Here is a 110,193-nt window from a genome sequence, read left to right on the forward strand (position 1 = left end):
GCACACATTTTTGGCTAGTAGATAGCTTCGTGATAAAGCTCAGCTTTGTCCCTAAGCTATTGTACAAGCAGATACACACGGTAACTGGTAGACGCCATTGACTGGTTTCTCTCTGCCCACATTCGCGACCATATTCTCTGGCCGGAAGTCTCGCATGACATACACTCCACGAGAGTCACATCCGCCATTTTGTGCGCGTCCCTCCTTACACACACACACATGCACTCGCTCTCACACACACACACACACACACACACCCTCATGTGTTACAAGATTATTTTTATTTCCATATCTAATCATATCACTGTTTAGTTTGTAGTTGTAAGTCGGAAGTTTATTGACTGCATTGTATTAATTATTAATTGATATTACTGCATAAATAAACTTTGTTTATATTACAAAGAGAAGTGTTTTGGTTTGTTTTGCATACACCTGTGTCATGCTGACGGGATGTCAGTGCTCGGATTCAAGCCTTCATTCATTGTTTTTTTCCCGAAAATCGACATTCTTCGGATGTCGATTTTCCTAAGAAAACAATCTAATATTGAGACTGTTATACTATCTGGTTATTAGTCCCTGATTCCACTATTGATAATCAATAAAACACATCTTCAAGCACTAATTACACTGGCGGCCAAAAGTTTGGAATAATGTACAGATTTTGCTCTTATGGAAAGAAATTGGTACTTTTATTCACCAAAGTGGCATTCAACTGATCACAATGTATAGTCAGGACATTAATAACATGAAAAATTATTATTACAATTTATTATTATTATTACAAAGTATTTCAAAGAATTCTCATCAAAAAAATCCTCCACGTGCAGCAATGACAGCTTTGCAGATCTTTGACATTCTAGCTGTCAGTTTGTCCAGATACTCAGGTGACATTTCACCCCACGCTTCCTGTAGCACTTGCCATAGATATGACTTGTCAGACACTTCACACACACCTTACAGTCTAGCTGATCCCACAAAAGCTCGGTCCATAACACAATTTTCCAATTATCTGTTGGCCAATGTCTGTTTTTTCTTTGCCCACTCTAACCTTTTCTTTTTGTTTTTGTGTTTAAAAAGTGGCTATTTCGTTGCAATTCTTCACATAAGGCCTGCACCCCTGAGTCTTCTCTTTACTGTTGTACATGAAACTGGTGTTGAACAGGTAGAATTCAATGAAGCTGTCAGCTGAGGACATGTAAGGCATCTATTTCTCAAACTAGAGACTCTGGTGTACTTATCCTCTTGTTTAGTTGTACATCTGGCCTTCCACATAGAGAAAGCTATTTCTTTTTTGCCATTTTTGACCTAATATTGACCTTAAGACATGCCAGTCTATTGCATACTGTGGCAACTCAAACACAAACACAAAGACAATGTTAAGCTTCATTTAACGAACCAAATAGCTTTCAGCAGTATTTGAATTAATGGCAAGTGATTTTCTAGTACCAAATTAGCAATTTAGCATGATTACTCAAGGATAAGGTGTTGGAGTGATGGCTGCTGGAAATGGGGCCTGTCTAGATTTTATCCAAAATTACTTTTTTCAAATAGTGATGGTGCTGTTTTTACATCAGTAATGACCTGACTATACTTTGTGATCAGTTGAATGCCACTTTGGTGAATTAAAGTACCACTTTCCTTTCGAAACAGCAAAATCTGTACATTATTCCAAACTTTTGGCCACCACTGTGTGTCCTCTGACTATGCAGCACAAGCTTTTTCATGACTTTGGAACACATGTAAACACAAAGCACACGGCAAACAAGTTTATATGGAAAATGCATATTTTGGATAACTTCAAACTGTAATGAGATTAAATGCATAACAGCATAAGTGAAAAACACTAGAATTTTACAAGCAGTACCATTAACACTTTAATATTAACTGTCAAGGCAAATGGACTGCATGCTGGTTACAGTCAAGCAGGTAGGAATGTTGTGTTTTCTGTTTGTTTGTTTGTGTGTGTGTGTGTGTGTGTGTGTGTGTGTGTGTGTGTGTGTGTGTGTGTGTGTGTGTGTGTGTTATAACAGTCACAAGCCTGTTACATGGCTGTGAAATAGCCTGTTATTGTCTTCCTCACCGCAAGGGGTGCTAGAGTGCCTAAATTCTTGTATAAGTAGAGGTGTGAAGTAGAGGTGTAAAGTAGGAAGAAGAAGGAGAAGGTCGTCAGTCGGCGAAGGCGCATGGTTTGGGGAAGAGGACAGATGAAACACGAACAATATCAACAACACTGCATTTAAATAATTTGTAAACCTTGTATTTTCAGAACTAAGGCTGTTGTGCAATCATGGAAGATGATTCTGATGGATCAATAATACAAGATAGTGCAGAGTTTATTGAAGTGTGCACAAAAAAGAAAAATATAAAATGGAAGAAGTCTGTAACTACAAAGGAGTTAGAAGATAGTGAAGATATGTTGCCGGCGGCACAAGGAGGGAATACAAAAAAGACCAAAACAAGTCAGAATGGCATAAGAGATGAAAATAAATCAAGCAAGGAGTTGAATTCATATAAGGTGATGATGACTTTTGAGAATATCTCAGGAAAACATATGCATCCAATAGGGCTATCAAAGGCTATAGGAAAAATGATTGGATCTGTTAGCATGGCTAGATGTCTGGGACAGGGGAGAGTTATGGTGATTGTTAATGATGTTGCTCAAAGAAACAAGCTTCTTAAGATTAAAGAGTTGAATGGAGAAAAGCTCTCAATGCGGGAGGTTGGAGTATCTAGGGTGGAAAGGGGAGTAATTACTGGAATTCCAACATATATTCCAACTGATGAAATTAACGTGGGGTGAGAACCAGAGGGGCGTAAGTGACATTTCACCAACTTTACAGGAGGGCCAAAACAAAAAATTACCATAGTTTGATCTGACTTCGTGTACTGATTTCAATCTTTTATAAAAAAAATGTGTACACACATGGATGACAGTATACTTATTGAACACTATTTTAACATTTATTCATTTATTAAATTCTAAAAAAAATTTAATAATAAAAAAAAGTCGCATGCGCCTTTTTGGCACCAATGTTTCATTCCATTTCGTATATAAAAACATGGGCGTATCTGATGACATTATGAACAAAGCATTACATTAATGAGTTTAAAAGAAATAACAAGCTATTGTGATAAAAAAAAAAAAAAAATATCACATAAAAAGTTCTTACATCAAATTAGTTAATTGAATGTAATTAATTTTACTAAAATAGTAATCCCAGCCACTTAACAATTTGGCCAAATTGCCGATTGAAAAGCATTTACAGATGCCTTTGTAATAATAATTAAAAAAAAAAAAAATGATATCAAATACCATTAACTGAATGGTACTGAAGTAATGAATTGCATAACTAATTATTATTAACAACTAATTAGTAACGTTTTGCCATATTACCAACTGAAAGTAGGCTCCAGAACAGAGAGCATTTGAAATATGTTACTGAATATTGAGGACATGACAACATAACAAAAACAATGTGTGTCATAAAGAACATTTCAGATGGATTTGTATATGAGATAGTAGCCTACTCTGACTGGCTGACTTGTAAAGCCTGGTAAAAGTCCACAGTAAGTCTTAATTTTTCACAGCAGTGATCCCAGGTGGACATCTGTATAACTTTTTAGGTTCCATTCCATGATAACCTCTGGTCTCCAGTTTTATAACTTCAGTCATTTTAAATGCTTGGTCAGACAGTTCAAATTTGAACTGAATACTTTTTGGATCCTCTTTTGTGTAGCGCAGCCACTTGATTTTCTGCCAACGAACTGTTTCTCCCTCTGCATCTTTGGTTTTGTTTTGGACCATGTGTGATGAAAAGGACTTGAAATCCAGAAAGTCACTGTGACTAAGCTCAATCACCTTGTATGGCATGGTCTTCCTCGCCAACCTTACAAGAGTGTAGTACCCATCTGGACTGTACACAGGTACATTCTTTCTGGCTGTCTCGATAGCTGCATGGACACTGTCGCATTCCATCTGGCTGTGTCCAGACTCCATGAATTTGTGGTCAATAATGGAAATTGGCAAAATTTTTACTGCATGGAGGCACATGGCACTAAAACCAGCATTTCTGTTCTGACCTCCACATGTGTCAGAATACAGCACCACACGCTCAGTGTCTGAAAGAGAGGACAGACACTTGAACATGCATGTGCTGATCTCTGACGAGCCACGGCCCCCTTCACCTTCATGCCACATGTAGCAGTTTGCCCCTTTGCTGCCTAATTCATAGACTGTTAGGTTGTAGGTCCTCAACTTCCTTGAATAATAGAGACTGATCACATTACTCCATGGAGTGGTCATCACTTGTTCAAGATCAAAAGTGACTGCTTTGAATGAGGACTGTTCTTGTTCATGTTTCTTATCATGTTCTTTATGTTCTCGGGCCTGTGTCTTTCTGTTTTGCTGGGCATTGTACTGTTCTTCATTGATTTGTTTGTCATTGGCATTTAAATGCTTGTACCACTCACAGTACTTGCATGCATCTTTTGTGGGTTGGTGAAAGCCTAAATTGAACTCTGTATTGAATATATGCCTGTAGAAACTGAGTTTCTCAGGATTCAGTTTCCATTCATTGTTGCATTTCTGTACATAGAGGTCATACATCTTAGTTACATTAAGATTTTCCTCAAGGTACTGCTTTGCTATGTCTTTCCTGCAGTAGTGTGATTCAACTGTGGGGAAAGACTTAATGTGTGGATATTTTCATTTTCTCCATCATCATCCAGCTCTTTGTCACGAAATAAGCTTAATAATACATCTTCAGCAGTTAAAAACTGTTTTCTTCTCATGGTTGACCTACCTGGCTTACATGTGGTGTTGGCCATTTTGACTCATGTGCTATCCACAGGCTTTACCCACAATACATTTCTCAATGCCAAAAGGGTGTAAGTGCAGTTACGCCCTTTTGGCACCAACTGACTTAGTATGTTCAGTGTTAAGTCTTCACTTGTGTCCTTTTGGCAGTAGAAAGAGCTATAGAAAGAGCTCATAAAGAGCTTTCATTTGATATATATATATATCTCCATCTCACCCAAAATGTCACTTATGGCCCTCTGGTCCTCACCCCTCATTAAGGAAAATCTAAAAAGAGGTAAAATAGTGAATGTAAGAAGACTTAAAAATGCGGGACATCGGCAAGAGAGCTTGAGTACATTGTTGGCATTTGAAGGAAGAATTCTGGATAAAGTGCAAATGGGAAATATCAGTTACCCAGTTAGAGAATATGTGCCTAGACCTTTGAGATGCTTCAAATGTCAGCATATAGGACATGTGGCAGCAGTTTGCAAGGGAAAAATTATATGTGTAAAATGCGGAGGGGAACATGAATATGATAAGTGTCCTGAAACGGATACTTTAAAATGTTGTAATTGTGGAGGGTGTGAGGTGCATATGGAGGGTGTGAGGTGCAAATAAAAGCCAGAGAACTTCAAAGATATAAAGTTGAACATAAAGTGACTTATGCGGAAGCAGTAAAGGCTTGTGGGAATAGGGAAAGCAGAGAAAAGGAGATGGGATATAAGAATAAACCATTAGAATCACTGACCATGGAGACAGAAAATCAAATGAAGGAAAATTGTAATCACCAATGTTCACTAAAAGAGAATTCATTGGTAATGACAAAAGATAACTTTTTGGCATTTATTGTCAAGGTTATTAATGTTACAGCAATGCTGTCAAGCAGATCAGTGAAGATTAAAACAATTTTGGAAGTTGCATCGGAATTTTTAGGAATTTCAGCCAACATGATTCATGATATACTTACTCGATCAACTTCACATGAAACCTCTCAGTTTTCTGACTAGCTTGATGGTAATTAGTGTATTGGAATGGAATGCAAGAAGTCTGTTAGCGAATGGTCAAGAGTTCAAGAAATGCAGTATGTATTAGAGTTATATCATAAATCAAATATAGTATGTATACAAGAATCATGGTTGAAGCCAAACCTGATATTTATTTTGCCAGGATATAACTCTGTACGAAAGGATAAATTGGGAACACAAGGTGGAGGTGTAGTTACATTTATACGAGAAAGAATAGCATATAGGGCAATTCCTGAAGTTAAAGAAGCAGAATGTGTTATGGTAGAAATTTATTATCAAGGGGGATCACTTATTGTATATAATTTTTATAATGCATGTTCAAAAATTACACAATGTTTGCTTGAGAAGGTTGGAGGGAATAGGGGAAAAAAGGAGTTATGGTGTGGAGATTTTAATGCATACAATTGGTTATAGGGTAGTACAAAAATAGATTCCAATGGGGAAATAGTTGAACAGTTCATTGAAAATAGGTCTTTAGTTTGTTTAAATACAGGGCAAGGCACTAGATTTAATGTAACGAGGAATACAACATCATGTATAGATTTGACATTAATTTCAATTGAAATTGCTGAGATATGTGAATGGAATGTGGTTAGTGATACAACCATTGGAAGCGATCATTTTCCAATAGTATGTGAACTAAATATTAATAGATGTAAAATGGGGCATTACCTGCAAGGAAAATGGATGTATGATAAAGGGGATTGGTCTTCATTTAATAATTATTGTGAGATAAATAGAGATAAAGTGATAAATGACTGTGGAGACCTTCTGCAGATCTCTTTCTAATATGATATTAGAAGCAGCAACATTATATATACCTCAGCAGGTCAAAAAGTGAGGAAAATGACATGGTGGAGAGAAGAGTGTAACAGAGCAATTAGAGAAAGGAACACAGCATTTAAACAACTCAGGAAAAATTTAAACATTAATAATTTGTTGAAATACAAAAAAGCAAGAGACAATGCAAGAAGAATTATTAAGTCTGCTAAGAGAACAGGATGGAGGAATTTTTGCTCTACTATAGGTAAGGAAACGCATGTGGATAATATATGGAATATGAGAAGGAATATGAGTGGGAAAGGTAGAAAGTCTATTCAAATACCAGTTTGAGTAGAAGATGATATTGTAGTTGTAACAGATATAGAAGCAAAAGCCATCATTTTGGGAAAATCTTTAGAAGGATTCCACAGTATAGATTTTGGAGAAGAGTACGAATTAAGAAGAAGAGTTATTTTACAAAACAATTAAGATATTATGAAGAAAAAAAATAGTAATAGTAGTTGTCTAGATATGGAATATACAATTACAGAATTGAAAACTGCATTGCAAAACTGTGCTAATACTGATCTTGGTCTAGATAGATTAAGCTATATAATGTTTAAACATTTATCAAACGATGTGTTATCACTGATACTAAAATTATTTAATAAGATATGGGAGGAAGGTATAATTCCAAAGGTCTGGAAGCAGGCAGTAATAATTCCTGTTGTGAAACCAAGGAAAGATCCAACCAAGTCAGGAAGTTACCGTACAATAGCATTAACTTCAAATGTATGTAAATTAATGAAAAAAAAAATAATTATTATAGTTCAGAGAGGATTTTATGATCTAGAAAGAAAGGATAAATATTCTAAATATCAATGTGGATTCAGAAGCGGAAGATCAACAATGGATGTGCTAATTAAGATTAGTAATGATATAGAAAAGTCTGTTATTATTAAAGAGGTTATGGCAGTGGTTTATTTTGATATTGAGAAGGCATATGATATGATATGGAGAGAGGGCCTGCTAATTAAAGCATCAAGACTAGGAATAGAAGGAAACATTTATAATTGGTTACTACAGTTTTTATTTGATAGAACATTTGTGATACAGGCAGGTTCATGTTTATCATCTATTTTCTCTGCTGAAAATGGTATTCCACAAGGTAGTGTCATTAGTCCATTGATTTTCAACATAATGGTTAATAATATATTTGCAAACTTAGGTCCATGTATAGGGTGTGCTTTGTATGCAGATGACGGTGCTATATGGAAGAGAGGCCAGAACATTTCTCATGTGAATTAAAGTATGCAGACAGCCATTAAAAATGTGGAACAATGGACAATAGATTGGAGATTTAAAATGTCAACAAGCAAATCATGTTGTATGTACTATACTCGGAAAAAAGAAACTCCTAATAATTTAGAATTATTACTACATGGAAAATCAATAGAATGTGTGAACGTATTTAAGTATCTAGGTGTGTGGTTTGATAGCCATTATACATGGAAGAAACATATAGATGAAATGGATAAGAAATGTCTGAGAATTTTAAATGTGATGTGAGCAATAGTGGGGAAAGAATGGGGAGCAGAAAGAACATCATTACTGATGATATATCAAGCCATGATAAGGTCTGTGCTTTTATGGATGCATGATTTATGGTGCTGCTTCAATAATGTTGTGAAATCAATTGGATAAAATACAGTACAGTGCTCTCACGATATGTCTAGGAGCAGTTAAGTCGACACCGGTTAATGCTTTGTTAGTTGAGGCAAATGAAAAGCCAATGAATTTACGCAGAATAAAATTGTCGTTGGTATATTGGGCAACCTTGAAGAGTCATGCTGGAAGCCATATTGCTTCTGATGTTTTAAATAACTGTTGGGAGTATATAAATAAGAAAGGAAGGGGTTTGGGGTGGATTATATATGATGTGGCAGAAAAGTATCAAATTGTAGACAGAATATTTAATGCATCACCTGTATGGAGTGAAGTTCCGTCATAGATATACCCTGACGTAGAAATAGATTTGGATTTACTAGATAAGAGAAGAGAATGGGAAGAAATAGGACAAATTAATCATTAATCAATTATCAAGGAAAGATTTTATACAAGAACTCAAATATATACAGATGGTTCAAGAGACCCAAATCTAGGGATTACAGGAGTGGGAGTATATATTCCAGGTCTTGATATAAATATATCAAAGAGACTAACATCAGAGTTGTCAATATATGCTGTAGAAATGGTTGCTATTATTATAGGATTAATGTGGGTAGAGGAGATAAGACCAGACAGAGTGGTGGTGTGTTCTGATTGTGCATCTGTTTTAAAAATACTTTCTACCCGGCAGTCATAAAGGAAAGATCTGATGAATTAAATATTTACGTTGCTGTGGCAAATACATAGGAAAGGAGTGGAAGTAGGATTCTGTTGGGTACCAGCACATGTAGAGATGTCTGGTAACGAAGTGGCAGATGAGCTAAAAATGCTTTAAAAAGGAAAGAAGTGGATGTTAGTGTTCCTTTGGGAAAAGGTGATATTAAATCCATTATAAGGAAAAATATTGTTAAAGAATGGCAAGAGGTTTGGAATAATGATTGTATAGGTAGACATTTATATAAGATCAAAAAAATGGTAGATAGTAAAAGGAATATTTGTGGAAGAAATAGGAAAGAAGAGGTTATAATAACTAGGTTAAGACTTGGGCATTCAGGTTTGAATTCATCACTGTATATAATTGGAGTACATGAAAATTGTTTAAGTGAGTATTGTGGAGAAAAAGAAACATTTGAGCATGTAATATTTGAATGAAGTAGGTATGAAGAGGAGAGAAGAGAGTTAATATTATATTTAAATAAAAAGGTTCGAAAAGATAAGGATTTGGAATTTTTATTGGGTTGGGATAGGGATCAAGTAGGGTACAGGACTTTGATGTAGTCAGTAGCGGTTTTAACCACCACACAAACCACGCAATTGCGTGGGGCCCCGGACATCGGGGGGGCCCCGCCCTAGTAGGAAAGCTCCACAAAAACTGCTTGAGGGGTGGCATGTCACATGGTGTTCTGTTGTCACACGCGAATACGCTGTTGTCAGCACTCTCAGAGCTTTTCATGTTAGAGGTCCAACGGATTGGGTCAGTTTTTCAAGTAGGACTTTTAGTTCGGGTTTGTAATTTATGAAAAAAATATACAGGCCTTCCGAACTTCTTTCACCCATGCGCACTCACTCACAGATACGTGCGAATGGATGAGTTAGGGGCCATTCATACCGAACGTATTTTTTGCCCACGTCTGCTCTGTTTTTCCATTGTTTTCCTATGTAAACACGTGCTGGACAATCGTCCATGCCTGCTGCACTGCATTTCGCTGTTTCTTCATTGTCTCAAAGGACCGGCACATTTTTAGACCCAGTGTCAAAAGTTAAAAAGAACTTCAGGTATCAAAAATGCAGTTTCACTCAAAAACGTTCTGTTTCATTCATTGCGCTGCAAATAGATTTTTTTAGCGCATGTGTCACAAAGATTTGACGTTCTGAACAAGTTCAGGTTGCAAAGAGGTAACTGTTTCAATGTTTAATATTATTCCAGATTGTTCTGCACCAAGTAAAGTTTCAGCACTTTCAGCAATGTTTTTTTTATCTTCTGGTCTAGTGTGCTGAGGAGCCGCTGTTTACTGTTGCAATACTGTAAAGAATGTTGCCAACGATGCTTACATAAAATACAGCCTTTTGCAACATGGTGAACAATAAACTGCAGCATCAGAATATAATCTCCTGGTGAAAATAAATTAAATAAGAAAGAAATATATTACTATTGTATACAACAAATCCTCAAAGTAATAATAATAATACTGTATCAAATTATAATGACAAACTGGACAACAATAAGTTATTGTTGGCTTATAATAATAAGCGAGTGTAGAAGTTTTTACACACCCTGTTCATAAAAAAATAATTATTTTTTTATTTATTTTTTCACTGCATTGTGGAAAACTGGAAAACATGTATTAATTAACTTCAACAAAATGTTTATGTTTCAGTAAACATTTTGAATAGGATGAATTTAAAATTATGATTTAAAATAAATCTTATGTTAATTTTAAGCAAAACTTTTTTGAAATGGGGCCCCGGGTTGATTGGTTGCTTGGGACCTGTGGATGCAGTACTTAAATAGTACAGGTTTGAATAAAATAATTTTCTATACAGTACATTTGATTAATTATGCTAATCCACACTTTTAGGTTCTGTGTGGAGGATGAGGAGTTGAATATGCAACGCCATCTGAATCATGGGGTCTTGATTGAACTAGAGACAAGTATCTTTTTTTTTTTTTTTTTTAAGGGAGTTGTGTACGAAAGCAGGGAGATAAGGAAAATGAAAGAATGGAAGGTTAAAGGAAAAGATTAACTAAATAAATCATGATTGCATTACAGTTCAGTGGGTGGCGATATGCACATAGACTGCGAATCAAGTGGAAGAAGAAGGTGTGAAGTAGAGGAAGTGGTACAGCATGTGGAGTTGGAAGCATGTGCTCAAACACTTCAGAAGTCCTTGTTGAGAAATGACTGTTTTATGCTCAAAGTAAGAAATTGTTTTTATTTTCATTGTTCTCTAAATGTATATTTTGGATGTTGATATGTCTAAGTTTGTTGAGTTTATTGTGAGAAGTGTTTGTTTGTAGCTCACATGTTGAATTGTACTTGGATTGTTTATATAGTATGGTTTAGTATGTGCAAACTGCATAAAATGTGCCTTCTACTGCTACTCATGTCTTGAATTCCATACTGCCCTGAGCTTTGGTTAAGTAAGAGGCATGGAATCATCTGGATTAAGAGGATTCATTTTTGTTTGTGGATATCTGCCACTTGGGACACTACATCATTACAAGACTTCAATCGGAATCAAATAAGACTATAGCACTCACTGAATCACTCATCATTCACTACCTTCTGCAATAACTGAACTGGTTCATACTGGATTTAATAGGCTGGACATTACACACACATTCATTGCTTTGCATTTTGTCATGTTTTGATTTCATGTATGTTTTGTTTGCATTGAGATGTATTGATTATACATGTTTATTTTTCTTATTCAAATTCTACATAAAAGATCTGGTCGTTCATTCTTTGGCATTCCTATTTCTTATATGTTTGGTGGACAACATAATGTGCTATAGATCCCCCTTATCATATAGCTGGTTTTATCTTAAAAAGACCCAAGACCATTATTGTGTGTGTGTGTGTGTGTGTGTGTGTGTGTGTGTGTGTGTGTGTGTGATATTGTTACCCAATGAGCTCAGATAACAACAACATTTGAAAGAGAGATGTTTAAAATGTTTGATTTGACTTAGTTCAAATTAAAATCTAAAATGTTTGAAAGAAAAGCCGAACTGAGATCAAAGACTTGGCTCGAATATTTTTTATTTAGTGGAAGGAATGCCATGTGTTAGCATGGTTAAAATATCAAAGCAAGAGCCAAGAAAGACAAAATTAAAGGTAAACAACATTTCTGATGTAAGGACAAGAAGAATACAGCAGAGCAAAATTAATGAAGTTGTACTGGGTTTTTTAGCTATCTTGGTGGTTCATAGAGCTGTTCAGCCATAACGTCAATTTGTAGGCGAACTCATAGGTCTATTTTGTCACGGGTTCTCTCTGGATTTTCCTATGGGTTTTTATAATGGGGTTTTTCAATTTATGAATAAAATAAGGACTGTGGTAAATATTACTTGATGATACATGGACGTTTTGTTCTACAACATAAATCACACACAGTACCTCAAGCATTCATTTTGAAGCCACCATGGGTTTTAAAAAAAAGGTTTACCCTTCAATATGTCTTAAATTCCCATTTGAGGTATGACTAATTTATGTTGTAGAACAAAATGTAAACGTATTGTCAATTAATATTTACCTTTCACTCAAGTTGAAAAACCCCATTATAAAAACCCATAGTAAAAACCTGAGGAACCCATGCCGAATTCTCTTCTGGACTTTTGGACTACAAACTGAACAGCTCTATTGACTAACAAGATTGTCTGAGGTGATAAAATTGTGAAATATTTAAAAAATCTAAAACACGGGGGGTCACATGACGCCATGCAAAAGCAGACGTGTGAGCGACGAGCTCGCACACTTTGCTCTTTGAGCTCACAGAGTCCCAGCTCATTTGCTGAGGGAGATAGGCCCGATCGATTCTGGCCAAATTTCTGAGATCATCCAATAAAGATCTTGTGTTGTGCCAGGCGAGGAGCAAAGGGAAGCTTTCTTGGAGAACCATAATATTTTCTTGTTCCCGGACTTTGCGAGTTCGACGAGAGAAATGCGATTGTTTCAAGGAATGTAAGAAACTCTTACATCAACGAAAGATCACATTTCCTCTAATGTTTCCAGCCAAACTGAGAATAGAAATGAAGGACAGTCACAAAGTATTTACATGTCCCAATCAGGCAATGTCTTTTATTGAATCAATGGGTGAGTAAACCATTGGGTGTTTCTCATGTGAGTGGGTCAACTCGCTGTACTTACTCTGGCTTTTGAGGAAGCTGGGCATCATTTCGGTTTCTTTTTTCTTTTTGCGTTGGCTCCGCCGTGCGGCTGGAGCTTGTTTTGTGAATAACACTTTTCCTTAAAGAAACTTTTGCATTGACAAAAGATTACATTTGCATTGAAGTTCCCGGCCAGTTTGAGAGTGGACACTACGGATAACCGCAAAATATCTACATGCTCACACAAAGGATATCTTTTATAAAGTTGACGGATTGTGTAAGTCATGGTATATACTTTTATGCGGGCTCCGAGTGAATTGACTCGACCATCTGGGGAACCGGGATGCCAGTTTTGTTTCTTTTTGTATTGGTTCAGCCTAGCGGCTGGAGCTTGTTCTTTTGAACAGCTGTGGATTAATCTGTTCGTTCTTCATGCTTATTCCTCCTGGCTGGAGTTTGTTTTGTTGAGTATTTTTACAGGACATTGGAATGATTACGTCATCCGCTGAACTCATAACAGCTGGCTCACTGAACATTCGTTTGTCTGTCCGAGGAATCTGAATGGTTTTATATCAGCTGGAAGATGGAAGATCACACCTTTGAGACAGTTCTGTGAATGAATCTACACATTGTTCATTCTTCCTATTGGCTGGGGTTTATTTTACAAAGTATTTTCTATAATGTAATTTTGCCACACAAATTTGTGAGGCAAAATTGAGCAATCTGATGGCAAATTTGTCGTGGGGGCTCATGGGCATTCATGGACCTTTTGAGTTTCGAGGGATAGTTGCCGGTTGGCGCTTTCGTGCGCAGAGTTAATGCACACGTTTTTCTTTTTTCTGTTTGTTTTGGTCGTGGGGAAGTTCGGGGTTTGATTGTTTCACTAATGGGGAATGTGGTCTGTATAATTTTGTTTTTGACACACAATTAATTTTTTCTACTATATCAAAATGTCAAATGTTAATACAAGTAAACTATCTCTCTCCACATGGAATGTAAATGGTTTGGGGCACCCCATAAAAAGAAGGAAGGTTATTACTTTTTTAAACGTAAGAAATATGATATTGTGTTTCTTCAAGAAACACATCTCTCCCCGCAGGAAGCTGAAAAATTTGGGAAGATATGGGGTGGACATGTTTTTTTTTAGTGCTGGCTCAAGTAAGAGCAAGGGAGTCATTATATTGATTAATAGACATCTACAATTCAAATGTCTCAAACAGACTAAAGATAAATTAGGGAGAGTCATTATGGTTTTAGCTGAAATTCAAGGGCAAAGGCTGATTTTGGCTAATATTTATTCACCTAATGCTGATGATCAGGGCTTTTTTATAGATCTTGAAGGGATGCTGCAAACCGCTGTCACCCCTCATGATATAATATTGGGAGGAGACTTTAATCTTTTGATGGACTCAGTCCTTTATCATAGTGAAGCAAAAGTGTGTAAACCCCCTAGAGCAACATTGACGCTTCACAGGATGTGTAAAAATCTTGGTCTTACGGATATTTGGAGACTTTTGAACCCATCTGGTAGGGACTATACATTTTTTTCATCAGTCCATAAGATTTATTCTAGAATAGATTTTTTTTATATATATCCAAATCCCTCATTTCATCTGTTGTTGATTGCTCAATTGGAAATATCTTAGTCTCAGATCATGCCCTGGTGAGTTTAGAGATGTTGCCATATACAGAGAAAAATAAATCACATAGTTGTTGCCTTTATGTGTCCCTTTTGCAAAATCCTGATTTCCAACAAATGTTAAAGAGTGAAATCAATGTTTATATGGAGACCAACTGGTCCTCAGTATCCTCTGTGGGCGTGGCTTGGGAGGCACTTAAGGTGGTTCTTAGGGGTCGGATCATACAGTATGCCTCATTCATCAAAAAATCCAAAGCACGAGAACTTGTGGAGTTGGAAGTGAATATTAAAAGTACAGAGGCAGAGCTGAAGCACCATATGTCAGCTGATGGCCTCAGAGAATTGACCCGATTGAAATATAGATATAATACTATTTTGTTGTGGAAAGTGGAGTTTTGGTTATTCAGGGCAAGACAGTCATACTTTGAGTCGGGTGACAAAGCAGGGAAGCTTTTGGCTAGATATATAAAGAGAGTCTCTTTCTATCATTACCTCAGTGAAATCTGCTGGTGGTGAAATTTGTACCTCGGCCATTGATTAATAATGCCTTTAAAGTGTTCTATATTGATCTTTATAGCTCCATGTCTTCGTCTACTGATGAAGATATTAGAAACTTTGTGGAACCATTAGATCTTCCTAAACTGACGATTGAGCAAAAAAACTCTTGATTCTGAGATAACCTTGGAGGAGCTTGATGAGGTAATGAAGTCCCTACCTACTGGCAAGGCTCCGGGGACAGATGGTTTTGCCGCAGATTTTTTTAGATCCTATGCTACAGAACTGGCTCCACTTTTGTTAGAAGTTTATACTGAATCATTAAAGAATGGAAAGCTTCCTCCAACCATGACACAAGCCCGGATCAGTCTGATTCTTAAAAAGGACAAAGATCCAAGCGAGTGTAAAAGTTACCATCCAATCTCCCTGATCCAACTAGATGTAAAAAATATTGTCAAAAATTTTGGCTAACCAATTAAGTAAGCTTATGACATCTCTTATACATATAGATCAGGTGGGGTTTATTCGGGGCTGTAGCTCTTCTGTTAACATCAGGCATCTCATCAATATCATCTGGTCAGTAGCGAATGATCAATCTCCAGTCACTGCCATCTCACTTGACGCCGAAAAAGCATTTGATATGGTAGAATGGGATTATCTTTTTAAGATTTTGTAAATGTATGGGTTCGAGAGTACATTTATTGGTTGGATTAAGTTACTTTATTGACACCCTGTAGCAGCGGTACAAACAAATTTATTAATTTCAGATTATTTTACTCTGGATAGGGGCACTCGGCAGGGCTGCCCTCTTTCCCCTTTATTGTTCTGTCTTGCCCTGGAACCATTAGCAGCTGCAATAAGGGGGAGGATGATTTTCCAGGGGTGGTGGCAGGAGGTGTGGCGCATAAGCTTCTGCTTTACGCAAATTATATTTTATTATTTGTCTCTGAACCTACTAGATCTATGCCTTGCCTCCACAGAATTATTAATTCCTTTTCCGAGTTCTCAGGATACAAAGTTAATTGGTCTAAATCCGAAGCTTTGGCTCTGACAGCGTACTGTCCAGTAATGGCTTTCCAGCCGGGCACCTTCCAATGGCCCAAACAGGGCATTAAGTATTTGGGGATTTTATTCCCAGCAAATTTGTCTGATTTAGTTAGTCAATTTTGACCCTTTAATAAAAAAGATTTTCGAGCGATGTGGGCAGGTGGGCTTCATTACATTTATCGATGATTGGGAAGGTTAATGTTATTAAAATGAATTGTATTCCAAAATTTAACTACCTGCTACAATCTCTCTCTGTAGATGTCCCCCTCTCTTATTTCAAGCAATTTGATAGTATAGCAAAGTCCTTCATTTGGAATGGTAAACATCCCAGATTGCATTTTAATAAGTTACATAGGCCGATTGACAAAGGAGGGCTAGGCCTATACAAGATTTTGTTTTATTACTATGCGTTCAGTCTCAGACATTTGGCTCATTGGTCACTTCCACCTGAGAGAGCCCCCCCCTGGTTTGTTATTGAACAGGCAGTTCTTGCCCCTATTTTGCCATTACAAAGCATCTCTATCAAACTAATCGGAAAAGTTAAGTTATACCCCGTTATTTCGCATTTACACTCGGTATGGACTAAAGTGTCCAGATTGTTTAAATTGGACACTTATTTAAATGTTGCCTTGAGCATATGGCAGAACCCAAGATTATGTATTGGCAAGACCCCTTTCTGCTGGCCAGAGTGGATTGTAAGGGGGGTTGATACACTCGGTGACCTATATGAAAGTGGAGTGTTGAGATCATTTGAAAACTTGGTCCAACATTTTGGAATCCCCAGACCTCAGTTTTATAGGTATTTACAATTGCGCCACCTGCTCTGTACTATTTTTGGGAGTAGCACACACCCCCCTAAGGAGGCAGATGCTTTGGGAGAGGTGATTGCAGCTTTTGGAAAAGGTCATGAGGCATCAGTGTACTACTCCCTGTTAATTCAGAGTATGGGGATGGAGCTTTAACTTCTATTAAGAGATTATGGGAGAAATATTTGAATTTGGTATTGGAGGATGGAGTGTGGACTAAGATTCTGAAAAATGTCAAGTCTGCATCTAGAGATGCAAAGGTTCGCCTTATGCAATTTAAGATTTTACAAAGATTTTATTGGATCCCCTCTAGATTATATAGGCTTGGTCTTAAAGACACACCCACCTGCTGGCGATGCCAATCAGAAGTTGGAGACACAACCCATGTTTTTTGGGGATGCGTTAAGATCCAAGATTTTTGGTTAAAGATTCAGAATTATTTGCGTGACATTCTGGGCACTCAAATTTTACTTTGCCCCAGACTTTTTGGGCGATGGGGAAGTTATAAATTCGGGGGACAAATATATAAAAAATTGGGTTCTGACTGGCATGATGATTGGTAGACAAATTATTTTAAGGGGATGGAAGTCAGACGGAGCGCCACCATTTCCGGAGTGGTGTGCGGAGATGGGGAGGGTGGCGGCTTATGAGAAGATGATAGATGGAAGGCTGGGGCTGGAGGACTTATTTTTCAGGAAGTGGGGTAGGTATTTGGCAGTTTTGGAGGACTCTAGGGGAAGGGATGAGGAGGGAGATGTTTAGTTTAATTATGCATGTTTATTATACATGTTATTTTTTGTTTTTTATTTATTTATTTTTTATTTTATTGTTTATGTATTATTTTATGTGACCACATGAGTGTTCTTTTAGGGTAGGGTGGGATTGGTGTTTGGGGAGGGATGTTAATGAGGGTTAAAAGTTAAATGTTGATTCGGTGTGTATATGTTGTTTTTCTCTGTTGTTTTTTCTATAATCAATAAAAAAAATGTTAATTACAAAAAAAAAAAAAAATCAAAAACACGTGTCAAATTCATAGAAATTTTGTATTTATGTCATTGTTGGTTTCATACATTTTTGGAAAACATTTATAACCATTTATAATCACACACACACAAAAACAACATTTAATGACTTTTAACATGTCCAGTGGTGTAACCAGGGTTGGGAGGGTTATTTTTGAAATGTATTCCACTACAGATTACAGAATACATGCCGTAAAATGTAATTTGTAACATATTCCGTTAGATTACTCGAGGTCAGTAACGTAATCTAAATCATTTGGATTACTTCAGCACTGTTCACTTGTTTTGACTATAAAAAATCTACCAGAACAGTAAAAATACATTCTCTGAAAAAGCTAAATATCTTATGCAGTGTTGCTTCTAAAACAAGGTAAAGCAAATTGATCTTGTTTTAAGGATTTTTAGATATTTTTACAGAAAAACTATTTTTAAAAATTGTCATCAAGAATAAGATTTTTGGGGGGCCTGGGTAGCTAAGCAAGTAAAGACACTGACTACCACACCTGGAGTCACAAGTTCGAATCCAGGGCTTGCTGAGTGAATCCAGTCAGGCTTCCTAAGCAACCAGTTGGCTCGGTTGCTAGGGTGGGTAGAGTCAGTTGAGTTAATCTCCTCGTGGTCGCTATAATGTGTGGTTCTCGCTCTCGGTGGGGCGCGTGGTGAGAAGTGCATGGATGCCAGGGAGAATAGCGAGCCTCCACACGCTCTACGTCTCCGTGGTAACGCGTTCAACAAGCCACGTGATAAAATGCACGGATTGACTCTCTCAGACGAGGCAACTGAGGTTCGTCCTCCGCCACCACAAGGACTTAGAGCGCACTGGGAATTGGGCATGCAAAAAATTGAGAGAAAATGGAAGAAAAAAAAAAAAAAAATATATATATATATATATATATATATATATATATATATATATATATATATATATATTTTTTTTTTATTTTTTACTTAAATATTTTTTACTTTCAGCCCCAGAAAAAAAAAATGAACTCATGAAAACGTGTTCATCATAGTAAAGGTGTATTCAAGTAACTATTGAATAACTTAATAGATCCGTATCAAAAAAGAGCGTCACGTCATTTACCCTGGTTTATAGTTGGCTGTTGCTGTCCATGGTGCTGAATTTTGCATTTCTGCCTCTGCTTCAGTCTACCGCTAATGCTGTTTGTTGCGGTCGTCTTTTGTCCTACCGATGAAAAACGCTTGAATAACCAAAACGATGCTATACTAGTATTAAAACAGCAGATGGAACAAGAGGCTTGGAAACAGGAATTATTCTTACCAACCCTTATGATGTCAAGTGCTGGTCTGCAGATTATATTTTTGGTGTGAGAGCTATAATCATGTGAAATTGGAGCGCTCACCTGTAGACAATAACAATCACGGGTCTGTGTTTTCATTTTTTCGATTTACTTTTACTTAAACGATGTATAGTATATAATCCTTGACAACAGCAATTATTGATAATGGGAACTTTTGAATCTCCAGCTTTCAGCATCAGGCATGCTTGTCTTTGAGGACAAAATCAATTGGTCAGAGGAGCCATTCGATTGCCTTTTAGTGCCAGATGCGCCCACGTCAACAAGATGGACAGTGCAGACAACAGGCATCGCCTGCAGTAAATCAACACAAGATATGCATGGAGCATCAAGCTTAAATGTTGACTCTCCCTTCAAGATCGACATTAAACTGACAGTATTCAGTCATGAATTCTACAATAGCTACAATCCAAGGTTAAGCGTTAGGCTTGTCAGTTCTTAAACATTTCCAATAAGATCTGTGGATGATATGAAGCTCCGATGGTTGACACTAGAGAAGACTGGACATGATCGCAAAAACATATGGATTGATCATATTCATGTTCTTGTTTTAATGCCAATCCATATGTTTGTAGTTTCTCACATTACACAATGTTGTCTTCTATGATTTCATAGACAGACAGACAGATATGTTCTTCTGTCACTTATGGTGTTTATAATATAAATATATAATATATACTTGAAAGAGTAGCCTACAGTATGAATCAGATTTGCCCTCTTGGCGTTCTCAAATGTACAGTTTTAATCAAAGTTACAGACATTATAAGAGGATGCAATATTAGTCTTAATATGGCACTGGTTGTTGCCATTATGGCTGGGGTCTGACACCCCCATCATGATCAATACCATGACCTGCGTCGATCGTCTCATCCTCTCCTCCTGATTGGCTGAGCACATCTAGAGGAAGGCCCACCGTCAGATCGTAGTGTAACATTTCCTTCAACGATATTGCAATCTACTACGCAATTGAGGACGAAGAAGGTGCTTTAAAAGGTACGTTTTTAATTATCAAAACATCTATGAAAGCGTTTTCTGTGAACGTGCTCTGATATCTCGCGACGTGTGAAAATACTGACGGAGAGCTCGTGTTAGGACATAAAAAAAATAAATAAATAAAAACTGTATGCTAGCTGTCGATGGAAACGAGCATTTGCGTACTGGTGTGATAAAATTAAAACATTGCTTGATAAATGTATATACAACCTGATGCTTAAACAGGCGATTGTTGTGTTTTGTGATTTAATTAAACCAAGTCGTGTCGAGCTATTCTCCTGTGTGAGGACATTGGAGAGGTGACACCATATTGTATGTGAGTAGTGCAAGATCTGTTTTTTTATTATTATTTTTTTTAATTTTTAATTTTATTTTTATTAAATAGCCATCTTAAACATTGCCAGTGATGTGTCGACACAAATTGTAGTGCTTTTAATGCATAAATGCGTTTGTTAGCTGTACAAAAATGTGTTTTAATTAACAGTACTATAAATAAAAAAAAAAAGTCATATGCCATTTTTAATTTACACATGCCTAAAATATGTCTCTCGCTACACTACTATATATCAAATACTTACCATGAAATAAGCATTTTCTCCTTCATTATGAGTTGAGTAATAAATAATGAGTTTTTGATCATGAACACTTTTGAAACCGTGTTGTTAACACAGACAGAAATGATGTAAATGTTCTCGTCTCATTCTGCGCATGTATGGGCGAATAACGTGTTTTATCTTCAGGGAAATTATACTCCTTATTGTTCCACTGATAGGCTGGTTAGAACGCACTCAGCGCGTGCACACACACAAGCGCGCACACACCACGTCTTAATATTGCTTTCAATTTCATTTTATTCTACATTTATTGTATAGTGTAACACCATCTTTGATTTGTTTTCACACTGCTTTCTTGGATGCAGAGGGGTCAAGATGGATGTTTTTATGAAGGGGCTTTCTAAAGCTAAAGAGGGCATGGCAGCGGCCGCAGAGAAAACCAAGGAAGGCGTTGCGGTCGCTGCAGAGAAGACCAAGGAAGGCGTGATGTTTATGGGTAAGACACGGAGCATATAATGCTCTTTTTTTTAATGCATGCATATCACGATTCAAGCGCGGGCTCGGTGCGAGTGGGAGGGGACCACAAAGCTTAAAGCCTGTGGGCCAGCAGGGGGTTGCTGTCTGTTTCACTAGTTTTTCTTAGAGCATCGCTATAGGTTCAGGCACTATTGTGTAATTTTGTGATTGGCTGAGAAACTGGGTGGGGGTTTCAAGGCCTCTTACATTCATCATATTTTTTTCCAGAGTCATTGAATCTTGAGCAGTAGTTCTCAGCTGGTTTTGCTTCATGACTCAGGATTGTACATCAAGTGGCGACCCAACATAGCACCAAAACTGTACAAAAGTAAACCAAATTGTCCTTAAAATTAAATATTAATTGGTATCATTGCCATGAACTGCATAGGCCCAGTAATATACAAAATTATTTGAGCTGAGTAGGATAAATAAATCCTCTTTATTTTGTTATCATAGCTATGCACAATTGTATGTATAGTTGCATTTTATTATTTGCATTAATTTTCCCTGCTGTCCTTGACCCGATCAAAACAGACCTGCAACCCACCAGTTGAGAACTTGAGTTTACTTTGAGAGCCTGCTTTAGTTTTGTGTTTGGCCCTTTTTATTCAATATTTATTTAGTTATCAAAACTAAGTCTGTCAATTGACAAAGCAATTATTGAATTAATCACAATAAATCACGTCAATATTTACCGATAAAGGCCATTAAATAAAGATAATTTAGTATATAAATAATAGAGGAATTATATATATATATATATATATATATATATATATATATATATACACACACACACACACACACACACACACACACACACACACACACACACACACACATACATTAGGGATGTCCCGATACCATTTTTTTTAGAACGAGTACGAGTGCCGATACTTTTTTTGGCCGATACCGAGTCCAATACCTGTATTTTTTTCTGAACTCAATATCAGCCATTTATTTAAATTTTATCATCAAAATTGTGTTTAAATAAATAAATTAATTAAAACTTTAATCAAATGAAAGTATAGCAATTAATGTTCAACATGAAATTGTATTATTTTTATCAAATTAAATTATTTTATACAGCACAATCCTAAATACAATTTTGGAGTTATATTTTGTCAAATAAAGTGCTGCATAATAGAGCATCACAGATGTGAGATATTGCTAAATATAATACAGTTACCATTGATTTATTAGGAGTAGTAGTGGTAGTAGTAGTTGTTGTTGTAGTATAACAGTGAATATTACATAGCTATACAGTAGTGATTTATTTCTGTCATATTTTTTTCCTTTAAATTGAGCTTTTATTTTGGCGGAGCTTTTATTTTGAAGTGTTTCTGTGATGTTAGACCAAGGAGCTCTGACATAATCACGGCAGATTCACAATCCGAAAAAGCAGGTCACTACATGAATCACAGTGATTATTAAACCACAAAAGGCTGCTATTTAAATAAATATGTAGTCGCTATATGACTCGTGCTAAAAAATGAATTAGCGCTCTGCCTGCTGTCATCTGCTACAAACAGTATGCAATGCTCATAATAGTGTTTTCCGTGTATGAGCAGTTTGTGTCTCTATGCCTGCACAACACCAGCTCCACACATTCACAAGCACTCACATTTAAAATGCTGCATGTGCAAACTATATATTTATTTCATTAAATCGCAGCTTTTGCTGTTAAATAATCTCACTAGTACATGATGCGATTTTAATCTGTGTGCTGAATGTTTACTTAATGACATTTGGACGTCAGATGGTATCGGTTTTTGGTATTGGAGCATTTTTACGAGTACGAGTACTAGTAAATGAGCATGGTATCGAACCCGATTCCGATAAAAGTATCGGTACTGGTTCATCCCTAATATACATATATAAAATATTAAGCCTATAATTTAGATTCAAATACATTACATCATGTACATATATTGTGGCAACAGACAAGTAAAGCATTTAGACAATACAAAAAGTGGTTTTAAAAAACAAAATATTGTTTGTTTGTTTTTTCCATATCATTGAACAGTACCCTGTTATTGGCCTATTCCGTCTGCACTATTTTTAATTGTTAGACTATGTACCCAGTTGTACATGTACTCATGCCTCACTAGTTTTCAGCATCTCTAGTCATAAGTGCTATGTTTTTAGGATGCTGGGTCAAGTTAAACATGGTTTCAAACATTGAAAAACGCATCCCGAGATCCCTTATTCTGTTGAGCCCAGTCCAAGGCAGCACAAAAGCTCTCGCTGGTTTGATTAGGCGTATTGCCTGTACAGCTGGAGTTGAGCTAACTGCCCCTAACTGCCACAGATTCGCAAAAACATCAAGGTGGTACATAAAGCAAGAATTGTTTCAATGGTAGGAACATACCTTATTACGGAATTTAATTACGGGTCAGGGGCATGATTAATTGCATTGATTTTTTAACTTATTTTTCATATAAATAATCACACTAAGGTGAGGTGATATACTATACTACATAATTAATCGCAAGGTGATATGACATACAATACTTCATCAAGAGCTTTTTTAAACACATTTTTCTATTTCTTGTATAATTCTTAGACAGGCAGTTTTCATGACCTCATACAGTATTTATTTAAAAACAACAGGCAATATTTGTACTTTCATAAAATCATTGGTCACACCACAGGACTATTTAAATTAACTGAAAAAAGAAAGCTTAAAGGGATAGTTCACCCAAAAATGAAAATTCTTACTTCATTTACTCACCCTCATGTCATTCCAGATGTGTACAACTTACTTTCTGCTGTTGAACACAAACAAAGATTTTTAGAAGAATATCTCAGCTCTGTAGGTCCATACAATGCAAGTGAATGGTGATCAGGCCTTTTGAAGCTCCAAAAAGGAGATAAAGTCAGCATAAAAATAATCCATTAGACTCCAGTGGTTTAATCTTCTAAAGCGAACCAGTTGGTTTTGGGTGAGAACAGACCAAAACAAAACTCCATCTTGTCATTGCAGTCTCTAGGCATGATCATGATTTCAAGCTCGATTCCACTTTCTACAGCGCCATCTAGCACTCTAGAAAAAAGTCATACACATATGGGATGGCATGAGGGTGAATAAATGCTGAGAGTTTATTTTCCATTTTTGGGTGAACTATCCCTTTAAGAAAAATGGCGACTAATCACAGCACCAAAAATACACACTTTCCCTTATACATTCATATAAATGTTCATTTAAAATCTTGATGTTGAAAAAAAATTAAAGTCCATGTTATTTGCCATCTACTCATATCATTAGTGCCATTGGCAGTGATCTATTGCGCAAATTTATGTGGTGTAAGATCGCTCTCAATCACTGGTCAGTATTGCCAATATTTTCACGGTACAATACATATGATCATAGCAGACCTACTGAAATATACTGCCTTTTAACTCTTATTAATACATGTCCCAACGCTGCTTATTCATCTATGGATTTTACATCTGCAAAATTAAAATCAGTCAAGATACTGTACTGGGATTTGTTATAGAATAACATAAACTATACATAGAGAAAATACACCTAATGTAACTTTATCTTTTTAATGTACTCGTTATTTAAGAGAGAAACTATAGCACCACCATGACATCATTGACTTCTGGAGCAGATCCAACATCTCTCTGATCTCCTGTCGGGCTGGAAAAAAGCCTTACAGACCACATGTCACACAATTCCATGAGCTCACAGAACTCTATGTGTATAGCACAGATGACAAAGAGCTCTCAGAATGTAAACAGAAAACAATGACAGTCCAAATTATTTCATTGTGGAGCTTACAGATGGGAAATCTATCTTTTTAAGCTTATCTGAAATTATTATAGGTAGGTCTGCTTGATGCCTGTGCGCTTTGATCAATAAGACGAGAAGTTGATCTTGTTTGTTGACTTGCCATATTTGAGTCTTTGGAGACTCAGAGGGCACTTGATTTTAAAGGGATAGTCCACCCAAAAATAAAAATTCTGTTATCATTTACTCAATCTCTAGTCGTTTCAAACACATTTGACATTCTTTCTTTCAGGGAACACAATAGGAGATGTTGGGCAAAATTTTAGGCAACTGACATCCTCAGTCCCCATTCACTCTTATTTCAGAGAAATAGCAGTGACAACATTCTTCAAATTTGTATACTCTTGTGTTTCATGGAGGAAAATAAAGTTATACAGGTTTAAAGCAACATGAGGGTGAGTAAAAAATGACAGAATTGTCATGTTTGTATGAACTTACCCTTTTAGTGCTCATGCATTCTGCCCAGCACATCATCCCCAGTGACAACATTCATTCATACTCTTCTGTTTTGACGTTGAAATGAATGAATAATACAATCCCTCCACAAAATAATTCTCACGTCTGTGCCACCAGCCTCCCAGGGAGAGACAATTAGCCCAGATATCGCCAGTCCATCTGTGGTTGCTCTACAAACACATAGCAGATCTTCCTGTCTGTGGTATTTGTGCTTTGTACAGTTGCTGTCATTTTCTTGCAGTGAACACGAGGTTGCTGTGCTTACACTGGACGTGGTTGTCCAGTGTAAGCACAGCAACCTCATGTTCACTGCTAGGTGACTGGCCTTGAGAGTGTGCGTTAGTGTGTGGAGGAGGGGTGACAGTTTTCTGATAGGTTCTCCTTCCACCTTGTACAACAGCTGCTCCATCACACACTGAAATGCACATGTGCCACCAACCCAGCTGAGGATAGAGGAAGACATACAGTGGCCTCTCTGCTGATGTCACAGGGGCTCTTCTGTCCCATCACTATTAAACCTCTCTCATTTCCTGTCCAATTCATGTTTATTTCCTAAATGGTTTCCAATGTGTGTGGTCTCATCAATATATTGAGCTAGATATTCCCACCTATACATTTAGTGGGGCTTGCTAAGGCAAGCATCACTAATACTATTGCTCATTTGAACATACCCCTAACCATAAGTATTACATTTTGGCGCTTTCCTCGCCCAGCACTGTTTGTGTTACAGACTCTTGGCTTGTTCACTGGGGGCCTAAAGACAAATACATTTTAAAGCATGATTTTAAATCAGGTTTTTCATTTAAACCGCTCGATATGGGCTTTATAGACAGATACTACAGCATAATTTTCTGTTACAGCATCATCTTCTGCAAAGCTGCTTTGAAACGATGTGTGTTGTGAAAAGCACTACATAAATAAAATGTACCTGACATTAATGATACCTTGAGTTGTGCAGATTGTTGAGGAAAGGTTTCCTATTACTTTTCTAATCGACTGGACTTAACATTTTTTACATGCTGGACAATAACATGGGCCAAAAAAATTCAACCTGGTTTCATAAAATCACATTGCTATACCTAGATTTTTGAAAAATTATTTTTACACGGCTCACTACATATTGCCGCTGTTTCCTGGTGAAATGAACACTAGAGGTGCTACAACAACTATGACTTTTATTTACTTTCACACAAATCACAAGTAAAAACATCAGATTAGCAGTTCATAAACACTTCATTGTTGCCCTGTTCCTCACACAATGCTATATCTTATGACTAGAGCTGGGAAATTTAGCTTGATAAATTCTGCAATTAATAGTTGACAGTATCCTTTTTTTTTTTTTTTTTTCACTTCCTAAAAACTTCACTAATGTTTTTCCCCTCTTCCTGTGGCTAAAACTGGCATATATAATTCCATGAGGTACACGTTCGACTGCACACCCTAGCACAGAAACAGATTTTGTGAAAGGTGCGTGCTTATTACGTGCGACGCATGTTCCCGGCAAACACCGGAGCTGATTTACTGTACAGAAAATGGAGACTGCACCCGCAAGCAGTGAGCCAGGTGTGGGAGATATATGGGCAAGCTGCCATATCTCTTTGCATCGCTCGATAAAACACTCACTCACTGTCAAACACTGTCAAAAGCAAAACCGCATGAGAGAGACCCAGCGTGTACACGAGACTGAACGGCAACCAGAGAAAATAATCGTTTTAAGATTTTAAACTTCAGCATTTAATTCGTTTTATATCTGTATGTATAGTATCTAATAATGTATTTGCAGTGTACACTTAAGTTTTTCTTACCAATAAAGCTTGATATACATAAATTAAATCTGCCCATTTGATCCTATGTTGTATTAAAGTCCATTGGAAAACGGCAGACGATTTTGCCTAACTTTTAATTACAGCATTCCACTCATTTTATGGCATGTAAAAATACCTTTTTGTCAAAGATTTATACCTGTAAAAATGTATCTAATTTAACTATATCCACAATTGGTTTTTTTTGTTTTGTTTTTTTGACAAATTTGAAAATTGTAACGTACATATTAAAATAATTAAATGTTGACTAACCAATTTCTTGCAAGTTCTTTGAGACAAAGTACAAAGTTAATATATTTATAATTATATTTTAATGTTTCTTTTAATGTACCATGATTAATCACAGAAAACAGTGCAATTAATTTGTTTTAAAAAGTTTATACAAATTGAGAACAGTTTTACTAAAATGCATGACTTGTAAGTAAATTAATTTTATCATTCATATTACACAACCAACTACATTTATGAACATATTTCGGCACGATCAAGTTGCATGGTACCTTAACTGATGGAGCATTGCACTTGCAAAATGAAGGAAGTCCAGAAAAGCACATAAGTCAAAACGTGAAACAAAAGTGTCATAAAAGCACATCAAAATGAAGTGGTTGCTTCAGCAATTGCATTTTTCAAGTCACATTTGCTTTTTATGACACTATTGGTTAGGGTTAGGTTAGGCATTAACCTTAAAAACCTCATCTGTTTAGGACAACATTTCAGTGACATATTTTTTATGAAATCAGGCTGAAAAAGATCCTAAAGACTTACAATGAAGAAGGGGCCCAAGATTTATTTAGGGATCAGAATATCAAAGGGACTTGAAGCCAGTAAATTGTGCTAGTAAAGCCTAGTGTACACTACATGACTCAAGCTCATCTCCATTAATGTTTTGAGTTGGCGACTGGTGTGCGACGAGAAGTCTCGAATCTCACGACGAATGGTTTTGTTGTGTGTGCACTCCTGTGACAGGCCAAGACAAGTCCCAGATGCTACGACAGTTTTCAAAACTGCTTGATATCTAGACGTCTTGTATTCAGGTGTGCGCACTGTCCCGGCGAGTGAAAGATGGACAGTGAGCCATAGCCAATTAAATAATGAGAGGGCAAGAGGAGAGCAAGTTTTTAGGTAGCAGAAGACAAAAATTATTTAAAAAAAATTAAAAAAATTAACCCACATCTCCTTATCCACTGACTTTATTATTATTATCAGCTTTTTTTATTATTATTATTATTATTATGTTTCCTTTTGCAAATAGCAAAATGGGTGCGAGCCATTCTTTAATGTTTGTTGAAAGAGGAGAGCAAGGTATTGGGTAGCAGGAGACAAAAATAATAATAAAATAAAATAAAATCTCATCCACATCTCCCTATACACACTGTTTTTAATATTTTTTTCCTTTGCAAATGGTGCCAATAAGCGCAAAATCGGGCGAGAGCTGTTCTTTGTTTGCTGACATATGTTATCAAGAATAAACGAGTTTGTGAATGATTTTCACTGTTTTAATTTTAAGATGCATTTTGGGCGATCCTTTAGAAATGGGACAACGCTAAAGGCAGCTATAATGGCTGTTTTTTTTGCCACTTACAGCCGCATTTAAGGTAAATAATCAAATGATGTGAAATCCGAATGCATGAACATGCACAATAGGGACACAGATATGAGAAGCATGCACATGAGAAGCGCAATTACATTAACTGCACTAAATTAACTAAATTTAATTAAAGAATTCTGCTCTAAACATCACCCAAAATGCATCTCAATACCAGGTGTACTTATGGTCTTAGTCGGGACATATGGTCATGTAGTTGATACACTACAGTCCTGAAGTGTTCGCACCAGCATGATGAAAAACAGAACTGTGAGTCGCAGGGTGCCGATTGCAAGTCGTGTCGTGTAAACTTGGCTTAAGCAATCACCTAGAAACCACCCAGAACACCCTTGCAACTGCAAGACAACAAACTCCATTGCAACGCCCTGGCCACCTATGACCCCCTAGAATAAGTCAAAATCTCATAAAATAAGCCAACAGTAGGTAACAAATTCTGCTGCTGAAATCAGTTTGTGCTTACTGAAATTCAAACCACTGCCCCCAGTGGCCAAAGCTGGTAGTGTTGTTGAGGTGAAATGCCCACAGAGTGGCACCGAAAGCAAGTAGTAAAATTTAAATTATGTAATACAGTCAACAGAAATGCATATTTTATTAACCCTACACCCAAACCCCAACCTTAAACCAAACCGTCAGTGGAGTAAAAATGTAATCTTAGATCAAAAAGGAACCCTCAGAATTGTGGTTACCATTATTCATGTGAACTCGATTACTTCCTGGTTTCCATGGGACCAGAATCTATGTCTCAGAGGTTGTGCACAACAAGCTATCAGTAGTGCCATGGGGAAAGGAGAACACATTTGAATTGATGCAAAAATGTCTTATGGGGGATGACACTTGTCAGTAATTTGGGAGAATGTGGTCGATTTCAGGGTACTTGAAAATCAGAAGCACCATGTCAATTTCCTGCATGATCATGTTGCTATTAGAGCCCGACCGATATGGGATTATTGAGACAGATACCGAATTTAGAGGGGGGAAATTCACCGATTATGTGGCCAATATAGTTAATTTTTGAGCTGAAATGAAAACAGACCTTTTCTATGTGGATTGTTCACAGATTTTGCACCGATATGACTATCCAAAGGTACTCAGAAGGTTGCTTTCTTAAACAAATATTTTTATCAAAGAATATTTGATATTATTATTATACATTGTCAACAAATTCTAGAAATGAACACTGAGAAAATAAAGAATAAATAAAAATACAATAAATAGCTTAAAAAACATTAGTACTGAATGTTCAGTATCAGTCAGTTGCTGACCATTTAAATAAATAATAAATAAAAATACAATAAATAGCTAAATATACATCAGTACTGTTTAGTATAAGTCAGTTTGTGACCATTTAAATAAAGAATCAATAAATAAAAATACAATAAATAGCTAAATAAAAATCAGAACTGTATGTTCAGTGTCAGTCAATTGCTGACCATTAAAATAAAGAATAAATTCAAATAAAATAAATAGCTAAATAAACATCAGTACTGTATGTTTAGTATCATTCAATGCTGACCATTAAAATAAAGAATAAATAAAAATAAAATAAATAGCTAAATAAACAACAGTACTGTTTAGTATCAGTCAAATGCTGACTATTTTAATACTGCCAGTCAATTATAGGTAGGTTGTAAAACAAGAAGCATTTACACCTGCCGAGTAAAGAGATAAACAATGGCAGCGGTGTTACACCGTATTCTGCTATACAAGTTCAGAGGAAACTTTCAACAGTGGAAAACCAGACTTTTAAATATTACATTTTGTAAATGCAACAACTGGAATAGTTCGGTTGAAGGGGGTACCAAATTGTGAATCCTGAATAAAACAGTTTGGTGAATGTTTACACATTAGCTTCCACTCAGCTGACAAGCAATGAAAGTAGCTACGTGGTTAGCTATTTAGCTATGAGCTCGTTGTCACAGAGAGTAAAAGATGGACCAGCATTGCGTCTCACCAACCAGGTAACAACATAGCGTGAAATCAACACTGAACAGACACAATCCACCATTGTCTGCTGAGCTGCAAAAAGATGTTCTTATGTTTACCTTTCAATCTGCTACGTTACTGACGGCACTGGCAAACTATAGCTGGCTAACATAGCAAACAGGTGTGATAAACATGAGTGACATGGTTGTCAGGGACAGGGTTAATGTTATATTAGTTATATTGAAAAGGGAAAATGATGGGGTCATTGTTTATTAACTTTCCAGTATGTATTTCACAAACTAGTTAGCAACTTACAGAGAAGACACCGCTTAACTCCGCACTGCTTAACTCCGCCCTGTCTGCAGAGCCACCATCAGTTCAGAGTCAGCTCTGTAAACAATGGAGTCTGAACGCGGTCTGCTGGACAAACTACGTAATGACACCAATTCTAAAGCATTGTTTTCTGCATTATATGTTCTGAAAAAAGGTTTTCATATCTGCGCATATCGGTAAACATATATGCCGATACCGATATATTGGTGAAAGGCTAGTATCGGCTGATAATATCGGCCGACCGATATATCGGTCGGGCACTAGTTGCTATAACCAAATAAAGCAAATCTAATCATCCTTTTTAATCAAAAATTCTTCTTCTGGTACATTGTGCATGTGTTACCAAGACGTACTGCCTTCAAGAAGTAACTTTGTGGTTTGATGACTCAAGTATTGTAGATAAAAAACATCACTAGTAATGAATGAGCCATAGATGAATGACTCTAGTTAAAACATCTCCACTCTCTTTCAATCCTTCTTCTCTCTTCTAAGAAGCATACACAGACTGATAGTAGAATCCCATCCTAGTAGAAACTTGTGAGTTTTAATTCACTCATGCTGAGCGGTTACAGTGACAGGTCTGAGCTACGGTTTCTATTAGCTCTAATGATTTCTCAGTGAACCTTTAAATGAAGCTACTCAGGCCTTGTATTTCACATTGTCTTTACACTTACTCCCTGTCTGTATTATGTACCTGCTTACTGCTTTATCACAATTCCTTCAGAAGACTAATTTAGTGTGTGTTTCAGTATAGTCTTAAGCTGTGCAAATGATTTGTCTTTATTCTTTATTGTGCTTTCAGGCAACAAGACCAAAGACAGTGTTGCAAACGGTAAGGTGATTTTACAAAATGACTTCAGTCTTGTCTTGTAAATAATAAAATCGTCTCATTTAAAGTGTACAAAGGGCATGTGTGCATCCACAAAGTGGAACCGAGACAAATAGTTCTGAGCCTAGCTGATATTTCAGTAGGATATAAAAAAAAATAATAAAACTGTGTTGGACAGATGGAAAGCTAGAAAATGAATGGAGTGTATTCCTCTTGGATTAGCTCCTGTCCTTTCATCTCAACATCTCTAAACATTGTCACAATTATTACTCAGTTTTTTATCACTGTCCTTGAATTATGTGTAGACCCATGTAATGCATTGTAAGGAGCTTATTAATGCACTTTAATGCATTCACATTGCCTCATGAATAATTGTAACAAGAGTTCTGTTTATAGTTATACCTTTAAAGAGTGTAAGCATTAAACACATGATCATCACCCAAGTTCATGTGTAATATCATGTGTCATCATTTGCTAGGGTGACCAGATTCCTGCTTGTGGAAAACGGGACAGCCCCCTCCCAGCAAATATGAAATTGACGTATCCTTACCTAGGCGCAGATCAATGCGAAGTAGAGGGTGCATCCGCATCTGTAACTGTTGTCACCTTGTACTTTTCACTGGCAGCAATTTTTCTCAGTATGCGCATGTCTTTCAAGAGTTTATCGTAAAATGCATAGCAGTCCAAAATTAAGACGTATAAAAAGCATTGCCTTCATGAATGTTACACTGAGTCAAGATTTATCCGGTGTCCATGCTGCGTTCAATAATGAGAACACACGCTCCACAGATGCAGATGTCCCGGGCAGGCATAAAAACAATCTCCACGACCATGCTAAGACTCCGATGTTGATGGGGTTGCTCTCCAGCTCACGAAAAACATCTCTCCATCTCTCAGACACGGCCGTCTTGTTCACGTTCCACTCAGTGATACAACGAGTGACAATGTTTTTTGCGCAAGCCCACTCATCAAAGAGCGTAGTTTTGTCAATCAAACTGAGAGCGGGATTCTGGAGTAGAAGTGTTCGAGGCTGCTCTGAATGTCTTTCCACTCTGTGATGTCTCACAATAGGGCCCACTCAAGTTTTTCTGTGTTCTCCAATGAGCAGCTCCAATTTTGGAGGTAATCCACCGATGCTGAATAAAAGTTTTCTATTTTGCTGCTCTATTGATAGGGGATTGTGATTGGATAGCTTAATCCAATCATGTACTTCAAATAACATGGTGTTATTTATTGGTTTTACAAGCCGTATCCTTGGCTACCTTTGATTAGAATATTCACATGACTGAGAAAGCCACATAGGTGATAGAGAAATTTTAGGAGAGGGGAAATACGGGACAAAACACGATTTTTTCAGAATAAGTCAGGACACTAGAAAAAGTGCTTAAATACGGGACTGTCCCGGGAAAAACAGGATGTCTGGCCACCCTATTTGCTGTAATGTGAAACAGGAAAAATAGAAAATTCATAGAGCATATTTCTGCCGCTGCCCTGCTGTATCACGATCACAATACCAAATTCAGTAACATTGTACCTGAAGCCTGTATATACTGTATAATGCGTTATAAAGAAATTCTTAATGCACTTTAATGCATTCATAATGGCTTATAATTAGGCTTGGGATCAATGCTGTTTTTATGCATTTTCCGGATGATTATCTATATTTATCGTGATTTTTTATTTTTTTTTCCAGATATAAAAAGGCTGTTTGTTGCACATAGTCTGTCTTTTCAAATATATTTTACAAATATTTCTTAACACAACTTTGACAAAGTGTGAGTGGCAGGGAAAATGAAAAGGGGGTCGCACAACAGTCAAAATTAGAAACAATTATTTTCTATGAAGGTACACACACACTGCCAATGCTTAGCGTCAAAAAGTGCTACAGAGCGCAACTCGCATAGATTTCCATTCAATTCGACCCAAATAATTAAAGGACAAAGATTATTTACTCTAGCATCACTGGATGATATATTGTGTATATGTATCTTTTATATAGCCTATGCAATGTATTTTCAGTCACAAGTATGTCATTTTATGGTTTGACAGCTTGAATGAAAGACCTATTCAAGGCTACATACAGAGATATTGCATAAACGTCACCATTTCTAATCGTACAGTTTGTGTAGTTATACCAGTTTCATACACTAACCTGCAAACTCATCAACGTCACTTTGTTCATTTTGTTCAAATACCTTTGTAACTTTGGACTGCCATCAGCTGCACCTCATCAGCTCGTCCTGTGTTTGTGTGTGTAATACCTGTGACCGGCTTCAGTAAATGTTATATCACCCCCTTGTGGTCTCCCAACACTATTACGCCAGACTTTTAAACAGAGGCCAACTGAGTAAATTGGAAAGCATGCAAATTAGGCTTCTGATTTAAATGTCAGCTAATTTTAATATATAGATGCCTTAAATATATCGATAAAATAACTGATCTGCTGATCAATAATAATTATACCGATATTTTATGACTACGCTACTTATGATTCAATTTTCTTATAAATAAATAGTGTTGGGTAAGTTACTAAAAAAGAGTAATCCACTACAAATTACTAAATACTTATCTAAATTTGTAATTACTTCAATGATTAATTCATTGAAAAGTAATCACATTACTAATTACTTTTAAGTTACTTTCTAAAACACTAAATAATGTCTATTTTCTCCTTGTTCATGGTTGCACAACTTTCAGCTGTCACAGAAACGCAAACAGATGAACATTTGAACATATTTATTAACATTTTAATTGTATTACATATCAATAATATAATTTTTAGAAATATTTTTATACCAGGTAATGCACTTAAAAATAATTACTTTCATGAAAACTTAGTAACTATAATCTGATTGCAAGAATTTAAAATGTAATGTGTTACACTACTTTTTGTTGCCTAAAAGTAATTATATTACAGTAACTAATTATTTTGTTATCAAATTACACCCAACACTGGAAATACATTTAACCACATTTACAATACACTGAATAAAGTGGTAACTCGCAATTGTTACCTCAAGGATCTATTTCTAATTGATCTAATCATCCAAAAAATATATATATATACTTTTGTGGGTGTAACCTAAATTGTCAGGTAAATTTAGTCAGATCAAATAACATTTTTGACTCGAATAAAGCCAGTTAATTTAGTTACCACATGAATGCACTTCTTTTAGGTTACATCACAAAACATGTTTTACAAACACATGACATTGGACATTGATAATGTATTTTAATGCATCATGCTCTTTAAAGGTACAATAAATTGCAATGTATATTATAAGGCTATAAATGCATTATACTACAACAAGAATAGCTTAATAATGCATCGTATACAGTATATAAACTTCATGTAAAGCATGAAGTTCTTATTTCTTTTTTTTAAACATTGAATCCATGATTGATGTGTCTGTGTTGAAACTGGTTGTGTCAGTGTTTATAATGTGTCATGATTTATCTCTGGTAAGTGGCGGAGAGGACAAAGGAACAGGCCTCTCAGCTGGGTGGAGCTGTGATGTCTGGGGCAGGAAATATCGCCGCAGCCACTGGCCTGATGAAAAAGGACGAGTTCCCCAGTGACATGAACGTATGTCTTTTTATCTGAAAATAATCATTTTATTTGACTTTTTTCAAAGGCTTGTTAAAATCTCTGTAAAAAGTGACAACATGCATTTGTTACCTTAAGGAGGTATTTCTACCTGATCTGACTCTTATAAGTTATTTTGATGGTCTAACCAAACCAGGGTGAAAAAAATCTGACTTGACTTAAACAGATACCTGTAATTAAAAAGCACTTTTTAAAGTTCCCAGGCAGAACATTTACATTGAAGTTAAATCACATATAATGGAGGGCCGCTCATCCCGCATGGAATATTGTGTCTTAGTTTGTCTTTCTTTCTGCTAAGCCCCCCCCCCGTCTTTTTCTCTCTCTCACTCTCTGTACCTCTCTCTCTCGACCTTGCCCAAGGTCACATTTTGCACAGTACTTAAAAAGGCACTATGGGAGGAGAAGTCAGGCAGTCTTCAAATTTAGGCAGTTCTACCAAAAAGAATAGTTTGCCCAGAAATACAAATTCTATCATTTACCTATGCAACATGAAAATGATGAAGAATTTTTATTTTTGGGTGGACTATCCCTTTAAGATTGAGTTAGTACAGTATGACCAGTAGCTGTAATGGTAGTAGTGACAGATTTTCAGGTGTGGTCTTCCTCGGATTTTCTCCACCAGGCTTAAAAAGTAGTCCCTCGTGGCAACTCAATACTCTCATTAATCACACACACACACACACATATATATATATATATATATATATATATATATATATATATATATATATATATATATATATATATATATATATCAGCATATCAGCATAAGACGCTTGCAGCATATGTGCTTGCAGTGTTTACAGTTCTATGTATGAAGCCTGCTGTACATTGTAAGCTAAGAAACGTGACATCACTGTCATCAATTTGAAAGCTCTAGTCATTCAGTTAAGCTATCAGTGTGTGTAGATGGTCAGCTGGTGTGGAGTTTAGTGGTTTTGGAATATGTGACTAAACAGTGTGTGGGTGGTCAGTGCTAGTGTGTTGCTGCCTGCACTGTGTGATTTGTTTGTGTGTTTTTGTTTCAGAACATGGTCTATAGTCTGATTTCTATGTGGGTCGTTTCTATGAAGAAATTGTTTGTTCATGTTAAGCATGTCCCTATGACATACTATTAAGATTTTTTACAGAATACTGAATGTATTTAAAGGTTTAACTTTTTATTTAGCATTTTTGTTTTCATCTGAATATTAGATCTTTTGCTCTCCATTGATCACCACAACTTTGTTTATATAAAATTTTAAAAATCTAATTCAACCTAAATGTTGCCTATATTACATTTTAATATCATGTTTTCACTGTCTTATGTAGTGCTTTATATATACAGTATTATATATACTTTATATTAACATCCATAAATATTAAATATATATATGTCAAGGTGTGTGGTGCTGAGAGAAGGACCCAAATGCAGGAAGGCAGAATATGGCTTTTATTAAATAAACAAATAAAATACAAATCAAAACTCTCATGAGGGAGAGGAATAAACAACCAAAAACAAATAAACTAGACCAACCGAAACTGGAGACAGGAAACAGACCAGAACATGCTAATAGAGTTGCAACACAGCAAAACAATCCAACAAAGACAGAACAAAGGAGAGAATATATAGGAGCTGGTAACTGGAGACAGGTGCCGCTGCTGATGAGCTGGGTGGAGAAACAATCAGTTGTCCTGGCAACAGAGCTGACGTTCTCTACATGGCAGCTGCAAAACACAAAAGGGAGAGAGAGGGAAACACAGACACACACACCAACACATGGCAAGACAGACAGACAGGAGGGACTGTCCAGCCCAGACTGTGACAGTAACCCCCCATGGTGTCCAAACTGGGCAGGACAGGACAAGATGGAACAACCAAGGGTGGGGGCACTAGGAAGGTGGGCAGGGCACCCGGACAGACTGGGTGGACTCTTAGGGAGCCAGGATAGGTCAGGAGGATGGCCCAGGAAAAAGGACAGACGGGGTGGAAACTTTGGGAACTAGGATAGTTTTGGCGGATGACAAGGGAAACAGGACAGACTAGGTGAGGGAATGGGAACCGACAAGGGTGCAGACCCAGGGATGAGGAAGGGACCAGAAAGGAATATGGTGCAGGATGGAACTATAATGGGGCTTAGGTCAGGGAAAGTGGCTGGGCAAGTGGAAACTTCGGAGAGGATGAGGGTGGTAATGAGGGTGATAAAGGCAGGTAGATCCTGGGTGGTAACTGGGTAGTGGGAGATATCAGTGATGGCTGCTGGGCAGAGGGAAAGGTCTGTGCAGAGGGTAAGGTCAGACATGGCCACAGGACAGAGGGTGAGGTCAGACATGGCTGCAGGACAGAGGGTGAGGTCAGACATGGCCGCAGGACTGGGATCAGACTGGACGTGGGTGTCCGGTGGGCAGGGGTCAGACTGGAAGTGGGCAGCCACTGGGCACTGAACAGACTGAGCAACAGATTGGTAACTGATGTCTGATGGTGCTGGCTACTGGGCTGAGCAACAGACTGGTGGTATGTGTCTGATGAGTGCTGGCCACTGGACTGAGCAACAGACTGGTCGATGGGGGTGTGCTGGAATGGACACTCTTGGTGGGCTGCTCATAGTCAGGCGTGATCCAATTAACCCTATGGGACAGGTAGCTCACGAAACCCCCAAATGACAAACAAGAGGTGGGATATATTAGGCAGCATGTGAACAGTCAGTTCTTGAATTTCATGTGTTGGAAGCAGGAAAAATGGGCAAGTGTAAGGATCTGAGCGACTTTGACATGGGCCAAATTGTGATGGCTTGACGACTGGGTTAGAGCATCTCCAAAACGGCAGGTCTTTTGGGGTGTTCCCGGTATGCAGTGGTTTGTTCCTACCAAAGTGGTCCAAGGAAGGACTACCGATGAACTGGCAATAGAGTCATAGGCGCCCAAGGCTCATTGATGTGCGTGGGGAGCGAAAGCTAGCCCGTCTGGTCCGATCCCACAGAAGAGCAAATGTAGCACAAATTGCTGAAAAACTTAATGCTGGCCATGATAGAAAGGTGTCAGGACACGCAGCGCATCACAGCTTGCTGCGTATGGGGCTGTGTAGCCGCATACTGGTCAGAGTGCCCATGTTGACCCCTGTCCACCGCCGAAAGTGCCTACAATGAGCATGTGAGCATCAGAACTGGACCATATAGCAATGGAAGAAGGTGGTCTGGTCTGATGAATCATGTTTTCTTTTAGATCATGTGGACGGCCGGGTGCATGTGTGTGTCGTTAACCAGGGGAAGAGATGGCAACAGGATGCACTATGGGAAGAAGGCAGGCCGGCGGAGGCAGTGTGATGCTCTGGGCAATGTTCTGCTGGGAAACCTTGGGTCCTGGCATTCATGTGGATGTTACTTTGACACGTACCACCTACCTAAAGATTGTTGCAGACCACATACACCCCTTCATGGCAACGGTATTCTCTGATGGCATTGGCCTCTTTCAGCAGGATAATGCATTCTGCCACACTGCAAAAATTGTTCAGGAATGGTTTGAGGAACATGACAAAGAGTTCATGGTGTTGACTTGGCCTCCAAATTCCCCAGATCTCAATCTGATTGAGCATCTATTAGATGTGCTGGACCAACAAGTCCGATCCATGGAGGCCCCACCTCGCAACTTACAGGACTTGAAGGATCTGCTGCTAACGTCTTGGTGCCAGATACCACGGGACACCTTCAGAGGTCTTGTGGAGTCCATGCCTCGATGAGTCAGAGATGTTTTGGCGGCACGAGGGGGACCTACACAATATTAGGCAGGTGGTTTTAATGTTGTGGCTGATCAGTGTATATATAAACCATATATGCAATATATGCAAAGCATAGGGGCGCAATTGGTGTGCCCTCCTTAAAAAGATTAAATGTTCAGGCACAAATGACACAGTTTCTTAAAAATGTCCTATGTGGCTGTTTGTAGGGTTTTTAGTTTGATTGAAGGGTTGTGATATTACAATTATAGATCATTGAAATATGACCTAATTGACTCTGATAGCCCAGTTTAAAAATAAAACTTTCAGTGACCCAGAACTGTAAAGAAAATCTATGTAGGTAATGAGACTCTCTCTCTCTCTCTCTCTCTCTCTCTCTCTCTCTCTCTGTGGCATGACATAAAATGGAGGCTGATAATTTATATTTATAATGCACATATGAGAGTATAACGTGTAACAGAAGCGCACTAGCAGATGCATCACTAATATACTGTATAGACAGTAAACAGCACAACCAGACAGGTGCCAATATTTACCCTCTCCATGATAGTGCTGATCTAAATAATTGTGATGCTTTCAGTGCAATTCATGCCTAATTTTGTTTTATAGTGCTTATGCAGGTGGCAAAATGTTTCTACATTGTTGGTTTTTGAAAACAATATGTGCTTTCATTTGTGCATCCACAGCCTGAGTTTGGTCAGGAGGCCACTGAGGAGCAGATGGGAGAAGCTCTGATGGATCAAGAGGGACAAACATATGATGGAACTCAGCAGGTGAGATCATCACCGCTCACAGCAAACAGCGCTTTATGAAAGTGGTCAACCCATATGGGTTTTTAATGGTCAATGATAATTCTCGTATCAAGAGTGCAATGTAATACCGACAATATTGAAACAGAAAAAGAAATGTGCACAAAACTCCTGAATTGAAATTTGAAACAAATAAAAACACTTATTGCACACAATATTTGCTTAAAATTCATTACAAATTTGAAATAAAAAATTGGGGTAACACTTTCTATGAAGCCCATATGTACAATGTATTGTAAAGGCATTAAAAATGCATTATACTGCATTCATAATGTCTCAGAATACACATTATAATAAATTATTACTTCTCATAAATAATAACTACAGTTATAACACATTATAAGACTTCCCCTATTCATAGTTATACATTAGAGGTTAATGCATTATAACACAAGCGACATCCAATTTTAATGCAGCTGATGTTAATAAAGATAATCGTAAGTGCTGTATAGTGTAAACAGTCAAAAGGCTTTATGACGTGATCATATTATAAGTGGTCTTTACCTGCTTTAAGTAAAGTTACAAAAGCAATATTTTTTTTTAATAATCAGCCATAACATAAACGTGTAACATACAATACATAACAAGTCATACCTATAATGGAAGTTATTTATAAAATAAGTCTCCAAATAAGATGCACAAACATTAAAGTTTATTGAATAGTGTCCATTATAGAATCAGTTTTGATTTTTGAAGGAGATTGGTTACATGTGTGATCAACATACATATTTTTTTTATTCTGATATATTTTAACCTTATAGCTTTATAAGTGTTTTTTGCAATATCTCAAAATTGACATTGAATATGTGTTATTTTGTATTTTGTGTATGTGTAATGTATATAAATTCCAGCATGATTTGTAATGTCTTATAACCACTTAAAAATATCTTATGGGTGTTTATAAGAAGACAGTGCTTTTGTCACTTTACTTAAAGCATACCTATTATATATTTTAACTCTTCTGTTAATTGGCCAAGTAGACTTTTTTTGGCCAATGCCGAAATCCCAAAATGATCAAATTGATTAAATAAATAAGCCTAACAGTCACTATCTACGAGATACAAACACACACACACACACCCTCCACCCATTATTTTGTGACAGCACATGTCCAATATTACAACTCTATTATAACAATACTGTATTATACTATAAAACTAATACTATTAACGCTACCTTCAGGAGTTTAAAATATTCAACCCCCAAAAGTCAATCATTTGTGAAGCATCCTTTACCCTTAATAACATCAAATAAATGTTTCAGGTAAGTGTTCTCAGGCTTCAGACACCTCTCTATTGGAATTTTTACACATTTCTCATGAGCAAAAGCTTCCAGCTCATTGACATTCTATGGTTTCTGTGCTGCCACTTCTTCCTTGAAATCCTAACAAAGATTTTCAATGGGATTTTAATGATGGACTGAAAGGGCCCTTGAAGGACATTGCACAACCCATCCCTGAACCAGATTTAGACAACTTGGATGTATCCTTGGTGTTATTGTCTTGCTGGAAAGTCCAGTGATCACAGAGCATCCTGGTTACTTTTGTAACCTCCGTTCCCTGATGGAGGGAATGAGACGTTGTGTCGATGTAGTGACACTAGGGGTCACTCTTGGGAGCCCCAGACAATGGGAATTGGCAAGTGGAATTTGCATGCCACTCCCCCCGACATACGGGTATAAAAGGAACTGGCTCGCAACCACTCATTCAGGTTTTGTGCTGAGGAGCCGAGACAGGGTCTCGGCCATTACAGCGGGTAGTTCAGTGTTGTGGCAGGAGGGACATCCTGGACATCCATCAGGGAATGGAGGTTACAACAGTAACCAGGATGTTCCCTATCTGTCACTCACTCGACATTGTGTCAATGTAGTGACACTAGGGGTCCCTATATGAAACACCACAACTAGCTGAACTGTGTTACGTGAACTGGCAATGCAAGATGGGCAAACCATTGCGTGCCTCGTAGCCAGCGTACCTGACCATCACGTAACCTCCCCCAACACCCCTACAAGGATCGTACGGTCCCTCGCACCTCGTGCACAAGTCGACTGCCCAAAATGGGGACAGGCCATCCCAGCTGTGGCCTCTTCTCTTCTTCTTTTCTCCCCAAAGAAGAATGGAAATCGTTCAGCTAGGGGCCATAAGTGTCCGCGTCGGGGGGTATCCATTCCCAAGGGGAAGACACCGTGGAGACCACAGCCTGCCCAAAGGGGAGGCAATTGTGTGGAAATATGTCACATGGTCTTACTGAGTCTTGTCGGCAGTGTCGCATGTGGAGAAGTCCCCATGGTAGGTCCTACCTAGGGGATGGAGCTCTACATACACGGCGACCGGTGGCAGAGGGAAACTCTGCCCAAGGAAGACACGGATTTACCAACAGGGAAACCGTCTCACGGAAGATACATCACACAGTGTTACAAACAGGAAACCAGCGCATGTGGAGCACCTACCCCAGTACAGGGCCTAACAGCACATGTACTGGGCCAGCATCGAGTTTCTCTGCAAACTCGCCTGCCACAGGGCTAAGGAGGAAGAACATCCAGGGTCCACAACCTTGTGAACACTGCTGGGTGGTAAAAAGTGCACGTCTCCCCTCCAGGAGGGGAAAGGCGCTGTATGCCAGAGGTACACCCGGCCAGTTGTCCCGCAAACTTACCTGTTCGTACCTGACAACACACAGGACGAAATCGGCTCAACCCGGAGGTTGTAGAACCTCACGAAGGTATTGGCCGTTGCCCAGCCCGCTGCTCTGCAGACATCTGCTAAAGAGGCACCATTGGTCAGGGCCCAGGAGGCCACCACACTCCTGGTAGAGTGTGCTCGTAGCCACAAGGGGGGCGGCACGCCCTGGCGTGATATGCCAAAGTGATGGCGTCAATGACCCAGTGGGCGATCCTCTGTTTGGGGACAGCGCTCCCTTTCCGCTGTCCTCCGAAGCAGACAAAGAGCTGCTCAGAGCGTCTAAAGCTCTGTGTACAATCCAAATAGATGTGCAAAGCATGCACCGGACACAGCAACAACAAGTTGTCCTGCAAACTTACCTGTTCTTACCTGACAACACACGGGACGAAACCGGCTCAACCCGGAGGTTGTAGAACCTCGCGAAGGTATTGGGTGTTGCCCAGCCCGCTGCTCTGCAGATGTCTGCTAAAGAGGCCATTGGTCAGGGCCCAGGAGGCCGCCACACTCCTGGTAGAGTGTGCTCGTAGCCCCAAGGCTGCTCAGAGCGTCTAAAGCTCTGCGTGCAATCCAAATAGATGTGCAAAGCATGCACCGGACACAGCAACAACAAGGCTGTGTCTGCCTCCTCCTGGGGCAGCACTTGCAGGTTCACCACCTGATCCCGAAACGGGGTTGTGGGAACCTTGGGCACATAGACCAGTCGGGGTCTCAGGAACATGTGAGAGTATTCCAGACCAAACTCCAGGCATGTGTCGCTGACAGAGAATGCCTGCAGGACCCCTACCCTCTTGATGGATGTGAGTGCATTCAGGAGGGCAGTCTTCAGAGAGACCGCCTTTAGCTCAACTGACTCCAGGGGCTCAAACGGGGCTCCGCGCAGGCTCTGCAGGACCATGGAGAGATCCCATGAGGGAATGAGGCGTGGTCTGGGAGGATTCAGCCTCCTCGCGCCTCTAAGGAACCTGATGATCATGTTGTGCTTCCTGAGAGACTTACCGTCAACTGCATCATGGCGTGCCGCTATAGCGGCCATGTACACCTTCAAGGTGGAGGGAGACAGCCGCCCCTCCAGCCTCTCCTACAGGAAGGAAAGCACCGACCCGACTGCGCATCTTTGGGGGTCTTCGCGTCGGGAAGAACACCACTTAGCGAACAGACGCCATTTCAAGGCATACAGGAGCCTCGTAGAGGGCGCCCTAGCCTGAGTGATTGTGTCTACTACCACGGTCCTGTCCAAGGGCCAGACATGGAGGTTCCAGAGGTTTGGTCGTGGGTGCCAGATGGTGCCCCATCCCAGAGAGAGGAGATCCCTCCTCAGGGGAATTCGCTAGGGGGGGCTGTCGCAAGGAGTGTGAGGTCCGAGAACCAAGACTGGGTGGGCCAGTAGGGTGCTACTAAGATGACCTGCTCCTCGTCCTCCCTGACCTTGCACAGGGTCTGTGCATGTAGGCTCACTGGTGGGAACGCATCCTTGCGCAGCCCCCGGGGCCAGCTGTGTGCCAGGGCATCTGTGCCGAGGGGAGCCTCAGTCAGGGCATACCAGAGCGGGAAGTGGAAGGATTCCTGGGAAGCAACTCCAAATCAGCTGGACCACCTGGGGGTGGAATCTCCACTCTCCCCTGAGCATGACCTGACATGACAGCTCGTCTGCCATGCTGTTTAGGTCGCCCAGGATGTGAGTGACCCGCAACAACTTGAGTTGCTGCTGACTCCAGAGGAGGAGACGGCAGGCGAGTTGCGACATGCGACGCGAACGTAAACTGGACCAACACATGCTTGCCCTGGATCAATGGCTGAAGCCTCCGCAGGGCGAGAAGTACTGCCGGCAACTTGAGGCAGTTGATATGCCAACACAGTCGCGGCCCTGTCCAGTAGCCCACGGCTGTGCACTCATTGCACACGGTGCCCCAGCCACGCTTGGAGGCATCTGTCGTAACCACGACGTGTCTGGACACTTGCTGTAAGGGGATCCCTGCCCGCAGAAATGCAAGGTCCGTCCAAGGGCTGAACAAGCAACGGCAGATCGGCATGATAACCACGCAGTGTGTGCTGTGGCACCATGCCCATCTCGGGACTCGAGTCTGAAGCCAGTGCTGAAGCGGTCTCATATGCATCAACCTGAGCGGCGTGACCACCACCGAGGATGCCATATGCCCCAGGAGCCTCCGTTCTCCATCTGAATGACTTTAGGCAGTTCAGTAACGACTGCGCGTGCGCGCTCATGTGGCGCGCCATCATAGAGACTGAGTCTAACTCCAACCCGAGAAAAGAGATGCTCTATACCGGGGAGAGCTTGCTCTTTTCCCAGTTGACCCAAAGCCCCAACCAGCTGAGGTGCGTGACACCGGGTGTGTGACCCAGGGAGTGAGGAAACCGCTCTTTTTCTGAGAATGTGGGTATCGCAGCCCTTTGGACATGTGGCGAAATGAAAAGAAAAGGGAACAAAAGATTCTCCTCCCGGTCCTCCACTGGGGGATGGAGTGGTCTTCTTACCAGCTCCAAGTCTGCAGCAGGTCTCCACATCCCTGGGTCACCCATCTCAGATGCACTTAGAAGCCTTCCTCGGGTTCTTGGCGGCAGACCGTGAGACGGGGGCGTCTGCTTCCTGCGGGTGGCTCTATGCCTGGGCCAGTCCGCTGGCTTGGTGCACCTGCAGGAGAGCCATGGTGTGCAGGGTTGAGGCGGCCTGTCCAGCGGCACCGTAGGCTTTAGTCGCCAGAGACGACATAAACCTACATGCCCTGGACGGGAGTCTCAGGCAATTCCGCCAGGCGGCGGCATTTTGCGGGCACAGGTGCACTGCAACCACCTTATCCACCTGGGGAATCTCCGAGTACCCCCTGGCAGCCCCACCGTTAAGGGTAGTGAGAGCGGAGGAGCTTAGAGACCAGGTCCGTGCAGTGAAGGGTACCCGCCACGACCTTGTAAGCTCCTCATGCACCTCAGGGAAGAAAGGGACCAGGGTGGGGCACGGCCATGAGCGGGGGAGTGAAGGGTCCACTCCAGCCTGATGCTCGCAGCCACCTGGGCAAACATGGCCACCGGCTCCACATCGGCCTGCGAATGGGCAACCGCACCCGAAGGTGGGAGCCCAGTCGAGTCCTCAGCATCAGACTGGACCAGCCCACTCTCCGATGCTGCGATCAAGAGCTCATCAACTTCGCGAGCACCGAATGAGATCTTGATTTCGCCCTGAGATTTCTCTCATCCCAGAACTCGACCGGGGCAAACAAGCGTACTGGGGAATGGGAGGTCCGTGGGGGGTTAGCCGGCGGAGCGGCTCCCATTGGGGTCCCCAAATCATCCCCGGTGCTAACCGACGTGGCCTCATACCCATAGGTAGAAGGACCGAGGCGGGGAGCCGCTGGGGTGGCTTTCCCTCTGACGAAGGAAAGCTGCGACTACAACATTGCCATGGTCATGTTCTCACAGTGAGGACATGACCCGTCCACGAACGCTGTCTCCACGTGGGCAGCGCCCAAGCACGTGAGACAGCGATCGTGGCCGTCAGAAGCGGAGAGGTAACGACCGCAACCAGGAATTCCACTCACCAATTCCCATTGGCCTTTTTTCAAAGATCAGAGGTGTCTGGGGCTCCCAAGTGCGACCCCTAGTGTCACTACATCGACACAACGTCGAGTGAGTGACAGATAGTGAACTTAAATTTACACAATGGCATCACATTTTTGCCAAATTGGCCTGATACCTGATAGAATCCATGATGTCAGGCATATAGTCAGGATAGTCATTTCCTGCAGCCGCAAAACACCCCCATAACAGGACTGACCCATCTCCATGCTTGACCATGGGGATGGAGTCATTCTTGTCATCACCTTGCCTTTCTGACTCCAGACATACTGCTGTCCCATGGGTCTAAAATCATTTTCAGTTTAGTGTCATATGTCCATAAAACCTTCTTCCAGGACTCCACAGGTCATTCCAAATTCCTTCTTGAATATTCAAATCAACATTTCCCTTGGTGAAGTTTTGCTTTCTTCCACACCCAAGAAGGTTGCTGTTGTACCATATTTAAAAAAAAATGTATGAATTGTGCTGCCAACTTTGTCTACTGGAAACTGAAGTGCCTTGAAAATGTACTTTTAGCCATGGCCTTTCTTGTGTATGAAATAATCTCCTCTATTAGCTTTTGTGAGCTTATTTTTAATTGCATTTAATACATTTTTGCTTACAACACTAAACTTAAATTTTAAAACTTGAATGAATGAATGAATGAACATTACATTTATATAGCGCTTTTCTGACACTACACTCAAAGCGCTTAAATAACTTAAGTGCCATTGTAGAATGATGGCTTAATTATTATTAATATTTTAAATCCTGCTATTTAGAAATATTAGTATATGAATTCACATTATGACTTGAATATGTCACTCAACTGATATAGATGTAATGTTTAAAAATTGTGGGTCATTAGAAAAGATTACCTTTGTAAATCCTTACTGTCTTGGGGGGCGATTGAAAATATATATATATATATATATATATATATATATATATATATATATACATAGTTGCAATCAAAATTATTCAATCGCCCCCAAGCCAGTAAGGATTTACAAAGGCAAGCTTTTCTAATGATATATATGTGTATATATATATATTAAGATTATGATCAGAAGATTTTTATTAGTATAGCTGATAAGATCCTATAAAACTAGAAAAAGTTGCAAAAGTAAATAAAACACTTTACATTAATGTTCCCTTTATTAAGAGTTTATAAAGGGGTTTATTAATGACTATTAAGTCTAAAAATGCATTATAAATCATTTATAGGCAGTTATAATCCAATTTTTATAGGCCGATACAATAATCTCAAAATGGTCAAATTAAATTAATCAGACTAACAGTCACCATCTACGAGATACTAAAACACAGACACCCACCACCCATTATTTTGTGACAGCACATGTTCGATACTACAACTCTATTATAACCATACTATACTATACTAAACTATAATACTAATACTCAGTGGCATTTTAAGTCTAGGCATTCAGTGTGATTCATGCCATTAAGAAAACCCCATTTCACAATGAATAAGACACCCTATGCCTATGTGCATCATACATTATGTTGCAGCCAACTAATAATACCAATTCACATTTTAAAAATACGTCCACACACGAAAGCCAAAACTTGAAAGGACACTGAATGCTGAAGCAAGCCTAATTTTAACTGCAGCATGACTGTTTTGTGAAATGAACGTCTCCCGAACAGACATTCAAAAATCATAATTTTTCATATTAATCTACCAAGGAGGTCTGTAATACCTGGAAAAATCTATCTAATAATATTTGCGATTTAAATGTTGCTTGCAATAAATTTTGTTTCGTCGGTGTACACGATTACTTTTCAAAACTGGAATCGACACTGAATACTCAAGCAAGCCTAATTTACACTGCTGATGTTGCTATAACAACCCAAAAAGCACTTACCAATTTGCTTGAAATGAAAATCAGCCCTCCTTTCCTGTTTAATAAATTAAGCAAAAACACAGTCATGCAGAACATCTCCTGTTTTTAAATCCATAAGTATCTCTTTCTCAACGGTGACGAGGCAGTGATGACAGCCATCTCGTCAGCAAGATCTCGCACTCTTCGCTTTCTCATTACGTACATCAATTAAAGCGTGACCACATCACTCAAGGCCAGCTAGAAGGCCTTGACCGGGACATATCCTAAAGACCACACCCACCAAGAACAAATAAATCAATCTGATTGGCTGATAAATCTGACAATCTGACTTAAGATGCCTATTCACTTGCACTGTTGTGGGATTCAGCATAAATTCTGAAGGCCTGATGGGGAGGAGCTCAGACTCAATATTCAATATTTGCAATATTTGTATTCAATATTTGCAGCATTTTATATATATTTTAGTCCACTGCTCTCTAAAATACTTCATTCTGATTGGTAAATTGCAGCATTATGTGGTCAAATATTTTTTTCGGATAAGGACCAGTTGACTGTATAACTGACTATTATCCCAGGCAAATGATTTTCTACATAAATGTGCTAGTTTCATATTTCTTGTATCAATTCACAGTCTCTTTATTATAAAATAATATAATAATTTCAACTCAAATCAATATTTCAAGTAGTCGTGTAATAAACAGGATAATGCACAGTCAGCCGGTTATTATCAAATAATACACCCCTTTAGGGTGATATAGGATCACCCTGACAGAGGTAATTTTAATTCCCCAGCTGTGTAACATTATTCCTTTCATAATAATTTATACACATTTTAAATTATTTTTATATAAATTTTAATTATGTCTATTCCCCCCAGCATTATAATATCTAATTTAACCCTAGACATTTAATATTAAATGTGTTATCGGTGCACACAGTTATGGTGAGATTCCCTGTGTCTTTCTGTCCCTCCCCCCCACCCCTCTGTTTGCCTGCTCATTACCTCACTCTCATGGTGGATCTGCCTGCATGGGAGTGGTGGTGATGTCATAAATACTGTTGCACAGTGGGTAGTGATGGCGGCTCCCCCTGCCCTGTTGAGGAGATGAGCTCTTCCAGTTCATTCTCAATGTCTGCAATCTAGTACACAGGGAAACAGGGCCATATCATAATGATACTGACATTTACGATGTTGGGTATCATGAGATTTTAGTAAAGGCTTAACTAACAGAAGTACAGCATATTGTGATAATTATATTCATTAAATAAATTGTTGAGAATGCTGTTGGCTGCTCAGCCTGATCTGGATCAGCTGTCCTCTGCTGGGGAGGAAAGATACTGCAGCAGAGGACAAAAATTAATATGAGCATTATTTGATGTAGGAAGTGTCATGTGATGTAGTGGAAGGTGCACTAATTAATAAGTGGAATTTAAAAAGGTTTTACACCCAAATAAATTATTAGTAATTTTGACAAACATGTTTAAAACAATGAAATGAAGACTCCAGTAATTATAGCGGCAGAGAAAAGGGTATTTTATTCTAAATAAAGGTGGTCCCCCATCAGTATCTGAATACTACTGACTTTGTCTCGGTAACCGCTGCTATTATTGGATACTTTGAGTTTCTAAATAAATTAATCATGGTTGACTGATTAATTTATGAATGGCATCAGTGGCAGCGGTAATGGAAAACATTTCCTTTAGATGTGTCAATAAAGACCACTATTTCATCGTTTATAAAGGAAGACAAATAATAGTCACCTACACTGAATCAAATTATAAAAGACTTGATATATAAATATCGAATTTCTATGACACTACCGGTCAAAAGTTTTGAAACACTTGACTGAAATGTTTCTCATGATCTTAAAAATCTTTTGATCTGAAGGCATACGCTTAAATGTTTGAAATTAGTTTTGTAGACAAAAAATATAATTGTGCCACCATATTAATTTATTTCATTATAAAACTAAAATTTTATAAAAAAATAAAATAAAATGTAAAAAAAGTTTTTGAAATGGATGACTTGGACCAAATAATAAAGAAAAGCAGCCAATAAGTGCCCAACATAGATGGGAACTCCTTCAATACTGTTTAAAAAGCATCCCAGGGTGATACCTCAAGAAGTTGTTTGAGAAAATGTCAAGAGTACATGTCTGCAAATTCTAGGCAAAGGGTGACTACTTTGAAGATGCTAAAATATAACACAGTTTTGATTTATTTTGGATTTTGTTTAGTCACAACATAATTCCCATAGTTCCATTTATGTTATTCCATAGTTTTGATGACTTTACTATTATTCTAAAATGTGAAAAACATTATAATAAAGAATGAGTGTTTCAAAACTTTTGACCAGTAGTGTATATTTTTATTGATATTATATCAATATAAAAAAATCTATATAATTGCTTATCACTTTTCTAACACAAAATATTTTTTCATTAGAAAAAAAGCTTATGATCAGAAGATTTTAATTATTATAGCTGGAAGATCCTAAGAAACAAGAAAAAGGCACAAAAGCAAATAAAACATTTTACATGATAACACTTTAAAATAAGGTTCCATTTGTTAACATTAGTTAACAACATTAGTTAACATGAACTAACAATGAACAATACTTTTACAGCATTTATTAATCTTAGTTAATGTTATTTTCAAGATATAGTAATACATTTTTAAAAACAAAAGTTGTTAACATTAGTTAATGCCAGAGGTGTAGTCAAGACCAGACCCTCCAAGACCCAGATCCAGAGCAAGACTAGACCCCTCAAGACCCAGACCCAGAGTAAGACTAGACCCCTCGAGACCCAGATACAGACCAAGACTTATCCCCAAGACAAAGACCCAGACCTGTCGGTCCAAGAGCCTTTCAGAGAGATGCTGAATTTATATTTAAAGAATCTTCTTCTTCTGCTGTGGCTGTCCACCCATTCCTTTTATTCCCCCACCACCCTCTAGGTGTCACAAAGCTGTTTATTCTTCTGTAATAAAAATAAGATTAAAAAAAAAAAAAACGTGTCATATGTATGGCTCTTTATTGCAGACATCATTTTTTTTTTTAAAAAAAGAAAAAAAATCCTGAAGGAATGCTAATAGATTGTTAATGAAATAATCAAATTTCAGTTTATCTAATAGGATCGTAATGTATTCTTAGTGGATACTTACAGTATCTGATTCATTTAGGGTTGGTTCAAAATTATGAATCATGATTTTTTGCATCATAAATGAACACTCAAAACACAGATGGCTGCTTTACATGTTAACATTAAATGCCAAATTATCAAAGTTAAACTGAGAGATGGAAACTTAATTGAACTTAATTCCAACTATTGTTGGAAAAGTAAACTATTAAAACAACTATGCTTAAACAGAATGTTCTTTACTGACAATAACACTGACCATCTCTGATCGAAATAAAGAAAGACAAATGCTGATGTAAAACAATGGCAGTAATTGAAACAGTTTGAAAGAGTTGATTCGCCAAACTTCCTAAAACCATGGGTAACTGAGAATTGTGTTTCATTTGCATTATTAATATAACAAAATAACAATGTTTATTTTTCAAAATCACAGACATGTCTGTTGAGCGCATGAATGCAACAGCCAATCAGAAGTGTTTAAATTTAAAGGATTAGTTCACCCAAAAAATTTCTAAAAAATTATTCTCTCATCACCAGGTGTCTTTCTTCAGCAGAACACAAACGAAGATTTTTGGAAGAATATTTCAGCTCTGTAGGTCCATAAAATGCACGAGAATGGTTTGCAAATGTTTTTGAGCTCCAAAAAGCTCATATAGCCATCATAAAAGTAATAATCTGAACTAATATTCATACATAGATGCCTCATTCGGCTGGTTTGGATATGCCAACTGTGGCGCCATCTTGGAACGGTCAACAAGGAGAACTGTTTGAATTGGTTTAAATGCAAGTGAATAGAGGATATGCCTCAGACCGAGCTCCTTGCTCATATCGCTGCTTAAACTGCTTTTGTGTGGAAACAGTATCGTGGTCCATAGGAACAGCTGCTAATAAGGTATCTATGTATGAATATCTATGCAGAGGAGGCTTATGCGCTTGCGAGAGGCAGTTTGAACCCTCGTCGATGAGCTGGCTGGAAGCTAATATTTTTAGTAAAAAAGTTTAAAATATTGATCTGTTTCTTACACCTAGTGTTTCACTTCAGAAGACATTAATAAATCCACTGGAGTCATATGGATTACTTTTATGATGGCTATATGTGCTTTTTGAGCTTCAGAAATTTGACACCCATTCACTTGCATTGTATGGACCTACAGAGCTGAAATATTCTTCCACAAATCTTTGTTTGTGTTCAGCTGAAGAAAGGAAGCCATACACATCTGGGATGGCATGAGGGTGAGTAAATGCTGAGAGAATTTTCATTTTTGGGTGAACTATTCCTTTTAGTCACCAGCGCAGACGAAAAACTTACTGAGTTCTGATGCTGCACTGTCGCGAATTATCTCTTTATAAACAACAAGGTGTAGAAATTATTTAAATAAGCAAATTTATTGTGCAGTGTAGACAGCTTCATTGATATTAATGGGAGTTTTGGCGAGAGTGCAGAACTCATTCAGTGAGCTCACACTGAACTGAAGTGATTGACAGTTCAGTGATTATAAAGTGAGTGTTATTTGCTCGCTTTCTGTATAAAATAATCACTATTTGAATCACAGTTGTTTTTCATGCAGCAAAGAGGAACAATGTTAAGTTGACCATTTAGTCACTGTCTTGATTTACTGATGCATAGAACAGCAATGAACTAATTCAGGAACACAGTTCTCAGCTTGTTCGGGATGTGTAACTACATAAATATGGCATGCAATAAATAAATACATTAGTGACCTTCTGATTCCTTACTCTCCCCAAAGAGCACTTAGGTCTAGTCATCAGCTTCTCTTAACTGTCCCACCTTGTCATTGTAAAACTAAGGGTGGTCGGGCCTTCTCTGCTGCAGCACCAAAACTTTGGAACAGTCTGCCCGTAAATGTGAGGTTTGCTCCTTCACTAGCCAGTTTTAAATCGGCTCTTAAATCTTATTCGTTCTCTCTGGCTTTTGATTAAGATTAGTTTAAGGGAATTATGTTGAAATTTTCTGATTGTATTTTATTTAATGTGTTTATATTTTGTACGCTGCATGTTTTCCTTTAATGCTTTCTTTTTATATGCTCGACGTTTTATTGTACAGCACTTTGGTGCAACTCTGTTGCTTTTAAATGTGCTATAGAAATCAATTTTGACTTGACTTGAATATCAGGGAAATAAACTTCAATTATGATTTTAGTCATAATTTTGCAGCCCTACTCCCGGCAACAACTCATTAGAATACCGGCCACTCCCGCAACGTAACAAGCTTATTGGGTCGCGCGGCTGCCGCAATTAAGTCATAATACACTGAGGTCTTGACTAAGACCATAAGCCGAGACCCAGATCCAGACCAAGACTTTAAGTGTTGAGACCCAGACCAAGACACTGAGTAACGAGACCCAGATCCAGACCAAGATTTTAAGTGTTGAGACCCAGACCAAGACACTGAGTAACTAGACCCAGATCCAGACCAAGACTTTGAATGTTGAGACCAAGACACTGAGTAACAAGACTCAGATCCAGACCAAGACTGTGTTTATAAGACCACAAGATCAAGACCCCAACTCTGGTTAATGCACTATGAACTAATATGAACTAACAATGAACAAATTTATTTTTATTAACTAGCATTAACAAAGATAATAGCATGTAAAAATATATAGTTCTTTGTTAGTTCATGATAACTAATGCATTAACTAATGTTAACAAATTTAACCTTATTGTAAAGTGTTACCCTTTACATTTATGTTCCCTTTGTTAAGGGTCTTTAAAGAGGTTCATTAAGTCCACTATTAATTAATTTACAAATGCATTATAAATGATTTATATGCAGTTATAACAGCATGAATAAAAAGGCTACTTTCGAAATTGCATGTTGTAAAATGGCTTAATATTTGGCAGGCATTGCATAAAAGTCACCCTTGTTATGCATGTTGTTATAAGTGCAATGATTTATAATGCATTATAACTGAATCCAGGTAGATTTCCTGCATTTTTTTAAAGGTGTGTATATAGAAAAAAGTATCTAAAAAGAAGTAAGCTATGTTATGACCCCTTCAAAAATGTAATATTTCTCTTTCTGCTTACAGGAGAACCAAGATTATGAGCCAGAGGCATAAACATCACATTCCAAGCCCAAGTCCAGCCAGCAGCACAAAAAGTTTCTACCAATAACAAGTACTAACCCTAAAATCACAATAACTCATGTTGCAAAAAGTAAAAAAAAAGTACAAAAACACAAATATATATTCCAGTTTATCCTGCCGAAAAATGTTCTTCCTATCAGATATATACTTTTATGATATATTGTAAATGTCATGTTCTGACGGTAATGTGTTGGATGTAGCTCTATGCTGACTGCCGGGGGGCACTCCATCTCGTTTCCTTGAATCCCTCCCAATGAAACGAGACCTGCCCCCCATCGTGACTATTTGTATTTGTGTACCTGCATTTCTATAAGTGTAATAGATGTTTCGAATCTTCCAATAGCAAATTGGGGGTTAAAATATCTTCGAGCAAATATGATATATATAGCTCTGTGCAATGCCTGTTTGTGGGATTTTATTTTCTTATTTTTTTATTTAATATTGAAGCAAGTTATTTAAAGTTTTTGAAGTAAGAGTTTTATACGTAGTAACTTTATAGTTGCTTGTGATATCATTCCAGTGGATTATTTGTTAGAATTGGGCAATTTGTATCTGTTTGTGTATGTATGCGTTTGTCTACTGGAGAAGTAAGTGTAAATGTGTCTTGAAATGTTTATGGATGTCAGGTCAATATGTGCTTTACAATGCTGGAAATGTCAATATTAAGATTTCTGTGTCATTCAAGACAAGTATGTAAATAAAATTAAAAAAAAAACGAAGAAAAAAAGACTCCATCCACTTTATTATTTTTATTTCTTCCACCAAAATTAAAGTCTGTTTACTTCACATATGGGGAATACACTATGATGTTGTCGACATTTTAGAATAATAATAAAAAATTCTTCAAAACTTTGAAATGACACAAATGGAAGGATATGAGTATAAAATACTACTACTACTACTAATAATAATAATAATAATAACAATAAAAATATATATTTTTGTATGGAAATTTACACATCTGCACAATTTATTTGTTTCCAAATAATGTTTAGCATTTATGCATAAGTCTTTGTCAAAAGGTAATGAAAAACTTTTGACTGGTAATATAATAGATTTAATGAGTTGTGAATAGGCTTGCAGACAGACATTGCACCCAGAGAGACAAACACAAGGAGAGTCACCCCATTCCTACCCTCTCTTCCCTCCGTTATCAACAGGATGTCTGGCTGTGTCTCCAGAACAGAACATAGTGTTCTACACACATGCTGAGCCAAGCAGAATGGGTGTAGTGCCATGGCAGATCTCTCATAGCTGGAATACCTGCATAAGCCGGGCACCATTGATGGATTAGCATGTGTAATCACAGAGGAATGTGGTGCCCTCTGGCAGCAGAGGGTATTTAAGGGCCCCCACTGCCAATGTCCCACTTACGCCAAGCCAGAAGGACTGTAATTATATGTGGTCAGTGTCATGGCATCCTTTAAGAAGTCTCTGGAGGGTCTAAAGAGCACCACACAGTCAGCCACTAAAGGCGTCACTGACAGTGCAGGTACTGATGATTATACAAGGTCCATTTGGGCTGTGACTTAAATATTTGGTAACTTTTATTTTCAGTTTAGGAAAGAAAAGCAGTTTTTACCTCATATGTGGTTTTATAGTGCTACTGAATGATTGAGAAGAAATCTGAACATCAAAAGGGCTTTTAAGAGATTTAATTATTTAATCATAAATGTTTAATGCAAATGGTAAAAAGTACAAATAAATTAGATATTAGAATAGAAGAAATTAAAAATAATTTAAAATGTAACAATTTTTATTTAAAATGTAGCAAAATAATAACAGCATATATACAGTATGTTTTATTATTATTTGTATTAAGAAAATATTTAAAAGATATGACAGTATGTTTGTCAATTTTACCATGATGCATTAAGTTTGGATTATGTTATAATTTTGGGGAGATTTTGTTGCTGTAATTTAGAGACCTTTGTCGGTGTGTGTGGAAAAACATCCAGCATGTTTGATCTTGTTATTTTAGTGCAGGCAGCACAAGATGCTGTGCACCAGGTGGCAGAATCCTCCAAAGAAACTACCAGTATAGGTAAGAAAGAGCTGCTAACTGTGTCTGTGTTATATACTGTGAATATGTACAGATAAAGATACACATCTACTTAAGAATGGATGTGCATTGATTGTCCACAATCTCAGCAGTATTGTTCTTGAAACTGAATACACTGCTAGTCATTTATTTATGACAGTGCCCTAAAATCAACCATTTCGATTTAGATTTGTATTCAAATCTAATTCAAATTTTAAATTTAAATTTTAAAAATGTATTTGTTTGTATATCAATTTGAATATTCTGCTGGCCATTTTTTTTATTATTATTATTATTATTATATTGCCATAATGTCTAAAATCCAACATTTGAATTTAGATTTAGAATTTTAAATGTACATTTTAAAACATATATTTATTAATGTATTTGTTTTTTGTACCATGTTTTGCACGCCAATATGCAAATGATACCTTAAAATAACTCTCTCCTTCTGTGTGTGTGTCTGTGTGTGGGCGTTTGTATATACACACAGTTGCTGAGGAGGCGTCCAGACAAACACAGTCTGCTATAGGCACAACTGCAGACAAAGCTTCAGACACCATAAAGGAGTTTGGACACAAAATGAGTTCTAAATAAATTCTGCACTGCCCAAACAATCCGACATTATTATTATTTTTTTTTTTTTTTTTTATCAAAATTGCAAAAACTTGTATTAATTTGTATTTTTTTATTTAAAGAAACACAACACATTGATTAGCTATGAATGTAACAGACAACAAAATGTTTACACTTCATGCAGTTCCTTTGCAGGTTATTACATTAAGATTTAATTTTAGTTTAATTGTTCATAATGGCAAATTCCGACAGCTGTTAAAAGACGCAAATGCTTTGAAAATACACTTTACATTCCATTTCTCTGTCACTTTGTCTCCTTATATACATCCTACAAGTACATTACTGTTCTTTTGGAGTTAGATGCTATGCTAGCTCTTGTGATCAGCATATTCATTCATTTCTTCATGAAATACATGAAATGAATAAAGACTCATTTGAAGACTAACAACAAAATAATTCCAGTGAAATGAGATGTTCACTGAGGATATATACTACATCCACTACCAAACCCCTTTATGTTTTTGTCTCTGTTCCCAGAGGAGGTATCTGAGGAGGGGGTGATGACATGTTGCTATTGCAACATAACACAGAGTGAAAGAAGTTTCTTTCAAAAGAAACCTATGGCAGATAGATCCTGCTGTGGATGTCAAGAGATGATCCTTTTGATTATGAACAATAATCCCTTAAAGGGATAGTGCACAACCCCCCCCCCCCCCACCCAATTTACTCTTTGAACACAAAAGGAGATGTTAGGCAGAATGACCTAAGCCTAAGTCACCATTCACTTTCTTTGTATGGAAAGATTATTTAATGAAAATTAATGGTGACTGAGGCTGTCAGACTCTAACATCTGGCATACCACCTCATTTTGTGTTCGATGGAAGAAAGTCATATGGGTTTGGAACAACATAAGGTTGAGTAATCTCTTGAGCATCTTTATTCAAATGTGTTACACAGGGCACCTTGAATCCAGTAGTGTTCATCAAATCAATTTTAATAAACATAGCAGCATAGTAATGATTGTGTAACATTGCTGGCATTATTCAGATACTTTTTTGGTTACCACTTGCCATTCATCAGTCATTTTATTGAAATGTAGAATTACACAAACTAAGGATCTGAAGTACATACGTAGCTAACATATTCATTATGCATGCATTTGCCCTAAAGATTAACTTCCTTGTCAAAGGGCACTGCTAGCAGTCGGCTCTATAGCAAGCTGAGTTGTCAAAAGATGATCTGGAGCTCTCACCCTTAAAAATATATGTGGAGAATGCTCCTGCAGATTTGAGGAGGTGGAAAGGATCAGGTTCTTTATGTTAAACCTGCCATGAGAGCCAGCTACTAAGCCCATAGTACCTTATTACATGTGCTGTCCAAGGTGCTGAAAAGACTTAAGACAGCATGATTTTAGACAGTTGGAGAGACGAATAATCAGCCAGGTTTGGAAGAAATGTATTTCAGAGTCATTCATTTGAAAATGCACACCATTTGCTTTTATTTTGTTTAATTGAAACATGTTTTGATTTACCAATTTTATAACTAATGCACTGAATCCTGTTAAATCTTTTAAGTAAAGCACTGGCAGCTGTGGTTGCCAGAAATTCACAGTGAAAAATACAGTGACCATGTTTCAGGCATTACGGGATGTCATTTTGATGCCTGTGCATTTTTCAGTTCTCTACTGTATAAATCATTATATGGCCATTATGTAAAGACAGTGCACAGTGTCACTCACACAAACACAAAACAAGATCAAGAAAACACACATGACACTAAAATAATCCAACAAACACCAACTAAACAACATATAATGTAACATAAAACACCCCAATGTACATAGAGTAACTGATATTTAAAAAAATAAAAAATAAGAAGAAACATAAATATTTAAATAAAATAAAATAAAATGTGATGAGTCAGGCAGGTTTTTCTGCCAATGGCAAATTTTTGTTTTTCAACATTATTCTAACAATAGCTTTAAAGTAAATGTATCGTCTTGTAAACACATAATATACATTTTCACCATTGACAATAAGGTAAATCATACTTTTACTTCTATAAAACATACTGTATATTTTTACAAAATTTTACCAGAACATTACATGTATTTCCTTAAATAAAATATATTTTTTTCACCTTTCACCTTCACCATGGTAACCAATATTTTTTTTTTTTTTTTTTTTTTTTTTACTGTGGCATTTTTACTTTTATTTATTAATATTCTTTTCGTTAAAAATACATTCTTTTTCTACATTGTAATTTTAAGGAAAAAGGAAAAAGTATATGTATAGGTTTTGCAGCATGACTGTTTTATGAAATGAGCGTCTCCCGAACAGACATTCAAAAATCATAATTTTTCATATGAATCTACCAAGGAAGTCTATAATACCTGGAAATATCTATCTAATAATATTTGCGATTTAAATGTTGCTTGCAATAAATTTCGTTTCGTCAGGGTACACGGTTATGCTGCGTTCCATTCAAGTTGTATGAGGGATATTCCTACTTGATATCTCCGACCATAAATGCATTCCATTCCCGTTCGTTTAGCAGGGGTTTGACTCTCATTAGAGATGTCTCCTAGCAACCCAACTGACAAACAATGCTGCAGCGCTACATTTGTGCTTCAGGTGTACGATTATCAAAAGAGATTATAATGTTTTATACACCTGTTTCTGCAGCAGGCGTTTGTTAAACAAGTTTTAATATCATGTAATGTGGAAACAAACTCATTTATCAATATTACTTAATAAAGTGAATGTTTATCACTTACTTTGTATATCTCCCTGAGTGTCCACATTTTTGTGTGACTACAAGTCTACAAGTTGTAATTCTGACTTAAAGATGCATTCCACTGCACTTTTCCTAGCAGGAAGTTGTAAAATCCGACTTTCCCAGTTGAATGGAACGCAGCACTACTTTTCAAAACTTGATCCAACACTGAATGCTCAAGCAGCCTAATTTACGCTTAGAAAACTCCTGATGTTGCTATAGCGTCTGGGAACGTGATGTCAGCAACGCAATGCATGTTGGGACTTTAGGACACGGAAGCGGTGGTGGATACTGTGTTGAATTGGAAATAGACGGTATAGTTTGTATTATACAGATAAAAATACATAACAATGGTGAATGCTTGTTGTGTAACTAACTGCCATAATCGCACTCATGACCGGCATGGAAACCGTATTTCAAATGGAGTGCGATTTTTCAGCTTTCCCGCCTGGAAACAACACGTTGGATCTCAGGTCTCCGAGTTAACAAAGCGGCTTCGCATGGCATGGGTAGCAGCAGTAAGATGGAAAAACATCACCTTCAACAACATTCCCCGACACATGTTTGTTTGTTCACGGCATTTTCACAAAGGTAAGATATAATCAAAGCACATCTAACTGTTTTTGTTGTTTCCGCTAGCAATGCAAACATGGCGTAGAGTTGTTGCTATACCGCTAACTTTGCACTAGTAACTGGCTGCATAGCTACATAACTAATCAAATAAATTCGGCCTTTTCTTTTTAGGCAAACCAGCCTATGAAATGCTAGAGTGTGATCCTGACTGGGTACCATCATTACATCTCGGGCACACAGAAGTTAAAGCAACGCACTCTGGGCGGTTTAACCAGAGAAAACAGAGACAGCAAGCTGTCACAGGGAATAACGCTGCACCTGCACCACTTGATCTAGCTGGCCAGAGACCAGAGATGGATGAAGCTGCAACACCAGATGGTGCATCACAGATGGATGACACTGGTTCAAAAGACAACACTGCAGAACAGCAGGAATGTCTTTTTTGTAGCTGCAGGCGTGTCGAAATTAACCGCTTGTTGAAGGAGAACAGGAGACTGAAGGAAGAGCTCTCTCAAAAGAAGATGGAGGAGGATTTCTTAAAAGATGATGACGTGAAGGTCAGGTACTACACTGGGCTTCCATGTTTTGCGGTTCTGATGGGTGTGCTGACACAGCTTCTTCCCTGCCTGCCACAGACCGGCCGAAAACTTTCACCTTTTCAGATGCTCCTCTCAACTCTGATGTGCCTGAGGCTGAATCTGCCAATCCAGCACATTGCATACCTGTTCTCTGTGGCTCGAAAGACTTTGTCCACCACATTCAGAGATACCATAGGTACAATGTTTACACATCTCAAACCCTTGGTGCACTGGCCAGAGAGGCATTGCTTGCAAACCACCATGCCACATCAGTTTGTAGAGGCTTTTGGCAATCGTGTAGCAGTTATTGTGGACTGCTTTGAAATTCGCATTGAATGAGCATCAAATCTCAAAGCTAGAGCGCAGACATTTTCCCACTACAAACACCAGCACACCATAAAATATCTCATTGGCATTACACCACGGGAGCTATCTCTTTCATTTCCCAAGGGCGGAGAGGTCGTGTCAGTGACAAGCATGTGACTGAGAATAGTGGCCTTCTTAATAAACTATTGCCTGGGGACTTGGTGTTGGCAGATCGCGGATTTGACATCAGAGACAGTGTTGGACTGATGTGTGCAGAAGTGAAAATACCTGCATTCACAAGAGGATACAGCCAGCTGGATGCAAAAGATGTAGAGGAGACATGCCAGATAGCTCACCTCAGGGTTCACGTGGAGAGGTTGATTGGATGTGTACGCACAAAGTACACCATACTAAGTGGAATTGTACCAGTGAGCATGGTACTACCATGTCAAGGTGAGGACATGACATTCCTTGACAAGATTGTGACTGTATGCTGTGCCTTGACTAATATGTGCCCTAGCGTTGTTATGAAACCATAAACTATGACATTAAACATGTTCACTATGCATGAACAGCATATCCTGCGTTATCAGTGTAATTCATGTTGCATACCACCTGTTACCATAATAAATGACAAAGTAGTTCAATTCTGTATCTCTTTATTTGTGTATCATGACACACTGAGGTAAATGTGTACAGTTTACAGTAACTGATACAACATACAAAACAGGTAAGTGGCAGTGTAACCTTAACAACACATAAAACGGTAATTTTAAGTTAAATAGAAAAAAAAACATTGCACCTAAAAGTTCAGTGCTACTGTAGTGCAAATACAACAGGTATAAGAGGTAACAGCGGTGTAACCTTCAAGTATCAAGAACACAGATAACAAGGCAATAAGTAAACGCGTTAAATAGAAAACTAAAAATGAAAACCTATTGGAACATTACATGAAAATGTAAATACAATACTGTCCAGTAATTAAAAAGAACTATAAATACAAAAACACACTTGTGCTCCAATGTTTCAGTGTGTGCAGGAGGCACAGAACCATAACTCGCTTTCTGAAGGTGCCAGACTGAGTCCCACACAGCTGAGGTGGAACCACTGGACTGCACAGTTTTCGTTTTCACAAGCCACCATGTCATCCTGGTCTTCAGGCCCTCTGCAAATGCACCAGAGTATTTTTATGTGCCTGTGTTCTTGCCCTTTTTGTGTGAGATGGCTGTAACTCTGTTGAAACAGGTGTCTTTGTGGAGGCTGGTCGAGTATAGAAACACGACACAAGCTCAGGTAGTGAAACTTTGTGGAAGAACTCCTGTGCTCTCTTTAGAATTGTTTTCCAGTAGTCCGCATCCGGTAAGACCCGAACCACAGCACAATCATTCGCCGTCCACACAACAAAGTCACAAAACTGTGACCCAGTAACAAAGATCTGTGTTTTTACTTGGCTGTAGTACTTGTGTGTCTGTTTCAAGTGTAACTTCCCATCAGTTAGCTGGAGACAGAAGTTGCTGTCATCTGCACAGGCCTGCAGGATGGAGTTGTTGCAGTACTTAAATGTGCATTTAATTTCCAGACAGCCTTTCCCACAACATGTGCAGTGAATGAGCCCGTCAGGTGATGCCCCAACCTCAGGAAATAATGGATTTATTATGAATCCACACTGCTCCACTTTCAGGTTCCTGTGCTGGGGTGCTGTCAATGTGACATAGGTCTGCCTTTCTGTTTCTTCATTGTCTATCCCCCATCTGATGGCAGCTGAGGTTGCTGTTTTTTTGGGATAGCACACTCTTGACACAGTTGATGTAGCTGGTTTGTCAACACTAGTGGACATAACGGTATGCATATTGGAAGCTGTTATTCTTTCTGCTCTTGATGTGTACCAAGCAGGCGATCGATGTTGCAGTCTCTTCTGAGCTTCCACTGTAGCTGCCTGTGTCTCTGTTACCGCTACCAGGTGTGTGATGATGTTGCAATGCTGGAGCAGGACAGGTAGTTCGCATCCATCCTTTCCTGGGTCATGAAGGTGCAGTAGGGACTTTGGCACTACATGTGGCTTAACAGGGTCTGTATAATGATGGTGGTTCTCCTCAATCCCAGAAAGACAAACAGCCTTGCTGTGAGTGTGCAAAATCTGAAGCAGGGGTGACAGGTCTGAAAGTGTGGGCTTATGCCCACAAGGACTTGCAGAGCCAAAACAAGTACGTATCCCTGACATTCCTCTCTCCCCATTGATGCACTTGTCGAGTGCCACCCTCTTAGCTGCACTAGAGGAGAAGTCAATCTTGTAGCCCACCTCTGCTTGGACCTTGTCAACACTAGCCGGTATCATCCAGTAGGCTGGAATGTCAGTGACAGTCTTGGTCCCCTGTATCCGGACTGCTGCTTCAATTTTAAACAGGAGAGCCCCAACATGTGTGCAAGACTCTGCTATGCCAGCCATGCATGTGCAGTATGCACACTCCACTTGGCCACTGGAGCTGAGGATCAGCCATGGCTTGAGTGGAGGTTCATTTAGGCGTTGAGAGTGCAAAACCTAAGATATAAAAATATACTGAAATAAGTATAAAATGAATAATAAAACACAATAAAAATATCTCTAATCATCTATGTTATATGAACAGGGCTCACACTAAACATCAAACTCAGAATGTAGTCCACAATGTGCAGAAACAACAACAAAAAAAAGGTTTTAAGTTTGAAAGTTTTAGTTTAGTAGTTTTAAAAGTTAGAATTTTAGATAGATCGATAATACACAGATTGATCGATGATACACAGATAGATAGATAGATAGATAGATAGATAAGAATGTGGCCTAAGTGAAAAACAAACTGTCATTACTAAATGTGCTGCTGATGAAAATGATGAAGTTTAGAGTGGTGAAAGAGGTGTGTGTTTGTTACATACCTTTGTGCGAACAACCGTTTTCTGGTTGTTGACACGGAAAATCTGCAGGTCCTGCACCCATCCATTTGTGAACTGCAGGTGGGCCTCGAGAGATTTATAATTTCTAAATTGCTCATATGTGTACACACTGACACCACATCCGGGAAGGTTACGTGCGGTAGCTCGTTAAGATCATCGGACCCCTTTTTGTGTTCGTACGGTTCGAGCCCGATGATTTCCTTGATTTTTTGTAAGTACCGCAACTTTGCTTCCTTGTTGAGCTTTTCTCTATATAGAATCTTGCACTTGGTCTTCGTTCGGTCCATTATTGTTTTGTGTTTTTTTCTGTTTATTATCGCTGTATACTAATATCTGATAACTGATGAGCATGTCCTAAAACATGGCGGGAACTACCCAGAATGCAATGCGTAGTGGCGTAGTTTCCCAAGCTATAACAATGCAAAAAGCACTTACCAAATTACTTGAAGTGAAAATCAGTCCTCCTTTCCTGTTTAATAAATTAAGCAATCACACGGTCATGCAGAACATCTCAGGTTTGTAAATCCATAAGGATCTCTTTCTCAGTGGCGATAGCGGCAGTAATGACAGTTGACTGGTCAGCAAGATCTCGCGCTCTCCGCTTTCAAATTACGTCACTTGAAGCGTGATTGCGTCACTCAAGCCAGCTAGAAGGCCTCGACCGGGACATATCCTAAAGATCACACCCACCAAGAACAAATAAATCAGTCTGATTGGCTGATGAATCTGATAATCTGACTTTAGTTGCTCATTCATTTGCACTGTTGAGGGATTCTGAAGTAATTTCGAAGGCCTGAGGGGGTGGAGATCAAACTCACGTGCTGCTTCGGGCATGCGATTTGTGAAAGAGTTGTCACACTTTGCTTGTAAGCATCAAGGAATCAATTCTGACTGGATAAACTTTTTGTTTTTCTCTGTTTGTTTGTAGATTAATTAAGAGTGGAAAGCAATTAAAAATGCATAGACAAAAAGGTTATTGAGAGTGAAAGGATGAAAAATATGTATATATTTGGCATGTTAGGCCAGCAGAGAAGACTTTGCTGGCCCTGAGAATTCGCCACTGGTATTGACAGCATCTAAACGTCATCATTTTACGTATTAACACCTATAGAAACATACAGTTGTTTACATGTACTGTTTGAATTGATTAATGTTGAATAATTAATAGATTTAATCAGTTAATTACATTTAATTTATAATCAATGAGATTAGTTAAATGCCATCACATTTATTTAACGCAGCTGACATTGTAATATGACATTTTAATGGTTTAATTCAGTTCTGTGTGATTTCTGCTGCCCTATACAACGTTTTAAAGGATTACATCACTTTAACCAAGACTACACTTTAAAATGTTAAAATGAATAAAAACTCTTTAATCATTTAATCATTCATTAAGCATTTAATTTTATTTTTGTTTGCCATGGGACACAAAAGGAGTTTTCATAATATGCCAAAAAAAAACTAAATAAACCACAAACAGCACCTTAAAACAATAATAAAATTAATCCATACATTTGTTAGCTATAATCCAAATCTTCAGACTGTTTTCTGTGAAGAACAGACCCAAATTCAAGCCTTTTATTCAATGATGTCCATCTCCATCTGCTGCTGCGCTGTTGCACCCACTATAACCGTCAACCTGTTGGTTTTTTCAAATGTTTATTTTTTTTATCCCCTTTTCTCCCAATTTTGGAATGCCCAGTTCCCACTACTTAGTAGGTCCTTGTGGTGGCACAGTTACTCACCTCAATCCGGGTGGCAGAGGACAAGTCCCAGTTGTCTCCGCTTCTGAGACCGTCAATCCACACATCTTATCACGTGGCTCGCTGTGCATGACACCGTGGAGACTCCCAGCATGTGGAGGCTCATGCTACACTCCGTAATCCACGCACAACTTATCACGCACCCCATTGAGAGCGAGAACCCCTAATCGTGACCACAAGGAGGTTACCCCATGTGACTCTACCCTCCCTAGCAACCGGGCCAATTTGGTTGCTTAGGAGACCTGACTGGAGTCACTCAGCACACCCTGGATTCGAACTCAAGACTCCAGGGGTGGTAGTCAGCGTCAATACTCGCTGAGCTACCCAGGCCCCTTTGTTTTCAGAATTAAAAAATTGTCACCTCAAGCATTATGACCAGCAGTTTTATGGCAGTGATGTTGAATGCTTATTGTTTCTGAAGTGTCTCGTGACCGTTTGCGACACGCCGTATTCTGCTATGTATATGTTTGACTGAGGTATCACAGCACTGGTATGGAGTGCATCAGGAGAAGATTTACAGCAATTAATCGTTTAAATTCCACCATTTAACTCAAACAAAGCTATTGAATGCCTTCAGGGAGCACATCAGATGCAGCGCATTGCCCTTTGGGCTACTTTTGTACTGAATTTTGCTATTTTTCTGAGAAAAGTTTTTGATTAAATTGATCTGCCTGTTATGTGTTTTATATACTTAATAAGTGGTTATGATTAGGTTTAGGAGTAGGTGTGGGATTAGTGGCTGTTTAATATATATAAATGAATATATTGTATCAAAAATTATTGCTACTGTACATTAATCTACTTGTTACATGTTTTTATATTGTTGAAATGTGGTTATGTTTAGAGGTTAAGGGTAGGGTTAAGTGATCTAAAATATCTATAAAACAGTAAAAATGTAAAAAAATATATTTATAATTGTTACGTCCCAGGACATATTTCTTTCTTTATTTATTTCCTTGTTACATCTGTGGATGAAGTGGTTGATTGTATATTGATTATACAGTGTTTGTATGTTTTTTGTTGTTTTCCTTGTGTTCTCTCTCTGTCATTTTCCCAACCAGATTAACTGACATCAGTTGCCAATGATTAAGGTCAAGTGCTGAGCTGCTCTGATTGGTGGACAACATGGGGAACATGTGGATAAAGCTGAGATGGAAAGTCAGCTAGAAGAAACTCCTTCCTCCTGCTCCAGTATGTGCAATGTTGGTGTTTAGTACTGTTGTTATTAAGAACTTGAAGTTGCAATCTATGGTAAACAGTTGCCTTTTTTTTTTTTTTTTTTTTTTTTTTTAAACAATCTTATGAGTGTAAAATCCTTTGTTGGGTGTGTGCTTAGTTCCATCCCTTAACATTTATGGAAGCAGTAGAGAGGTGGGCGCCACTTTTGTTGTTAACCTTGTTTTCTCCTGTTTATGGCTAGATAGGGAGTGAGGCTAGACTTCTGTTGTTAATTTTCTATTTCTTTATTTGTAAGGGTAAGTAGTTTGTGCCTCCCATCAGCTAGACTCCTTTTGTTTATTATTTTGGCCTGGTCCCCTCGAAGTCTTAATGCTTCCTTTTGTGTTCATAGAAGAAAATAAACTTGTAACTATTATTGTAACCTGCTGTTATCGGTTGGGACAGGAGTGAAGACCTCCATATACTTTTCATTTAAATAATTTTGTTCTTTATCACTTGTTTTCTCCCCCACACCTAGACGGGGAGGAAACATAACAATCGATTTGTGTATTCAAATATCTTTGTAATGGAGTTGTCAATATTGTAAGTTTCTAAAGCTATGAATGTTTGTTTTAGGTGCTTTCAAACATCCATATTCTACATTTTAGTATCTATTCAAATGTACAAAAATTTTAAATATAAATGTACACACAGCATGTATATTACTGAGATCAGGCTGTTATAAAATAAGACTATATTTGAAGTTTGAGATGAATCTGCTTGGTAAGTGTGGTGATGGGGGGCATATGTTTGAGGGAGTGGTGTGGCTAGACAAGCTGGTTGTGTTCGAGAAGTTTAAGAGTTTTGTTGCATTGAACTGACAAATAAAAATCCCTGAGATGGCTGCACTCAAATGAACTGAAGACAGAGAATAAAAGCCTACCTGAAGTGTGTTACTGCTCCCTGTCTCCTTCCATATCCAAACCCTTAAAGAGTGTTACAGGAAGTCTGTATTTACCCACAGAATCAATTGTTTTTAGTTTGACTTTTAAAGTAAATTTTAATGGTAATAACATTAATACTTTAACCACAGGCCTAATAATTCTTTTACTGAAAATAAATTATTTCCAGTATAATATCAGTTATAAGGAACACATTTTAGGTTTGGTGTCGAAGAAGGGGCACTTTAGCCTTACAGATGGGGCAAAGGTTGTGCCCCAATAAAAGTTGGGAAACACATATATGAAGATTGTACAGCTGTATGTCAGCTATTACAGTGAAATAAACTATCCTGAATTGTTTATTAAATATGTTATAAATAATTCCACTTGCAGGCAAATGTAACAGTTAGTGTTCATGCCTACAGTAGACACAAATGTCAAACAGTTCTAACCTTAGGAAAGGCTTCTCACTGTGACTAAATTCACAGTTGATCTTTCTGCCCTCTGCTCTGCTTGCTCCCCTGTATTCTCCTCTTCCACATCCCCATCATTTTTACATCCCTATTTACTTCCTCCTCGTTTTTCTGCAATGGCAGGCTGGATCCTCTTGTTTTTTGAACATGGCATGTGTCCCATGAGCACAGTACATACCCCCCCCCCCCCCCCCCCGAATGTACATGGCTGGTTGCTAGGCAACAGGTATTCTGTGGGAGCGTGTGATTGGCAAAAGCCCTTATTTCAATGGTGAGAACATAGGCGATAAAACACACCTCTCTAGCAAGCACTTCCATGGCCAGTATGCAAGTACACACTTGCGCACATACAAAAAGAATCTTGCAGCGGTTGTTTATTTATATGCAAATTATACTGTAGTTGACATTCAGGCACATACTTGACTGCTGTTCGCTAAAAATCAAAAAGAATAGTTATTATAGCAAAGATCCAGATGATGTATTGCACATATATGCAATCTAGTGACTTACATTGTCTTGTAGTAAACCAAATTACTAGTAAGTGTCTCTTATGAAATTTTTATTTTCATTGTACTTCAGAAGGGACAAGGCAGTGATCACAGAGCCATTATTACTGGTTCATCCATTTAGTGTCTTGTCTGTCAATCTAAATGCATTTCATTTGAGTTTTTATTACAAAGGAGCCTTGTCTTTATTTTTCTAAAACATAACAGAATATTAATCATCATTGTTTTCTTCTGATTAAAGAGCTAGAGTGACTTTGTCATTTCATTACCACTCACTCTGCCAGGTTGAGTCTGGTTTCCAGGGAAACTAAAAATCAGAAGCTTTCAGTACACTCAGCCACAGTGAAATCCAAAGACCACCATCCACTGAGATTCTTCTGGAAAACAAACAATCTACAGTCTGCTTCTTATCATCATGAGAGGAGCATGGAGTGTGAAAATACGCCTTAGCTGTGAAATCTTTGAAAAGATGGATACAGTTCTCGGTTGGTCTTACAGTTGAGGTATGTATCATTGGGGCTTATTATTATACTACGACAGTCTCATTGTGTATCATCATAGTTTTTTTTTTTTTTTTTTTTTGATTCATTGAATCAGACAGCTGCTTTCCGAAACAGGGACATCATTTGATCTCTCTCAAAACTGAATCGACGTATTGACAAGGGATACTATTGTACTTGTAAGTATTATGAGGCTGAAGTTTTATGTATTTTTATTTCAAGAATAGAATGGATGAATTTTGTGAGTGTCTGTGATTCTTGCAAAACATCCATCATATGCTTAATTGATCTCATATCACTAACTGTGGTGGCAATTTGATCTGTAACAGGTTTTCAAACCTATTATCTAATCTTTAATCTTGTTTTCAATTCTGTTAAAGCCATTTTTGTGTCATTATTAATGCATGACAAATGTTCATTTTCATATTGCACTTGAATGAACAAAATGCATTTATGGGATTTTCCCCCTATTTTTTCTCATCTTTTAGCTAAACCATCACTGGTGTGAGACAGTCAAGCTCTGATATTTCCCTACTCCTCTCCCAAATCAACACAAGCCCATATCTCAACCCATGGAGGGTCCTGTTCTGACAGAAAGTGAAGTTTGGAAAGTTGGTTCAGGGACCAACTCAAGTTTAAACACTGATGACAGAAGTATAGACTATTCACCCCTTATGAGTGACACAGTTAGTGACGAAAACCTGACAAAAGCATCTGAAAACCCTGGGATCATGGTTCAAGAGGATATGAGCAGCACCATCCAGGAGCAGTCCGAACAGGTTACACCAGATCATATTAAGACAGTAATTTCACATGAGCTACGATTAGAAGAGGATTTATCCTCCACTCAAACAGCAGTCAAGAGCGATGAACCATTGGAACCAATGTGCCAACAAGAGAAGAGTGCTAACCAAGCAGAAGAACCTGCAGCTAAGACTGACCGACAAGACCTCAACCTGGAGATTAACCAGGAAATCACCATACTGGTAACCAATCATGACTCTACTTTGGAATCTGAGGAAGTTGAAGATTTTGGGGAACAGAAGACTTCCAGCTCCCCTACTGAAGCTAAGACATCAATTGAGGGTGGAGGACAAACTGAGGATGAGAGTCTGGATGGTTCCATCATAGTGGCAAATATGATTGAGGTCAGCCAAGTACAGAAGACTAGTATTAGTCTTAGTAACAGCAATGTTGATGAGCCAAATTTGCCTGGAGGTCAGGGACAAGAGGACAATAAGAACTGTAAGAGTGAGAGCAACAATGGGATAAACATGGAAAAAACCCAGCAGGAAAACAAGCAAAGCACAGGTTCAAGTCCCCCACCAAAAACAGACTCAAGCAGCACACAAGCTAACACAAAAACTGAACCAAGGACCTCTTTAAATGTGAGTGTTGCTGGTCTAAAAGATCAGCCTACGCAGTCTGAGGCAGTAGAGGTCAACACAAGATTGGAGAAAACCGAATCTTCAGAATCCAGGGATGCTAGGCTGCTTTCTCAAGAGGCGGCCTTGAGTTGCTCGCCTGGACGCCAACAGCACGTGCAAACCCAGGTCAGTCTGGAGGTTATGTATCAGTCCGTGGCCACCAGCCCCATGACTCCTCCTGTGGGTTCTGCTGCTTTCCTTTTTCCCTCTTCCTTCGGGAAACTGGCCAAGAAGTGCAGTACAGACACAGTACAGACCATAGAGACAAAAGACGCTGAGTTGCAAGTGGGCTTGAAGGTGGAATTTCGTTCAGTTGCCACAGCTCCTATGAGCCCAATCATTCTGACTGCACCTGAGGTGATCCCAGAGCCAGAGCCACGACCAGGGGTGGCCCTAGAGGAAGTGCCAGAACCTGTGCAGGAAGTGAGCTGGGATGAAAAGGGGATGACTTGGGAGGTGTACGGTGCAGTGGTTGAGGGGGCAGTGTTGGGTACAGCCATCCAGAAACACCTGGAGAAACAAGTGAAAAAACAGAACAAACAACCTTCAGCCTTGCCAACTCTGACAGATGCTCCACACATAGACCCAACAGAAACACCTGTGCCGCAGCCTTCTAGTCCTCCCCCTACATCAGACCCCAACGAAACAAGCCCAGCAAAAGGACAGAGCAATAATAAAGAGGACAAGAAAGGTTCAAGGGGCAGGCATCAACAGAATCTTGTTCAACAGTGGTTTAGGAATGTCCGGCGGCCAAGCTGTTGCTCCAGACCCCATCAAGATGAGGAAAACTAAGGAACACATGACACACAGTCTAAAGGCTCGGTCACATTCACCCTTGCACAGTGAAATTCCACAGAAGAAATACAGTCAAGGGGATTCCGCACAATCAGGAATTTCGCTTCCAGTGGCAAAGAAATCTGTCAATGCAAATTTTGGGTTCAAATTTGGTGAACTTTGGCATGCAATATTGAACTATAGAAAGTTGTGTGGTTTGGCAGTGAGCTCTGTGTGGTCGGTCCTCTTATAAAGCAAATTCAGGTTTCACAGGCGCTCCTCCTTCGCAAATGCCTTCTTCGCCGATGATATTTCACCATGCAAGGCTGAATGTGACCAAACCATGATGATGGCCCTAATCAGACAATCTCTCCCAGATTTGGCTTCAGTGATGGCCCATTGCACGGTTGGGTTTTGTTCAATGATAAGCCCCTTTAACATTCCCTACTAGGAGTTTTTTTCTTTACAGAGCACTTTAAGGCCTCTGTAATGACTCGAATGGACATTGCACCACAGAAAGCTCCCCATATGTATAATGATGATCACCCATAATTATCATTTAATTAGGTTTGGTTTCAAACACTTAGGACAAATACAGTATAGACATTTTGATTTCTGCTTGCTTTCTGGTTATTTTGAAATGGCAATAACCAGCTTTGTTACTTTGAGTGTTTTTCTCCTCTTTTCTGTCAAGACCTTGTTACACAGATGTTGTGGTCAGTAAGGATCACTTTTAAAGTGCCCTTTGACATACAAAAGTTATACACAAGTAATTATACCTTTAACATTGTTATTATTCAACATGTAAATATAAATTCATTATTTTATATATATATATATATATATATATATATATATATATATATATATATATATATATATATCAGGAGCAGTAGAGTAGATTTATGGAGTGACAATACCAAGTACTATGATTTGCAAAAATTACCCTAAACAATTCATTGTTTCAATCAACAAGAAAATTATGTCTCTGATTCTGCGACGCTGAAATATTTGATGTTTTTCTTACATTTAAAAGTATTCCTTTTCTAACTGCTTTTGTACAATCCTGTAATTTTCAATGGATCTGTCTTGTATTAGAAATTAATCTCAGCACACCAGTAACAAACATACTTTTAAGCCTTACGTTCCTTGTGATGTTTTGTGACTACTGTAATGGCTGTAAAGTGAAAAGTTTTGAAATTAAACCACATCTACAAGGCTAAAGCAACCACTCAGCTGTTATTGAGAAAATGGACACTGATGTTGGCCATCACACGACATGACTTTATTTGAATAATGTAGCAAAATTTAGAGAACATGCTATCAAATGATTGCACTTAGCACATATTCATAACAATATACCATATACAGACAGTATAAGATATCTACAATCTGGCCACCAAACTGGCTTAGCAAGATCTGAGGTCTTTATTTGCTTGCTTTGATTTTACTCAAACCTAAGCCTAGCAGGATAGCCCCAGGTAATATTTGGCAGGGTTCACAAGCAGTGTCATGCTGTAGATTTGCTGTAAATTGTTCTGTTGATGCAATTCTTGTTTTGCTTAACTGTTTGCTTGTGTCGTTTTGTTCAAAGACAGGACATATGGGGGGGGGGGGGGGGGTTGTGGAGTGTGGCAATTGAGTTCCATTCTTCTGTATGTGAGAATATTAGATGAAGGATTGGGTTTAATTCAAAGAGTTCCATCATTAATATGAAAAAAGATATGATAGAAAATGAAAAACAATAAAGCAAAGTAAACATTGGACTTCAAACATGTTTGAATTACCGCTTCTTTTATAGTGCCATGAAAATAGTACATTTTCCATCCCAAAAGCTTTTTTCCCTGTCTTTATTTTTTTATTTTTTTTACAAAACTTGTATATTTCAAAGTACATTATTGGCCCTCCAATGCACACTGGAATTGTTAAACCACATTTATATTGACTGATTGATTAAAGTCATGGGTCAACTCTAAAGGTATTGAGGTAATTTGTGAAAGTTAGTAGAGTCTTTTCTCTTTTTGACAGGGCCAAATAAACAAATTTCAGGCAGGTGGAGGTTAAAGGTCTGTGGTGCTCATAGAAGGGTTTTCAAAAGTAAGACTGGGGCTCTCTGAATCTCTCTTTCTCTCTCGCTGGGCTAATGCAGCACCCAGAGGCTCAATGTAAGGAGATACATTCTCATATTCCTCATCTTCTTCTTCAATTACCTACCAAACCAACAAAAACATCACTCAATAACATAAACAAACCAATTAATATTATAAGCTTAAAGTTATGCAAATGCAGATGTGAACAAAGTCCTCAACATTTGCAATGCAGAAAATCATTTTACCAGTATTTTCATCTTATTTATCAGGAAAAATAACAAAACATCCTTAAAGGAATATTCCAGGTTGAATACAAGTTAAAGATAGGGTGTGTAATCCAGAGAGGCTAACAGTTAGCAAGCTAGCTTTGAAAGCATTAGAGACCGCCCTCGCTTCAGAGGTGTCTCCAAAGCCACGCCTCCTCTCACACATGAACACACACACGCTCTTGATCCAGACGTTTTATCATTGTAGAAGTTTCTAACACGGTCTTTCTTTTCTTGTTTCCTTTTACTGGTGGTTAAGGAGGAACATAAGTTAGCTGCGGTTCATCTTCCATTCTCGCACTCGCTCTGCACAGCATCAAGGTACCCGCGCTGATGACGTGTGATTGACTGCGCAAACAAGTTGCGCAGCGGTATGCAAATCTAGATTGACAGACAGGAATGACATCCTATCATTACATTCGGACTGAATGCAATGATTGATCGATAATTTTTTTAGTCCTGTCCCTTCCACAGAAGATTTAAGCTAAATCGACAGCATATGTGGCATAATGTTGATTACCACAAAAATAATTTCAACTTATATTGTTAATGTATTGTGCATATTGTCTATGTATTGTGGCTATACTTTTGAAAAAGTGAGTATTTTAACGTTTATGAATTGGCCCCATTCACTTCCATTGTAAGTGCCTCATTGTAACCCAGATTTTTGCTTTTTTTTTTTAAAGAAAAGGAGGGACGCGTCAAAATTAATTTTCGTGGTAATCACTATTATGTCACAAATGATGTTGATTGAACTTTACTTGTATTGAACCTGGAATATTCCTTTAAGACACATCCACTTTGAGAAGCAAAATGACATAAGATATTAAGTCTTGTTTTCAGAAAAATTTACAAAATTTAGTAAGGTTTAAGCTTAAAAAACTACAGTAGTTGCCAATGGGGTATGAAAAATAAACTTAATTCTAAGGGAAAACAAGTTTATTTTTTCACCCCATTGGCATATTGAAGTAAAATACATTTTATATTTGTCTTTGAAAAAGACAATGTCCCGAAACAAATTTTTTGAATGAGTACAAGTGACGATACTTTATTTCTGATATTCGTTGATACCGAGTTCGATGCCTGTTTTTCTTTTTTTTCTTTCTTTTTTTTTTTACTCCATATCAACAGATTATTTCAATTTTATCATCAAAATGGTGTTTAAATAAACAACTTATTTAAAACTTTAATCAAATGAAAATAGAACAATACAATTTCAACATAATGTTGTATTATTTTTTATTAAATGAAGTTCTTATATACAGAACTTCACAGCATAATCCAAAATACAGCATCGGAGTTATATTTTGTCAAATAAAGTGCATAAGAGCATCAAATATGTGAGATATTGCTTAAATGTAATACAATTACCATTGGCTTTAGTATTATTATTAATTATAAGTAGTAGTAGTAGTATTACAGTGAATATTACATAACTTTACAATAGTGATATATTTCTGTCATACTATTTTATTTAATTTTTTCATTTAAATTGAGCTTTTATTTTGAAGTGCTTCTATGTGATCACGGTAGCTTTTCAGTCCGAAAAAGCCAGCGCTACGTGACTCAAAGTGAATATTAAACTGCTAAAAGCCTGCTATTTAACTAAGTATGTACTCTGTATATGCCTCGTGCTACATATTGAATTTGCACTCTGTTTGCTGTCATCTGCAACACAAAAAGAATCTCACTAGGACATAATGTGATTAGAATTTGTGCGCTGATTGTTTACATAATGACTTTTGTACTTCAGATGGTATGGTTTTTGGTATCGGAGCTCTTTTTACGAGTACGAGTGTGGTATCTAACTGGATTCCGATACCAGTTTCAGTACTGGAACATCCCTACTTAATATCTATGTCTATTTACTTCTCATGAAAATATATCTTGTTTTAAGGATGTTTAGATATTCATACTGATAAACAAGACAAAAATACTGATTAAGAACGTTTTTTTGCAGTGTCTAAACAAGCATGCTTTTGCATTCAAAGTGGGCATGAAAATATGCTTGAAATATAGTATTTTTTATTTTTATAAAATATTTACCATCATTGGCATAGTGTCTTTTTCTGTCATGGTCATATCAATGTTGTAGTCCAGGGAACTAAGGCTAAAACAGAACACACACAACACACAAAATCAGAATCTCACAAAGCAACCTTTCAAAAACATCTTCTGTATGGTGACAAGAGGTCATTGTAAAATAAATAAATAATAATAAAAAAAAACATTACCTAAAAATACATTTTGGACAAGTTTGGTTGCTTGAAAGAAAACCAAAGACATGCTCCATTTAGCATGCAGTATAGCTTAGTGTGATTCTGAGAAACATGGGGTCACCAATATCACAGGAACAAGACGTTCATCTAACACTAATGCTTAATGTAAAACCAATAATCTAGATGCTATTATTCACAAGACAACATAAACAGATGGCAACTCTAATGGATGACCACAGAACTGTACTAAGATGTATCGTCGGCACATTTCCCTCTTTTACCACTGAAATCTGATAAACAATCCTAGATCAGATGGCAAGTCAGTTTTTTAATATATGATATTGCATTGTTCAGATCAGTTCAGAGCAGGTGCTCATGGAAGATCAATTGTTATATCTCATTGTCCACAGGCTGTAATTATGTGCAATCACACGCTGCCCGAGAGACCGGACAATTATGATACGTTATGAAATAAATAACTGACATGAGCATGACTGTTTTAGCTAATGCAGCACAAACTGACAATAGAATGACACTGAGAGATAAAAATGAATAGCTTTTGAAACTGTATAGCATAGATCAGTGGTTAACTGGTGGGTTGTGATACAGCCTCGGACAGAACGGAAAAAAAAAAAAAACAATGTTCAATTTCATTATATGCATTCAGCAATCTATATAATCAAACATTATTTAGTTGCAAAATGTATAGAGTTTTACAAGGGAGAAAATGCTTCATATACAGGTATATCTTTTTTTGTTGACATCAAAGTCTGCATATTTAATCAAACTCTACAGTATTTTGGTGCAATTTATCTGTCTTGGTATAAGCTAATAAGCTAAATTAGACAAATGGCAACATATACAGGCTGTGTGATGTGCCTCCATCCCTGAAAACTATGAACAAAACTATACAGAAATATGGCCTAGACCACATAAAAAAAAAAAAAAATTTTTAAAAAGTTTTAACAGTTTGTGTTTTGTGTATTACTGGCTTAGCAAAATATAATAAATTAATTATAATAAACTATAACATTGATTTTTAAAAACTTTTTGTTGTTGTTGTTGTTGCTGTTTTACTTTTGTAAAATTTTATAAAAAAAAATTTCAAATTTGGTACTGTGTTGGGTCACCACTTGATGTCTAATGTAAAAATAAGGTCCTGAAGCAAAACCAGCTAAGAACCACTGACAAAGACTTCAGTACAGCAGTATGAAAGAAGTGTGAAAATAATTTATCATACTCTATTTCATGTTAAATGTATTTCAGTTCCAACTCAAAGCTTTTTGTTATGAATATAAAATTTTATGTCTATGTCCAGAATAAAATAAAATGGTGCACTGTACCTCTCTCTGTCTGTGCTGGAGTCATCTTCATCAAAGCCAAGGTCTGTGGCTGTGTCAATATTCATATTCAGCACTGGGTTTGCTCTGTGGAATACATATCATAGAGGGTTACACACCAGAAGTGAGACAGAATACCTGTCCAGAATGATCTGAGATTTGGCCAGCATTTTTGTTGTGGCACTAAGGTACTGTAGCTAACAATGTCTATCTCACCCTTCTTTGGTGTATTTGTTGGTTCCAGGTACGACAGGCCCACTCTTCTGGTTCTCGATCACCACTGCGGATGCTGAGTTCATGGCTTTGGATGCCTTGAGTTTCCTCTTGTAGCTTGAGAATGAAAGAAACAGCAGTGTTAAAGGGATAGTTCACCCAAAAATGAAAATTCTGTCATCATTTAATCGTTAAAATCCTGATTTTCTTTCATCTTAAACTAACCTTTTCAGATGGTGTTTACTTATAAAACCATCATCATTGCAAACAGGATGGAATAACTTTTGTGTGTGTGCATTAGTGTTTGGGTGCACATCAAGAACATCTATTTTAAATCTGTTGAATCTGCTAAGAAGATTTGTGTTGTCTGTGTTTGGGATCCAGACAGAGCTGAGAGGTTCTTCTTTAACCTTGTGCAACCTCGCGTACACATGTGGACATTGTTTTTTTGTCTTCGCTATACGCAGTGCATAATTTAAATGAATTTAAACCAACTGATCTCAGTTCAAGAGACTTTGTGCTGTCAGTAAATGGTTAAACTTTAGACAAATGGAGTCATGAGACATGAAAACAACATAGCGCCGACCACAGCGGAGTTTGTATTTGGGAGAAATTTCAACAAAACTGCATCTGGCAAGAAACCCAATTAAGTTTTTACACTGAACCTGTTTGAGTCAAAAGATTAGAGTTTCATCCAATATGCCATTTTTAAAATTTGAATGATTTATCGTGAAATGCCACACTGCTAAACACAATGTACACTAATGTGTACTTTAGTGTATTTTTTCCTTAGAAATCCTACATTTATTGTACATTATCACATTGAGAATCCAAAAGCTGAAAATGTTGCTTCCAAAGGCTTTATATGGAGTCAAAGGCAAATAAGGGGAATTTCGAACTGTTCTGAGACCAGTGCAGACAGACAACACACTGGAGGTTAAGCCATTCAATAAATAGGAAGCAAGGGAGCATCCTATAGCTCTCTAAAATCCGACCAAAAGTTCAATTTCAGGCTGCAGATGATGTTTGACATGTTTGGCAGATATGGGACAATGGTAATCAGTATGAATTTATAAGGTATAATTTTATTTTAACATGGTTGGCAGTGATTGGATGATGCTGGCCATTACTTTGAATCAGAATTAATTATGCTAATATCTGATGGTATGCCTTTGACGCCTCAAAAATAATCGTTCTATAGCTTGGTATTATTTAAAATTTCACAACTTAGTCCTGCTGTCCACATATGTTGTCATCAATATTTATGAAAACTGCTTGCTCTAGAAAATGTTTTTTATTTTATTTATTTATTTATTTATTATTGGGCATGTTTATTAGGTTAGTTACTAATCAAAAAGGTAAATGGAAAATGCACACAGCAATCACGCTCAGGTCTCAGGAGGTTAATGTTGTCCATCTGGTACCTTGCTGAATGTTAAGAACAGGTTTGACAGGTAGGAACTTCACTGTACTGCAGTGTTGGGGAATAACTAACAAAAAGTAGCAACTGTACAAACCTAACTACATTTTTTAGTCTCAATACAGTAGCTCAGCCTTTTAAAATAGTGTAGCTTTTTGAGTTACAAGCTAATTTTTCCTTTTTTCCCAACAAACTGCTACATCACTGTTTATCATATAATATTGCATACACAGTCTTAAAGCTGAGTGTTGGAAAGTCTGATTTATTTTAGTGAATGGGATCATCTGGATGGTTCATGTAAATTAAAAAAAAAAAAAAAAATTACAGTAACAAATCTACAGTGTGTAGAAGTCCCTGCGTGGCATTGTGCATCTTTTTTTTATAGCAAAAGGTTTAGTTAAACACTGCTGTCATTCATTATGTCTTTGACTATTGTGACATTCAAGCATTTTTAGTTTTATTGTGTAAACATATCTGTTTAAGTTTAATGCTGTCATAATGTTGTTAGTTGCTTGTAGTGTAGCTAACTAGTTTTTTTAAAAGAGTATCTTACAACTTTAAATTATGAGTAGTTCATAGCTTGGCAAACTACAGTTTTAAAAGTATCTTCTCCAACACTGCTGCACTGAATAGTATATACAGTATATATATTTCCTTATACCACATTCACAAGATCTGCTCTACCTTCCAACTCCGAGCCCAGCTTTACTCCGCAGAGGCATGATAACAATGTTAAGCCATTCAAATATCACAATCTGCCTTAATAATGACTCAACAGGTCTTGTATAATGAGCGGTACACCAACAAAGATTAAAATGGCAAACCAACAGCACCATGGAAACCAATAGAAACCAAATGGCAAGTATTTGTTTACCCTGATAGAAACCAGAATGATTTTACTCTGTATTTTAATAGTTCTTACTTTCTTCTGATGCAAACAAGTGATGTGGTTGTTACAACCAGAACGATCCCCAGTGCGGCCACCAAACCAATCATGATGAATACTTCAATCTTGACCTCTTTTTGATCGCCACCGGTTGTTGACTGTTATGAAACAGAATGAATACAAACATTTTCATGCCTAATTTTTGGAACTTAATAATCAAATGCTTTGAAAAGGAAAAGTTTAAGGACTTACAATGCCAGTAAATCCAAACTGAGATAGTATGACTCCATATTCCGAATAAACTTCCTCTGAATTCAGAATTTTGTTTACTTCATCATAGCCAAGAGCTGTGCCATTTGAAAATACAAAGTAAGCCTCCAAAACTGTAACCTCATCAGCTCTGGAAAACAAATCCAAATAATTAAAAAAATAAAAACATTGAACTGATGCTACTTAAAGGCACAGTTCACTCAAAAATGACCTGTTTTCTTCAGAGGTACACAAAAGGAGATGTTAGGGAGGATGACATTCTTTTACCTTTTACATTCACTGTATGAAAAAAAAAAAAAAAAAAAAGAAATGCATTGAGTGAATAGTGATTTTCTAGCTAAAATCTTTTGTGTTCCAGGGAAGAAAGAAAGTCATTCAGGTTTGGAATAACAGGAGGGTGAGTAACTTTTGACAAAATAAAAAAATGTTGTTGAACTATTAATTTAAAGTAATAATAAAATAAAAAAATAACAGTAATTATGGTTAAACACTTAAGTTCTGTCAAGATTTACTTTTTATGTTTGGAGTCCCAGAGACATCAATGATTACTTAACCTCCATTTTTCCTTCAAATAATTGTAATAATTTGCACTGAACTTATAAAACCCCAGTAGACAGACATTATAAAAGCTATAGCTGTAACTGGAAATTAAACACATTAATACATGTTTTATATTAGTGGTCTATGAGACCAAAAACATGTGATGTAATATAACATCTATCATGGAAGACGGTTGAAGCGTGTTATCAACTTTTGCTTACAATCAGTAAGATTAGAAAGATTAGTAAGATTAGAAAAAGTAATCAAAGCATCAATGTGACACTTCAATGTTAAGCCTGTTTTTCGAGCTATTCAATGGCCTTAATTTTTAAGACCCCAATCAGAACATCGGGGGATAAGTGGCCTTTGTTGACCCTTTGCTATCTGTCTCAAAATCAGATCTATCTCAGATGGAAATTTCTATAATTCTGCCATAATATGGAAGCTGTTTGTCTAATCACTCCAGCACTGAAAAGAAACAAGATTCATGAGTGGGAGAATACAGGCTGACTTGGATCCTATATTATGATGTACACGCCATCTGCTGGATCATACAACTCACAACAATGAATGAAGATTCAACAATGCCTTTTCTTTTCTAACTCTATGGAAAATCCAGATATTATATGTTTATTTGTGAGAGTATGTGTGTATATGCATGTGTGTTTGTGATACTTACCTTTGCGTTTCCGACTCACTAAACACATTAAAGATGTGAACCGTTGCTTTTGTAGCACCTGCCAGAACTCTGAAATAGATATGAGTACACTTAATGACTTTCTTTTGAAAAGGACACTGTTTTTTTTTTATTTATTTTTTTTATGTATTTTCATTTCTGAATATAAGGACACATTAAAAATTAACCTTAAAGTGTTTCTTACCCTCTAATCTGGGGTAAATTCTCATTGACTTCTGATACTGATGACCTAAACCTGAGACTCACTCTGAAGGAGCTGTCAACTGTGAGAAGCTGCAAAATAAGGAGATTAGAAAGCAGAAAATTAACAAATGGATGGATGAATGAATGAATGAATGAATGAATGAATGAATGAATGAATGAATGAATGAAAGGTCCTACCTCAATCACAGAGGTGGAACAGAGCTTCACCTCAGCATTTGGGTTACATGCTTGCACCTCCACAATATACTTTCCCTCCTGGTCACTGGCCAGTGACTTCTGGGACCTGAATATTATAAAGGTGTTAAAATACTTTCTCCTATCCCAGCTTAATATGCAGAGTCAACTATCAGTAAGCCATTTGTAGGTTAATTTTCTCGAAAATTGTAAACACTGTGTCTGTGTTTTGCTACAAAAATCCTCCATCTGTTTTGAGCGACCCATCCAGCCCGACACAACAACAATGACTCAACCAGTCATGTGAGTTTGGGCCGGGACTATCTGTTTGTTTGATCAAGGGAAGATGAGGGAGTGTTCAAAAAGGCTGTTTGAAATTACACACATCAGCTTTAATACTGTATATACATTTCTCACCGTATATCTGCACTAAAAATTCCTGCAGAATCTTGCTGAACTTCAGAGTCAGCGTTGAAAAACAAATCCTGCGGGAAAGTCACATCACCGCTGACATACTCCACCTTTAAAACTTTAAAGTCAGTTATTCTGTTAACTCCTTTGTCTCTGTCTTGGGCCTTAAAAGGATAAGTGGAAACAAACCCAGTGAGAACACACGCATTGTATTCTGACAATTATGTCACAGTGGAAAAAAATTATATTACAGTATTACAGTAAAGTGTACATAAACAGTTAAAGTAAACTTTTATACTCACATAAACTTTGGCGACTGATGAGCCCTTCTCAACTCTTTCAAGGAGTACAACTAGAGAAACAGAAATATGTTTACAAATTTGTGCAGTAGTTTAGGTGCAATTAATGATTGTTGGTTTAAAAACATGTCATATAAATCTATTTAAAAACATAACATTTTCATGGATCTCATTGATTAAATAAAAAAACTAAATCCTATTTTTGTTTACCATAGAATTCCTGCAGTGTGATGAACTCTGGTGCATTGTCATTGATATCCTCAATATTAATAGAGACAACCCCTACAAAAGGGCAAACAATATTTTAATGCACTTCATTAACACAGACCTCAATGAATAAAGGAACTTAATTGAACCAGTCTATATGAAAATATGTAAAATAATTTTGTGAAACACTACACTTAAAAGATGAAGTGTGTAATTTTTTTTAATATGTTAAAATACTTTCTACTATCCCAATTTAATATGTAAGGCAACTGTAAGCCATTTGTAGATTGATTCCCCCAAATAGTGTAAACACAGTAGCTCTGTGGCGTTAACAAAACATTGCTCAGATGGTTTGAGCATCCCAATCTGGGGTGTGCTTCCGTACAACACTGTATGATGCAGCATTAGGTAGTCACTATTTAACAAAAATTAACTAGCTAATCACGACTGTTTTCCGAAACCGTAGTAACTATGTCACACATCCATTGTTCAGTCACCAATATAGAGCTGTCCTTTATGACTTTACACAGTGGGAGACTTAATAATTTGTGCGTAATTTAAATTATAATAGTTCATTTACACGTAGGCTACACCACAAAGCTGTTTAATGTGCAAAAGCTGCTGAAGACAAGAAAGCGGCGTACACTGTGTTATTCTACAGATAAATTGCAGTGCAATAGTGGGGTTTCCCTTTACACCAGACTTCTGGATTCCACCCCCATGCACTCCAGCACATACGCACATGCTCACTCTTTAAAAACATAGAAGAATGCCACTTATGCATTAACATGGACACATAAGCTGTCTTCACAGACACTGTCTACACAGAAACCATGATTGTTAAAGTGCTTTCTCTTAACAGCCTTTTAATCCCTTAAATGGCTGCATACACGTTTGTGGTGTTTCAGAATGCCGCTTTCTGCAAAATCCCAGATAAGCCGTTTATTAAAGTGCATGTAAATGTGGTCAAAGTCTTGACAGAATAAAATATATTTATGGAGTAAAAGACAAAGAAGCCTTAATGAAGTGAAAAGATGTCCACACAGCAAACCAACAGGGAACTATGCTTCTAAAGACAGGTAAAAGTGCTGTAGTTCTAAACACACAACTTTGCAATGCTGTTTATGAATGTTCATTGGAACTACAGTTTCAGGAAACACCAAATCGTTAAACTTTGTTAGTAAAGATGAAACTTGCAACCATAGTTCACTAACGATGGTTTTGGGAAATGCACCCTAGCCCAACATAGCAACACTGGCTCAAACAATGGCGTGAGTATGAGCCGGGACAATCTGTTTGCCCAACCAGTGACAGACAGGGGAGAGTTTAGGAAATGTTTGACATTATTTTGGCAATTCTGTTTGGTGATTAGCAGATTTTACACTCTTCACTTTTTACAACAAAACATACTCTGAAAGAAAAACAAGGTTCAGCACAATTAATTTGAGAAGTGTTCCAGGTTCAATACAAGTTAAGCTTAATCGACAACATTTGTGCCATTATATTAATTAGCCTACCACCAAAAATATTTTTGACTTTCCTAACCCTCATTTATTGAAAAAAAAAAAAAAAAAAAGAAAATTGTGAATGTGAATGGGGCTGGTCCATAAACGCAACATTCAAACTGTTTCAAAAGTAAAGTCACAAAACATAAACATTATACGTTGTAACATGATTTTAGTGTGAAAGATCACTTACTAACATTATCAGTGCAAAGTTATATCCAATATTAAAACTCTGTTGCCATGACAATGTAACGGTGGTAAACTCTGTAAACTGGTAAATGTCATAACCCCGGTAAATCCCTGATTTTATCACATTAAAATAATGTTAACAAGTTTAATGTTTGTCTTGTGGCTATACTTTTGAAAGTGTGTATTTTATTGTTTATGGACTAGCCCTTCACTTCAATTGTAAGTGCCTTACTTTAACCACAATTTTCTTGTAAAATAATCAAGGGACGAGTTGAAATTATTTTTTATGGTAATCAACATTATGCCAAAAATGCTTTTGATTGATCTTAAGTTGCATTGAACCTGAAACATACCTTTTTAATGTTGGACCATAAGGAGCAACAGAACTTACCTTCAGTGCTGTTCCTTCCCTTCTCAGTGAAAATATCTACCACCATAGCAGTCAAGAACACTTGATCACATTTCTCGTAGTCGATAACGTAGTCAGGATTTGCTTTCACCTCACCATTTTGATAAACTTTAAACCACTCTTCGGGACACGGCCCTCTGGTGGCATTGCATTGGCATTCAGTAGAAATGAGCTCATATTGAAGAGAAAAGTTTGTGTCTGCATCAGAGCCTTTGATTGTGCTCAGTGTCTCTGGAAGGCTGGTGTTCTCCTTAACATTCAGCATCAAGCCAGCTGGGAATACAGGCGGAGTGTCGTTAACATCCTCCACCACCACTTCCACTGTGGTCACAGCCTTTTTCTGACCTAAGTCCGAGGCCTCAACCTTTAGAGTGTAAGTCTTACGGTCGCTTTCATAATCCAGCTCCGTAGATGGATCCACTGTTATGTTACCCCTGTAGCCTTCACTGAAAGGCTCAGAAAATAATATGAAGCTTCCAAAACCACCATCAATGATGTTGAAGAAGATGCGGTTATTGAAGTCTGTTTGGTCAGCATCATGAGCCCTGACAGAGCCAACCAATATTCCTGAAGAGGGGACAACGAAATGATGTCAGTGATTACTAAATATTTCCAACATCATGTAGGCTCTTGTAATTGTTTAAAGTCAAAATGAAACTAATTTCAGTACATGAAAAGCACAACAAGATACTTGCCTCCTTCACTTTCCTTCACGAGAAAAGTATAGTCAGGATCAAGGTATTCTGGAGAGTTGTCATTGACATCCTGAAAAAAATTGAGAAAAACTCAGCAAGTCATAATCTCAAAACATTTGAGTTGTTATTCACTGAACATTGTCCCCTGTGGCATAGTGCTCAAAGCAAATATGGTGGCCGGTTTGATGTCAGTGATGTTTGGTCACTACACAAGTGAGAACCAATGACATTGATGTCATTGACCGCCAACTTTAGGTGATGTGTTGAAAAGGTACCATATTTAATTTGAAAGCAACAGCAGAGGTCAAGATTTTCAGTGAATGATTTAAAATTTCTGGTCATCAAATAAAGCTATTGTATAGTGAAGGTGTGATTGCTGACTATGACTGCTGTTGTGCATAATAAAGAACCGTGTGAAGATTTAGGATCATGAAAAAAAAAACAATGAAATGAAGGTAAGAAATAATGACAGAAATACAACTATTTCTTTAACCCCATTTGTAATGCTGAGGAACTCACATGAAATACATAAAATATTCCATGTTCAACACAAGTTAAGCTAATTCAACAGCATTTGTAGCAAAATGTCAATTACCACAAAATTATTTTGACTCATCTCCTTTGCTTTAACCTCATGCGACCCTGCGTCCACATGCGTGGATGTTTTATTTTGGTTTTGCTATATGCAATGCATAATTTAAATACATTTTAACCAAATTAATACTTGTAATAAACTCAGACTGGAAATCGGGTTAGAATCCATTATGCAGAAGAGTTTAATGAACAAATCCAAATCAGAAGGCTCAAACGTGGTCAGTATAACAGGCAGTGGTAGACAACAGGCAAACAATCCAATAAGGTCAACTAGACAGAAATGGTCATCCAGAAACATGAATCCAATAAACAGGCAGAAGATCATAACATGTGGCAGAATGAGAATACACTTGATAAACGTTGGTAAGGCAGGTGAACTGGCAATACTTTGCAATATGGGAGTGTGAATGCATGGCTTATATACACACACACACAAGACAAACAGGAAGTGACATGGCAGGAATTGATGTGGCAGGAAACAGGAAGTGACAGTTCATAATTCAGGTGAGGGCTCCCTCTGGTGGACGGGAGACCATTCCAACATTACAGGATACAGGGGCTGTGGTGAACTTGGTCTTGAGTGTTTCGAACACTGTTTGTGCGGAGTCAGTCCATTGCAACTTCTTGGGTTTACCTTTCAGGAGGGAAGTCATCGGGCTGCGGTGATACTATAATTTCTAATGAACCGTCTGTAGAAATTTGCAAAGCCTAGGAACCTTTGTAGTTCTTTGTTGTGGGACGTGGCCATTCTGTAACTGCCTTGATCTTTGACATGTCCATCTCCACTCCTTGGTGACTGGTATTGTAGCCTAGGAAAGTAGTACTGGTGGTATGGAATTCACATCTCTCAGCTTTAACATATAGTTGGTTCTCTTGTAGTCGAGTTAGTACGGTCTTCATGCGTTGAATGTGTTGTGCTCTGGTTTGTGAGTAAATAAGGATGTCGTCTATGTAGGCGATGACACATTGGTTTAGGAGGTCATGGAAGATCTTGTTCACGAAGGACTGGAATACAGCTGGTGAGCTGGCAAGGCCATATGGCATGACTTGGTATTCATAGTGCCCCCTTGTGGGGGGCAAGGCCATTTTCCACTCATCTCCTTCTCTGATTCGGATGAGATTGTATGCGCTTCGGAGGTCTAATTTGGTGAAAATTTGAGCGTCACGCAGTTGTTCCAGGGCAGAAGGAACTAATGGCAGTGTGTATCTATACTTAACCATCACTGAATTGAGGCTGTGGTAGTCAATGCAGGGTCTGAGACCGCCGTCCATTTTCCTCCACAAAGAATCCTACTGCAGCAGGGGACGTAGAAGGGCGTATGAAGCCTGAAGATAATGCTTCCTCAACATAATTTTCCATAGCCTGGGTCTCAGGAAGTGATAGTGGGTACACCTTACTTTTATGAGGAGCTGCATTGGGCAGGAGTTCGATGGTGCAATCCCAAGGACGGTGAGGGGGAAGTTGGGTTGCCTTGGTTTTGTTGAAAACTTCAGCAAACTCTGCATATTCCTCTGGAATCTTGGTTTGAACTTTAACATCGGGACTTTCTATGCTGGTGGAGACATGGCAGAGAGATTTCAGACTGGAAGCAGTGTTGTTGACAATAACTTGACCACTTGATGAGTTCACCTTGTGCCCAGGATATGTTGGGATTATGTACGGTTAACCATGGGTGGCCCAGGATGATTTGGTTCTTTGGGGAGGATATCACATATAATGAAATCTTTTCAGTGTGGAATAGACCAGTTCGTATATGCCTGTTCCTAGGAGTTCATTGTCGATGGCTGTTATTTTGATGGATGGGGTTTATGGTAAGGTAGGTATACTGAGTTCTGTGATGAGTTCATGATGGATCAGATTTACAGCTGCTCCAGAATCTACTAATGCTGAAACATAGTTATGACTTCCATTAAAATCAGTCGTTAGTGGTAGTTTGAACTTCTGCCTATATGGAGAAATCCCCTCACTCACCTCATTGCTGGAGGTCTTGGTTTTATTGGGGCATGCAGCACATTGATGACCTGATTGTCCACAGTAAAAACACAGTCTTTCGCACAGACGTCGGTGGCATTCCTCTGGTGACACCCTGGTATATCCTACTTGCATGGATTCTGGTAGTTCTAGAGCCGAATGACTGAATGAGGCGATTGGTGGTGAAGAGGCTTGAGACATTTTTGCTCAGGGATTATTTCAAATTAAATTATCCAACTTGACAGCCATGTTGATATATTGAGATAGGGTGGTAGTTTCATCTCTGCATGCAAGTTCCACTTGTAAATTGTGGTTAAGCCCCTCATGGAAGACCGACTTCAAAGCAATATCATTCCATCCACTTTGAGTGGCTGGTGTACGGAATCGAACAGCATATTCAGCAGCTGATTGTTTTTTTCTGGCGTAAGTGTAACAGTTGTACAGAAATATCCTGCCCCCCGCTGGATATTCAAACACATCAATTTTGAGAAATAATCATACGAGGACTGTACCGGATTGTCCATGTCCCAGACAGCCGATGCCCAATCCAGTGCTTTTCCCGTGAGTAAAGTCATCATAAATGAACACTTAGTTCTTTCCAGATGAAAGACCTCAGGCTGATTGGAGAAATATCTGACACTGGCGTAAAAACCCCTTGCATTTATCCACTGAACCATCAAACTTATCTGGTAGAGCAAATCTTACCGGTTCAGTTCTTGTAGGTGGAAGAGATTGAATATAATGAGACAGATGTTCATTAGCGGCACGCAAACTGGCGAGTTGAGTTTGGAATCGCTGTAAGACTCCGCTTTGGTAGTCAAAGGCTGCTTGAAATTGTGACACTTCTGCTGGATTCAGATCTGGCGAAGTATTCTGTAACGAACTCAGACTGGAGATCGGGTTAGAATCCATTATGCAGAAGAGTTTAATGAACAAATCCAAATCAGAAGGCTCAAATTTGGTCAATATAACAGGCAGTGGTAGACAACAGGCAAACAATCCAATAAGTTCAACTAGACAGAAAGGGTAATCCAGAAATGTGAATCCAATAAACAGGCAGAAGATCATAACATATGGCAGAACAAGAATACACTTGATAAACACTTGGTAAAGCAGGTGAACTGGCAATACTTCACAATATGGGAGTGTGAATGCATGGCTTATATACAAGACAAACAGGAAGTGACATGGCAGGAACTGATGTGGCAGGAAACAGGAAGTGACAGAGTTCAGAATTCAGGTGAGGGCTCCCTCTGGTGGATGGGAGACCGCTCCAACGTTACAATATTTTTTACAACAATCTACACTGTCATTTAATGGTTAAAATATTCATTACAAGTTGCCGAACTGAGTCACGTGACATAACAACATGACATCAATTTCTGTGAAAAGCTTCTACAGGCGCAGAGCCAACAAAAGTGCCTCTGGTAAGAAACCTCTTTAAGTTTTTTCATTTAAACCTATTTGGGTGTAAAGAGTAGCGTCTCTAGTTTTGTTTGATATGCCGCTTTAAAAAAATCATAAATTTTTTCGTGCGTCAGCATGCTGATAAACATGTTGTCCACATATGTGGATTTTGGGACATTATTCCCTTAAAAGTGGAAAAACTTGTTAGTTGTTTTGAATAACTTTCAACATAAATATATATGTTGGTAATTTTGCTTCATTTTAATATTCATTTTGTTATTTTTATTTTGTTATTACTGTACAATATGGTTCTATTCGTTAACATTAGTAAATGCATTCCTATATTTACTGTGCATTATCACATTGAGAATCAATGGGTTTATCAAAAAGCTGGAAAGTGTTGCTTTCAGAGGCTTAGGAGTTAGGATGCAAATAAGGTGCATTTTCAACTGTTCTCAGACCAGTGCAGACAGATAACACACTGGAGGTTAAGCAATTCACTAAACAGGGAGCAATGGAGCATCCTATCACATTCAATCCAAACTTGCTATCTAAGTTTAGTTTCAGGCTGCAGATGATGTTTGGACCACTCAACATGTTTGGCAGACATGGGACAATAGTAATCAGTACATAGATTCAGAATGTATCATGTAGAATTTTATTTTAATGATTGTATGATGCTGGCCATTATTTTGAATTAGAATTAATTAAGCTAATTTCTGATGTAATGTCTGTAACGTCTCAAAAACATGAATAACCAACACTCCTGGAAACATAATAAACAATTTTATGTGAAAACAAATCTGACATTCTATAGTGTGGTATTATTTAAAATTTCACAACTTAGTCCCTCTGTCCACATATGTGGACATGATTTTTTAGGAAGAATAATTTTATTTATTTATTTTTTTAATTATTTTATTTATTTATTTATTTATTTATTTGCTTGTTTATTGGGTTCTACTAGTTGCAAATCAAAAAGGGAAATGGAAATCCACACAGCAGTCACGCTCGGATCTCAGGAGGTTAAAAAAGCAAAAATCAAAGTTACAGTGAGACACTTACAATGGAAGTTAATTAAGCCAATTTTTGGAGGGTTCAAAGGCAGAAATGTGAAGCTTATAATTTTATGAAAGCACTTACATTAAAACTTGTGTATTATTTAAGCTGTAAAGCTATTCAAATTGTCATTTTTAGGGTATTTCTATGGTTGTTTATGGCATTATGTTGTCATGGCTACAGTGTTGTAAAATTGGATATAACTTTTCACAGAAACAGTTAGTAAGCAATTTTATCACAATAAAATCATGTTAACACGCATATTGTTTACGTCTTGTGGCTATACTTTTGAAATGGTGAGTATTTTAATGATTTTTTTTTTTTATCCCCTTTTCTCCCAATTTGGAATGCCCAATTCCCACTACTTAGTAGGTCCTTGTGGTGGTGCAGTTACTCACCTCAATCCGGGTGGCGCAAGTCTCAGTTGCCTCTGCTTCTGAGACAGTCAGTCTGCGCATCTTATCACGTGGCTCGTTGTGCATGACACCGCGGAGACTCCCAGCATGTGGAGGCTAATGCTACACTCCTTGATCCACGCACAACTTACCACGTGCCCCATTGAGAGCGAGAACCACTAATAGCGACCACGAGGACGTTACCCCATGTGACTCTACCCTCCCTAGCAACCGGGCCAATTTGGTTGCTTAGGAGACCTGGCTGGAGAACTTGCGACTCCAGGGGTGGTAGTCAGCGTCAATTCTCGCTGAGCTACCCAGGCCCCCAGATTTTTGCTTTTTTTAAGAAAAGTAGGAACAAGTAGTAATTCATTTTTGTTGCTATAAACATTATTTAAAAAATGCTGTTGATTAAGCTTAACTTGTAAAGAACCTTAACAATAACACATAAATGCGGCATTCTCACCCCAATGTTGATGCTGACTGTGGCTGTTGATGACAGGGATGGCATGCCCATGTCTGAAGCAATCACCTTCAACTCAATCACACCATTCAGCTCAGGGTTAATGGCTTCACGGTCCAATGGGCCATTGTTTTCAAGCAACCCAGAGTTCAGGTCTATGGTGAAGTTGCTACTGAAAGGGCTGTCCTCAATGTGATACTGGATTTGGCTGTTTGGTGTTTCTGGTTTATCTCCATCTCTAGCCTATGAAAAATTAAATCATACATTGTGAAACCAGGTCGTAGAGCATGACTTCCATGATGACTTATGGGCCATTCACACCAATTGTGTCTTTGAATCCATCTATGCTGTTTTTCAAATGTTTTTCTATGTAAGCTTATGCTAGATGGATGTCTTTGACCACTGCGCTGCATCCAGCGGCCTTTTCAGTGTCTCGCGCAGGAGCGGCAAGTTTTTTAGATGCCGTGTCAAGTTAAAAAGAATGTAAACTTTTAAAAGTATGACTTGAAACACCTGAGTTCTGTTGTATTTGATGCTTTGTGTCTAGCTTTTTTTAGCGGAAGAATGCCATTCAGTCTGAACAGCTCAATAGAATTACAAATTACATTTATTCACTTGGCAGACACTTTACTCTAAAGCAAATATCAGTGCATCTAAGGTATACATTTTATCAGTTTGTAAGTTCACTGGGAATCGAACCCATGACCTTGGTGTTTTAAGTGCAATGCTCTACTAGCTACAGAAGCTACAGAAATAAAAATATCACATCCATTCCAAAACATTGTAAGACGATGAACATTCACACAATCTCAGCTCATCACTAGAGATATCTGAGCCGCATTCTCAGTCACTCACTTACTATTATTACACCTATCAAATCACCTGAATTTGAAGCTCCAGGTTTTGATCTTCTTGTACAAATTCATTGTAAACATCTCTGTTCATCTCTGGTGTCTGGTCATTAATGTCCTGAATGTTGATCACCAAAACAGTGGAACCAATCTTGCCATCTGAATCTCTGGCTTGCAGTGTTGGTGAGTAGGAATTGGTGCCCTCCCAGTCAAGAAGAGCTCCATTTTTAACATAGACAGTTCCATTATTCTCATAGACGTCAAAGAATGTCAAGCTGGAAAATGAAAGTACATACAAGAAATGAAAGAAAATATTATCTGAAGCTGTCAACATCTCTTGTTATGGCTTGTATTATTAAAATGCACTCAACACATCTGTATATTCTGATTCAACCATCATTTTAAGAGTTTGAAATAACTGTTTAGATATGTAAAAAGCTAGTTAACACTAATTAGTCACCTACTACTGAGTGCTATAAGATTTTTTATTCAATATACACATAAGAAAGAAAAATAAATTATCTTAGACAGCAATGAGATTAAACTGAGATGGAATGTAGACTTCAGTTGCTGAAGTCTGCTGCTTCTTATATTTTTTCCACTCAAAAAATTCAGAAGTGATCTCAACAGTGCCTCAAACTGTGCTCTAATTTGTCAAGATACCAAAGTCTGCAATCAAAAGTCAGAGATCTCAAAATGAACTCCAACATCTCTAATAAAAATCTTCCGAGAACAAATGATCTGAGCTCTGCAATCAAAATTAATTTTATAGCTCTCTTACTGTATGTCAGCAAGTCTCATTTGTGTCTATTTTTATTCCTCCCAAGAAATTTTCGGAGAAACATCTGAGACAAAGTTGATACTTGAAGAAAGCATAACTGAAAACTGAGAATTTAAAGAGGTCATGCCATGCCTTTTTTTTTTTTTTTTTTACTATTTATGTGTTCCTTGAGGTTCACTTATAATTATAGTAAAGTTTATGCACAAAAAGCAGTCACATATTTGTAACACAAGATCATTTTCCACCCTCATTTTGACCCTCTGTCAGAAATGCTCAGTTTTGGTGCTGCTTCTCCTTTTAGACTTGACAGTAAACGGCCACTTTCATGATTGTTTCTCTGCTCTTGACTAACCTGCAATCTCTACTTGCCACCTCACTGCTCACCTCTATTGGACGTGCTACGGAAGGTAAAGCAGGCGTTGATATGTTGTTGTGAAGGTGGTCAGATGCAAATGTCTACCACAGTGTGACATCCAGGGATGGGCAGATTATTTTAAGAAAGAATTCTGGGATGATTACTAAATACTCTTTCTTAAATGTATTCAGTAAAGTATTCAGAATACATCACATACAAATTAACGTATTCAGAATACAAGAATACTTTAGAATACAGTTTTTTAAAGGCAAGGCACAATTGGAAAAATTACGTGTCATTATTATCTTATCTGAACCGCAATGTCTCCACTTTTAAATAATCTAAGTGAATCTGAATAGCTTTCTTTAAATTAAATATGGAGTTGGACACTATTTTTTTTTTTTTATTTTCTTTATGGAAGGCAGAAGACAAACAGAAGGCAGTTTGTGGTCAACTACAATATTGTAATATTTTAACAACATGTTAATCTTTTTCTTAACCCATTATTTGATTGGACTGACAAAAAATAATACATTTTGACACAAAATTAGATCAGAAATGAAAATAAACCATATTTATTTTCAAGATGATAACTGGATGCTATGTGGAGAAATTAAACAAAATAGTGAGATGCAGTATATTAATGATTTTAACTAGGCTTGCTTGCATATTTCCATATTAAGGCCTATACATTATTTTTGATGTTCTTTTTATTACCAACACTTTTATTTTTGGGTGCTTTTGATTCTTTTACTCATCCTTTATTTTGTTTTGTTTTGTTTTATTGTTGTTTTATATTTTTGTGAATCACTTCATATGAGATTTTTTTATTTTTATTTTTATTTTTTAAAGTAAGTTATAAATATTAATATGCCAGTATGTTACAATACGTTTCACAATGAACTAGCCTCCCATACATCTATAAACCACATATTTTAAAGTAGTTATTTACACAAGGTTTTTCTGTCGTCTTTTGGACAATGATCAACTTCAAGTATTTTCCCCTCTTTCAGTCTTTGCAGTACTTTCTCCCATATTTTATTTATTCATAGTATTATTGTCGTTAATAACTGCTGTTTCTCAACAGTTCTTATTTGTCAAGTTTCTGATGTGGACGTGATTCAAATGCTTATCGAAAGCTGTCCTTATTTACTCTGTCTATATAATAAATGTATAAATGGATTTTCACAGCAACAGTTGTGGGAAACATCATGCACGAATGTTATTTGACACTAGTGCAGTTGACAGCATGCTGATTTTCTTGTCGCACCAGTTGAAATATTTCAACGCAGCCGAAGCTCAGATCGGACCCAAAAATTTCGCATCTGGAGATGGTCTTAACAGCATGCAGTGAAAAGGCGGCTTTGTGCTTTGTGCCATGCGGTTGCTAGATATTCAACTTGTAATGAATAAAGTTAACGTAGTCTAACCAAATTATAACAAGCTAAGTTATTCAGCAAAGTGTTCAGCAACATACATGCTGTCCGGCACCAATTTGTAAGTGATCTTGCCATCATCCAAGGCATCTTTATCTGTTGCCTGTCAAACAGAAACATAAAAGAGGGTATGATCAATCAGTCTAAGTCACCACGACATGGAAAAACTGAAACTTCACTATAAAGTGAAGAAGATGTATTTACTGTAATGGTAGCCACAATAGTTCCATCTTCACAGTGCTCGTTAACAGGAAAGTCATAAAATTCCTCCTCAAACTCAGGAAAGTTGTCGTTTACATCATTGATGTTAATGGTGACAGTGGCTATAGAAGAGAAGTCAGCACTGGCATCTGTAGCAACAATCTGGGTAGATAAAATAAAGCTTTAAAATTTAAGTGCACATCACATTTTGATACTACAGTTCTTCAGATAGAGAGTGCAACAGTGACAGATACATGTAGAGCCAACTTTTTCAGCAACCTTGGTTACAGAAATATTTTTCCAATTCATTTTCTCCATAGGGAGAAAAAAAAACTTCAGTAAAGAGTTTTAAACCATGAACTAAACCAACCAGCTCTGAGATGAATCACAACATTACAAAATTTGATTTGGCACTTTGTTTCACTCCCATGAACTATTTTGAATGACGTAATTTATTCAGAAATTACAGTACATTATTGAATTATAGTCAGTGTTGGGTGAAATGAATTACTGTAATTAAATTACTTTTTCATTGAGAAAAGTAAGGGATTACTCTTAATTTTTCAGTAATTTAATTACAGTTACTTCTCATGTAATTGCGTTAAATACTGTATAGACTATAGAACAATTCTATATAAAACAATAGTGAACTTAAAATCGAAATATAACATCTAATGTTAAAATATATGTTTTCTAATTTAACGCTGCCCCCTTAAATTCTTTGGACAGTTCATTAATAATTTATTTGATTTTATATGATTTATTTGAAAGAATTAAAAGAACAGTTTCATGGTCTATCCTTGTATTTTTCATCTGGTCGAGGTGGATAAGGGTGTTAGAAAGTAATTAGTAATAAGTAATGCAATTAATTTTCAGACAGAGTAATTAGAACAGTAATCTAATTACACTGTTGAATAGGTAATTAGTAGTTAATAATTAATTACTTTTTTGAGTAACTTACCCAACACTGATTATAGTGATTGTGTATAAGTATAAACAGTATAGTTTAATGTTATTGGATATATATATATATATACATATGTATATGTATTCTGCCAGTGTGATATTGCCTTTATACAACAGTTCAATAAACAGTGTTGGGTAGATAACTTCTAAAATATAATTCAGTACTGTGAACAAATTACACAACTAAAACTGTAATCAGTAATGACATTTTTTAGATTACACCTTTTACGTAGTCCAATATTATTGCTTTTGGAACACTTGTTGCATGTTTTGATGGAATCAAAAAACTTTTTTATACAATACATCATATTGCTTGTATAAAGTGCATTGTTGTTATTTTTATGGGTGGTTATAATTATAAATGCCATACCCAAAATGAAATACTCAGTCTTTCCTGGTTTCCATCAGGTTGGTGTGAAGCAGTAAAGGACAAATAGTGTTTTGTGCTTGGCATGCTCTTTCCTACAATCACTTTAAATGAAATTGATCTTAAAGTTGTTTGGTGTGCAAAGGCCATTCAGCGCGAATGTTCGCTCCAGGTGAGAATGGCTTGTTAGTAATCTATTGTTTAGATTCAAAATGTTAATTGTGGTGAGAAATCACGTAGGGCCAAAGCTTTCCTGCCCTATCCACCCAAAGTCCATTCACTCTAAAGCCAGGGATATTTCTGGCATCGGACAAAGTCCCAGACCTGTTAGCTTATGTGGCTAATCTCAAGAGACATACCTGCACAGACATTACACTCTTTTCCTCAAAATCAACAGCAGTGGGATTTCTTATTGTCAGTTGTACAACACTGTCTCCCACCCCAGAGCTGGGAATGACAGAGAATGCCTCCTTATCTGGACCCTCAACACGGAGATTGAAACTACTGTTTGCTCCCTGTAACAGAAATAAACTCATCATCAGTTCATGAGACAATCATGTCATCATTTTAGTGAAAACTTGAAAAGCACAGAATCTCCTAAAAACAGGGTCCAAAATGAACACTTGCAAAAGCACCAAATGCAAATAAAAATTGGATTCAGCAATTAAAGAAAACACCAGTTGGCCGTAACTTCATTAGGAACTGCAACATAATACAACTGTGTTCATTACTTGAATTAGATGTAAAAATGAGTCTGACCTCTTGTCACAAGAAAAAAAAGCTAAATAATCACACTGTCATAGCATCAAAGATAGGCCTTTATATTTAAATAAAAATAATGGAAAAAACAAAACAAACAAAAAAGTTTCATGGCCAATAATGGCCAGTATATTTTCTCAATTCACCGGAGAGTGGTAGGTGTGGCAAAAGGTTAATTTTGGATCCTGTCTAAAAGAATTCCATGCAAACATTATTATTACAGACCTGGTCTGGATCTTTGACTCTGATATTCAGACCAGTTACAGCAACTCCCGTGGATGAGTTCTCATCAACACTACCATTGAAGCTGGTTTTCAGCGAGCAGGGAACATCTTCACAATCATAAAAATCGGGCCCATTGTCATTCACATCTCCAATAGCAATCTGTAGATCTTGTACCGTGCTGGCTATGACTCCATGGACATTAGGGTTTGTTTCACTTGCCTAAAAAAATAGGTAGACATTTAAGGCAAATCAAGCGTTGTTCAGAGAAATCACATATTGTAACATATATTCATAAGTTAAAAGTAATGTATCACAGATAATGTATCAATATTAATTACAATGGCCCCAAAAAGTATTTGGACACTTACGTCAAAAAATATTAAACCAGGTGTCATTTGTAAACAAATTATGCTGTTTTCAGAAGTAACTTCACTTTTCTGAGCCACTCATGCAAAGACTTTTTCCGAACTGGTGTCAAAGTGATTTTTAGTGGATGCATGATGTCAGTTCCCCTCAAACTCACACAGGTGTGAAGTATTTTGCTTGAAAATTGTGCTTGTGCTTTCTTTCGATGCCACTTGTTTTGATATTTTGTTATCTAATGTAATGACATGACATACTTTTTGAAGTGTGGCATGTGCATACACTTTTTGGGGCCACTGAATGTAGTGGCATTGTTCAAATGTATTATCGCCCAGTTAAATCCCTCTAATCAATCTACAAGTATAACAATAGATACACATTTGTATTGAATTTAACTTCTCATTTTAAAAAGATTAAAAAAAAAACCCTGACCTTTATTTGCAGTTCTACAACAGCACCTATATGCAATAATTTCTCACGGTCAAATACTGTTTTGACAGTTATTTCACCATCATTCTCATTGATTTGGAACAAGTCTGGTGCATTAGCATCTGTGAATAAAGACAAGAACAGTTATAATTAAAATGGGAGATGCAAACCACTCATCAGTCAGTTTCTTCATAGAATTTTCTAGACACTTTCAGTTGCCAAATATATTATTCCTGAGTTACAAATAGTGAATATGCAATTTAAATGGCATCAGTAACCAAAAACATTTGCTTTTGCGTGATACTGTATCCACGCCAATAGGTGTCAGTAAAGTCCTAGACCACTGATTCATCAGTTGTTTAGGAGGATGAATGAGAGCCAACCACACATAACAAAAATTACTCGGTGCACCTTTAAAAGATCTCCATCTCACTCACTTTCAATGCTGTAGCGGATGGCATCATTGACTCCAGTATCAGGATCTCTTGCTCTCACAGTAAAGACTGACTTGCCCTGAAATAGATGATGTGGTGAGAGATTTCAAAGTCAATTTTCATTGCAGCAGTGGTTCTTTACTGATGGGTCGCATGTCAGATAGAGTCGTGGAAAACAAGGAAAAAATAATGCTAGAGGCAAATAAAAAAATGCCACTAACCATATAATTGTGCATAGTTAGGACAGAAAAAGTCTTATCAACTTTTAAAAAGGAGAAGACACTTTCCATATCTCATATTTCCTGTTGTTGATTTAAAAAGCTGTGCAATGCATCCAGACAAACTCAACAGTATTTTTTATGTAAGTTTGCCAAATTACGCAGATGCCAACATGGACAGGTTGCTTGACATCCTTTCAACCTTGAAAACTATGAACAAAACTATTCAAGGTAAAAGACATCTTTACAACAAGGATAAACATGTTTGTGTCAACCACAATAGTTTTTGTGCTGTGAATTATTGGCTGCTAGCTACCAGAAGCTTATTAGCTTATGCAATGTTAATCATTTTGCATATTACTGGGCGTATGCAGTTCATAGTAATCTTAAACAATTTTAATGTTTGATTTTAGGGGCATTTTTGCATACTTTTGTATGATAACCAACATTACTTGATGTTCAATCTAAAATCTGGGTCCTGAATCCAAAACCAATTGAGAACCAATACATAAATAAATTAATTTCTTGACAAGAAAATAAAGTATATTGCTCACCATAGGAGAGTTCTCATCAATAGTGGCAATGTTAGGTAAATTCAGAAACTGTGGGTCGAGGTCTGGCACATCTTTAATTGTGATGAATGCAATTACAGTGGAGGACTGAAACACTTCTACTTGATTAAATATCCCACCACCATCCTGACAAAAAAAAAAAAAAAAAAGACCAGTCAGCATATATAAGACAGAAAATTACTTTAAATTGATTTTGTATATATATATATATATATATATATATATATATATATATATATATATATATATAAAAGACAAGGGACTTTATACACAGATATATTTCCATATTTATTAATGAAAAGAGGTAACTCATTAAGAAATGTTCATGGTTTATCTGAATATGATTTTATGAGAATGAATAGGCCTACTTACAGTTGCATTGATTCGTATTTGATAGAACGGACTTTTATCAGTAAAGCTCAAAGGTCCTTGCAAGACAACATGTCCAGCCATCTCAGATATTGAAAATAGACCAGCCCCGTCATTTGGCACTACCTAAGACAAACACACTGTGAATACAATTGAAGTGAGATGCATGGATGAAAAGGCAATTTATGGCATGGAGTAGAAACATACTTCATCAATTCTGAAGGACACAATGGAAGCCGGGCCAAAATCAGCATCTATGGCCTGTGCTATAAAAAGTGTACTGCCCACAAGTGAATTCTAAATATGAAAGACACAATATAAAAGATGAAATTCAAATGATGAAATATTCTTTAAAATACCCTGAAAAAACACCACACAGAGCCACGTTATAGGGTCAATCTCACAAAAACATCTTACAATCACATTTCACCCCAATATGAAAAGGGGAAAATAAACAGTTTTTCATAAAGTAAATAGAGCCTGTTTTTAGCATTATAAAGTTTTTTTTTCCACTGTGACCAGTGTGGGGTAAGTTACTTAAATAAGTAATCCACTACAAATTACTAACTACTTCTCTAAAATTATGGATGTACGTACATATGAACATATTCATTCACATTTTAACTGTATTACACATAAATAATGTTTTTTAGAATATTTGTAGCCCAAGTAGTGTACTTAAAAGTAATTACTTTCATTGAGAGTCAGTAACTGTAATCTGATTACAATTGTTTTTTATTTAATGTATTACACTACTTTTTATGCCTAAAAGTCATTCACACAGTAAATAATTACTTTGTAATCCGATTACACCCAACACTGATTGTGACAATGTTTTTCTGACAATTCAGCACATTTTCCTCCCAGATTCTCATTACCGTAATGTGTAATGTTATTTTATTTTTTTTATTTTTTTGTAATTCCTGTAATTCTCAATTCTCCATAGTGATTCTCATTAGATTATCAACTTAATTATCAGTCTAAATGATGGCAATATAATGATTAAAGACAGTACAACAAACATTTTAAATATATATTTTTAAATAATCGAAAATATCAATTATTTTTTCATTACGGCAATGAGAAATTGTGGGCTTTATTGTCATGAAAATAATGTCTCAATGCAAAATGCTTAATTTTCTTCAAGCAAAATACAATTTCTTATTTCTTTCTTTTGATTTTGGGATGAAATATGACCCAGACATTTTCTTTTGATTTTGGGATGAAATATGACCCAGACATTTTCTTGACAGGTATTGTGAAGTTCACGCTATTACTCCTTGCAGCCTCACAGACTGAGAGAGTAAGGTTAAATCAGAGCAGCTTACTGACTGAATTAGCCAAACTCACATTCACACAGGATTAACACCATCAGAGCTTGTAGATCTTAATGCCTCAAGTAACGTTAAAGGTGTTGAGCAGCTACGACCAATTACTACACATCACACAAAAATAATAAAGGATAATGGGTGCATGATAACCTCACCTCCGCAACCTCCCTGTTGTATGGCAGATCAAGGAAAACTGGTGCATTGTCATTTGCATCTTGAACAGCAATATACACCGTTTTTATCTCCTGAAAGGGCAAATGGACACACTGGGACTCAGGAAAGGGAAGTTTCGGAACATTATACAACTGTCATATGAAGCACTTTTAGTGGATTCAACTTACATCTGCATAAACGCCATCATTCACTACAACATTTATGTTTACGAGGTTATTTGTCTGATGAAAGAAATAGAAAATACTGTAAGGAAACTTTTGTAGAAATTATGTAGAATTCAGAATTCTCACCAAATCTTATCTTAATCTTAATACAGGAATAGAAGGATATGCAGTCTTAACCAACTACCTCTCTGTCCAGCTGTCTCTTGATCTTGACTTCCCCAGTCTGTTTGTTGACATCAAAATGAACAGAATTTGATCCCGTGATATCATATGTTAGGGGGTCATTATCTGGATCATACGCGCTGATTTGAAACGCAAATCCACCTGTCAAGTAAACAAATTATTTATGAATGTTATTTTCACGATAGGTGAATTCAAACTGATATTTTGCAAAGCAGAACAGTTAGGACACAAAATGTACAGACCTACTGGAACATCCTCTCTCACCTCTACCACAGACATGTTAATCACAGGTACAGATTGACAGTAAGCTGGAGAAAACACATACAGAACCCAGCATTTGAGTTAAAATGAAAACAGAAGCATAATTTATTTAAAAAACAATAATTGTGAATTACTTCTGTAAATGACAATAAAACTTGGACATCACATTATCATGAATTGCATTTGGACTTTGTGCCAGTGCAATGTAACACTGACTAATTGGTGAGATACTCACAAGAAGCTATGAAGGCAAAAAGGAGAAGTAAAAGTTTCTCCATCCTCCGCATGTCTGTCTTTAAGGCTGTAATGTAAGACAGAAAGAAACAGATGCCACACCATTCTGTTCACCAACTCCAAAAAGCAGATTGAAGATTTATACATTTGCTATAGCAGCAAATATCTCAGATAAAAAAAAAAATGGTAACACTTTACAATAAGGCTCTTTTTGTTAACATTAGTAAATACATTAGTTATCGTGAACTAACAGCAAACGATGACATTTGACAGTATTAAAATCAATGTTAATGTTTCAAAATACTGTTGTTCACTGTTTATTCATGTTAGTTCATAATGCATTAACTTATGTTAATGTACTGTAAATGACTTTGAATGTAAAAATGCATTAGTAGGCTATATGTATAAATTTACATTGACCAACACGAATAAATGCTGTAAAAGTGATGTTATTTGTCAGTTCATGATAACTAATGTAAATTAGTTAACTAATGTTAATGAATACAATTGTATTGTAAAGTGTAACCAAAACAATATCAGAAAATAAATTCTTGAAATGAAAAATATGTGTGTTCAGTGATACCATCCAAGCCAATAATATTGCGTGCCATTAGTTGTAACCAAAGGTTGAAAGTAACGAATTACAACTACTCTTGTTACAGTACTTGAATACATTTTCTACTTTTTTGAAGTGTAAATAAATAATAGAACTTGTACTTGAGTTGATTAAAAATGAAGTATTCAACTTCGCTACAGTTTTTCACCACAATTACAAAGTACAAAAAAAAAAAAAATAAATACATAATATTTCTGAATTTTTGGGAAGAAGAAAGTTATAAGCACTAAATCTGTTTATAAACACAGCTTCATGAGCACAGCAGCTTGCATAAACTGCTGCTAGTGTCCTCTCTTCTCTAGCTTCTTCAAGACTTTCTGCCCTGTCACTACACAAGAACTGTAAAACTGTGATTTTCTGCAAATGTCCTTTTATTCTGGAAAGGAGCCGTTCATTCAGGTATGAGGGAACCGCCTGAACACGTTTAACCACTGATCAGTTTTCAATGGTTTTTAAGGTAGGCAATGTTTTAACTGTCAAACATTATCACAATATAGTTTGACATATGTGGAGATATCTTGTTTAGTTGCCACTATATGTCTAAAACAAACCTTTAAATACCTTACAAAGATACAATGGCAATAGTGTCGCAAATTAATGGGGACTCAAGGCAAAAATGCCACTGAAATGAACAACAATATCCCCATGGGGGATGCATGGTGAGTTGTGCGTGGATGCCACGGTGGATGGCATGAAGTCTCCGCACGCGCTATGTCTCCGCGGTAATGCACTCAACAATCCACATGATAAGATGCGCGGATTGACGGTCTCAGACGCGGAGGCAACTGAGATTCGCCACCACGAGGACTTTGAGCGCATTGGGAATTGGGCATTCCAAATTGGGGAGAAAAAGGGGAGGAACATTTTTTAAATAAAAATAATACATACACAGAACAACCACTTTTAGTGTTTGAATCAATCATATCTCTCACTAAACACTGTGTGAAATGTTTATTTTTGCCTTATTTTATTCAGTTGGCATGAAGGAGATGATAACAGTTTTCTTAAGAGGGGGGTGGGGGTCACTGTATTGGGATTTCTGCATGGTAGTGCAACCATTTTCAATTGTTCTAATTAAAAGAAAAAAAATTTGAGTACCAAATTAGCACTTTAGAATTTGTAAGGAATAGGTGACAGTATACGTTTGCCATCACAGGTAAAGAAAAAATGGAATAAATACCACTTAAAACAATTATTTCAAACCGTAATAATAATTTGTAATTAATGATTTTGGCAGTATCTTTTATCAATTTAATGCATTCAGGGTGAAAGTAAGCATCGTCTTTGTATTCTAAAAATGGAAGCGTATATACTATATATAATATAGTTTTCATAAAGTAACTTGTAACGTCATTACTTGTGTAGTTTTTTTCGCAAACTACTTATTTACTCTTAGTTGAGTCATAATATTTCTTAGTACTTCTACTTGTACTCAAATGAATTATTTCTTCAGTAGCAGTACTTTTACTTAAGTAAAAAAAAAAAAAAAAAAAAACAGTACTCTTGCCACCAATGGTTGTGACATATATTCTTGCTTTTTGGATTTTCCAGGATGATTAAAGTCATCACTTGACTGGGATGGTTGAAAATCACATCCATTGACACTCTGGGTCCTTTTTCTCAGGAAAAAAAAATATGAGAACTCATATTTTAGGACTCTTTGTGCAATTCAATCTTATTTGTGATTTTTTTCATTCAAAATACCCACAAAAAACAAATAAGATTGAACTGCGCAATTGCGAAAAATAGTTCTGGGTCCTTTTTCTCAGGAGAAAATTTTTTTTTCAGGAGTTTCCGAAGAGATCTCAAGAATCTCTAAAACTTTGCTCAGATTAGCTGAAATACCAATCAAAAGTCAAAGATTTAAATATGATCTCAAACATTTATCTTCCAATCCTTTGAAGACTGAGTTATCTGAGCTTTGCAATCAACATCAGTTTTATAATACTCTTTTTGTTTGTTACAAAGTCTCATTTGTTTCTGTTTTTATTCCTCCTAGGGAATGTTTGGAGAAAACAACTGAAAGCATAACTGAAAATGAATTACAAGACTTACCGTGTCAAATCTGCCCTCAGTGCTACCCCAACAGGTGTTGTTCTTCAAATGAGATGACAATATGTAATAGACGAGACCTTTGGCTAGTGCATCACTGGCAATTACAGTCCCTCAGTTGTAAATGTAAATCATTAATATCGCAGGGGAGAAAAGGCTGCGTGCTTGATGCCTTCTTCTCATCCTGTAGACACATGACAAAGCTGCTTAGTGGCACCGCGAAAGTAGATCCAGAAACAGTGTTCAGAGAATGGTTTATGCAGTCTAGGTAGGCAAACAAATGTTTCAACAAATCATGTGCAAATGAATCCAACCCATTCACAGACTGATTCAACAACTACTGAGATTTAAAATTAATAGGGACTAAAATAGAAAAAGGGGAAATGACATGGAAAGAATAAAACAATCAAAGTTTAAACAAATAAAGTTTATTACACCTGATTTGATGAGATCAGAATAACAATCAAGAAAACACAGGACAAAGACTTCTACTTTCTACTATAGAACCATGTGTCCTGCATTTATAAAAGTTCAAGTGTTTCTTTTCTGGCTTTTTTCCTGGCCAGACATCACCCCAGTGAGGTGGACATAAATGTGGAGAGAGAGATTCCACAGAGCAAATGAGTTCTTTAGCTATTCAAAAACCCACCTACCCTCAGCTCGCCTCTAATGAGCTCTTACACATTAAGTCCGCTTCCACCCAAAGGCCTTCATAATTAATAAGGGACAAAGGATTACGCTGCCCTTGGGTGAATCTTTACTGCCACCAAACAAAAACAATGGTTGAATTTCCTCCTGAGACAGAAAGAGACCTGTTTGTTCGTCTCGAATTGTTTGGTGTTTACTGCGGTGGCCATGCTGTGGCATGAGGGATCAAACTAAACCCACCGCACACCTAAAGATCAACTAATCCCATTATAAATACTGTTAAGCAGCTATGAAAGCAAGATGTGCTCTGTTTTCTGACTATATACAGTTAAAGACTTGCCACAGATTATGATTTAAATATATTAATTTACTTTAAGGAATATTCCGGGTTCAATACGAGTTAAGCTCAGTCGGCGGCACTTGTGGCATAATATTGATTACCACAAAAAAATTTTTTTGACTTGCCCCTCCTTTTCTTTAAAATATGCAAAAATCTGGAATGAATGGGGCTAATTTGTAATCGTCAAAATAATCACTTTCAAAAGTATAGCCACAAAACATAATATGATTATACTGTGATAAAATCACTTACTAACCTTTTCTGTGTAAAGATATAGCCAATTTTTACAATTCGTTGCCATGATAATGTAACGCCATAAACCCTAAATCTACCGTAAAAATGCAATTTAAACAACTTTACAGCTCAAATATTACTCCAGTTTTAACATGTTAATTTACCTTCTGTGTGAAAATATCTAAATTTAGATTAGATAGATAGATAGACAGATAGACAGACAGACAGACAGATAGATGCCTCCCCAAAACATTCAATAAATGTATTAAAAAAAATACAATGTAAATGGGTGTGTTAGAACAGTACATAAAATGACACTATCATAAATCTGTTTACTGGCCCCCATGCCCTAAACTCAGATCTGTCCTGGCCACCAGTTTTCTATCCTACTCTTATCCGCTTAGACTTTGGTTTATGATTTGCTAGAGTTTGCATGCAATGACGAGAAACAGGCGAGGCTCAACAATCATTACGTCTCAGATGCACCACGAAAGCCAAGTCTTTAGTGATATGCTCATTTTGTAATTACACTGGGAAGTTAATTCACTTTTTACAGGCCATGTCATAATGTTCAGTGTAATAACATATCTTTATGCAATATATTTTGGTCTGATGCCACAGGTTATAAACATGAGCATTGTTTAGTTAATCAGTAATAGGTATTTTAGCTTTGCCTGACTCCAAATAATTTTGTTCATTTATTGCTGTCAACAGTGCAGCCATCTCACTATCCAAAGGTTAGGACATTTATGAGATGATTCCCTGTTATCAGAATCAGAATCAGAATGAGCTTTATTGCCAAGTATGCTTACACATACAAGGAATTTGTCTTGGTGACAGGAGCTTCCAGTGTACAACAATACAAAATCAATACAAAAACAGCAGCAAGACATAGATAATAATACAAAATAAAAAATAGTTATGCACATACATACATACACACACATACATACATACATACACATACGTAGTGCAATCTAATACAAATCTGTTATGTACAGTGTAAATACAAATCTGTTATGTACAGTGTAAATACAAATCTGTTATGTACAGTGTAAATACAAATCTGTTATGCAAATGTTTTTTTGTTTTTGTTTTTTTCAGAGGAATGAAATGGCAGAAGAGGTAGGATGTGTTGGATAAATATAAGAAAGACTAAACTGTGTATTGCACATAGTTATTGCTCAATGGTGCAATTTAACTGTTCATGAGATGGATAGCCTGAGGGAAAAAACTGTTCCTGTGCCTGACGGTTCTGGTGCTCAGAGCTCTGAAGCATCGACCAGAAGGCAACAGTTCAAAAAGGTAATGGGCAGGGTGAGTGGGGTCCAGAGTGATTTTTCCAGCCTTTTTCCTCAATCTGGAAGTGTATAGTGTATAGTGTATAGTCCGAACTGTCCTTTGTAGTCTTCTGATGTCTGATTTCGTAGCTGAACCAAACCAGACAGTTATTGAAGTGCAGAGGACAGACTGAATGACTGCTGAGTAGAACTGTATCAGCAGCGCCTGTGGCAGGTTGAACTTCCTCAGCTGGCAAAGGAAGTACAACCTCTGCTGGGCCTTTTTCACAATGGAGTCAATGTAGGTCTCCCACTTCAGGTTCTGTGAGATGGTAGTGCCCAGGATCCTGAATGACTCCACTGCTGCCACAGTGCTGTTTAAAATGGTGAGGGAGGTCAGTGTTGGGATTTTCCTCCTAAAGTCCACAGTCATCTCCACCGTTTTGAGCATGTTCAGCTCAAGGTTGTTTTGACTGCACCAGACAGCCAGCTGTTCAACCTCCCTTCTGTATGCAGACTCATCGTCATCTTGGATGAGGCCGATGACAGTGGTGTCATCTGCAAACTTCAGGAGCTTGACAGAGGGGTTCTTGGTGATGCAGTTGTTGGTGTAGAGGGAGAAGAGTAGTGGGGAGAGCACACATCCCTGGGGGGCACCAGTGCTGATTGTACAGGTGCTGGAAGTGAATTTCCCCTGTCTCACAAGCTGCTGGCTGTCTGTCAGAAAGCTGGTAATCCACTGACAGATAGACATGGGAACAGAGAGTTGGTATAATTTATTCTGGAGTATAGCTGGGATGATGGTATTGAAAGCTGAACTGAAGTCCACAAAAAGGATCCTTGCATATGTCCCTGGTCTGTCCAGATGTTGCAGGATATGATGCAATGCCAAACTGACTGCATCATCCACAGACCTGTTTGCTCGATAAGCAAAATGAAGGGGATCTAGAAAGGGTCCAGTGATGTTCTTCAGGTGGGCCAACACCAGTCTCTCAAATGATTTCATGACCACAGACGTCAGGGCGACAGGTCTGTAGTCATTTAGTCCTGTGATTTTTGGTTTCTTTGGGCTGGGGATGATAGTGGAACGTTTGAAGCAGCATGGGACTTCACACTGCTCCAGTGATCTATTGAAGATCTGTGTGAAGATGGGGGCCAGCTGGTTAGCACAGGATCTAAGACATGCAGGTGAAACGCCATCTGGGCCCTGTGCTTTCCTCGTCTTTTGTTTCCGAAAGAGGCGGCTCACATCATCTTCACAGATCTTAAGTGCAGGTTGAGTAGCAGGAGGGGGGAGGAGTGGGGTCGCAGGAGGTGTTGGTGTTTGTGTGACGTGAAGGTCAGAGTGGGTGTGGGGTGTGAGATTGGGCCTATATCATTAGATAAAACAAAGTTAAACTAAATGACAAATGCATGAATTTTATCCTGGTGAAAAATATAAGGGCCAATGATTTGATGCTCATTTTTATTTATTTTTTGTCTGGATATAACATTATTAAAAAACACATTAAAATTCACACAAAACAATTACTTGAGTACACCTCTGAACATGTTTCAGTTTCTGGGTTCAAAGTCATTATTTTTTTGTGGGGCTTAAAATAAAAAAAAGTTGAAGTGGTGTAATAGTCCAAAAACAGTAAAAAAAACAAATGAATACATAAATACAATAAATAAAAGTTTCATTAAAAGCTAAAAAAAAAAAAAAAAAAAAAAAAGGAAATGTGGGCTAAGTAGTTTTGAAAAATCTTTTTATTATTATTGTTTCTTAAAAAATAAGCAGTGAAACAATTTTATTTAAAAATATTATTAATAAAAAAATAAAGACTTATGTTTTTTCAAAGTCAATCCAAAGTCATGTGGTGTAACCAAAAAACAGGCAGCCATTCTGTAATGCCATGTGACCCAAAATAAATAAATAAATAAATAAATAAAAAGAGGACCCCTTTAGACCCTCATGACTGTGTCTTGTCTTCAGAAAAAAAATATCAGATATTTTGACATTTTTATGAAAAGGCACATTTTGTTCACGTCAAATGGAGTAACACTCATAAAACTTCTTGATATTCGTACCTCAAAAATGCATGAAATGATTCATGACAAAAAATATAGAAATTAATAAATAATAATAATTACCTTGAATTTGAAAACTTTTTCAAATAAATGATTTAAAAAGATAAGTTGTCACTGCTCACGTGTATTCAATGTGCAAGGAAGGTATTTTATTACCTTTTACAAAACCTGACATTATTCACTAAACATTTTCCACCTAACATTTTTTTAACTTAAGTCACAAAATATTTGTCTTTCTCGCGGTCGGCCCACCGGGAAAAGTCACAGTTCTCCCGATGGCTAGTCCTCTTCTGCATGAAGAAA

General features: G+C 37.5%; 4 protein-coding genes across 6 annotated transcripts; 3 read left to right on the forward strand and 1 right to left on the reverse strand.

Moving 5' to 3' along the window:
- Positions 1 to 20,246: 20,246 nt before the first annotated feature.
- Positions 20,247 to 55,481, forward strand: LOC127413294 (beta-synuclein-like). Of its 2 annotated transcripts, XM_051650302.1 has the most exons (7): positions 20,325 to 20,402; positions 20,663 to 20,718; positions 21,322 to 21,452; positions 32,212 to 32,241; positions 35,706 to 35,824; positions 40,244 to 40,330; positions 54,675 to 55,481. In XM_051650302.1, exons 3-7 carry the CDS (start codon positions 21,332 to 21,334, stop codon positions 54,702 to 54,704), a joined length of 387 nt encoding a protein of 128 aa, XP_051506262.1. In that variant the 5' UTR covers positions 20,325 to 20,402; positions 20,663 to 20,718; positions 21,322 to 21,331; the 3' UTR covers positions 54,705 to 55,481. The 2 variants fall into 2 exon arrangements, with proteins under 2 accessions (XP_051506261.1, XP_051506262.1); XM_051650301.1 differs by lacking the exon at positions 20,663 to 20,718 and having other exon boundaries at positions 20,247 to 20,402.
- Positions 55,482 to 60,387: 4,906 nt separating this feature from the next.
- Positions 60,388 to 62,209, forward strand: LOC127412967 (uncharacterized). Its single transcript, XM_051649706.1, has 2 exons — positions 60,388 to 60,714; positions 60,868 to 62,209. Exons 1-2 carry the CDS (start codon positions 60,474 to 60,476, stop codon positions 61,611 to 61,613), a joined length of 987 nt encoding a protein of 328 aa, XP_051505666.1. The 5' UTR covers positions 60,388 to 60,473; the 3' UTR covers positions 61,614 to 62,209.
- A 7,472-nt stretch (positions 62,210 to 69,681) lies between these two features.
- Positions 69,682 to 72,812, forward strand: LOC127413017 (G protein-regulated inducer of neurite outgrowth 1-like). 2 transcript variants are annotated; one of them, XM_051649797.1, is made up of 3 exons: positions 69,682 to 69,855; positions 69,950 to 70,031; positions 70,341 to 72,812. In XM_051649797.1, exon 3 carries the CDS (start codon positions 70,425 to 70,427, stop codon positions 72,069 to 72,071), a length of 1,647 nt encoding a protein of 548 aa, XP_051505757.1. In that variant the 5' UTR covers positions 69,682 to 69,855; positions 69,950 to 70,031; positions 70,341 to 70,424; the 3' UTR covers positions 72,072 to 72,812. The 2 variants fall into 2 exon arrangements, with proteins under 2 accessions (XP_051505757.1, XP_051505758.1); XM_051649798.1 differs by lacking the exon at positions 69,950 to 70,031.
- A 166-nt stretch (positions 72,813 to 72,978) lies between these two features.
- LOC127412952 (cadherin-related family member 2-like) lies at positions 72,979 to 105,363 on the reverse strand. The gene is made up of 31 exons (XM_051649686.1): positions 105,322 to 105,363; positions 102,652 to 102,717; positions 102,398 to 102,463; positions 102,157 to 102,296; positions 101,976 to 102,029; positions 101,790 to 101,879; positions 100,511 to 100,600; positions 100,307 to 100,429; positions 99,917 to 100,060; positions 99,148 to 99,223; positions 98,714 to 98,832; positions 97,919 to 98,137; positions 97,294 to 97,449; positions 95,605 to 95,763; positions 95,442 to 95,503; positions 92,860 to 93,103; positions 91,981 to 92,220; positions 86,088 to 86,157; positions 85,375 to 85,959; positions 83,293 to 83,364; positions 83,086 to 83,135; positions 82,790 to 82,947; positions 82,376 to 82,481; positions 82,179 to 82,267; positions 81,977 to 82,045; positions 80,740 to 80,887; positions 80,524 to 80,645; positions 78,185 to 78,298; positions 77,972 to 78,055; positions 76,456 to 76,519; positions 72,979 to 74,263 (listed from the first exon to the last, which is right to left on the reverse strand). Exons 2-31 carry the CDS (start codon positions 102,701 to 102,703, stop codon positions 74,114 to 74,116), a joined length of 3,915 nt encoding a protein of 1,304 aa, XP_051505646.1. The 5' UTR covers positions 102,704 to 102,717; positions 105,322 to 105,363; the 3' UTR covers positions 72,979 to 74,113.
- Positions 105,364 to 110,193: the final 4,830 nt, after the last annotated feature.

Source organism: Myxocyprinus asiaticus, chromosome 22, assembly GCF_019703515.2.
Source record: "Myxocyprinus asiaticus isolate MX2 ecotype Aquarium Trade chromosome 22, UBuf_Myxa_2, whole genome shotgun sequence".
Lineage (NCBI taxonomy): Eukaryota > Metazoa > Chordata > Actinopteri > Cypriniformes > Catostomidae > Myxocyprinus > Myxocyprinus asiaticus.

Excerpts from the sequence above, each read along its gene's own strand:
- LOC127413294 (XM_051650301.1), top strand. The coding sequence starts at position 21,332 with ATGGATGTTTTTATGAAGGGGCTTTCTAAAGCTAAAGAGGGCATGGCA. Across the intron at positions 32,242-35,705 it reads CAAAGACAGTGTTGCAAACG|TGGCGGAGAGGACAAAGGAA; the intron begins GTAAGGTGATTT and ends ATCTCTGGTAAG. Across the intron at positions 35,825-40,243 it reads AGTTCCCCAGTGACATGAAC|CCTGAGTTTGGTCAGGAGGC; the intron begins GTATGTCTTTTT and ends GTGCATCCACAG.
- LOC127412952 (XM_051649686.1), bottom strand. The coding sequence starts at position 102,703 with ATGCGGAGGATGGAGAAACTTTTACTTCTCCTTTTTGCCTTCATAGCT. Across the intron at positions 100,061-100,306 it reads AAATACGAATCAATGCAACT|GATGGTGGTGGGATATTTAA; the intron begins GTAAGTAGGCCT and ends TTTTTTTGTCAG. Across the intron at positions 92,221-92,859 it reads ACCTGGAGCTTCAAATTCAG|GCTAGAGATGGAGATAAACC; the intron begins GTGATTTGATAG and ends AATTTTTCATAG.
- LOC127413017 (XM_051649797.1), top strand. The coding sequence starts at position 70,425 with ATGGAGGGTCCTGTTCTGACAGAAAGTGAAGTTTGGAAAGTTGGTTCA.
- LOC127412967 (XM_051649706.1), top strand. The coding sequence starts at position 60,474 with ATGGTGAATGCTTGTTGTGTAACTAACTGCCATAATCGCACTCATGAC. Across the intron at positions 60,715-60,867 it reads TTCACGGCATTTTCACAAAG|GCAAACCAGCCTATGAAATG; the intron begins GTAAGATATAAT and ends TTTTCTTTTTAG.